Raw genomic sequence first — 141,846 nt, 5'->3', positions numbered from 1 at the left:
GGGAACGTTAAGATGTTGAGAGCTCCCCAGCCGAGAGGGGCTGCACGGACGCCAGGCCACCCGGCTAGGGGGGAGCAGGATGGACAGAGCCGTTGGGGCCGGGAACCAAGGCTGGTAGGGAAGGATGGACTCCCAGACCTGCCAGGACAGGCAGCCCAGTGACCACCCCAGCAGCAGCAGCAGCAATTGTAGCAGCAGCAAGAGCAATTGTGAAAGGGAAAGGATCCGGAGCCGGATGAAAATGGTGATCGGGCAACTGGAAGGCATCTTACAGGAGCTCAAGGAGGTGGCCAAGGAGCTCCGGGAGGTAGGAAAGCCCTGGGGTACTGTCGCATCCCTGCGCGGGTCATGGGAGCCCAAAACGTGGGTGCTCTGCCCGTGTCCCCCTGCCTCCGGGGCCAGGCGGGGGTACCGGAGCCAGCTCAGCATCCACCAGCCTCAGCAGGGACCTGGGGGGCAGAACCCGGCCGCGGGGCAATAGGACATTCAAAAAGGGGGGGTAAATGGACCTGGTTGTAAAATTGCTCTTGACCTTGACACCAGGGTCTGCTTGGGCTCAGGGCCCAGCCAAGGCACCAGCCCTGCAGGTGCTGGTAGCAGGAGAAGCACCACCGGGGTTCCACAATGGGGCTGGGGCACCCAGTGCTGTTGGCACCATGTCACAGCCAGCTCTGCTCTGCCTTGTTCCAGGCCCCTTTCAAACAGGGAAGTGGATGGAAAGGGGATGATGGGTGCCTCTGGCATTGCAGAGAGCACTGAAAACATGGCATCAGCCCTGGGTGGGATAAGAGGGGGGGGTCATGGGGCCAAAGCAGCTGCCTGTCCCATAGCCTGGCTGTCAGGATCCACTGCTCTTGCAAAACCCATTCTATGATTCCATGTAAAAAATCATATACATACATATATAAAGTGTGGTTGGACTTCCAGTGTGGAGGAATTTCATATTTAAGGTTTGGTGGGAATTTAATATTTCTGTAGCTCAAGTGATTGGGCCAAGGTGGAGGGGCAGGTGGATATGGATGGGGCAGGTAATTTAGGACCACTTGCAGGCGATGGGGATGCAGTAGATGGAAAGCGTGTGGTGCTCTTCACACAGCTCAAGGCTTGGTTTTGGAATAGGGCAGGTTGGTGTCCGAATGATCTCCATGGCCTGAGCCATGGGTTATATCCAGCACTGTGCCAAACCTTCTGTCCCCCCAGGAAGGGCAGAAATTGGTGGAGGTTTTGCCATGGGCCCACCACAGAGCAGCCCCGCACTGGTTGGGGACCTTTGGGTACCACCAAGAGAGTGCTGATGCAGGCAGACGGACCAACATCATCCTCGGTGCAGACACAGCCTTGATCAGGGAGGTGATATCTTCTAGCCTGAAGGAGCCCCTGGGATGCAGTGTCCTCTTTTGTGGCAGTTCTGCTTGATCCAGGAGATTCTGGGGAGGCTGTTCCACTGGGAAAGCCAGTGGTGGGAATGCCAAATCCCACCGCAACAGCCCCTGGGGCCCTGTGAGGGCTCGACCTGGCCGTGGCATCCATAGAGGTTTTCCTTTCTCTCATGGCTTTGCTAGTCCTTCCTGCAGCAGAAAACAAACCTGGCCATCCGTGGCACCTCCCCAGTCCCCACACCACCAATGGGGGAGCCCGAAACCCCTTCAACAAACCTCTGATGGATTAAAAACAGTCATAATAGTAGTAGTGGGGATGCAGAGCTATTTGCTGTTTAGCCCAAGCTCACTTCACGCTCCTCCAGGAACTTAAAGAGGCTTTTAAAGTGAGGATGACAATTGGCCTCTTCTATTGTGCCCATGGATTTAAGGCCAGGTGGGACCATATGAGCATCCCTCTGGCCAAGGAGGCAGCGGGGTAAGGAGGACCTGGATGAGACCTTGAAGTGCTTGGTGCTTCCCACCAAGCTCCAGCTGGCTCTGCAAGGTCCCCGTACAGCTCTTGGAGCCAGGCAGACCATGAGCATCCCTGCAGCATCCATGGTAGGATGCACCAGTGTGTCTCAGAGCAGAGAAGAGAAGGTGGCCAGGAGACACCCATCCTCAGCCCAGGGAGACCCTGCTCTTGTACCAGGGAGGGGACCCATGCCCCATGAGGGGCTTCTCCCCTCTCTCCAGAGGGCACTGGGAAGCTCTGAGGCCTGGGGATGATTATTTCATGGAGCTGGCACATCCCTAAGCACAGGTGACCTCCTAGGCTGAATCCCAGAGCTGCCCCGCACACCGTGGGACAACATGGGCAAGTCAGTGTAGAGCCAGCTGTAAAGTCCCCACCACGAGGTGGATCCTGACCTTAAACCCTTCTCAACAGCTCCTACAAATACCCACATGGCAGCAAATACTTGGATTTATACAGAGCAGCATAAAACTCAGCACAAGAGCAGGCTCTGGAGCTAAACCACACCAGTCCAACCAGGCTAAACCAGGCTCCAGTGACTGCAAGGAAACAGAGGTCTGGTTCTCCCCAAGCCAAGCAAATGTCGGGTATGAAAGGCTTTAGGAATGCAACTCTTCGTCCTCAGGTCACTCAGAGCAAGCTGGATGGGAGCACACCATGGGCAACTCTCAAAGCCACCCAGAAAAGTCTGTAGTAGAGACCAGGCTGGCAAATTGTAAGCTCCAGGATATCGGAGGGAGAGAAGTAGAACGTACGGCTCTGTGGTTGTCTGCCTCGCACATAGCAATGCCCTTCCTCAGCTGGAGGGGAGGGCCAGCACTTGGGGACAAGGACCTGGGGACTGATGGCCCCGAGCTCCAGTGGGCTCATGGATGGGGATCCCTCGTGGGGCTGCTCAGGGCCACCAAAGCCCTTCAGTGACCACAGGGCCCTGGCGCTTGTGGTATCAGTGTCTGCTCCAGCGGAGCCTTCATGAGGGCTTTGGAAGTGTCCATCCCTGCATCCATCTCCTCTGCTCCAGTGGGTTGGGGCACAGGGCTGCGTGCGCTCGGTGAGGGCAGTGGTGGGCCTGATCCTGCTGCGCCAGGATCACCCATGGGGCTGGAAAACCTTCATTAGGTGATGCCAGACCTGCTCCTTCCAGCTCCAAAGCAAGGGGAGCTGGGTACCAGGACTTTACAGGTCCGGGAGAAGCAGCCAGGTTAAAACCACCCTGACAAACATAACCCTCAACACCACCAAACCCCCTGTGTGGGCACAAGGGCTTTCACCCAGGGATGATTCCTGCTCCAACAGCACTCATCAGCCCCAGCCAGGATTGCGGGATGCTCCAGAGGGATGCTTCAGTGGGGGATCCCGCTCTGCTGGCCCACCCCTGGGGATGCAACATGGGACCATACCGTAGTTCAGGCTCCATCGCTGGCTCCCGGGAGCGGTTCCCACCTGAAGGCTGTCATTCCAGATGTCCGTTAGCTCCAGGATGCTGTTTTACCAGCTTCCCACTCTCCCTGCCTCCCTCCTTCCCTTTTGTGTATATAATTATTCCCAGCACTCCACGGCGGGGCTGGTTTATGTGCGGGGAAAATGATTATTAAAACCTTTGATTGAAATTGCACACTGGAAGTAGAAGTGAGGCAGGAGGCAGGCGGGGAAGGCGCTTCCGCCGAGCGCTCGCCACGCTGCCTGCCTTCCCACATGCCTCCTGCCAGCCCCAGCCTTTTCCCGCCGGGATCGGGGTGATGCCACAGGGAAGATGATACCCCAGGAGATCCCAGCCATCTCTGCTGCAAGGCTCCGCTCCTTCCCAACCCTGGGGGCTAGTGCTGGAGGTCAGGAACCATCCATGGGATATAGTCAGAGGTAGGAGGTAAAACCAATATCTGGGCACATCTCTCTGTGTGCAACCCCCCTAGAATCCCATGGGAACGGGGCCTATCAACGCTGCATCCCCTGCTATGGGAGCAGCAGGGTCCCACTACCGTGGGAAGCAGCAGCAAGGGGTCCCCTCCAAGCCTTTGGCAGGAGGAAAATCCTCCCTGCAAGCCCTTATGATAATAAATGCCGTAATGATGGTGTAATCAATAGGTTTGATTCGGCGTGAACTTCCCTGAGCTGGGAATGCTTGGGAAAGTTCACAGTGAGAAGGCGGCTTATTATTCTAATAATAACATGCCAGAGATCTGCGCCGTGATTTTGAACTGTTCAGCAGCTGATGATCTAGCAAATGATCCCGAGATCTGCAGCGTGCTCCTTTGTGAGCAGCAGCTCAGGGAGGAGAGGCCCCTGGAACCCAGCGAGCTCCAATTAATCTTTTATTCCTTATTAAATATTTACTCCCCTTTGCCTGCACTGGGAAGTGGTTTGGGAGATGCATGAAGGGCCCTGCTCCAGGACTGCTTGGCTGTGGGGTCATGGGGCTTTGGGGTGGCTCTTTTCCCCCATGGAGAGAGGAATTGAAGTCCAAGGTGATGCCTTTGGGGTGATCTGATGCTCTGGGAGGAGAGCTGGCGATTTGCTGCGTGGTCCCATTGCACATCCACTCAGTCCATCAGCTGGCAGCACAGCACAGTGCAGGGCCAGGCGGGTCGGATACAGCCAGCGAAAGCAGCTGTGGAGCATGGGAAAACGCTTTGGGCCCCAAAATATGCTGCTGCAGGTGTGCAGCGAGCGCTGGGGATGGATTCAGAGGCTGCGGGAGCATGGGGACACGCTCACAAACCAGGACAAGGTGCTTGGCTCTGGGTTGGGAGAGCAGTTGCATGTGCAGAGGGGACACACACACCGGTGCCCTCCTCACTGAAGCAAAGACATCCCAGCCAGCACCACCCCGTCCCCCTGCTTTGATCTCCCCACCCTGGACCCCCCCTTCACCCGGTGGTACCCGCCCCGAGCGCCGATCCGCTTCGCCCACCCTCTTCAAAGGCTGTGCTGGGATGAAGGGGCCGTCAGATCGCACCACTTTGATCCCAGCAGCTCCCAGCTCCTTCCCCAGCCTCGGGAATACGCGTTACCAATTACCAACCATGAAGCCTTTGAAGTCCCCTCTCATCCTCCCGCCTCGTCCCTCACCTTTCCAGCATCTTCTCGAGCTTCCAGGAGGTTTAGCTCCTTGGGAAGAAACAGCATGGCCAAAACGTGGAAGCTGGAGCCACCAAGCCCAGCTCTGGGCTTGATTTGGAGCCACTGACCGAAAACCCCATTCAAAACCCGATGTTCAACATCTGCCTTAGCTGGGGAGGTGAACACTCAGTTTGGGGCACCCAGGCTTTTATCTGGAAGGTTTCTGGGTGCCAGCAATGTCCATGGGTGCAGGGATGGTCTGAGAGGTGAGGGAAGCACCCAGCACTCCCAGGTGGGCTAAACGGTGGGAGCTGGTTTTTGGGGTGGGCATGAACTGGTTGTAGCGCATCCTTGCTCCATGCTCATCCCTATGGGTTACCACAAGGACATGGGCACATCCCTCTGCCTCACTCCACTTCATCCTCTGGCTGCTCAAAGCTCTTTGGGCAAGAGCTGAGCACCCTTGGTCTCCCAGCACCTGCTTTCAGGGCACTTGGGCACAGCAGGATGAGGCCCCTTGGTGACGAGAGGCGAAGGGGACTTATCTTTGCTCCCTCTTTTCCTGCTGCAAGACACTCCTGGTTTGAGCAGCCGTGCTCTGCTCTCACCAAAGAGGCAACACTGTGCAGCAAGGTGAAACCTAAAGGCAAGTGAGGATGGGGACACAAGGCACCTCCAGCACACACTGAGGACACCCCAACCATCTCCACCTGCTTGTAGGGGGACAGAGTGACCCCAGTTCACTGGGGGGAGAGAGCATCACCCCAGTATCCATCCCAGGTGTGGTCCATCCATCCCTTCCTCCCTCCACATCCCTCTCACCCTGGCTCCCTCTGACAGCAGCAGTGGCCTCAGCCAGGAAAGCTTTGACAACCTGCCTTGGGAAGGAGAAAAGCCCAAATCCTACTTTACATTTAAATCCTCAGTGGGTACCAAGTGTCACATAGGTATTTAACACCCCCCCCTCCGTCCCGCACCACCATCACCCGTCTAAAATAGACATCGCTCCTAAAAATAGCCCCGAGTGAGCCACTGCTGATGTGACACTAATCCCCATGTGCCATCCCAAGGACCAGGATGGGGACGTGCCTCCCCCGGCACCGACTGGGCCCCGGTGACAGCAGGTCCCTTTAATGAGGGTGAGGAAGGACCTGGATGACAGGAACCCAAATGGAAGCCCATGAAGATGCTCACCCTGAACCCAGCATTGCAACCACAAAGCTGCTGTGACAGCAGAGGTGATCTCATTTTAGCTGAGGGGTTTCAGCACATCATTTGCTGCCTTATTAAAACATAATAATAGCTGGGTGTTTCCCAAAGCCAGCTCTTTTCCTCCCTTTTTCCTAAGGCTTTCTTGTCACCAAGAAAGAACAGGTCACTTGTCTTCTTCCCTTGAGTTTTGCCCTTTCTCCCCCGAAGAAAAGAGGAAGAAAAAGGGGGAAAGATAATAAATGTGGAGGTGCATTGGGAGCGGGAGGAATCATCTCATCTCATTTCCAGACTTCCTCACTGACGCTGGTGCGGATGCTCCCAGCTTGCCCTCAGCACCCTTCAAAGCCAAAGCCTGAAGGACAGATGGGTCCCTCCCCAGCCCCCATTGCGTGGGCAAGGAAGCAGGAAAATTAAGTCGGAGATCATGAGTGAAGAGCTTAGGTAAAGCCTGTTGCCTTCTGCTGCCTGGGATGAGAAGCACTCAGGTCATTATCCACAGCACCACCTTCCTTTGGGCACCCAAAGTCCCTCCAGGAGGCAGGGACATGATGTAGGTCTAAGCTCCATCCTGCAAGCAGGAACTGGGATGGGCTTTGTGAGGTCTATCCAGGAGGGAAACCACCCATGCACATGGAGCTAGGAAACAGCACAGCTCAGGAGAGGGCTTTTAGACCAGGGCTGAGCTTATATGGGCTCCTGGGCCATGGGCAGGGTGAGGTGGGGGTCCCAGGTGGGGCTCATCAGGGCTGTTAAGGTGTATTAGTGTCCATCCCTGTGTGCTCAGGTCTGACGATGGGATCGCTCCCCCTATTTCCAACCCACCCTTTTTTCCCTGCAAAGATGGGGTTTGGCATCTTTCATTGCAGCAATCCCCAGTCCTTCCACCTTCAGTTCCTGGTGACCCCCTCTGGTCCCATCTCAGAACAGGTCTCCCCATTCCCAAGTCTCCCCAATCCATGTTTGCAGCAGGCAGCAAACCCACATATCCAGCCCCTTCACCCTCATCCAAACTGCCTCGGAGCCCTGTGCCCCTTGGGATTGTGGCCCCATGGAGGTGGCAGCAGTGTCGTCCAGAGACGTTCATCCAGGTTGTCACACACACAGTTTGGTGGCCATGGGAATGGTCCTGGCACAGCCAGAGCCTGAACGTGTCCCATGCAGGTGATTTAAAGGCTGCGTGCCCATGGCTGGATGTGCCCAGAAGCAGCTGGGGGGTTGGTGTGCCCCATCCTTGGTGCCATGGCCTCGGGAGCGCGGCAGAGCAGGAGCTGCATGGGCAGGGTTGTGGAGCCAGGGAAATTTGGAGCTCGGATATGAGAATTCCATGAAAATGAGGTCAGCAGAATGTAAGGAGCCGCTTTGGCTGCTGCAGCATCCCCCCGGGCTGCTGGTTCCAGATGCCCAGACATGTTCAATTACCCTTAACTCTGCCCACACGTCCTCATCCACCATGAGGGCTTTGTGAGGAGCCTGCCCTGCCAAGCTGTGGCTTGTAGCATTGGCCCAAACCTCCAGCAAAGGGCTGCAGAGACCAAGGGCAACCTGTGACAGCAGCTTTGGGGTGCCCTCCCTCGGCTACCCAATGCGAGGCTGGGATTGGGGCATCTGAGCCCAAGGACTTGGTTTCCCCTAGGAAAAGTGCTCAGAAAAACATGGAGTTATGGGAAAAGAGCTGCATAAAAATCACAGAACCATGGAATGGTTTGGGTTGAAGGGACCTTAAAGCTCATCCAGCTCCAACCCCTGCCACGGGCAGGGACCCCTTCCACTACAGCAGCTTGCTCCAAGCCCCTGTGTCCAACCTGGCCTTGAACACTGCCAGGGATGGGGCAGCCACAGCTTCTCTGGGCACTCTGTGCCAGCGCCTCAGCACCCTCACAGGGAAGAGCTTCTGCCTAAGAGCTCATCTCAGTCTCCCCTCTGGCAGGTTCAAGCCATTCCCCTTGGCCTGTCCCTACAGGCCCTTGTCCCAAGCCCCTCTCCAGGTTTCCTGCAGCCCCTTCAGGCACTGGAGCTGCTCCGAGGTCTCTGCTTAAGGAGCCTTCCCTTCTCCAGGCTGAACAGCCCCAAAAGGATGGGGAGATGTGCCATGATTCGTTATTCTTGGTGGATGAGAAGGTCAAACACCCATTGACAAACCCTGGGACTGGTGGAGATGTAGCAGAGCCTTTTGGTGGCATGAGGAGAGGGAAAGGAAACGTGTCTGGCAACATAATGCCTTTAGTGAAATCTGTGGCTGATTTCCACCAGGAAAGGACATGAGGAAGGGCAGCAGGAGGAAGAAGATGGAGAGGGAAAGGCAGTAATGAAAAATAGCCAGGAAAGATACTTGTGCATGGAGAAATCACCTGGGAAAAGCCAGCCAAAGGGGGTGGTTTGCTCCCAAATGTTCCATGTGCGGGATGGGAGGCTGGGGAGCAGCGGGAGGGACATGGGGCCACAGAGCACATCCACCGGGTGCACAAACAGCTCTGAGGAGTTCCCCTGATCCTTGCTCCTCATCTGCTGCTTCCCACATCCTGCTTGGCAGCGCTGGGATGGGCCAGGCCCTCTGCCAGCTCCTGCAGCAAGCCAGGAATACCCCCTTCCAGTGCTGCCGAGCTGGATGCACGCATCCTGCTCTGCCTCCCACATACAACCGAACCTCACCCCCCCCGCACACAGGTACACACACAGCAACACGCAAGGAACAGCCCCCACAGCAGCGAGGGTTCAGCTGGGACTGGGTTCCCTGGGCAGGATTAGTGCAGCGCTTGAGCTGGATGGGACTAAAGGCTTGACAGCGGGTGAGGAGCCTCTTGCATCCAAAAGCTTGGCAAGGTCATTGGATCATAGAATCATAGAATTATAGAATGGTTTGGGTTGGAAGGGACAAAGCGCATCCAGGCCAACCTCCTGCAATGAGCGGGGACATCTTCAACCGGATCAGGTTGCCCAGAACTACATCCAGCCTGGCCTGGGATGCCTCCAAGGATGGGGCATCCACCACCTCTCTGGGCAATCTGTGCTGCTGTTTTACCACCTTCATATCATGCTCCATGGTCCATAGAAGGAAGGAAGTCCTTCCTCCTTCCCTCCCCTCCCAGCCCTGCCCATGGCTCACACATTACCTAGGACATAACACCTACTATTTTTAATGCTTTCAGGATCTATTTTACTCAGGGGTCCATCCCCTGCAGCATGGCAGTGCCATCACAGCTCTTTATATACCCCACATTGCAAAAGACGGAGGACCAGGGACCAACCCCATCAGCATCCCAGCCAGGGCAGGCGGTGACAGCGCTTTGCCCACAGTCCTCCACCTTCCCATGTATTTGTCCCATGACTTTGGGACATTTTCCACCCCTGCCTCAGTTTCCCCCCCCACAGAGCTGCATTTCCAGGGGGAGGAGGTGGCAGCTGCTGGTGCCTTCTCATGGTCAAGTGCAAGGGGCTGAAGAACACACGTGAATGGGGATTTGGGGTGGCACTTGTGGTCCCAGGTGACAAGGCAGACCCCAGGGCCACCCTGGGGAAGACCCATCCTGCTGCACCAGGTGCCGTGGGCCTGATGGGGCTGTGCCACCAGGTAGGCTTTGGTCCGTGCTGAGGGACTCCCAGAGTGGATGTACTTGGGTTGAGACCTCCCAACTCATCACACCAGTGGTGCCGGGGGACATGGCAGAGATTTCGGGATGTGCTGTTACTACGCAGCGCAAACGGGAGGGTCCTGTTCAGGGGCTCCTGTCTGCCCGTCTGCCCGTCCGTCTGTCCGCAGGTGGTGAGCCAGATCGACCGGCTGACGTCCGACTTCGAGTTCGAGCTGGAGCCGGATGACTGGACAACGGCGACGGCCAGCAGCACCTCCAGCAGCGAGAAGGGGGGGGGCGCCTTCGAGCTGGGACCCCTCGATTTCCCCGCCTCCGACATCCTCTCCGACAGCTGGGAATTCTGCTCCTTCCTGGATACTTCCACCCCCTCCGACCCCGGCGACGGCCCCGAGCCCCCCCGGCCGCAGCCGCAGCCCCCGCCGGCTCGCCAGCCCGATTACCGGCTGATGAATGGGGGGCTCCCCATCACCAACGGCCCCCGGGGCGGGGGGACCCCGGATTCATCCAGCGAGGAAGCCTTTGGCGCAGCAGCCGTCCCGAAGATCTCGCATCACCGCCCGGCCGGCACACGGGAACGGGTCCGGTTCAGCGACAAGGTGCTTTACCACGCGCTGTGCTGCGATGACGACCGGGACGGTGACAGCACAGCATCCCCAGGGGATGACGGCCCCGAAGAGCCCGGCCGGAAGGCGCTGGTGGGGCCCCCCTCCAAGCATCCTTCCACTGGTGGTGGTCCCCCGGCGCGGCGGGTGATGAGGAACAGCAGCACGCAGACCGTAGCCGATAAAAGCACCCAGACGGTGCTGCCTTACATCCCGGCCAAGCAGAGAATCAAGAACAAAAACTGATGCTGGCTCTGCCGCATGGATTGGGGGTGGGGTGGGTGGGGGGTGTGGATGGGGGGATCCCTGGGGAGGGACACGAAAATCAAGGAAGATATATATATATATATAAATATATATTTAAATAAATCGATACTACTAATAAAACTCAACATGAAAAGGTGGCAAAGAAGACGAATGTCCCAACTACCTACCCGTCATTTTTTAAGGCTCAGGGAATTTTAAACTGCTTTTTTTTTTTCAGATCAATAAACCATCCATCATGGAGAAATAACAACAACAACATATATATATTATATGTATATATGTACCAAAAAGGGAAGCCTCTATGGAGGGGAGAGCCAATGCACCTGAGGTTGTGGCTGGGGGATGGATGGGGAGGTGCGGATGCAGGAGGTGGGGGGTGACTGGACCAGGGAGGAGAAATGCTGCTTCCTGGGATGTTTTACCCCTGTTTGGTTTAAGAAGAGCCGGTGTGAGCTGCTTTGTCATAGCCAGTGTCTGAGTGGAGCGGGGATGTCACCAGGGACATCAGCCCCACAGCCAGGATGTGGCCCAAGAGGGATAGAGAGGGGCTTGTGGACAGCAAAGCCACAGCAGTGATGAGGAATTGAGGTGAGGACACCCGCTCCACGCACAGTTTCCATCTTTATATCAGGTCCAAGGGAAATATTAGTGACATCCACATCTTGCAGCCATCTTAGATGACAGGGCAGATGTCTCCAGCTTTCCTTTAGGTACCCACTTCTGGTTTTGCCCTGATCTGGAGGGGAAAAAAGCTGGATTTGCTATGAAGGAGTCTGGACTTCCAAATCCGCCCTTGGCATTTTTTCAGCTTCCAGGTTTTGCTGAAGCCTTCAGCATCCAAAGGGATCCATGCAGCACCTGCTCCTGGAGCCAGACCCCTTGTGTCTTCTCCATATCCAGCAGGGATGCATTTGTACCACCGGCCCTCGAGCATCCCTGGCACAATGGTGGTTTTTTCCAAGCCTGGCAGCAAAACCCCACCACCTTGAGTCCTTATTTTTAATCCAGGTCAGAGATGCTCCATTTCAAGCCTTTTCTCAGGGTCACCCTAGAGCCAGGACCCCCTCTACCACTCAGCATCGCTACCATGAGCAAGGGATGCTCGTGTAAAACGCCCAGCAAAGAGGAAGTGGCAGTGACCAAAACACTCGCAATTCAACCCAAATCATAGCATAGGACAAAAGCCTTTTACCCAAATGATGTTGAATCACTTTCTTAGGACCCGAGGGATGTGGCATCACTTGAAGGATCAGTGTACATTCCCACCATGTGCAGAGCCCGGAGGGTTTGGTGCCTCTGATAGAGAGAACATCCGCCTGGATCCCCACCAGGACATCCCAAACTGGGACAAAGCCAGGAAGAAGAATAGCCCTACAGAGAGGACTACGAGGGGAAGATGATGATGCTGATGCATCAGGTTCCTCTGCATCTCTTCCCGTGCCCAGGGCTGGGACCCCAAGAGGAACATGAGCCGCTGTTTTTTCACACTGAGGGATGGGATAGCCCCATCCCACATCACAAAGCGGGGACACAGCCAGGCGCACCCAGCACCAGCATGGGGAGATGTGGGATGGGACAACTTCTCCCCGCTCCCTCCATTACTCTGCATGTCAACAGCTGGTTACTTATTTATTGTAAGAGCTTTTTTGCAGCCTGGCCCCATTGTAAAAGCATGATTAATAGATGTAGCTTTGTTCTTTAATAACTCCTCCCAAAGGATGCTGGGAGGAGCACGAGGCACAAATCCAGAGCTGCTGAGGTGCTCATCAACTGATTCGGATTTGGGGGAACCCACATCCACTGCAGCCCAGGAATGAGCCAGAGGGGAAACTGAGGCACGGTGCAGGGATGCAAAGCTCAGGGCAAAGCTGCTCACCTTGGAGCTGAGGATTTAAAGCCAATTGCTGCAGCCAGGGCTGTGTGGACAAGGGCAACAGCTTCTTCCCCCCACGTTTCTATTAGCAGTGAATTTACAGCTGTACAAGCTTTATTTCATGCTCTCTGATAAATCCAAGTGACGGCGGCCTTAAGTGCTGTATTGACCTTCCGGGCCCAGGGATGGGAAACCTCCATAAACCAGGGGTAAACAGAGATGAGGGCAATTCCCCTGCTCCCTTTGCTCAGGGTAAGGGGTAATAAAAGCCACCATTGACATATACAGAACCAGAGGCGATGTCCTTGCTGCTCCTCTGCACACCCAGAGGGGTTTTGCTATTATTATGTAGCAGGAAAAGCTGCTGGTTTGGGGCTTGTTAGGGTAAAAATCAAGAAGATGGGAGTTTTTATTAACACAAAGATGGAACAACCATTCTAACTAGAAGGCTTTGTTACACCAGTAACAAAGTTATGCATGATGTTATTAATTGCACCACCAACCTAATCATCACTAACGATGTTGAACGAATGGACTTTGGACTTGCAGGGACAAGATGCAGCTCATCGGGGTTGGTCCATGGCCACAAGGAGAGTGATGAGGGATGGAATGGAGCTCGGCTGGGAGAGCACCTCATCTTCCTCTTTATTATTGTCACTCTATATTAACAAGTATTATGCATTCGATATTAAGAAACTAACGAGCCTTTCCCGCTCAGCATCCCAGCAATATCCCTGTGCTCCAGCCCCAATCCCTTCCCAGATCCCAAAACCTGCTCAGGAACACTCAAAACAGCAACCAGGGCCGGCAAAGGAAGGGGCAAAGGGCTCATGTTTCCTGCAAGAAGCAATAAAGAAACCATCAGCAAATCAAACGAGGACACGGGCTGCTGGTGATCCAGAGCTACGGAAACCTCTGCCATGCATCCCGCTGGGTTTTGGCCGGGAAGGATGCTCAGCGGCTGCTCCGGCCGGAGCCAGGGTTTGATGGGTTTAAAGCAGGAGTTCAGCTCCACATCGGAACCCTCCAGCTCTGACCCTCCCCACGGCTCCTGTTCGCATTGACCTGGATTGCGAGCGGCTCTGCTGGGGTTGGTGCTTTGAAGAAACTCCTCTGAGCTCACCCAATCCCTCCGGCTCATGAAATCCAGCTGGGAAGTTTCCCCCCAGAAGAAGCTGTCTCGCTACATCTTGCTTCAGTGAGGGATGAAAATAGACCCTGGGTGCCTGGAGACTTCACTTCTGAGCTCGCTGACATGAAAGGCAGCCATCAAAGTGGATAACAGGATATTTTCCAGCCTGAAGAGGAGCTCCGGATCAGGGTCAGGCTTTGGCAAGGCAAACTGTGAGGGGGATGGGATGCACTTGGGACCCCAAACAGCACCCATGGGTCACTGTGCTCACCCCAGCCCTCTGGAAAACCAGAACCAAGCTGTCCCTCTACATCGGAGCATCTCTTTTGCTCAGATCTATGATGATCCATTGTCATGTGGAAACCTTTCCCACTGCAGAGATGGGCTTTTTCTCACATAGCCCTGGCTCAGACCAGGCTATAACCAGCCACCCTGTAGCTCATCAGCTGGTAGAAGCATCCCTGGATTTTAGCTGCAGCGCTTGGGGCTGGTCGCTCGCTGTGGTTGGAAGACAAATGCTTTGTTTTTGAAGGGAGAGGCTATTCCTGTGCTTCTGCTAATGTGCAGCATCGTGTCTTGTTTGTTCCTTGCTGTTCCACAGCTGAACTGCTGCAAGTGATGTACCAGTGCCTCAGATGCTGCTGCTGCTTTGTAGCTGCAAGAGGAGCGCTCCTTCATCCTCTCAGGGGGTTAAATCCATTTTGTGCCTTGGGAGTGGACCATGAAGGCTCTTCCCACCTCTTCTTCACCCCTACAGCCAGAGAGTTCTGCTCCATGGGGAGAAAAGAAGCATCCCCCAGCGGCTACGGTCTCCATGGGGCAGTGCAGCTCGGTTCTGCTCTGCAGTGCAGTGAGCTGGGGGTCACATCCCCCCCACTTCCCCTTATCTCCAGCCTCAGAGCCTGATAACTGCCTGGCAGCAGCTATCTGCTCACAAGAAAAGGCTGCATGGGAAGCAGACAAGGAGCCCTGCACCGAGCACAGCTGATCCACCCTGCCCACAGCACCCCAAAGCTGTGCCCCTGCTGCTGAGCACAACCCCAGCCCTCACTCCCTGGGGTGTTACCGCAGCATCCTGCATCCCATCACCTCCTTGTCCCCAGCCCAGAGCATCCCTGTTGGAGGAGAAAGGCGGGTTCAGGAGCACCCCTGAGCCACTCCATGACTCAGCGCTGGGTTACGGATTCACCCCAATGCAGTTTGGCACTAACCCCCACACGCTAGAGCAGCTCCCCTGCTTACACTCCTCTCCCTCCTCCACCAGCTGAGCCCTCCTGGCAGCCATGGGATGGAGATGGCCCATGTCTGGCTGAGCCTGGCCAGACATGAGCCTGAACACAGGTGCTCATGGCTATGGCATCCTCATTAATCCCTCTGTGCTCCCTGCACTTGCCAGCCTCTAATTGCACAATTTGCTGACACTTGTGCCATGGCAGCTTCCCATGCTCGCAGATGGAGCAGTGGGCTCCAGCCTTCTTTGGGGCTGATAACCCAAGGATGGAGCAGTGTTGGTAGAGCGCTGCCTCCCCCAGTATAAGAAGGACATGGAGCTGTTGGAGCAAGTCCAGAGGAGGCCATGAGGATGATCAGGAGCTGGAGCACCTCCCGTATGGAGCCAGGCTGAGAACATTGGGGCTGTTCAGCCTGGAGAAGAGAAGCTGCGTGGAGACCTCAGAGCAGCTTCCATTGTCTCAAAGGGGCTACAAGGAAGCTGGAGAGGGGCTCTTCATCAGGGACCGTAGCGATAGGACAAGGGGTGATGGGTTCAAACTGAAACAGGGGAGTTCAGGTTGGATGTAAGGCAGAAGCTCTTCCCTGTGAGGGTGCTGAGGCGCTGGCCCAGGGTGCCCAGAGAAGCTGTGGCTGCCCCATCCCTGGCAGTGTTCAAGGCCAGGTTGGACACAGGGGCTTGGAGCAAGCTGCTCCAGTGGAAGGTGTCCCTGCCCGTGGCAGGGGTTGGAGCTGGAGGAGCTTTAAGGTCCCTTCCAACCCAAACCATTCTGTCTATGACACAGCTCCTGCTGTGCCAGAAAGGGAAAGAGAAGGACGAGGAGCTGGGATGGATACCCAGCAGTGGGGCAGGAGCCATCATCCCACCCCAGCAATGGGAATGAGGGGCTACTGGTGTCAGTGGGTGAGGATGAGGCAAGTCCAAGGCCAGGTGGGAATGAGCCTGCGGTCAATGCACATGGCTGGAGAACAGCATCCCTGCAGCCCAGCTCAAGCAGGGACCCATAACTCCAGGCTGAGTTTAAATGGGCTGGTGGGGCCAGGGCCAGGGTGGAGGTCCCAGGTGGGGCTGCCCAGGCCATTTAATACCCCCAGGGTGGTGGGAGGCCAGACTCGAGGTGAGGCTCTGTGCCTGACGTGCTGAGCTGACAGCTCCGCCAGCTCCAGCCCAGCAAAACCCATGTCTCCAGTGACTCAACCCTCCCGTACCTGCCTGCAGCCCCTGCTGTCACGGGCGACCTCCGTGCATTCGTTACGTTACCTTGCGCTATGAACCGCGTTTTCCGGGTGAGGAGCGAGTGCTCTCCCACCACTGGGTGGCAGTGGGCACACACGCACCCGCCTGGGCAAGCGTGGCCCCGCACACGTGGGCCCCACGCAGGGGCTGCTCCAGCCTCGTCACCCCGTCAGAGCCCCGCGCCAGGCACCGATGCCGCGGTGGCCCCGTGTCACATCACCGGCTGCTGTCACTGCCCCATGTTTAGCCCCCCAGGCAGCGTCAGCCTGGCCACATCCTGCTTGCCCCCCAACACCCCGCAAAATACAGCCAGAAAGGGCAAATTTGAGCCCAAAAGCGCTTCTTACTTCCATAGCCTGAAGGCAGCCGCAATTTGGGCCTTGAGTTGACCCTGGGACAAGGGGTGCTTGGGGGGAGCACCCCCCTAAAAAGCCCCAGGCCCCTCAGATCCATCAGGTCCAGCTGAGCTTGCTGCAGTCCAGCCCGACCAGAGGAGCCCTGGAGGTACTTGTAAGACAAAGGATGACATGCTTGATGGAGCTTCTTAATTAGAAGTCTAAAGCAGAATGTAGCGGGGCTCCCCTGACAGAGACACGTCAGACAAAGCATTCATCACGCTCCAGATAAATAATTGAAACCTTGAGGATCTCGGGATGGGAACAAAATAGAAGAGGAAAACCCAAAGGCATTGGCTCTGTGCTGGGTGATGCCCTGGCCTCAGTAGGGAGCCACACAGTGTCCCCAGAGCCACCTGAGCCTGGTGGGACCAGACCGGTTCATTGAAAGCTGCGACCAAGATCCCAGCACATGTCAGGATGAGCTTTGGGACTCTAAAACCTCATGCCTGGAGCTGTGGGATTACATCCCCATTGCAGCTTTACGTTAAAACATGTCTTTTCATTACTATGGGCTCAAATGGTGGGTTAAAACCATTTGCCCACTGGCTCACGCAGTGCCCTGGCATATCATCCATGGTTACCTTTGGGATGCTGGATGATGCCCAGATCTCAGCCTTTGGCAGGGAAACCTTAGGAAACACTTTTGGGAGAAAACCACCAAAAAAAAGGCTTGTAAAAAGCAAGCTCCCCTTCCCCATCCCCTCTGCCAGAGCAGAGGTGAGTACTTGTGTTAGCAACACAGAGCTGAAATTACACATGATGGAGCCATTTGCACCGAAGAACAGGACTGAGCAGAGCTGGTCCTGGTCTTCCCAGCTCCCCGGCCACACAGAAGGGATGGTAGGAAGGCTTCTTGGGAGCGTGCATCCCCCATCCCAGCATCAGCCTTGGCCAAAGCCTCTGGTGCAAGTTTACAGGGGAAGAAGGTGAAAAAAGAGGTGCAAAAGGCTGCAGAGTGATGCTTCCCCCTGCATCGAAGCCACTTGGGTACCAGTCTTCAAATGGCACCCGTGCTCTGCTTTCTTCTTCACCTTTCCTACAATGAGTTTATAGAAAAGCAAAGCCAGGGCTGGCTGCAAAGCTGGGATGGAGCTGCTCCTCTCGCTCTGCCCATGAGCCAACAGTTGGTGATGTATTTAACCCAATAACCATACCTTTAGCTCCTGGTTTGCCTTGCTAAAAGGCTGCAGTGCAACAGCGAAATGGGGTGTTTCGTGCCAAACCCACGGCCCTTGGATGTGGCCACCAAAAGATGATGCTGAAACGCTCAGAGAAGCTGTGGCTGCCCCATCCCTGGCAGTGTTCAAGGCCAGGTTGGACACAGGGGCTTGGAGCAAGCTGCTCCAGTGGAAGGTGTCCCTGCCCGTGGCAGGGGGTTGGAACTGGATGAGCTTTAAGGTCCCTTCAACCCAAACCAGGCTGTCTCTGACACCTGAAGAAAAGCTCCTGCTGTGCCAGGAAAGAGAAGGATGAGGAGCTTCTTACCCAGAAGGCACCCATAAAGCCTCAGTGGTGGGCAGCATCCCTGACCTTCCTCCTCCTCCTCCTCCTCCCAGCCCCCCCACAGCACATCACCTGGGTACAGAGCCTGCTGGGAAGGAAGAACTCCACCAAACCCTGCTTTATTGCATTAATATTTGCTGGTAATGAAGCCAGCACTTCAAGTTCCAATCAAATTAGGGAAGCTCTAATGAACAAGTAGTGGTGCATTAGTTTGTTAGCAGGGAATTACGCTGAATTATCCCCACAAATACAGCACAGCTTCCATTCACCAGCGCTGTTTTCAAATGGCTTCTGCTGCTTCATCTTCATTTACAGCCCAGCACATTTCTTCTGGCAGCAGAAACCTGAGAAGTGAATTAACTCCAGTTCCTTGGGGAAATGCTTTCGTCTCTCGGATGAGAATAAACACCCATAAGAGGTACCAAAAGTTTTCCTTTTCAGCTTCTTCTGCACAGGGAAAATGGGTATTACTTACAGCAAAGCAGGGCTCAGGAAACACCAGTGCAAAGGTCACTGCCTGTGAAAGCTCCACCAGCAGCATCCCAAGGCTTAGAATAACCTCCTGCTTTGCTGATCATCACAGAAAGGGAAAAAGGAGGGAAAAAGCGTGGCAATTCCCTTGGACACAAGCAGGCACTAGTAATATACATCCTTGGGAAATGAGCCTTGATGCTCAGCTGCCAGTTTGCACATGCTTAATGCATGCGTTTGGACAGCAAAGCTTAATGGCCTCCCTAGTGTCTGTTTGCAGAGGGCTGAGAAAGGACACAACTCGTGTCATGTCCCTTGCTTGACGTGACTCAGGAAATAAATCCCTTGGCATCCAAACCCACCCCATCTGGGCTAGCACAAGAGCCAGCCCCACGTAACATCAGCAATGCAGTAGCAGAGCATGGGTGAAGCCCCACACTGGGGTCTAAGCGCAGCCAAAAGAGCAGGGTGAGATGCAGAAGACACGTGGAGAAAAAACAGGATCCTTGGGACTTCAGGGAGCTTATTCTCAGGGGCAAAATGAGGGGGAAAAGGAGCCCTTTGCACCACAGGGCACAGCCCCCTCTTTAAACAGCCAGGTCTGCCCTGGGATTTAAGGCAAGAGGGCTCTTGGCTTGGGAAAAATAAATGTAGAAGGCAATAAGTAAGGCTGGGAAAGCCTTGGGCTGTGCTGACGAACCCCCCTGTGACTGCAGGGCTCCAGGAACCAGGTTTGCTTTGTACTGAACTGCAAGGCAGGAAGCTCAGGGATAACATGGGAGGCCCCTTCCTTTCTATACTTGGGAAGAAACCCCTCAAGTATGACCCTGGCTGCAGTGACCTGGAGGTTTCCATCACTGGTGGAAGGTTTGGTTGCCTTCGCTTATTTTAAGGCTACCTTGCGGACCAGGAATCCTTTGTGGGAAGGTCCCTTCTGCTGTAGGACACACAGCGGGGCCATGAAGGGTAGATCTTTAAAGCCATCAAGTCCAACCCTGACCTCCAGGCTGCCCTCAGTGCCGCAGCCCTGCAAAAGCTTGTGCACCCTTCCCTGGTTGTCCAAGCATCCAGACCAGTCCCAGACTGGTGCCATCTCCTTGATGTCAACCCCATGGGGATCGGACCAGCTACCCACCAAGGCACACAAAACAGGACCTGCAGGCTTGCAAGAGCAAGTTGCTACAAGCCCCAGCTCGCTTGATGGAGCCTTCCATTAATTATTTTACCCTGTCTTTAATGGTTCTTGCTGTCTAATAACAGATGGGCCATGCCCAGGGCCATCTCTGTGCAGGAAGGAGATGGGCATTGATGCTCACACCACTTCCACAGGATACCACAACGCTGCAAACAAAATGCCCAGCAGCTCCCTTTCCCCCTGAAATCCCTGTAAACATCATTTTACCAGTTTTCCTACAGGATAACTTATTTTTCTTTTTATTAATTGCCTCAAAGGCCACTTGGAGCCTATCCCCACCATCTCCATGTAACAGGACACAGCAACCTGGAGCCACATGTGAAGAACCACACCGCATCCTTGTTCACATTATTAATTCCCACAAATTGATTGTTCTTCCAGCATCTTCCAGCTTTCTAATTAAGTCTGTTCTCAGGAGGGTGAGGGAAATGAATGCTAATAAAGCCCAGAAGGAGATTTACAGGAGAGGGGTGGATTGGACTCAGAGCAGGTGAGTTGGGCATCACCCCCAGCATATGCAATGCACTTCCTCTCTTCATCCATCAAGCAGCCGCACAGGGCTGTGTTAACCCAGGCAGGAAGAAAAGGATCAGCAGTGTCACCTACTGCAGCTCCAGCAAGAGGGCTCAGTGCCTCTGGGGACCTTACAGGTTCAGATTGAAACAGGGGAAGTTCAGCTTAGATCTAAGGCAGAAGCTCTTCTCTGTGAGGGTGCTGAGGCGCTGGCACAGGGTGCCCAGAGAAGCTGTGGCTGCCCCATCCCTGGCAGTGTTCAAGGCCAGGTTGGACACAGGGGCTTGGAGCAAGCTGCTGTAGTGGAAGGGGTCCCTGCCCGTGGCAGGGGTTGGAGCTGGATGATTTTAAGGTCCCTTCCAACCCAAACCATTGTATGGTTCTACGACAGTGGAGCAGCATCTGGAACTGCTCAAATCTCAAGAGCATCCAGTGATAAATGCCTGCCTGGTCCCTTAGTTCAATAATCCCAGCATCATCCTCCATGAGGCACCTTTTGCCTCTCTGTCTCCTTAATCCATTCACAGCAACCCCAGCTTTGGGAGCCATAACTCCAAAAGACCCAGCCAAATTCCCTCCCCCTTTCCTAGCCTGGATGCTGAAGCCCTTAGAGGGGACATGGTTTAGTGTGAGGTGTCCCTGCCTATGGCCGAGGGGTTGGAATCTTAAGGTCCTTTCCAACCCAAACCATTCTATGATCCAGAGAGGACCGTACATGTGGGGCTGCCTGTAGATGACAACCCAGAGGACACAGCAGTGCCTCCGTGCCCTTAGGAAGGGCAGCATCACCCCCTGCCAAGCCCCCAGAGCTGGTTTCTCAGGGTTAGGGAAGCATGGTTGCAGAGCTGGAGCTGGCTCTGGCCTTTCTCGGAGCACCCTGCAAGGGGAATCAGCATCACTGCACTGCAGCCTGATGGCTGGAGGATTGCAGGCCAAAAGAGCTGGTTCCAGCCTTTAACATTGGCAGCAGGCAAAAGGCAAGGCCCAGCCATGCTGATGGCATTGCTCTGGGTCAGCCTTGCTGCTTTGCCCATTTACTCCTAGGGCTAAGAGAAGGTTCCTCAGCTCAGGAAGGCTGTGGTAAGCATCAGGTCTTTCACTTTTCCCAATATATAGGAAGCAGGGACATGAGGCCATTCAGATCAGAAGGACGGAGGGGAAATCAAGAGGCTTGGGAAGTTCTCCATGCAGAGCACACAGCCAGGGGACATTCCTGCTTCTGACTCCAGAAACAGGAGGGATATTTGTGGTCCTCAAGCTCCCGAGAGGCAGAACTGGTGCTCATCCCACCCCGTTAGAGTTGAGACACCCAGAGCTCACACCCAGCTTGAATCCCAGAAGGCAGAAGACACCTCAAGCCTTCAGCAGCCCAAGCCAAGAGGTCAGGATAAGCCTTGCTGCATAGGAGGGCAAGCCACAGAGCAAGGAGAGCAATCCAGCATAGTTTCCAGGCTTGTTGTGTGCCTATTGACTCAATTTAAGTGTGATGAGGACTGCTGTGCCCTATAGCACAGCAGTAGAGCCCCCCAAGGCTGCTGCAAGGAGAGGTGATTATAATCTAAACTAAGGGCTTCCCCCACCCCTATATTTACTCTGAAGACCTGTTTAGAGTGGGTGGACCAAGAGCTTCCCATATTTGCCCTCTTCATTACTAAGTCCCACCTCCCTATCCAGCCATTGCTCCCACTGTCCATACAGCTGAGGCCACACCAGCTGGAAGCAGCACTCATCTTCTGCCCTTCTCCCACACCAAGTCCCTCCCAGCAGCAGAAGCCATGCTCAGCATCCACAAACCCCCACTTAAAGCTGCTCTTGTGTCCTTCAAGAGGACAGGGCCTCCTCACCCAGGCTGCAACAAGTCACACCAACAGAGCTGCTGTTCTCACATCCTCCACTGCCACCCCTGGGAAGGCAGAGCAAAAGGGACTTCCAGAGTCAGGAATCCACTCAGCACCTGGGAGCAGCACCAGTTCTTCCCTTACTACCTGTAAATAGGAGCCATACCTTGTCTGCAGCCAGTATTTAGGGTTCCTCATTGTCTGCACCACACCGTGTGCCAAGGGTAGAACGTACAGGGAACCTCAACAGCAGCACTGGGCATTTGAGAAGGCCTCCTGCAGAAGAGGCACCCTCCATCCCCAAGCACTGCTGTTTGAGAGATGCTTTCAGGTGGTGACAGCTCTCCATGTACCTGGTCCCATCACTGGTTCATTGGTGGCTTCCCAAGAGCTTGCAGTCACCCCAAGATGCTCCTTACCTGCAGGATGCACATGAGCACAACCCCGACGCCCAGCCAAGGCTGACCTGTGTCCCTCCTCCCCACTCAGGACACAAGAGGAGGACAGAAGCACTTCTCTTTATTGGGGTGGGGAATTACAGTGACACCCCAGGAGGGCAGCTACATTTTCTGCACGCAAGAAACAGTCCCAGAGCTGTTAAGCTCAGCACAGTGGCTGCTGTGAGCACAGCGGCTTGCACCAGCATAGAAAGTCCTTCAGCAGCACCTAGAAGGGACAAGAGATGCTCAGGGACTGGAGCAACAGCACAAGGGGAATGGCTTTAACCTGCCAGAGGGGAGACTGAGATGAGCTCTTAGGCAGAAGCTCTTCCCTGTGAGGGTGCTGAGGCGCTGGCACAGGGTGCCCAGAGAAGCTGTGGCTGCCCCATCCCTGGCAGTGTTCAAGGCCAGGTTGGACACAGGGGCTTGGAGCAAGCTGCTCCAGTGGAAGGTGTCCCTGCCCATGGCAGGGGTTGGAGCTGGAGGAGCTTTAAGGTCCCTTCCAACCCAAACCAGGCTGGGATTCTATAACAGACATTAAATGTCTTTTCACCATCTGTCAGTGGATGAACTCACAGCTTCAGGAAGGAGTCCCCCAGAATGTCTCTTGGTGATGCTACCAGAAAGCGTGTCCGTGAAATCATGGGAGATTCATGACTACATCAACCTGAAGCCACCCTCAACTGAGACCTGAGGACACAATCAAACTGAAAACCCATGCACTTACCATGCGTCTTCCTTGCTGGCGCAAGACCTCCTGAGGAACTCCATAATCCCTGAGCTGAATCAAGGATTAATAGCGGTCCAACGGAGACTTCAGCCTCTGCTGAGGACCCACCTAAGAGGAGAGGGACATGACTGAGATTACAAGAGAAGCAATTCCTGCTTTGCCTGCATTTCAGGGCAAGGTGGACCCTGCAAGAGCAGCTTCCTGGTAGTTTTTAAGCGTAAGGACAAGCAGCCACAGCTACTTGCCCAAGGACACTGGGGAAGGGCCCAGTTTGTCCTTAAGGCGAGATGCATTTGCTAAAGGTCTTTCAGCATCTCAGCTATCCCAGCCTCGATGATCACCCTGCCCTGGGGATGCGTATTGGCTACACAAAGCCCTACCTTGCTTGGAGGAGAGGTCTCTCCTCAAGCGCCTCCCTGGCCATCTGACTGCAGGGTTAGGTCTCCGGGAGTATCCTCCATACAACGGGCAGTTGCCAGTCTCACAGCAGCTACAGATGTCTCCAGTACCCTCCACAGGAGCCCATCTGAAACAGAATGAGCTGTAAGCCCTCTTCTCGAGGCTGGGTCCATCCCTGTGTGCTCCAGGTACTCACAGGCTGCTGGCTTTGTTGAAGGAACAGGCCTTGTTCAATGGATTTGGGGCTTGGTCAGCTGGGGAGACCTTCAGGTGGCAGGTGATGTAGATCTGGAAGGGAAAGGAAACCAACATCCAAGACTGAACTTGTCCATGCACAGCTTCTGGACACACTACAGGAGGTGGGGTGGGCACCGCATCTCACCAAGTTCCTTTCGTCTCCTGCAAACCTGAACGCATCAACCATGAACTGCAGCGTTTCCTGCCTTGGCCTTGGAGAGATGAAGGCTGAGGTGGTGTCATCCAACCTCCCATCCACCAAGCACCTGCGCAAGGGTCAGAAGTCAGGGGCAGGCCAACCAGCCTCAGCACCAGCACCACCCCGCACTGCACCCCTTACCCGCTGAGGTCAACCAAGGCGTATCGGGGTGAGGAGCTCCTGTCTGGACTCGGAGTAGCAACGCAGTCATCCACAAAGAGCCTCAGAGGTATGTGGTTCCCAGCAGCCACATCCGCCTGGAAATGCAGGCTCTCCCCCAGCTGGAAGCCATTGGAGAGTCTTTCAGAGCTCCAGTCATCTGGAAAGTAGATCCAGGGTCACTCTGGAGGCAAGAACCTTGCACACCCCTTAGCTGAGCAACAACCCCATGGGTCCCTTCTGCAGGACACGATTTTAGCCCAGATTTGGGCTCTCAGCACATGGCCAAGAACTGGCAGGAGCCGGGACCCAAGGGGAACGGGGCAGCCAGGTCTGCACCCACCGTTCATGAGGCGCAGGGAGAACATCAGCTTCTCCTCTGCTGACAAGGTGGAGCGGAAGGGAGCCCACGTGGGCCGGACAGCACTGCTGCTCACATTGCTCTTCCTAAACCAGGGAGAAGGGTGTTAAAGATGCCACCATCACCTCAGGTCCATCGGAGCACAGATGCAGCCCCCGTTTGCTCACCTGGGATAGTGGCACTCAATAGGAATCACAGCTGGATTGGTCCTTACAATGACCAGGTTGCCAGAAGGAGTAGGTTTGTAGGACAAGCTCGTTTTGTAGATGAAGGAGTCTGGGGTCATCTGCAAGGAAGATTTGGGAGAGGTGAGAAGTCAGTAAAACAAGCACATCAATCAGCACCATCAGATGCCCAGCACTGATCATGCTAGGACACACAGGCCCACCAGCTGGAAAAGCACAGGCTGTCCTCCACATTCCCAATCCAGTGCATACAGGGCTCCATGAAGCTTACTATGGGCATCCCAACAAGATGGCAGCCCCATAGCTCAGTCTCCAGGACTTTGGCACCCCAGTGAGCACGCACATCAAGTGGGTCAGGGCTGTGGGACAGCAGGTCTGCAAACCTCCTCCCCAGGGTGGGCTGGGGCACAGCAGCTCTTCCCCTCTCCTGCTGAGGAGGTCAGCAAGCCCCTTTCCCAGTGACACACACTGCAGTGTAAAGCTATGCTCATTTCTCCCGTGTGCTCATCCAGTTACGTGGGATGCACATCCCGTTACAACTCTGAGCCATAAACCCACTACAAGCCCTGTTGAGTGTGAGCCTCATCTAAGGCTTGAGGACCGTACCCAGGCTCTAAGACACAGGTCTGCAATGGTCACATCACCCCTCACTGGACAACTACTGCCTCCACACACAAGGCCCCTCCTCACGTTCACCAGGTCATTTCTAGGACAGACATGAAGCAGGCAGCACAGCAGCTCGTTGCCCTGAAGCTGCCCACAACAACCCCCATTTACCACCCCAGTGCTGGGTTCCATTCCCCACACAGCACTACCAGGGATGGAGCAGCCCCTCACCCCAGCATCCCGCCTCACCTGCAGGGTGCTGCCGCACTCGTGCAGCCCAGCCACGAAGGTCACGGTGCTCTCAGCATCGCTCTGGGCCCCCGGCCGGCACCCAGCCGAGCCCAGGCTCAGCTCCGCAGCCCGGACCAGGCGCCCCGTGCCAAAGAGGTCCCTGTGCACCGTGACCATCACCTGCGCCTCCTGGCACTGCACAGCCACAGGGTGCAGCGGGGCTGCAGCCTGCAGCTGGGACACGTCCACCCATGCCCAAGGCTGGGAGAAGGAAGGAACATGGGGCCAGCTCCAAGAGGAATCCCCCCGGATCCTCAAAGCCCCCGAGTCCCTTTGAGGGAAGCCCCAGGGCCTGTAGGACACTGCTTCAGCCAGTGCCCAGCAGAAGAGAACAACTCCCAGGCTGCCTCCAGACCCCATCCTGACCCCAGGATAAACCAGCTCATGGGAAAGGTGCTGCTCAGGAGCCTTTTATACCAGATGGAGACACCTGGGGGGTGCAGGAAGGCCCCCACCCAGCAAGGAGCAGCTCAGGACAATGGGACCCAGCTGGGATCATCCCTCCCTCTTAGGGCATGGAGGGTGATTTCCTTGGACCTGCACCTGGGAATTGCCCTGGAGCAGTTTGTTCCAGGTCCTTTTGTCTTGCCTGTTTGGGGTGACATCAGCCACTGCCACCTCCACGGCCAACTGGCCACAAGCCCTCTTCTTGTTGTGTGAGATGGAACCAGTTTTGGCCACCAGCACGGCAAGGGCTCTGTCAGGCTTCTACAAGCGTTTCTGCCCACATCATCAGCATTAGCAATTCCCCAACCCCCAGTTCCTGGAGCTTCATTGAGGTGACACATTCCGAAATGGAGAGGAGTTGAACTGCAGGATCCACCTGGGCTCTGGGAGCTGGCAATCTGTCCATGCTGGATTTCATGCCTGTCTGCCCTGGGTAATTGTGTATCAAGTAATGAAGGCATCATAACCAATGTATTTGCATAGAAAGCAGAGGTACAAAAGCCGATAGTCCCATAATAGTAGCTGATAAGTGAACGGCAGGCATAATCAAGAGATTAATTGGCCCTCGTGTGTTAATTATGCTAATTGGCACAGCTGCTCATGTGTACAGCATGGTGACTAATGGCTCCACAGCCCCATGTGAGCTGGATGAAGAGGCTGGGGTCACCCGAAGCTGCTTGCTGCAGTGGCAGAGCCTGGCGAGGAGGGTCCCTCTGACATGGGGGTGATGCCCCGTGCACAGTGGTGTGGCTGGACAAGCCAGGAGGGTGTTTTTAAGCCTGAGTGGTTGCATTCATGGTGTGTTTGTAAAGGTGCGTTACAAGGGTGCCCATAGAAGTGGGGTTTATTGGCTGAAGCATCTTCCCCCTGGCCCACTAGGATCTGTGGGGTGGGATTGGGAAGGGGTGACCTGCATCCTTCTCTTGTAGGGGAGACTGCGGCGAAGAGCTGGGTGAGAAAAGCTCCCACTGAGACCATGGGAGTGCATCCAAATTCCTGGTGGGATCTCCTTCCTTGCTGGCATACGCATTAGGCATTGGCTGTTTTCTCCCTGAAGCATGAATAATGCCACACCACCCTTCTCTGGCGTGATCTCCGTGTCCCGGCCTTGTCCCTGATAAATTTATGAATGATGAATAAATGATACAACAAGAAAAACCTCTCTGGCAGCTCAAGCCCTCTTTATTAATTCAGCAAGCAGCTTTTCTCCAGCCCCAGCTCATCCCTGTGCTAGGTTGATGTCTTTTATGCCTCAAGCTGGGTTTGTTCAGGGGGTCTCCTGCAGCCAAAGGCATCCAGGAGACTGGGAGGTGATGCTCGTGCTGCCCACAGCCCCATCACCCAGCCTGGCAGCAGGACATGGCACTGGGTGTCCAGGGCTTGATTCGCCCAACCTCCTGCAAACCATGTTTGCAGACAAAAACATGTTTTGCAAACTCTGTTGATGGGGACCCAGGTCCACACGGATGGGTGCCTGCACCCGCTTGCTTGTGTTCCAAAGGGAGAGGTGCAGCTCCTCCAGACACCCCAGGAACCACGCTCAGCCCGAGCCCTGGGTCTCACACTGTCAAGCCCCCAAGTTTCCCTGCTCTGAAGTGGGATTCTCACACCCTGCAATAGTTCCAGCCAAAGGCTGGCAGGTCCGAACACCAGGAGTGGGGTGGTGAGAAATGAAGTCAGGCATCTGGGATGAAACTGGGGTGAGAGATTCACTGGCATTAAAAGCCTGAATCTATTGGGTGAGGAGCAGCTTTTATTCTTGTTTGGGTACAAAAGAGATCAACAAGCAGCAAACCCCCCCCCATCCACCTCCTCCTGGCACCTGCGCTGCAGTGAGGACTGCATCCATCACAGCGAGCTGTATTTAACAGCATTGAAGGAATTGCCCTTCCTGGCTGCTAAGTCCTCTGCAGACTTCCTTCAGGAATGAAGGACATTGGGGACCTCGTCCTTTTTGCTGTCCTTCCCTGGGCCACCGGGAGCTCAGGGTCTTCATTGAGCCCCTGCTAGATGGGGAAGGCTGCTTGTGCCCCATCCATGCTCTTTGGAAAGCCTTCGTTGAGCAGGACGAGCCCCACGGTGGATTCCTTTGCTTCGTGCTGCAGGAAGCAATATCGCATCCTCCCTTTGGGATGGCTCTGTTATGAATTCTTCATTTTTCTACACGATTTCACCCCCTGAGATAAGTCATTTCTCTGCCAGGCCTGGAGAAGAACTGCACCGTCAGTGCCTTTCCTCTCATCCAAAGGATCTATTTACCAGGGTGCTTTTCCACTGGAGTGTTAAATACTGTGTTTATAGGGGAACTGAACCCTCCGCTGGCACTGTTTAAACAACATCTCCTTACCTGAGACACCGCATGCTTCTCTAAGGCCCATTAAGCAACACCAACCTCTCTTCAGCGGTCCCTGAGAAAACGATGCTGTCACCGAGCCTGCAGCGCACCGGCTCGGATCCCACTTCCCAGCACATTGCCGGGGCGATGTGGTGTCACCCATCATGAGTAATGACGGTAAAACAACACTGAAATGCCACCTGACCATAAAGCGACATTGAAACGTCCCCCTAGTTCCCTTGCTCCCATGCCAGGCATCCCAAGGAGAAACGAACCCCACTTGGCTAACGCAGGAGAAGGGGAATTGCTCATTAATTCTCCTGGCTGGAGACAACTCCTGCATGCCAGGTAGTGCTTTTTCAAGCAACATCACTGTTCCGCTTCCAATCTCTCTCCAACGACTTCTGAGTCACTGCAATAAATACTCCCTGCGCTTGCTTTCTGCTTCAGAGCCCTTCTAACTGCTGATGGATAAATTGCTGGAGGTACCCGGGATAAATCAAGCAGGGCAGACAAATCTGTAATTAAAACGTCTCTCAACCCCTCAGTTAACTCTGCCTTAGAGGAACCGGATGCATTGCAGCTGCTGGGAATAACCTGCTTGGAATTGGGCTCTGAAAAAGGGGTCCTGGGAGGTGAAACTGATGATTCCACACACGGCTCCCTTGGGAATACTGTGGCGCTGCTTCATTCTCCATCAAAAGGATTGGGGTAGCAGGATTGACAGCACAAGTGGGGAGCTTCTCAAGACCTTTTGTTGGCTGAAATGGAGCTTTTGAGTGCATCAGCGCTTTGCATTGGTTCATGGAAAGCAAATTGCTGGCATGGAGCTGGGTGGTTTCTCCATCCCAGTGGTCGCACTGGGAGGAAACAACAAATCCCGGATGTTTAGACCAATCTGGGGGAAGGGAATGCTGCTTCCCAGGAAAAGCCACCAGCAGAGGTAGAAAGTGATGCTTAAAATCCCTTTCCCCCAGGCTCACAGCCCTGACCTCGGGGTTTTGCTCCTTGCTTTCAACAGCAGAGTGCAGGAAGATGCAGGCCAGGGGCAGCTTTCCCTGCAAAAGTCAGATATCACATTTAGAGCATCCTTAAATCAGAACGGAGCAGAGCCAGGCTGCTCTGAGCTGAAGCTAGGTCTGGGCTGGCAATTTAGGGGCTATGAATTGGCTATTTGGGGGCAGCGTAGGAGCTGGATCCTGCTCATCCTGATGGAAGGCACATCACCCTGTGGAAATAACCCTGGGTTTTCAGAGCATCCCTTGGGGACACAGGCCCATCTGTGAACTGGGTCAGGAGGAGAGGACAACAGGGACAGGCAGCAACCCTGCCTCAGCACCGCAGGGGCATCATCCACCCCACCCCATGCCCATAAGGTGCCCAGGGGAAGGCAGCCACCAGGCTCAGCATCTCCATCCTCCCCTCTCTCTGGAATGAGGTCACTGGAAGAAGCAGGAATCAGTTTACTCTTGATGGGGAGGATGAAGCTGCATCCATCGGCGCTGGGGACAGCCTGGCCCAGCACGGTCTGCAATCAGCTGCCAAACGGGGTTGTGTGGCTGGGCTTTTACCCATGGAGGGTGTGTGATGAACGCGCAGCCTCGCCTGCTCCCGAGAGGGATGAGAGCAAACACGAGCGAGCTGAGCTCCTCGCAGCTCCCAGGGCTGGGTCTTTCACGCTCTGCATCCCTGTTAAATCCCACTTCCACGCCTGCCAGGTTTGCCGTTATCCAGGAGCAGGTGGAGCAGGATGTTGGGGCTGTTGGGAATGGGAAAACCCCCGCATTGTGGCTGACCAGCCTTGTCCCTGCCTGGCTCTCATGCACAGCACCCATAGACCAGCGTGTTGGATTGAGACCTTGACCAAGAGGCCAGATAGTTTCCTCTCCCCCCCAAAAAAAAGACCCACCATCTGGCCAGCTCCAAAAGCAGGATGGCACCTGGGGACAAGGGGACAACTGAGCTCCTCCTGGGGTGCTTCACTCAGCATGGCTTCACTAAGGGGAAATCCTCAGCATGGCTTAACTAAGGGGAAATCCTGCCTGACCAATTTGGTGGCCTTCTATGATGGGGCTACGAAACTGATGGACAGGGGCAGAGCAGTTGACGTCATCTACCTGGACAAAGTGTTCGACACTGTCCCACACGACATCCTTGTCTCTACATTGGAGAGACATCAATTTGATGGGTGGACCACTCAGTGGATAAAGAACTGGCTGGATGGCCGCATGCACAGAGTTGTGGTCAATGGCTCGATGTCCGGCTGGAGACCGGTAACGAGTGGTGTCCCTCAGGGATCGGTGTTGGGACCGATCTTGTTCAACATCTTTGTCGGTGACATGGACAGTGGGATTGAGTGCGCCCTCAGCAAGTTTGCTGATGACACCAAGCTGTGTGGTTCGGTTGATACGCCGGAGGGAAGGGATGCCATCCAGAGGGACCTCGACACGCTTGTGAGGTGGGCTGATGCCAACCTGATGAAGTTTAACCATGCCAAGTGCAAGGTCCTACACCTGGGTCGGAGCAATCCCAGGCACAGCTACAGGTTGGGCAGAGAAGAGATTCAGAGCAGCCCTGCAGAGAAGGACTTGGGGGTGTTGGTCGATGTAAAAATGAACATGAGCCGGCTGCAGTGTGCGCTCGCAGCCCAGAAAGCAACCGTATCCTGGGCTGCATCAAGAGGAGCGTGACCAGCAGGTCAAAGGAGGTGATCCTGCCCCTCTGCTCTGCTCTTGTGAGACCTCACTTGGAGCATTGTGTGCAGTTCTGGTGTCCTCAACATAAAAAGGACATGGAACTGTTGGAACAAGTCCAGAGGAGGCCACGAGGATGATCAGGGGACTGGAGCACCTCCTGTATGAAGATAGGCTGAGAAAGTTGGGGCTGTTGAGCCTGGAGAAGAGAAGGCTGCGTGGAGACCTCAGAGCAGCTTCCAGTATCTGAAGGGGGCCTACAAGGATGCTGGGGATGGACTCTTCATCAGGGACTGTAGTGACAGGACAAGGGGTAACGGGTTCAAACTGAAACAGGGGAAGTTTAGATTGGATCTAAGGAAGAAATTCTTTACTGAGAGGGTGGTGAGGCACTGGAATGGGTTGCCCAGGGAGGTTGTGAATGCTCCATCCTTGGCGGTGTTCAAGGCCAGGTTGGATGAGGCCTTGGGTGCCATGGTTTAGTGTGAGGTGTCCCTGCCCATGGCAGGGGGATTGGAACTGGATGATCTTAAGGTCCTTTCCAACCCTAACTATTCTATGATTCTATGCCAAAGCACAGCGCATCCTCCCAGGGACAGCAGTGAGTGGCTCAGCCCCAAGCAGAAGCTCAGCTTGGGCTGGCTCATCAGCCTGAGCCACCTAAGCAGTACTTCCCCTAAGCTGCCACAGCTTCAATGGTGATTTTCTTCCTCGCCACCCTCAAGATCTCCCTTCCCTGCATGGCCCAGACCCAAAGAAATGCCCCAAAACCTTCCAGCTGGAGGAGACATCCCCAATGATGCTGGCACCATCTCAGCACCTTTAAAGATATCCTGGATGCGGGGACAACTCATCCCACCACACAGCAAGGAGCTACGGATGGTTGATGATTTTACCCCCAGCCCAATGCCTCAATGCTAATAATATTAATGATGCTCCTGAGCACTGGGTTAAAAATCACACCAGCTCTGAATCCAGGCTGTAGCTCACAACTCTAAATGAACCTACCATCATCCCTTCCCTAAGCAGAGCTTGACACCAGCAGATTTCCCCTTGTCTTGCTTTTAGAAACAGTTCTTCTATAGAACACGATGCAGGCAGGCAGCAATCCAGCGCTGGAGTGGTTTTCTCCCTGCGCTGAGTGATGGATGAGGGCAGCGCAAGGGCTGTGGTGGCAGCAGGGGACCAAGGGATAGGGCTGAAAGAGGGACATAAGGGTTTGGGTTGGAAGGGACCTTGAAGTTCACCCAGCTCCAACCCCTGCCACGGGCAGGGACACCTTCCACTGGAGCAGCTTGCTCCAAGCCCCTGTGTCCAACCTGGCCTTGAACACTGCCAGGGATGGGGCAGCCACAGCTTCTCTGGGCACCCTGTGCCAGCGCCTCAGCACCCTCACAGGGAAGAGCTTCTGCCTAAGAGCTCATCTCAGTCTCCCCTCTGGCAGGTTCAAGCCATTCCCCTTGGCCTGTCCCTACAGGCCCTTGTCCAAAGCCCAAGGCCGAAGCTGCATCCCAGAGACCACAATGAGCCTGGAAATCATTGTCCAAACCAACCCCCACGATTTATTTGTCAAGGCACAAAATTCCCCTTCAGATCCTGGATTTTAAATAAAACCAAAACCCAGCACAAGAGTCCTCGAGGGACTTCACCCCCAGAGCGGGACCAGGGCCGTGCCACCTCGGTCGCCCTGGCAGCCTGGATGCCCCAGGTACCCAGCAGCAGTGGGAGGACCCCCCAGACACGTACTGGGGCAATGACCCCCAATCCCATGCTCAGCCCCATGCACCAGCTGGGTTTGTCCTCACCAGTGCTTTAGCCCCCAAAGCAGCAGCTTTGTCACCATGGGGAGGCCAGGGGGGCTTCACCTGGCCAGCAGGTCCCCCCCCCCCAACCCTGCCTTTTGTCACCTGGGATAATTCAAGGCAGGAGATAACTGCCCCAAGGGCGCTTTGCATTTAAGGCAGAAATGAAAGTCCAGTGGGAATCACAGTGGTGCAAGGGGACAAAAGAGTCATCCCCACATATCCCCAGAGTGGTACCTCCATCGGGGACAAGAGCACCAGCTCTGTCCCCCTGTGCCTGGGAGTCCTGCAGGTCCCATCCATCTTCCCGGAGCCTCCAGGGCTCCACGTGTTGCTCACTGAGACCATCACCACTCTCAAGGCCTCTGGGCTTAGAAAGGGCAGCAAAGTTTGCCCTGGAAGGCACTTGGAAGGTGGCTGGCTCAGCTGTGGCCACGCAGGAGCAGGAACAGACGGTGATGGGGGGGGAATGATCGATCCTGGTTGCTCTTAGCCCCACGTGGGGACAGACAGGGAAGAGCCTCCACCCCCCATCATCCCTGGGAAGGATGTGCTGATCTTTGGGGCTCACTGGGGATAAAGAGATTCAACCACTCCCCAGCCCCAGCGCATCCCAAAGACAAGGCTGGGGACAGAGGAGGGTGACGGGGCTCAGGATGAGGGGTGGCAGCAGGTCCGTGCCCTTCCCAGGGGACCTGGAGCTCATCCCCACTGCGGCTGGTGCAGGGCACAGGGCGCTGCTTGGGGGTGTCCCAGCTCCTGTCAGTCGATTTCTTGCTCATTATCTGGGGAGAAAAAGGAAAGACTGAATGAAAACGTGCAAAGACATTAACAAAGAGTCATTCCCAGGCCCCGGTGAATGAGCTCATCTGGCTGATAACAGCTCTCGGCTGTCCTGGCTCTGGAAAACTGGGATCCCCACTCCCAGGGCTGATGTCAGCCCCAGGTAAATAAGCCTAGGCACATGTAGGTGTGTTTTTATCCCTCCATCCATCCTCCTGGATAGACACCCCCCCCCCTCCAGCTGGCAAACCCTGGGAGATGTTATTATCCAAGCTTTATTGCTCTTGTAAAAGTGGTTGAGGTGCAAGCAGAAGTCTTTGACATGGGGCTAAGGAAACAGGGTCCACTGTGGAGGGACAGCCAAGGGGCTGGGAAGCTGAGCATGGTCTGTAGAGGCTTGAGAGGGAGATAAGGGCAGGGAGGAGGAAAAAAAGGAGGAAAAGCGGAGTCGGCTGATGCTCCACTAAAGGTGAGAAGGGGAAGGGAGAAAAGGCCTTTATTAACTTACTGGTGGGGAGGCAGTAATGGCATTAGAGGAAAAACAGGGCTGTTAATAAGAGGAAGGAGGGTTAAATGAGCAGAGAACAGCAGCAGCAGAGGCCAAGCTCTGCCTTTAATAGGAAAGGGAATGAATTAGAAGATTGAGATCTTGGAATGAGGATGAGTTGGGGAGGAGCAGGGCTGACCAAGCACGGAACGCACTGGAGCGCATCGCAGGGCTGGGGTGCACGATGGGCTGCTGGCAGCACCGAGCCAGGATGTTGGGAAAAGGTCCTCAAAGGTAAAACCAGGAGCTGGGGCTCCACTTTGCATGAATTTCCAGCAGGAATTCAGCATCAGGCTCCTGCTGAGGAATTCCACATGGGGAGGGATGCAGCTCATGCAAAGTGAGGACCAGCTCCATCCGTTCTTCTCCTCTTGGCAACACTCAGAGACAGACCCAGATTCCTCACAATGACCCAGGCTGGTGGCAGGAGGCTTCTCCTGCCCCCTGCCCCAGTGTCCAAGAAAAGGAAGGATAAGAGAAGAAACACCATGTCAAAGCCGTCAGCTGCATCACTCCATCACTGGTGAGAGACACGAGTGGTGGCCAGAGCAAGTGCAGCCCTAACTGAAATGGAAATGGGTGATGGGAAATAACTGATCTAAGAAAATCTGATTGAGAATTGGGGGAAAAAAGTGAAATAAATATGAACAAATTGAGAACACCCCCCTCAAACCCCCGTGATGGATGATGGAGACGCAATAGATGCTTTCCACTGAGATCGTCTCCAGTGCTCTTAGGAAGAAACCTTCATCACGAGCCAGCTCATGGTCCTACACTGTTGCCGTTGCCTGGCAAATGCACTCACCCTCTTTGCTCTCTGTGCTCTTCAGCGGCTGCAAAGCTGCAAAAAGCAGAACAGCGCTTGGTCAGTCAAGGAGGAAACAACCGAGGGCCCTGTTTTGGGGAACCCACCCCAATAATTGCCAATTTCCATTGCAAACCAACCCCTGGTCCCTGAATCTCACAGGCAGGAAGGAGCCGCCATCCCAAGCAGGCTCCTGCACCAGCACATAAAGGCAATCATTGGGCACATAATTCACCTGTTTGACGACAGCAGAGCAGCATGAGTGCTCTTCTCTTTAGAGATAGGGCGGCTTATCAGGGAGCTGCCAGCCTGAGGGGGTGCATTGGGGAGTGGGCGAGGATGGGGGGCTGAGCACAGATGGAGAATGTAAAGCACCTTGGGGTGGCACAAGCACATGTATATAATAAGCATCATGCACCCACCTGTCTTGGGTTCTCCCCCCTCCTCATCCTGCTCCTCCGTCCCTGCAAAAGAACAAGCCAGAGAGTGTGAAGCTCCACCCCAGCTCCCTGGACCAGCTCTGGTGGGTGCCCCTTGTATCGCTGCCATCCCCAGTGCTCAGAGCCACCCATGATCTCCCCATATCCCAAGGTCTGCTCAGGACCGGGTGCTGCTGAGCCACTGGTGATGCTCAGCGAGGAGGTGAGTGGTACCCACCTGCACCCGGCACCCCATGGTGGGGATTCCTGCAGCACAAGGCTGTGTTGGGGTGGCCCATCCCCTACAAGCAAAGCCTGAAAAGCCACAGCTCCGGGTAATGCAGCGCAGCCGCTCGCCTCCCTATTTATAGCACAGCCACCATCTGGAGCAGTGCTTGGCAAGGGGCTTAGCAGGGAGATCACGGATCCCCCAGCGCCTCTGGGACACCCCATCAGTACTGAGGGATGAGCATCCCCTTCACACCCACCAGCTGCCACCCTCTCTGAGAGCCCAGGAGCTTTGCACCCCATGGGTAAGACCTGCCACTGTGCCAGAAAGCACAGCAAAAATCACTGCTCCTGCCTCCCATGGCTGCCAGCCCCACAGGCAGGGGCCCTGCCTGGATTCTGGCTGACCAAAAGTGACAGCAAAAGGTTATTGCTATGGGCATGCAGCCATCAGCGCAACACATCACGAGCTGGGAGCTGTGTCTTGATGGTAAAGAGCTGAGGTCAGCTGGCCTGGGACCACAGCTGAGCATCACAGCACTGCAAATCCCCTGGCCAAGGCGAAAACACTCTGTTAGAGGGGGGGAAAAATATATCTATATTATTTTATATATATATATATATATCTCCTGCAGACCAATCCCAGGATAAAATCCTCTTGGTCCCCACTGCTGGGGGCACCGCACAGCCAGGCATCAGGGTGATACGGGCAGAAGACAGAGACAGGAGGAGTGAGATAGGAACCCCCGGGGAGGAAGGCTGCAGGTCCCAGCCCTGCAGCATGCAGCTGGCAGGGAAAGGCTCTGGCAAAGCAAACGCCTTGGGAGGCAGCAAGAGAAAACAAATGGGAACACCAGGAAAGCTGCTTCTGCAGCCATTTCAGAGCATGGCAGCCTTTAAGGCAATAAAACCTCCCTCTTTTGTGCAAACACTTCCCCATAATAATAAAAAAACCACAAAAAAACCCAAGCCACCAAACAGGAGGATGCAGAAAACAAGAGCGTGGAGCATCTCTCTCATGCTGTTTCAGTGTCAAAGCACTTGGCGTTTCCATGGTGGCAAGTGCTAAAAGCACCTTCTGAGAAGAGATGCTCCACGCGCACCCAGTTGTGGGTACCAGACGTGCAGAGGATGCTCAGAGTAGGGAGGTGAAAGGGGGAGAAGGAAAAGTAGGGAGCACTTTCACTGTGGGTGGAGGGTGGGGGGGAGGAAAACCAAGCGTATGTTTGAAAGAGCTGCCTGGAGCACTGCACGCAGCCAGCACAGGTACAGATCTGCTGGTGCCCACCGACCCCAGCAGCTCTGAGCATCTCTCCATCCGCTAACAGATGCCAACACCAAGGCAAACCCACGCTGGTTAAAGTTTGTCCCGGCTCCCCCCATCCATCGCCCTCTGCAAACCCCATCCCTTTTCTGGGGGGAAACCACCACATTACCTGCGTTTTCCTCCTCTTCCTCACAGCTCTGGCGGATCTTCTTCTGGCACACGTAGGCCAGGACGATGAGCAGCACCACGACACAAACGGCAAGTCCCACTGTCACCCAGAGAGCCACGGCAGGGAAGGCGAGGTGCTGGCCTTGCAGGGGAAGGAAAGGGAAATGCCACCACAGTGAGCAGTGCTGCCCAACAGGGGGGGTGCGTGCCCAGGGGATATCCCCATGGAAGGAGTTGGTGGCATAAGAGGTGGTTTTGGAAGTAAAACCATTGGTGCTTCTGATTAAGGCCTCCCGCAGCAGGTCTGGATGAGCAGAAACAGCAGTTGAGGCACTCCTTAAAATACCTCATTAACTTTTAAGTCTAATGAATTCAAGAGGCAGGCTGAGCTTTCACTTGCTAGGAAGCTCCAAAGAAGCACTAGATGATGCAGCACCTGCTCCCTTTCCCCTCTCATCTCAGCCCAGGAAGGATGGAGACACCTTCCCCAGCATCTGTGACAGCCTGGCAGGGACCACCAGGACTTGGGGCTATCTTCTGGAGCACCAAAATTCCCTTTTTTCCCTATAACAGTGCTCCTTCAAAGGAAGTCTTGTCACAAACCTTGCCCCTCCACAGATGTCACCCCAAGGCTGACCATTTGCTCATGAGGCCATACAAAAGCCACCCCCTGTCCCCAACCAGCAGCGTCCACACAGGTTTCCCTGCAAGAGTTTGGTGCATCCAGTCAAAACATCCATGCTCCACCAGGGACCCACCTTCCCAACCCAGTGCTGTACTGAGGGTAATGAAACAGTAATTAATGCTGAGGAGCACACAAGGTTCTAAAGAGCTCCAGGAGGGCAGAACTAGAATGGACCAGATGCTCAATGAACTTCTCCAGCCTGTATTTTTGAGGTAGGATTGCTGCAGCTGGGATGGAGAACTCCAAACCCCAGAGCATCCTTAGCACCGCTAAGGAGAAGACAAGCACCGTGCCCTGGGCTGGCTTAAACTGGGATGGGCAACTAGCAAAGTGAGAGACTAAGAACTAAGGATGCTGGTTCTAGCTGGGACGCTGGTGTGGGGTGACAGGGAGGACAGCACAGCCTCAAGTCACCCTTGCAAGTCCATGGGGAGAGAGGTCGAGCAGAGATATGGGGTAGCAACCCCAATAGGGATCCCAGTGCCACCACAGTCACCTTCTTCAGGCAGTGCCCATCACTTCCCTTCCCCAGTTTGGGCCCCACAGGCTCACCTGTGATGGTGACAGAAGCTTGGGTCTCCTGCTGCAGCACCGGGTTTCGCACCACACAGGAGTAGGTGCTGCTGGGCTCCACCAGCACCTGGAGCACGCTGTGCACGTCAAAGAGACCTTCTTCATTGGCCACCTGGGACGTGGTGATGTTTTCTGTGATGTTGCTGCCCTGGCCGTCCTGCCAGAGGACGTTGGCCTCGGGGTAGCCGCGGGAAGCGTGGCAAGTCACCGCTGCCAGATCTCCTGGCTTCAAGTGCTTGTTAGGCTCCAGGTTCATATGGGGCTTGGAGTAGGGAGCTGGAAGGAAGAGGACAGCCAGAATGAGCAAAGGATCTGGATGACAAGCAACCCAATGAGGTTGGGTAAGATCCAGGAGAGACTCTTCCAGCTGGTAGGACCAACCAGATGAAGCCTTCCCAGCTTTGGTTCATGGCCATGTTTCTATAAGAGCCTCTCCATCACTGCAGGGAAGAGACTGCGGCCCTCACCAGCAATATTTTGGGGAGATCATAGAATCATAGACTGGTTTGGGTTAGAAAGGACCTTAAGATCATCCAGTTCCAACCCCCTGCCACGGGCAGGGACACCTCACACTGGAGCATGTCCAACCTGGCCTTGAACACTGCCAGGGATAGGGCAGCCACAGCTTCTCTGGGCACCCTGTGCCAGCACCTCAGCACCCACACAGGGTGCCCAGGTTCTGCTTTATATCCAACCTGAACTCCCCCTGTTTCAGTTTGAACCCAGCACCCCTTGTCCTATCGCTACAGTCCCTGATGAAGAGTCCCTCTCCAGCATCAATGCAGCTGGTTGATCTCTAACAGAGACCTGACTTCATGGGGAAACCATGGCAAGGTGGAGAGAAAAAGAGACTCCAGAGAGGAACAAAGCATGATGGAGAAGCCTTCCTTTTGGGCAGACATGTAGGGACACCCCAACTCTCCATCCCTCACCTGCCACCTGCAATGTCACAGCCGCGCTGTTGTGGTCCTGGACCCGGACAAAGCAGGTGAAGCTGCCCTCATCCGAGATCTCCACACGCCGGAGCAGCAGCGAGACGTTGCCCTGGGCCAGCTGGTCATAGAACAGGGCTGTACGGTTGGCGTAGCCCCCACCCTGGTCTTCCAGCTGGTCCCGACCACCAGAGAAGCTGTGGACCAAGCGCTTGGTGTCTGTCAGCTGCCAGATGAGGCTCAGGTCGTTGAGGCTGAAGTTGGCCTCGGGAGAGAAGGAGCAGCGCAGGGTGGTGTCTCGGCCGAAAAGAGCCACCACGGGCTCATCCGGGACCTGGATCTCAATGGCACCTGCAGGAGGGTGGGAAGGGCAAAAGCACGTGGTGGTGAGGCCCGGCAGAAGCACCTCCTTAACTCTCCATCTCAGTAACATCAAAGGAAATCAAGGGATGCCCATGGAAGGGACCTATGGGTAGGTGGCATCTCAGCTGTGACCATGGGCACCCCAACCTGCACCCCACCAGGACGAGCACTCGGGTTTCTTCCCATGGGTAGAGGACATATTGGGGTGACAGTGGTGGGGACACAGCCCCGTGTCCCCAGGACGAGCCAGCAGCTCCAGGCAGCACCATGGCCAGGCTGGAAAGCGCTAGATGGCACCAGTGCTCCAGCACAATGCCAACGGCGTGCCACAGCATGATGCTAACCTCATCCCAGTGCCACAGCACAATGCCAGTCCTTTCCCACTGCCATGGCACAATGCCAGCCTCATTCCAGTGCCACCTCAGGATGCCAACAACCACACTGCCAAGCCATGGTGGGACACCAACCCTGCCATTGTATCAGGGAGCAATGTCAACCATGCCAGGGCTGGTGGACCCTCCACACTGGGGTGCCCATTGGCAGCAAGCAGCAACATCCTCCGTAGCAGACCCAGGGCACTTCATTCACCAGAAAAAAGCTCCCCTCAGACCAAGGATTTGCTTTATGTTCCAACCTCAAAACCATTGCAGAACACAACAAAGGTGTTACCTACGGCAAATACCTCTCTGGAGACAACGGCAGCAATGAGCCATTCCATTTTAAGCAGGTGGGAAGGATGAGGAGCTGTGGGAAGGAGCCAGGTTGGAGGAGACCTGACAGGGGCCACAGCCAGGCAGGAGAAGAGTGCTCAGGCAGCGTGCCTGGCTCTAGACTCGAGAGCATCATGTCTCCCTCCAGCTAATAATCAGTGCCAGTGGGTTTTAGGTCTACTACCCAGCCTGGCCAGAATCACTGCCGAGCGTTCCAAAAGGATCCAGTCCCAGCATCCCTCCCAGGTTGAGGTGATGCAGCCTGGGAGACCAGGAGATGCAGTGCACGGGGACAGACCCAGGAGAGGCAGAAACCTTCAGGATTTCCTCCTCCCATGGCTCTGCTGTTCAGCTGTGCCATGCAGGAGGTGGTGTCCCTGCTCTGAGGGTGGCCCATGCGCACCTGAAGCCATCACACCCACTGTAAGACCACAAAACCAGGAGAAACACCTCGTGGGTGCTGCCACCAGGAACCACGGGTCAAAGGCAGCTCTGTCAGGATGAACGTGGCACGAAGGACACCTCCTTCAGGGTGCTGACATGCAGACCCCACCAACCCCTAACCCCCCCAGCCCCACTCACCTGCCAGGCCGAGCACCAGTGCTCTCAGGGCAAGCAGCGGGCAGAGCATCCTTGGCTCAAGCAACCACTGGGGGAGGAAGCAGAAGCGAGCGCAGCCCTGGGTGTCCTCACGAGGTGTCCTTTCTCTCATTACAGGTACCCCGAGCTAAGGAAAAACAGAAGGAAACAATGGGATGGTGCCAGGGACAAAGAGAAGGGAGAAGACCGGCATCAGGCAGCAGATCCCATGCCAGCGGCACCCAGAGCACCCACCCCGTTGTAAAAGGCAGGAGGGGATTTGCCTCCAGCCTGGAACCAGCCAAGTCCCAGGGTTTAGGAAGCTGACGGACCTGGAGGCAGCTCTTGTGCTGGAGGCGTTGGCCGGTGCCCTGGGGAAGCCACGTGAGCCTCTTCCCCTCCTCGCTGCTTCTCCTCCCCTTTTGTTTCTCTCTTTCCAAGCCCAGCGCTGGGCTGTTACATCCCTGTCCTCCAAGAGGAAGCAACTCGCTCCCGATGTCCAAAATCACTAAAAGCTAAACATAAAGAGGTCTGCAGATTCCTGGCTCTGCCAACAGTGAGAAGGCTGCGAGGTTCATCCCTACTCATGACATGGAAGTCCCTGGCATGAGGCTGCCCTGAGAAAAGGGATATAAAAGCAGAGCATCTCGGAGCTGGATGTGAGGAGAGGCAAGGGCAAGCCGCCCGGCACCGCTGGCTACCGTGGCTCACTTCCCGAGCATCCCTCCCTGACGTGCCTGGAGCTCGCCAGGCCCCTCGTGACCGGCATTCCTCCCTCATAGCAGGAGCTGCAGCCAGCATCACCACTGCCATGTCCCATCCCATCCCATCCCAGACCCCCTCTGCCTTTAGCACCGACAAGTTTTGACACAATAGCTCTACTTGCAATAAATCAATGTCCAGGGGTGCAGAGGGAACTTCAGCCACTGGCTCCTTAATCCTTAAAACCCCTTTAAGTGTGGGAACAGCAGCCCTGAAGCTCTGCTCAGCTCAGTCCCATGGGGGAAAGTGAAGCACAGGGCAAGACGGAGGCATGGGGGGGAACTCAGGCACATGGGGGAAACTGAGGCACAGCTCTGCTCCAGCATCCCCTCTCCTTCCCTCCCGAGCACGAGGTTCTGGTGGGGAAAACAAATTCTCCAGCTTTTTTTCCCAAACCATATCCCTGAATCTCACCTTTTCCCAAGGGGATGAGCCCAGAGCCAGCCCCAGGCAGGCAGGAAGAGAGGGACATGCAGTGGGAGAGGGTGACAGGGCACTGCTCAGCTGCCCATTGAGGGAAACTTGAGTCACCTCCTCCCGCTCACCCTCGGAGCTCTTTCCTTTTCCTGGGGATGCTCAAATCAATTCCATTTTACAGGTTCCGTGACCTATGAGTCCTGCCAGACCATGCCAGAGGAGTCACAGGAAGGGGACACCGGTGTCCCCAACCCTCCTTCTTTCAATGGGTCTCCTGCCTTTCCGTGACTCGGTTTCCCCATCCCTGCGGGACGGGCTCTGCCCCAGACCTGAGCTTCTGTCACAAGTTGGCATCTAACGAACCTCACAAACATGTTCCCATGGAAAACCAGGATGGCTGAACCCCTGGAAGAATGAAACCCTCTGCTGCAGCAGGACCACACGTCACCCTGTTAAATATTAACTATCGTGCTGCCAAAACGCTGCTCTTTTATAACACCCGAATTATCAGCTGCCAAATTCTTCCCTGAGACGGTGGAAGTGTAAGGAGCACATCTGCCGGTGTAGGCAGAAGTCCGGGTCCAGCCCAGCTTTTGCGGGAGACCCCCAGTTTGCTCCTCTCCTAGCCAGGGTTTGTGCCAGCAAAGAGCCCGGCTCTGCTCTAGACTATTTTTAGTCCCAGCTTAACTTCTGTGTGACAAGGAGAAGCTCCCCGCTTGCAACGCAGGACCCGGTGGGGCTGGGGGGCGCGGTAAATAAGAGGGGGGTGCGAACCCCAGACCCAAGGCAGTGATTTGGGGTGCAGTGCGTGGCGATGGAAAGGAAGGGTTATCCCGTCGGGACGCAAAAAGGGGAACCGTCACTTCCTCCGGAGCCGGGGTCTGTCTCACGCGTGGGAGCGGGTTTTACGTTAATCGTGGCATTCTTAACCGGATGGGTCTATAGGGATGTCGCCTCCCCTGCACCCCCACGGGCCTCGGCGACGGGACCCGGTGGGGACACCGCCTGCCCCCCCAACCCCCCGAGGCTCCTCGAGCCCCCGCAAGGCTTCGCAAGGGCGGGGGGAGCTCCATTCATTCCGCCCTCCGGGAACAACGGCCGCGTTCCCAGCCCCGGCCCGCCGGAGGGGGAGCGGGAGCAGCGGCCGCTCCTCCGGCAGGGCCCTGCCCTGCGGGCCCCGCTCCCGGCTGGGACCCACCGGGACCGCCCCCCCCCCGCCACGGCTCCGGTCCCCGCCACGTCCCCAGCGCTGCCGGCCCCCCCTCCCGGCCCTCGGGCACTTACCGGGAAGGCGGCGGGGGACGGGCGGGAGAGCGCGCGCCGCCGCGGGCGGGCCGGTCGCGGGGCGGTGGCTCCGGCTCTGATTGGCTGAGACCGCTTCCTGCCGCGGTCCCGCCGGCCGAGGAGGAGGGGCCGGGGCGCGGAGGGGGAGTGGGGTGCAAGGAGCATTGGGGTGCGCAGGGATGGGTGCACCGAGACGGGCATTGGGGTGCGCAGGGAGGGGTGCACCGAGACGGGCATTGGGGTGCACAGGGATAGGTGCACTGAGATGGGCATTGGGGTGCGCAGGGATGGGTGCACCGAGACGGGCATTGGGGTGCGCAGGGATGGGTGCACCGAGACGGGCATTGGGGTGCGCAGGGATGGGTGCACCGAGACGGGCATTGGGGTGCGCAGGGAGGGGTGCACCGAGATAGGGAATGGGGCGCGCAGGGATGGGTGCACCGAGATAGGGAATGGGGTGCACAGGGATGGGTGCACTGAGACGGGCATTGGGGTGCGCAGGGATGGGTGCACCGAGATGGGCATTGGGGTGCACAGGGATAGGTGCACCGAGATGGGCATTGAGGTGCACAGGGAGGGGTGCACCGAGACGGGCATTGGGGTGCGCAGGGATGGGTGCACCGAGACGGGCATTGGGGTGCGCAGGGATGGGTGCAGCGAGATGGGCATTGGGGTGCACAGGGATGGGTGCACCGAGATGGGCATTGAGGTGCACAGGGAGGGGTGCACCGAGATGGGCATTGGGGTGCGCAGGGATGGGTGCAGCGAGATGGGCATTGGGGTGCACAGGGATGGGTGCACCGAGATGAGCATTGGGGTGCACAGGGATGGGTGCACCGAGATGGCATTGGGCATTGGGGTGCATTGAGATAGCGAATGGGGTGCACAGGGATAGGTGCATCGAGATGAGCATTGGGGTGCACCGAGATGGTCATTGGGGTGTGCAGGGATGGGTGCACTGAGATGGGCATTAGGGTGCACAGGGAGGGGTGCACAGAGATGGGCATTGGGTGTGCAGAGATGGGTGCACCGAGATGGGCATTGGGGTGCACAGGGATGGAGGACCAAAGCACACAGAGCCAAGAGATTTGGGTTCCACACAGCCAGAGCATTGGGGTGCACAAAGCTCAGGAACTGGGGTGCAAAGCCCTCCCATCAAATCCAGGAGATGCAGACATGGAGACCTAAGGGACTGGGATGCACCCAGCCAAGGGGATTGGAGTGCAGGGAACCTCAAAACAGGGGGACTAAGGCCCTCAAATGTGGGCCTAGGGTGCATAGGGGCCTCTAGGCAAGGCAGGAGAGTGAGCATCCCCTCCGGGATGAACAAAAGGCAGCTGGAGTTTCCAGCTGCAGTGATCAGACACAGGCCACTTCCCAGGGAAAAACCTGGCTAATGATTTACCTACACAGAGGCAGCTGCAATCCCACACCATGCTCAGCAGAAAGTGCTGCTAGAGGGTAGAGGGGGACCCCAAATAGTTGGGAACTGCGGTGCTAGAAGGGGACACCCCGAGGTGCTTCCGCACACAGCATCTCCCTTATACAGCCTCAGGCAGGCACTAGCACCACTCCCAACATAGAGGAGGGATGTAGCCAAAGCAGGGGAGGAAAGGAAGAGGAAGAAGAGCAGGGAGCTGGGCTCTTCCTTAGGGTGATTTTTCAGCAGCACACACACACACACACACACCCCCCAGATGTTTCCCCAAAGGAAGCAGCTTCTTGGTTTTAAGCTGATTTTCTTAGAGGGTTCCTCAACACCAGCAGCTCTTGTGTTCCCAAAGGCTCCACCAGCTTCAGTCCATGCCCCAGAGCCAGGTGCCCATGTGGGAGGTTTGGATCCTGTTGCTCCGGAGCAAAGGAAGCTCCTCACCCTTTTGATTACAGAGGGGAGCAGGAACAGCCAGACCTGGAGAGCTTAAAATTAAAAGGCAAATAAGAATAACCTGAAATGTGCTATATTTAAAATCATTTGAGTTTTTCCCCTCACACTTCCAGGCAAGACACAGTTTCTCAGTGACAAAGCACACCTTGATCCAGGCACTCTGGGTGATGGCAGCAAGAACGAGAAAGGATGAAGCCAATGTACCTCAAAAGCCTTGCAACTAAACTGGAAACCCTGGGCTCCATTTGAGATGTGCCCTGCAGATCAAGTGGCTTTCTCTTTCTGTGCTCAGCCTGGATGTGTAGACAGCCAATGGAGAAGATCCAGCCATCAGCCCCTCAATGCTGCAGCAGGGAGACAGGGGTGGGTTGCAGTGACCTTCTGCATGAGATGGTTCCCTCTCCCACAGGCAATAGAGGCCCCTGAACTTGTCCTGCAACCCAAAAATGCAGGTGGAACCCAAGGATTTTGCAAAGACACCCCCCAAAGACACAGACTTGCCCAGGGCAAGGTTTCACACCATCACAGCTCCATCACATTGTCCCTTCTCCCAACAGTTTACATGATTAAAGCAGCATCACAGCTTTGATACCTTAACTGCGAGCGCAAATCTGCTCCTGTTAGTCTTTGAAGATCCAAAGTGAGCATCGGAGCACCAGGAGCTTTCTTACTGTTAAATAAGAAGAAATTAAGCAGCTTGGAAACAAAGGCAGGTTTTTCAACATCAAAACTAGCTAAAAATTCAAATCCATGCTGTTTGCAAGCCTGCTCATGATTAACAATGAAAGGGCTTCCAGGGAGGGATTTAACCAGTAGATGTTCTCCATTGCGGATGATTATTTTGGACTAATTTTCCTTCCTCAAACCCTTCAGTACACAAGGTATGTGCATAAAAATGTGCATAATAATGACAAAAAAATACAGAGAGGCAAAGGAAAGAACTGCAATTTGCAAGTTTAATTTCACATTCAGACAGGATTTGATCAAGGGGAGGAAGAATAACCAGAAAGAATGGATGGAGGTGCTGGTGCAAATCCAGAGCTTCCCAACAAGGTGTCTATAGCATGTGGGCTCTGTGCATCCCAAGAGAAGCTTGCATGGCTGTTTCTGCTCCCCATCACAAGCATGGAAATACTACACAGCACCAGCACTTTCCAGCTGCCAAGGATGTAGGAATCAAATCTGCAATGCCCAGGAGGATCTCCTGTTTCCTTCCAGCACAGGACATGTGGCACACATCATCTTCATGATCAATTCAGTACAAGGCAGGAAGGTAAATCTCACCTTGGCTACATACACATTTCCATCCCCCAAAACTACCAGGATCATCCATTTTGGAGCACTTTGGAAGCGGACACCAGCCAGCTCCATGTAGTGGTAACTGTGTTACACCTATGGGTGAGTGGCTGGAGCTCCTTCCCTGCAGGATCCTTGGGCATATGGAAAACAGCTCCTGCTCCTCCCGCTGCAGACTCAAAAACATCACAGTGGCAACAAGCAAAGGATCTGGAGAAGCAGGAAAGGGGTTTTGAGGTTGCTTTGAACCAAGAGGCAGAGCAGTGAGCCAGTCCCAAGAGAAAACAATCCCAACACTAACCTGGGAGCCTCCCGAGCCGTTTTTCATGAGGCTGCATCCGGATAACCTCAATCCTGCTCACTCAGGAGGAACAGAGCTGGAACACTTTGGATGTGGCCATCCCGAGGCACAGGGTCAGGGCTGGGGATGGTGAATCACTCACCACCACCCGAGCACAGATGGTTTAGGCCTGTGTGTGTGGAGCAGGAGGCTGCTTTGGAGAGAGTCAGCATTTCTGTGGTACACAAGGATCATTCATAAGCAGAGAGCCCAGCAATGGACTCCAGATGCAGAACCACCCCAGGGGAAGCTAGCAAGGAATGGAATGAACCCGATTCTGCACCACGTACACACCAACCCTTCCTCCCCTCCTTCCCAAGCACAGACACAACAAGACCCCACCACCAGGAGACACTCAAAACAGGCTTGGAGCCTTCATCTGTCCTTCATTCCAGCTACAGCAAAAGGTTCCCTCTAAATTCAGAAAGGGCTCTATCTGTCCTAAATGACAATAGCTAAAAGTGCTACAGGTTCCCAGTGCTGGTGCTCCCACAACTGCAGATGAACCACTCTTGCTGACTTGTGCTGGGATCAGAACCCCAAATTCACCCTGGGGAGTGGAGCACAGCTCAGGAGAGCTCCTTGGTGGGACAGGTCAGTCCCCAGAGCAGAGCTGGGGCACATGAAGGGTTTTTTACCTACATCTGGGCCCTAGGGATGTCTGTCTGCCATTGACACCCCAAAAACACACCTCCCCCCGCTTCCCCACTTCACACAGGGCCTCTCAGGAGCAGGAAGATGAAGCTGCTCTGTGTGCAGATGGTTTCTGCAGCCCGCTTTGGAGCAGCCGCTGCAGGATGAAAAAGCTCCTCTTTGTTCCAGCTGCATTGCCTCTGAGGCACACAGGGAGGAAGAGCAAGCTGGTAGGCAGAGCTGTGCACCAGGCCCTTGGAGAGCATCTCCCCTCCCCCAGACATGGAAAATGAGCCTTTTTTCCTCCCCTTTTGTTTCCACATCCTTCCCAGGCATCCTCCAGTCCTTCCACCCAGCCTTGCTGCCATAAGCAACTACAGCATGAAGCACCTCTGCTGCAGCCACCACTGCTTCCAGCAACCCCACTATGCTGGGACTCATCAGCATCCAACAACCAGCAAGGGCAGTATGAAGGAAAACACCTTCCCCCCCACATCCTGCCAGTCTAAGAAACATAAGAACTGCTCCCCCAAAGGCATCACCCCTCTGTGCTCATCTCCAGGTATTGCCAGAGCCTTCATCTGTTCCTACAGCATCGTCTGCTGTCCCATAGCCACGTCATAGCAGCACAGTCAGGGCCTGCTCCCCCTCATCATCCTCCTCCAGCCAAGCTGTGGTGCTGGCCTGGCCAGGAGCAGGCAGGAGCAACGCACATGGGAAGCCTGAGGTGAGAAATGCCCTGAGTCCAGCACTGATGGCTTTGCAAAAGGCATCTCCCTGTCCTGCAGTGACTGGACACCGCAGCTCTGGTCCTGCCATGGGTCCTCTTTATAGTGAGGCAGAGGTGAGAAGCTGCAGAGCCCACCCTAACATGGGATGAAGACTCCATAACACTGGCAGCTCCCTCCCAAAAAGGAGGAATTTCACAGTTGGGATGTCTCAGAGGTTGCACCCATGCGACCTATCCAGACTGATGCACATTCGCCCCTCTTTACCTGATGGATACTCCCATTAAAACCCCCGCTTTAATTGCTTCCTGATGATGCAGCTCTCCAAACACTACCATGTGGCCTTCTCCTACCTGCTTGCCAGCATGTGTCCCTGTACCCATCATCACAGTGCTGTGGGCTGCATCTCCTGACCACACCAGACAGATTGCCAGCTCACAGAGGAGCAGGCAGGAGCACAGGGCTTTCTGGTTCACTTACAAAGCATGTATTGCATTCTCACCTCCCAGGAAATTAATTCAGTTCAGAGCAGGCTATCTGTAAATATTAGTAAGGTATTTTCTTATCAGGGACAAGTCACAAAGCTTTTCTTTTCCCCAGTAACACCTCTGTAAGATTGCTTTCACCAGGACTCTCACCAATTCATGATTAAAAAAAATGAAGTTTTATCTCTAAGGCCTTTCCTTAAGGTGCTTTCTTCAAAAATACCCTCAACAATCCAGACTGCAACAACAAGCAACCTCCACGTAGAGAGCACAGCAGCAACAGCACAGCCAACCTCAAGTGCACAAGCAAGGGAAATGAAGCAGAATAAATACCCGCACGGTGCCAAAGTGGAACCACAGCACAGCAGGATGGGGTCACCACGTCCCAAAGAAGGCAGTGACACCACAACCCAGCCGTGCGGAACTTCAGAAGATCTCCGACCAGTGAAGAACAAACCATGCCTGGTCCCTTAGGTACTCAACCTACTCACACACAAGATAAGGGGTACATGCTGTGTGCACACGAGCACCAGGTTTGCCTATAAGCTGCACAGACTCTTAATGGTGACTCAACACTTCTATTTACCATCATAAGGTATGCGAAGTTGGACTGACCTGATAGCAGAGTGCAACTGAGCTAATGCAAAGCTTTAGGCTGCTCCCCCCAAAATAGAACCTTAATCATCCCTGGGGCTGACTTGATGTAAGCAGCAGGGAGCCAGAGACTGCATTACATCCTAATGCACTTTGGACCTCAGCTCCTGTGTGGGAGATGCCCAGCAGAGACCATGCAGGGCCTGGCAGAGACACAGACAGCAGGTCTCACTTGGCAGCCTCCACCCCCTGGTTGCTGCTCACCATCTGCTGTGAGAGCTCCCAAGGCAGAGCCTGCTGTCAGCTGCGGGCAGACACATAGCCCAGACTCTCCTGCACAGCATCCCAACCCCTCCACAGCACAGCAGCACCCCTGAAGTAAAGGGACCATGGTGCCGTTAGTCTCTCTGCTTTAGACACTCCAAATATCCCTTTTAACCCCAGTTTCCCAGGGAATCTAAGTGTTGATCACATTGCTTACTGTCCCTCTTTTTCCCTTTAGAAAACTTATAGCTAAGTCTGAAAGGAGGTCAAAGCCTAAGGGATGTCTGGATTCCTACCAGCTTGGTTAGAGATTAAGCAGGAGTCAGAGGCACATACACAGCCCAGGGTGGCAGCCAGCTGGCATCACAGCACACATCCTGGCTCCATCCTAGCCATAGCTGTCCTGACAGGTCACTGGGGAGAAGGAGTTAGTACAGCAGTGGGAAAGGGATGAGCAGAAGGAAAATGAAGCCTTGGGAAGGAATAACCTCCACCCTGCTGCTCCCAGAGCAGCTGATTCAGGAAGCTAAGTGCTAGTGCACCACATCTCTAGACTCACCCACACATTTTTGGAGCCCACCCTTGTGCTGCACAGAACAGAGCTTTTCTTCCAAGAAAAGCCCTTCCCAAAGCAGCTCCTCCATCTCACCACCATCATCCTCCTCCTCCTCCTCCTCTTCCTCCAAGGCAGCTCCCTGCAAGGAAGGGAATATGGCAACTGCACAAGTCACTACAAAGCTTGTCTGCAGCTGATGCTTTAGGCTCCTAAACTGCAGCTGTCCCATGGCAATGTGTCAAGTGTATCACATACAAGATGCCATGTTCACACCATTATCCCCATCCCAGTCCTCCCCATCACCATCTGTTTGGAGCTGGGCCCCCTCGACAGGTGGCTGGTGGGACAGCAAAAGGAACCAGCAGCTTTTTAGGGGATCTTGCAGCACAGGATACATCGACTTTCTCCCAAATATCCTGCCTCCTGCTTAGGAACAGTCCCACCAAGAGATTCCCACTCATGAAGCCAGGCAGAGACGTTGGCATGACAAGCTGAAGATGAGCTGTTTGTTCCCCCACGTTCTGCAGCAGCTTGATGAGCCCTGGGGGAGGTTTGCAGCATAGACCCCACTGACCTGCTGCAGGATATGGCCACAGGTCCTACCTGCCCTGGCCGATCCAAGCAAAGCCCCACCAGGAATGCAGCTGGCTTCAGGACAGTTATCTGAGCTCATGCAAACACAATCCTCATGCAGCATTTGTTTAACCCTTCAGCCTGTGGTTTGTTTGCACTGTGCTTAAACCAAGCCTGGAGAAGGGCAGATGTCAACAGAAGCCTGAAATAACCACATACCTCTGCACCCTCCTCAGCTGCTTTTAATGGAGACAACTTGGGACCAAGCTTTGTCTGAGGTTCGGAAACCATTCCCAAAGCCCACCAGAACCACAAGGTACAACACTGTGTGGAGCCTGGGGAGGGGACAGAAGGTGAAGAGATGCTCCTGGTCACAGTTCTATGCCTGCTCCTAGCATCGCAGCCTTGCTGGAGCACAGCCATCCTCCACCACCCACCCAGCTGCAGGCTTTGGGAAGCAATCCAGCCAGGACTGCTGGCAAGGGACTCTGGACATGAGATTCCCAGCCTTCCTGCCACTCTTCAGGCTTCCCCAGCCTTTCCTCTTGCTCCTGGCACACTCAGAGCTGGTCCATCCATCCCCCATGCTCAGCATCCCTCTGTAATGTCCCTTTTAACTCATCCTTTGCTCCTCTTCAGCCATTGCCCTGCCTGATTTATCTATTATTTCCTAAACTAGTTCTGCTTTCTAAAAGTACATGAGAAAGAGGTTTCAGACTTTCCACTTAAATAGGCTTTTTCTTCCACCCATGCTTCCCTGAAACTGTAATTCAAACAACTTTAATTGTACATTATTGTCTTTCTGAGTCGCCCCTATGGATAATTCATCTTCCTTTAGTGTAGCCATAGGGAGCACAATCTTATCTTTCAGCTCCAGCAATGCTGACAGTTTCCTATCTTGTGATACCTTCTGCTCTTTTCCATGCTGGGGCTTTGTTATAGAGTTGATTAAAGCCAAATTGCTTTCTGCTGCAATTTTACTGCAATCTAACCCAGCAATGCCCCAAGAATCAGAGTCATCTTTCACAATGCTCATCCATTCACTGCTATAAAAGTCCTCCCTGCTCAGGGTGGAGGAGCTCTAACTCTGTACCAGCCACGATGTTTGCCATCAGTTGAGCCTCCCCTGTGAGAGAGGGGTGAGATACTGAAGCTGAGCCCCTGGCCACTCAGTGCCATCCCCCATTGCTTGTTTTCTCTCATTAATCAAAACCACTTCTGCTCAGAAATTGCTTTTCTTTCTGCATTTGCATCCAAAAGCTCTTCCCAAGCCCTTTCCACAGCTGCTTCCTTGTTTCTCAAAGGTGCCAGAGGTTTGAAGCCCAAACATTATCCCCAACACACACAACCTAAAGCCTCCATGAGAAACCCCCAATTCTCCCATTTTTGCTCATTTCCAGGCCTTAGCAGGGCATGGCACTGACCAACAAAGCCCCAGCCCTGAATCCAGCTTCTAATCCAGGGGTTTTAGCTACTCAGGTGACTCAAGGACTCCAGCTATCCCCAGCCACCTGGGAGAAGGCTTCTGGATCTGCACAGTGCATCACTCTGGAGTTTCTGAAAGGATTTCGCTGCCCCATGCACCATCCCACCTCTTCCAGCTCCCAAGGAGGGATAGAGCCAAATACATCACAAAACCAGCTCTTTTCATTGCCCCAATGCTGTCTTGAAGTTTCACTGGGTGAGCCCATGTTGCGGGATGAGGAGCCCAAGCTCCTACCTCCAGGGAAAGGAGCACAACAGGCCCCTTGCAGACCAAGAGACAGAGCTAGCCCTGCCCAGGGCAGGATGCTAGCAAGACCCTACCTGCTAAGAGGGGACATAGAAGCCCTCACTTCAGACACCAACACACAGCAGGCAAAAAGTGAAGCTGAAGGAATAGCTCTTATCTCAGACAAAGGGGTTGAGGCTCCTGGCAGCCCCCCAGGCCCCACACCAAAGGGTACCCATACAGAAAGAAAGCTGGCCTGTGAACAACAGGCCCATCACCTTCCCCCAGTGCCAGTGAGGAACAGGCACAGGATTGAACCAAGAGATAAAGGCAACCACAGCACAAGTGGGAGCGTCATACTGGACCAAGCAGCCCCAGGAAAGATAGCTGTATTGGAGAAGGTCCATCTAGAGACAAGAAGACAGAACTGCCTACACAAAATACATAGATCCCATCTCAGAAAGACCAGCCCAGGCTAAGACAGATCCACCTACAGACCAGCTCAAAACAAGAGCAACTGCCTGGCTCCAAGCTTATATGGAGCAATGGGCAGAGGGTCGGTGGGGCTCCTAGGTGAAGCTGCTCAAGGCCACTAAAACTTATTAGTACCTACATGGCTGGGCTCAATCCTTCCTCATGACTGCTGTTTATTTTAGGGAGAAGGGAGCCTCAAGTGTCATCAAATCACTTTTAGTAAACCATTACATCATCAGCTTATATTAATGTGGCCCAGGCTAGCACAGAGAGTCCCATCCTCAGAAAGCCTGATCAGAGGAAGCCAGTAGATCCTTTGAAGCTAGAATCATAGAATAGTACAGATTGGAAGGGACCTTCAAAGGTCATCTAGTCCATCCCCTCTGCAATGAGCAGGGCCATCCTCATCATAGAAAACGCCATAGGTCCAATCTGACCTGCGCTACATGGGATTCAGAAAATTATAATCTAATTGCCACAAGGCGTAAAGGCCAGCTAATACCTTTAGCTATGATTTAGCTGGTAAAGCATGACCTGCAGGGGATGCTGAAAATAACCCTCATGTATAATAGATCCGATACCCACACATGTGATGCACAGTCCCCGCTGCACTATCACGAGCAATCTGTGCTGCCACAGGCTGTCTGTCAGTCATAATGAACTTCCCCCTGTCCTCCCCACAATGATCCATCCTGATGCTCTTCATTTCATTTTAATCATCAGCATTTAGTGAAAGGCATCGGCGTTTCTGCCTCGTTGGCTGCGTGCGGCAGGACCCAGGGGGGAGGCAGCAAGAGGCTGCGGTCGATGTGAGCCATGATAGCATAGTTGTCATTGATGTCTGGGTCACTGGGCTGCCTCCAGCCCTCCCAAACCAGGCTTCAGCCCATATGTGGGTGCTCCTTTAGGAAGAGATGCATGTCATAGAGGAGCTGGGACCAAGAACCATGAGCTGAGCAGGAAAGAGCAGAGGGCCAGGGTGGCACATGCAGATAGAGAGTCATAGAATAGGTAGGGTTGGAAAGAACCTTAAGATCATCCGGTCCAACCCCCAAGATGAGGGCCCATGTGGCTCACTGAGGTGACCCCTGATGTAATAAACAGTGTGCAGTGCTTTGGGGATGACACAAACTCTTGAGCAACTGATGCCTGCAGGCTGGGTGACAAGTCCTGAGGATGCCAATGGCCCTGAGCAGCCCCACCTGGGACTCACACCCACACCTGCCTGTGGGCTTTGCAGCCTATTTAAGCTTAGCTCAGGGCCCTCTGTCCTTGTTTCTGCTGTGCTCCTGGGGTGCTGGCCTCTAGCTGAGCCCTAGCTATACCTGTACCAAACTATGGGTCCTATTGATCTGAAGCCTGATCCAGACTGATTTCCACCTTAAATCAAGGTCTGTTTTGTCATCTTGAACCTGCCTGGGGCATTGTCCTGGCTGTGTCTGACTTGGTTGCCCCCACCAGAATTGATCCTGAGCTGTGGGTTGATTTCTCAGCTTGGCCTCAAGCCTACCTTACTGCTGTGAACATGCCTGAAGACTGTGGCTCCTGGCTGCCTCCTGCCCTCCTTAATCAGGTACCTTGGGGCTGCTCCATCTCTGCTAGCCAGCATGTCCCCTTGCTTCCCCCTGCCTTAGGGAGCAGTGTCCTTGGTGCTTCCTGGTACAACACCCCTACTTGCTGTGAGCACCCCTTGGCCAAGGCCAAGTTCACAGGCTAACAGAATCCCAGCCTGGTTTGGGTTAGAAGGGACCTTAAAGCTCATCCAATCTGGCCCCTTGTGACAGGTAAGAACACCTTCCACTAGAGCAGGTTGCTCCAAGCCCTGTCCAACCTGGCTTTGAACACTGCCAGGGATGGGGGCAGCCACAGCTTCTCTGGGCACCCTGTGCCAGTGTCTCTATCCTCAGAGTAACAGATTTATTTCTCCTATCTAAATCTCTCCTCTTTCAGTTTAAAACCCTTGTCCTGAATGGCCTGTGGGTGATAGCCCCAGGCCACCCCCCACAGGACACAGATGTCCCTGCATGCAATCTCCACATCCCTGTTCTTCTGCCTCTTCCAGGAGATGAAGCCAAACCCTAGCTGCAGGCGTTGCTCAGCCAGGCTCACGCTCATCCCGAGCAAGCCCTGTGCTAATCCATGGGTGCCACCTGCCGTCTACTCCTGACGGCATCAGCCACAGCTTCACCTCTGCATCACTGCTCCAGATGTTCAGGTTTCCCCCTGAGCCCTCTCAGAGGTCTCTGGCTGGGACCCACAGCCTGCAAGAGCAAGTTGGGTGTAACATGGGTGTCCCTCTGTGTGGCTGGATGGAACAGCTCCCAGCGGGAGCAGGAGGATAACGTTATCCTTTTCCTTGGGATAATGAGGTCACGGGACAGCTCTCGTGTGTCTAACTGGAAACTAAGTTATTGGAGGCACTTCCCTAAAAAAGTGGGTGGAGAAAAACAGTATTGTACAGATGAAATAATCACAACTGAGAGAAATAACTGTGAAGTTGGGTCAGGAGGGGGGGGAAGCCCTTTGCTTTCTTCCTGTCTTTGCTCCTTTTCTGCAGAAAAGAAGGTTAAACAAACTTAGGATTTCATCTAACAAAGATGAAATCAAATATGCTGATCTTTGTCATTGGACTCTTTGTTCACACTACAAATAATTCTGACCAGCACTACCCTTTCTGTCACAATGATTGTTCTGTGTGAAAACACATTTCTTTTCGGGAAGGGAGGGGGGTTGTGTGTGATCAGTTAAAGCACTTTGACCAGTTATGACAGGAACACTTGAACATAGAGCAGGATGGGAGATTGCTGGAAATAACCAAACTGCCGTTACCCAGTGGGGTTGGGATGTGTAAAGGGAGCTTTCTACAAAATAAGAAAGCACATCTATATTCTCTTATTACTACCCTGGGAACTTTCCTCCTTTTCTTCTATTTTTCTTCTTTTTTTTTTTTCCAGAAAGCCACTTGTCTCCAATTTTAGAAGCTTTTCCTCCGACTGTCATTCCTCAGAGCATGTTTCTCTATAATTTTACGAGCTTTTCCTTTGTGCTTCATTCCTCTGAGCACTACTTTATGTTCCTGTTCAATCTTTCTCTGGCTCTTTAGGATGAAAGCTTGTAAGAAGTCCCCCATGCAGCACAGCCCTGTCTGTAAGAAGAGCCAGACAACCTTTGTGGTGACTCACTGGGATGGGTGTCACCTCTGCCTGATAGCTCCATTCTGTTCCCTGATTAGGTTAATGATGTTCCCTGCCTGCCATTGTGCCTTCAGAGAGATTAGTCTGTATATAACTAACATATATTAACCATATAACCCAAAGGCCAGGGATCCTTTTTGGGATGCTTTACCTCCAACTCCTCCGCCATGCTGCAAGGCAAGCAAGGAGCACTGAGGGCTGGGGTCTGAGTCTGGCTGGCCCTATATAACATACATGCACAGATGTATTGCATTGTGTTTGCTCATTCATCTCTCCCGCTGCACGCACAAAACAAACATGTTATCTTGATCATGCACTTGATAGTGAAGTCTGGTTTGCAAACAGACTCTGTGTGTGTGTCTGGCTACAAGCTGATTGGAGCCTGTTGGATATGGATTTGGGTGGGCTCTAGCATGCAGCCCTCAAAGTATTACCTGGTGTTTCTCAGCCCTGAGAGCAGCTGCAATAGCAGGGCTGTGCTGCTAGACGTCAGCAAGTGCTTTGTGCTCTACCCTACATTTTCAACTTGCCAATAATAGATGCAAATGAGGGTGACTGCAAGTGAGCCTTCTAGAGGCAAAGCTTGCTTCAAGTGCCAAAGCATATCAATAAATACATCCGAATAACAGGGATCTCTTAAGCCCTTCCTGACACAAGAAGACAGGCTGAAAGGTCATACAGAAAAAAGGCTGATGTTGCTTTGAAACATGAGAACTGAAACTTTAATGAATCTGCTGCTGATTATGTGGGTTTTTTGGTTTGAATCCAATATTTTTTTACCACCTTTTGCTGAAGAGTTAAAGAATTATCAGAGAAGAACCAAAACTGAGACATCCCAGGTGAAAAGATGAGTCTTGCTTGAAGGGAAAATGCAGGGATTTTGAGTTACTGTATTTGGAAACTTTGACATGTCAGACCTTCCCCTGCCACTCATAAGCTCTGGAATCACCATACCCACACAAGAAAAGCTTGAGAAGGCTCAACCTGGTGGAATACCAGCCTTTGTAAGAAACCTCTTTCTTCCCTACGAAGCCACTAGGTTGAATTTGTTGCTGGCAAATCCTTATTTTCTCCACTGTAAGTGCAACCTGTTGCAAGAGGATGTACTCAGATGTGGCAGAACAGGTTTTTATGCTATACTAGCCATGGCTGGATACTAGAGTATGGCAGGAATAGGTCTTGTAATATATATATTTTAGGGATCTGTAGGAACCCTTTTTGTTCCCCAAAGGGCCCTTGAAGGCAACAGCAAGCTTCAGATCAGGTCTGTCAGCACAGTCCTCTTCTGGCCATGGCAAAGACCTCTTTAAGTTTCTTGGGTAGTATGTTCACAACATCTCAGGTCTGTGCAAACTTCATTAACCACTCTGGGTAACCACCTCAGAGCCTTCAAGGGAAACTCCAGCAGAGCAAAGCTCCCAGTGAGCACACACACAGGGTGAAACTGGTGGTAAGCAGGGCACTGTGTCTGGGGATTGTCTCCAGCACAGAGCCAGAGGAACGTGACGGGTGAGTTATGCAATTGTGGGGAGAAGATCTAACAACACAAGAGTGTGCTGAGCTGGTTATGGAGGGGGAAAGAAGAAAAAGCCTTCTGCTAACTTTGGCCCAGGCCTCTGGCAGCATGAGTCACTGTGAGCTGCCATGGTTACGAAACAAGTATTACTGTGCAGATACAAACCATGCTCAGAGGCAAGTACATTGCTAACTAGTTCCAAACTTGGAAAACAGCTGAGTGTAGGTAAGGCCTAATGCAGAGTGGGTGTTTGCAAAAAGGAGTTGCAGCAGAATCCTCTGGTGCTGACGTTCAGCAGGTGAAACAATATGCAAAGAGCAAGAGGATGGACACCACTGTCCAAAACCTTGATTTCTGGCTCTTTTTGCCTATTCCTTCTGGTTTGCAAGGGCTACTGTCAGAACTGTTCCACAGAAAGGGAAGAAGAGGATGTTTCTGCACCATGGCAAGAAAACAAATAGTAGTGTCACAGATGATTCAGCTGGCACGAATCGTGAGTCATGGAAATGCACCATGGAAATGCTCCAACACAGGCTGCATGGCACAGTGGAATCTCTGATGCACATCAAATCTACCAACACAGCGTCCTTGGAGAGTTAGGGGCAGCCAGGGTTACAAACAGCACTAGCACATGCCCTAATGCTTCTCACATGTGACCTCAGCCTTGTGAAGCTGCAGTTGTGAATCTGTGATCATCAGAATCCTGAAATGCTCAAGCAGCAACTTCCCTGGCTTCAGGAGAGCAGCAGGCTGTTCATGGAAAAGGTGTGTCCCATCCTCCTTCCCAGTCTTTGAGTCACACCAACACTACAAGGACTCAGAGCCTGTTTGCTAGCGATCAGCTGAGCATAAGCAGGCCAAGGAAAGGATGAGAGATACCAAGTGAAGCGGCGGCTTCGAGGGATGAGGGGGAGCGAGGCTGCAATCTGTGCCCCGGTCACACAAGCTCTCACCGCTGCAGCAGAGCGGGGTGAGGAATGAGGACAGTTTTGGACGTTGCCACCACCAGGCAAGCAGGCGCTGCACCCACTCCGTTGTGGGCACACCAGTGCCTGCAGAGATCTCTGGACTGGAAACAGAAGTGCAAAAAATCTGGTTTTGAGGGATTTTCTCCCTTTTTTCCCACCCCAGCATCCTTCCCTGCTGCTCTGTCCCACGGTCTCCTGCAACTCTCGTATCTCCCCAGTTTGGGTGTGCATTACAACGATGGGCTCCCATTCAGCTGCAGGCTCCAGCCCTTTGCTTTGACCTGTGAGGCAGAAGAGTCAGAAATCTGGCTTAAACAACTACATTAGGCTTGCTGGTAGCTGCGGTCTCCAGCACAGTACAGAGCAACCAGTGTATAGAGTAGTTCTGACCTGGAATGTGTTCTACAAACAGGAAAATGCAATAAAAGCTGCCCAAAGCTCAGCACAAGCTGTTTTTCAGCACACTTGTTATGTTTGGTAATCCAGGAGCGAGCTCCTGGGCTTTCTGTCCTCAACTCCACCACTAACCTGGGGCAAAGGCTGTCGCTTCTTGCAGCCTCTTGTGCACATAAGACCAGGGCCCTTGAAGGAAAACACATTAATTATGGTTTTATGTATATATAAATGAACAGCTGTGATTGAGAAAATGGCGTTTAAGATAATTTAGGTCTTTTGTGGCTGAACACTTTGGGGTAGATTGTGCTCACCTGACACCCCCTGGCCCCTGCAGAATGGCACATAAAATCCTAAATTACCTTTGTGACTATAACCGGAACAGAAACACCGGCTGCTTCCTTTCCCCTGTATCTGCCGCTGTTACAAGCCCCTGAAGAACAGAACGGAGGAGCCGTGTGGTGCTCCCCACACCAAGCAGCAACGACGGACTCCGCCATTCCCCACCGCCATCGGCCCCGAGGTGACCACAGCCTCAGAGACGGGGCCCACCCCGCAGGACCACACCGCCGGTGCGAGGCCCAGGAGCTCGGCGCCTCAGGACGGGAGGCTAAAGGCTGGGTCGGCCGGTAACGGGGCCGGTAGCGGCGAACCTTCGGCAACATGGCGGCGGGGGTACTCCGACCCCGCGTCTCCCCCCTTCCCCACCCGGTGCCGCCCCCCCTCTCCCCGCCCCTGTCAAATCTCGCGAGAGGTGGCGGCGGCGTCGCGAGAGCTGGCGCTGCGCTGCGGTAGGAGGTCGGCGGAGAAGGACGGAGCCGGAGCCGCTTTGCGCCCGCCGCTGCCCGCCTCACCCCGCCGCCCCCTTCCTCCTCCTCCTGCCTCCCCTCCCCGGCCGCGGACGGAAGGATGCCGCGCTCCGGGCCGCTCCCCGCCGCATTCTCGCTGCTGCTGGCGACGGCCGCGCTCCTGCCGGGACCTGCCGCGGCGCAGAACGGTGAGGGCTGCGGGCGGGGGGGGGGGGGGGGGGGGTGCGCGCTGCTGTGGGGCTTGCTATGGCGGGGGACGAGAGTCAAGCGGGAGGGGGGACACACGACACGATAGCCTGGGGCTTGGCGGCTGCCCCCTGAGCCCGGCTTGGTCCGACCCCGCTTTTTGGGGGGGAATCCCCCGTGTTTAAGATCCCTCAGGGGAAGGGGGCGGGTGAAGGGAAAGGGGGGCTGAAGGAAAGGGTCGTCCCGTGTGTCCCCCGCCTTCCCTCCTCTTCTCCTGAGGCGTCTCGTGCTGCCGGTAAAATGGAACATCTCCTCCCGCCTACTGAACCTGCATCTGCCGGTTTAATTGCTGCCTTAAATCATTTATAATGCAATAAACCCGTAGTTCCTTAGCAACTAAAGAGGTCTTCTGATAGGAGCGTAAAAGAAGAAGGAGGAAAAAAAAAAGTAGCAAGCCACCCTTCTCCCTATCCTCGTAGGATAGCATGAGCTAAATGTAGCGCACCGTGCCTCCTCCCTGATGAGTTTGCAGCCAAGTGCATGACAATTAGTGGCAGAACAAAGTGGGGCCAAGAGGCTGGCCTAGCCGAGCCTCCTGCTCGGAGCGCGCTCCTGCAGCGCAGATGGAATGCCCGTCTTCCAGGGCTTGTCTGCTCCAGGCTTCTGGAGAACGGGCTTTCTGGAGCGGCTTCTTCTGCAGCATCATGGGGAGACTAATGTCAGGGGTGCTTTGGCCTGTAAATGCTGTGAAAAGCAGGAAGCTTGGCTCATGAGAGGCTCTCCGGTCTATGTGTGCTAGGAAAATATACCTAAAAGGGAGGGATACCTTACTAATGTACCAATTCCACACAGGTTTTCACTGTTTCATCCTTCCTTCTCTCTCCTTCCTTTCTGCTCTGCAGATATAACTCAGTCCTAGCGTTTTCCTTCTCCTGAGGTGAATTTCGCCTTGCATATTAGGTCAGCTTCACTGGCTGTTTGCTGCAGAAGAAACACTGGGGCTTTCAGCATGTTGGACAGTAATGAGAGCTATGCAGATGAAAGAAATACTGTCCCAAAGAGCCCAGATCAGAATTATTGCCATTATACGTGCAGGTTTTGCAGTCTGAAGCCAGAGCTGAGCCTCATGTCTGTCTCTGATAACCAAACAGAAGCAGCTGTGGCATCCACACTGTATGAGTGGAAACTGTGGCTTTCTGCAATAGGAGGGACTTTCTGTGGAGCCTAAAAGAGTGTGGGCGAATTCCAGTGGAGTTCAATGGGAATTGTGGACCGGGCTTCCATGAGCTCCCAGGATCGGGCTTGCTGGGCTGAGTTGTGGCTGAAGTCTGGTTCTCTGTCATGGAGATGCTGTGTGGTAACATCCTCATGGCAGGGTTAATCTGCCTGTGCTGGGTTTCCCTTGTATTTGGGTGGAGGGAGGAGAGCAGACTTCTGACAAGCAAGTTAAATGGGTCGTGTGCCTGAAGCTGTTCCTGTGCAGAATTAGCAGGCAAGGCGTCAAATGCTGGCAGCTGCTATAACAGTTCCAAATAGCTGGTAGGCAGTGCAAGCATGTGGTGTTTGGCAGTAGTTATGTGGCTGGAGGTCAACAGTGAAATGAATTTTTGGGATAGATGGAAAGCTTTAGCCTTTCAGTTGTCTAAATCATGACTTCCATTCCTGATGGGAAGCTCACCAAGCAGTAGCTGCTGTTGGCATGAGGTAAGACTGCAGAGCCCAGGTGTAGCCTGAAAGCTCATTTATTTTTATTTGGTTAACTAGGATCATCCAAGCAATTAAATGGGAAGGAAGACTGTGTCTGCTCTGCTGTAGGGGTTTATTCGGGTGAGTGAAAATTATCTTGGAAAGGAGCAGAGTATTCTGAAGCCAACTGAAAGGTGGAGAGCCTTCTGAATAAGGTTTATTGCTGCTGTTGAATTTTTACCCAATTTGAATGCTGTTTTAACAGAGGAATGCCAGCTTAAAGGTTGTAGGCCCTGCTGCAGAGGAACTGGTTGGTTTTATTTCAGCAAGAAATGCTTCATGAGACTGAACAATTCCTCTTTTGCTTTGGCATGAAGAGCAGGTACAGCCATTTCCTGAGTTGTGTGTACTCATTGTAAGTCATTAGAAAAAAGATGTGGTTTGAACAGGTGTGTGCAACTATGTGAGTGACAACTCCTTTATAACATGTCTAACACACAGGCGTGTGCTTTGAGGGTATAAGGAAGGATCCCAGGGTGTATATGCAAGAATCCCCTTATCCATTATTGATACGGAGCTGTCAGTGTAGTGAAAGCTGATAGCCCAAGTGCTGCTGAATGTATAGTAACACCACACAAGTTTAGGATGGTGAAAGAGCCATAATGTACTTGTTGAAGCTGCAGGGCAGGTCGGCACTCACCTGGAACAGAAAATGCCCAGTAGAATCCTGAGTGGCTATGAGAAGCTGTCTTTTTTGCTTGCTTCTGACAGGAGATGGCTGAAGAATTGCTAATGAGTTTTCCAGAGTGAATGTAGTGCGGGATACTCTGAATCAGACTCACCTATAGATTTAAGCTTACTAAAACTGGAAGTAGCTTTTTGACAATTGTATGAATTGGTTTTTAAAGCTTTTGCATAAACATCTAAGGATCACAGGAAAGTTTGCATGGCAGAAATGTAACTTTTCCTGAATATGCGAAGGAACTTGTCGGGTTCTTTGAGGCTGCATTTCTGATGCACACCAGCTTGTCACTTGTATCCAGAGCATAGTTTGGTGAAGTAACAGAAAGAAGTTAGAAGAGGGATGAGGAACAGCTGGAAAAAGCCAGTCTGCCAAGAAGATCTGTGTTAAACCTGTAGTTTGCAATTGGTATTTGTTGGAAAATCACTTTAGAGCTTCAAACAGTGTCTTCCTTATGGAATGGTACTTTGCTTGCTTTTTATGGTGAATAACATGTCTTTTCCAGTTGCTGGTTGTTAACCTTTGCAATATCTTTGTTTCTCCAGCTCCTTGTTTAAAAATAAAGACTTTAGTGTACTAAAACTTCACCTTGGAAGGTCTGGATTTAAAGGAGCAACGCTGTATTTTTTACTGTCATCTAAAATAGATGCTTGGACTGCCCCCATGAAATCTGCGGTGCTTCTTCAGCACATCAACATGTGAGTTGAATTGCTAGGAGTTTTTCCAGCGCTTCCATTTTCAGAGCTTTGGTCTGGCAAAGTGCACTTCCACCCAGTCTTTGTCATGTATTGTGTAGAGAAGGGAAATCTTAAATTTCATCACATTCGTAAAACTGAAAGCTGGCTTAATAAAATTACTTGGGTTGTTCAAAGCTGGACATCAGTGGAAATACAGATTAAGTGAGGTGGCAGTTGCTTAGCTCTGCTCTCCTCCTCCTCTGAATGACTGAGAAGGAACTAACTAGCTGGCTAAAAATGGAACCTTGTTTTTCTGTTGGCAGAAGCCAGTGTAGAAGTGACCATGAAGTCAGGAAGAGTGGTTGCTTAAGATGAGATCCTTCCTAAAAGAGCAAGTGAAAACCCTTTCCTTTTATCCTTGTAACACTATTTCTGACTGCTGATTCTCATCCATTTTGTGCGGATTGTATTTTGACAAGACTTTAATGGTGCCCAGATAAAACTAAGAACCAGTTTCATACAGCATTTATGGAGCGTGAGTGTGGGCTGAGCTTCGAGGGGAATGTTCAAAGTTCTGGTCTCTTTCCCACCGTTGCTATTCTCCCTCCTACAACTCCTGCATAGGAAACTTAAGTACAAGCTGTGTGACTAATACCTAAACACTGAAATTGCACTGAGTTCTGACAGATCTCAGCTAACAGGTATAGAGGATATAACTGCTAGAACTGAGAGGTCGAACAATAGTTTTAATTATGTCAAGAAACACTCAAAGGGAGGGACTCTGTGAACTACATTTCCATGCTGAAATACTCTGAGTGTTAACTATCCTTACAACATCCTACTGCATGAAGGCTACTTCTTGTGAAATTCATGAATGAGGTGCATTATCTCCTTCACAATGAGCTGTTTCTTTTGCTGCAAGTACTACTTCAGAGGAGGCAGTTGTAAGAACTTCTATTGTAAAGGACAATGCTAGCCTGTGATTCATCCTTGGGTTGTAAAGCCACAATATTCAAGCTCTTCTTCACTTCCAAGTGCTGGAGGTGCTGCAGCTCCCACGGTTGATTGTAAGTTAGATAAGCTGTTTCTGTTATCTATTAGCTGGAAAGTTCTTCTGTAAATCTAACCCAAACCTGCTTTCCTATCAGTTTAGGCTTTTTATTCTTATTCATGCCTTTTAGAGTGGGGAGGAGGAGGTTGTTATCTCTCATCAGCAATTCTGAGCAGGTGAATTGTCCTGGTCATTCTTGATAAGCTGCATTTTTCTGGCCCTTCTTGGTGCTTTTCTGCACGTTTTCTTCAGTCACGTTTTCTGGAGTGTGATGTTTAAAACTGGACTCTTCCAGCTGGGACCAGACCAAGATTCAGTGGAGTGGAAGGATCACTTGATGTGTCTTGCATATGGCATTCCCCTTTGCATCACGAGACCTTAAGAACAAGGTTTCTTATTGTAAAACATATTTGACTCACGTCCAGTGGGATCCTTTGTGGTGGTCAGATCTTACATTGCAGGACAGCTACTTTGTGTTTCTTTAGTACCTAAGCTGAGTAGTCCTTAGATGTTGTTGATAAGTGGCATCTCACCTGCTTCTGATGTCTTCCTCCAGCTGTTGAAAGTCTTGTTTTATCTTCTGGAGCATGCACCCCTACTTCAGCTTGCTTTGGTTTTATCTGCTTAAGAGACCCCTGGAGCCCATCATCAGTCTTATTTCGTTCTGTTTCCCATCTCCTCATGTACTGTATCTCATAAACCCCACACACATGGTACACCAAGCTACATTAGTGAGATTGTATTTTTGGTTATGAGGCCCTTGTATAGGGCAGTATTAAAAGCTGTACCAAAATTAAGAAAACTGTTTCTGTTCTTTCTCCTCTGGAGTCACTTTTGGTTTTTATTAACTTTGTAGCAGGAGGTCAGATGGTCAGGGACTGTATCAAACCGCAGGTATCAATACAGCTTGGTTCTTCCCTCGCCGTAGCCATTCCGTGTTTCTGAGCACTTCCAAGCAGATTTGTTCTTGTGGGAGACTAAAACTGAATTGACTGGTCTGCAGTTCCATGATCTTTCCATTTTAATATTTTAAACATGGGCACTGTCTGCCCTTTTCCGTTCACTCAGCTTCCACAGGGACTGCAGGAGGAGTTGAATTAAACCCAGCACTTGACACCCCCAAAACTTTCCAAAGCAACATGTAACCAACCTGGTTTTAGAGCTCTTCCCTGAGACTGTTGATTGCTCTATGATTGTGCTTTGTTTTGAACAGCGTATGTGATGGCAGGATCTCCTTCCTGCCTTTTCCATCCACCTGAGCTTTCTGCCCACACCACAGTTGTGCTGGCGTTGCTAGCAGAAACCCACCAGTGGTATAGGTGCTGCTTCTGCTGCCAGAGCTGGGGGCTGAGTGTGCACTTTTAGTGCACACAGTCTGTTATTAGATGCTCGAGAAGAGCCTTTATGTGTTGAGTTAAACCCCTTTAACCAAGCTGCTCCTCAGGATTCTGTAGTGATTGTAGTGGCTTGGCATTTCCCCCAGTTAATTCTGGAATATAAAACCTGGCTTGTATAAAGTCAGTTTATACCTTTCATAAAGGTATAAAATTAGAAGAGGGAGAATGGCTGTTAAAATATAACTCAAGAGTTATGAAAGCTGCATGTCAAATACAATATCCAGTTGTTCAAATCACAGTAATTGTCTGAAATACTATTTGCATGCCTTTAAAGATCTTATTTGATATATTAAATGTATTTTCACTTTTGATGTCTTGTTACTGCATGGCTTTTTGGTGTTGAAGGAGATGGGGTCTAAACATAATTCCAGCCTGGATTAAATGTCTGTGTCAAAACTTGAAAGTATTTTATCCCCACGTAAGATCACTACTGTAGACTTTAAAACATTCATGCCCAGTTGATAAGCTCGAAGCTTATTTGGTTCATCCCTGTGGTTGAATTTACCACTTAAACGCTGACATAAACTCGTTCAAGGAAAGAAGACAGTAACTTTTGCAGCTGTGAAGGGTTCTTCATCATGCAGTGACAGAAGCTGGAGATCTTTGTTAGAATTAAGAAGGGTTTTGAGAGCAAGGTGGTTTTTTTCCACACCATTCTTCTTCAGGATGCAGTGGAAAATGGCACCATCATACCAGCACAGTGTTTTGGCTGCTTGAAGGTGTGTGGGAAAGTGGCCTCTGATCCTGGGAAGCTTATGTTGAATAAATATGACCCATATGGCGCACCATTGAAGAGCTCTAGGTCAGGAGAACCTTTATTCTTCTCTTCTCTTAATGGCTTTGATGTTGAGATGGGGTGGGATAGCTGAGCTGTGCTTCGCAGCTTCTTTTGAAGGAGAGAGGAAGAGGTGTCCTGTCTGTCTTCTCTTTGGGGCTGTAGCTGTGACTTCAGTATGTAAGGTGGAATCTCAGGGACACAATGTTTCTATTAACTGTGCCAGCTTTTGATATCAAGGTGGAAACCTTTTGATACATTAAAGGAAAAGCAGGGATGTTCTAAAAGAACAAACATTCCCCATGAGGGAAGTGTCCAGGATAGTAGGAGACCAACTAAATGGATTTGCATCCTGAGACCTTTTTAATAGAGGTTTGAATAAAGAAAAAAAAGGTCTTGGATTGCTCTAATTCATACAGGCTTTTTTAACATTACATGTTTTAAAATGCCACATTACCAAAACTATTGAGTCAAAGTGCTACTCAGTGTAGCTAAGTAGGAAGCAGTAAGTAACTATACTACATCTTGTGAATTATTGCAAGCTTTGAGTACACACAGGGATCATGGAGGCTCACCCTATAGCTTGTGTGTGTGTCTGGAAACTAACTAAATGCCTTTTCTAGCAGGCTTATTGAAGATATGAGAATATAAGAGGAAGGGGAGTACACTTGGAGTCCTGTGTGTAGTTCTGGTGTCCTCAACATAAGAAGGATGTGGAGCTGTTTGAGTAAGTCCAGAGGAGGCCATGCTGAGGCCACAGGTTGAGAAAGTTGGGGCTGTTCAGCCTGGAGAAGAGAAGCTGCATGGAGACTTCAGAGCAGCTCCCATTGTCTGAAGGGGGCTACAAGGATGCTGGAGAGGGACTCTTCATCAGGGACTGGAGCGATAGGACAAGGGGTGATGGGTTCAAACTGAAACGGGGGAGATTGAGATGAGCTCTTAGGCAGAAGCTCTTCCCTGTGAGGGTGCTGAGGCGCTGGCCCAGGGTGCCCAGAGAAGCTGTGGCTGCCCCATCCCTGGCAGTGTGCAAGGGGCTTGGAGCGACCTGCTCTAGTGGAAGTGGAAGCCCCTGTGGCAGGGGGCTTGGAGCTGGATGAGCTTTAAGGTCCCTTCCAACCCAAACCATTCTGTGATTCTGTAATGGTCTAGAAAAGGGAAGGTGTGATACAATCAGTGCAAAACTCCAGTTACAGTGGGTGAAAAAAGGATTTAATTCTGGGAAGTTGGTAAAACTTGCACTGTATTTTAAATTAGAGAGAATTGAACTGCAGAGCTTAGAAAAGAGCTCAAGAAGGCTTTTGGCAATGCTGCAGTCTCCCAGCAGACACCATGGCAGACTGAAATAATTCAGTGAAGGCGTACAGCAGGAGTTTGAAAAACCAGATGCTTGAGTGCATTTTTAAACCCCCAGTAGATACCATCTTGACTGAGCACTCTGGGAATGTAGGGGTTTTTTGCCTAGTTTGTTAGAAAAGCTTTGTGGTGCTTAACCAGGGTAGTCTACCTCTGTAGGTGCAAATGGAGAAGTGTTTGAATTCCTGTCATACTCGTTGAAAACTGATAATCAATTAAGTGAAGCTAAACTGGTTTAAATGCAGTTATAAATCGGAGCTCAGCTGCACTGTTGCTGTTAGTCATGTTAAGTTCATGCAAGTGGTGTAATGGTAGGAAGCTCTTGTCTTTCCATGGTGCTAAACATAGTGTGTGATGGCTGACATAAAGGTTTAAAATATTACATGATGCTTTCTAACTTGAGGAAAATCTGAAATTAATATTACATTCTGGAGCTTGAAAGAGCAGAGAAGACTGCTCCAGAGATGGGTGTGTGTAAGGTAGGGGTGCTTGGCTTGGGAAAGAAAGGTGCCTTGGTACAAGATCTGAGCCTGTGAAAGCCACCATGAGAAGGAGATATGGGTGGGTTTGTTTTCTGTTCAGGGTGATTTTCGTTAATTCTCCATACAATAAAGGATAATGAATAGAACTGAGATGAGCTCTTAGGCAGAAGCTCTTCCCTGTGAGGGTGCTGAGGCGCTGGCACAGGGTGCCCAGAGAAGCTGTGGCTGCCCCATCCCTGGCAGTGTTCAAGGCCAGGTTGGACACAGGGGCTTGGAGCAAGCTGCTCCAGTGGAAGGTGTCCCTGCCTGTGGCAGGGGTTGGAGCTGGATGAGCCTTAAGGTCCCTTCCAACACAAACCAGTCTGGGATTCTATGAACTGTAGTTGTAAAGGGAAAAAAAACCCTATGTGGGGATTGCTTTGCTCTGTGATACAGAGCTCTCTGTGGCACTGGGAAAGCTGGGCACAAGACTGACAAGATCAGTGAGGCAAGGATTATTTTTCCCCTGAATTACTGCTGGGGTGAGAGTAGCTAAAAATCCCCAGTGTTACACAAGATGGGCCACTTCTAATTCCCTGTTTTGAGCAGGTTGGAATCATTGTTACCAGGAGGTGATGCAGACCGATGGAGCAAAGAATTACATACAGTTTGCAGTTACGTTGTTGATCTTGGTTTCTGTGTATCTTCTTGCAAGGGTAGCAGATTTCTGTTTGGTATTATTTGGTTGCTAACGTCTGCTTGAGGTATTTTAACCTGAATATGCAGATAGTTTAACTAAAGCAGGGAATTTAATAGCTTTTTGTCCTCTGCTTTGAGCCGCAAAGCAGCTGACTCCCACTCTCACGTTTTATAATGTTACCTATTTGTATGATTTTTAAAGATGTGTGATGACGTTAGTTCATATTTGGGGGACTAGTTTGAAATAGGAAAAACTTTCATCATGGGATGTAACCTGAAATGGTTTTTAGTTCTGCCCTGGTTCTTCCTCTGTGCAGCCCTGTGTAATCTTTATTTAGAAAGGGGAGGGTAGGGCAGAAAAAGATGGAGAAGTATTCCAGTGAGGTTTGAGGAGAGAGTTAAGAGGCTGAGATCAAACAAAGCCAGGAATAAATGACATGGAGGAAAGAAATGTGTGTATATAAAGCAAGACTGCTGGGTTTAGTATAGTAAGAAATATGGTAACAGGATGTACAAATTGCAGCTTTAAGCCAGAGTCACCAAATAAGCCAGGTTTTATTCTGAGCGTGAGACGTTATCCTGTTTCTCAAGTTTGTAGCTGAAGACTTGCAGTGTGGGTTCTATCAGGCAGCTCAGTTTAGACTTGTGATGGATTACCTTAATGACTCTAGGAAATAAATAGGAAGCTCATTCTTTGGAGAGATCCTTTTATTCAGGGTTTGCATATGGCAAGACAAGTTCTGCAGCTGCCTTCTTCCTCTTGTTCTGCCTGCCAGGCTCCATAAAGAGCCAGTTCAGCAGCTGGCTGCTGTTGAGGTTTAGCACTTCACTAGAAGAGAGCTGCCCTGGGGCAGTGCTTTCAGAGTCCTGAAGCTGCTGAACATCTTTGGTCTGTGACTCAGCACCCGGTCTTTGGAAGGCTCCTATGGATGGATTCTTCCCTGTGGCTGTAAATTGGGAAGCTAGGGCTCCCATCCCACACTAGGTTTTCTTCCGGGGGGAGGGGGGTATGGGGCAGAGCTGTTGCTGTCTGCGGCACTGTATATGACCCATCCATTAGAAACAAGGGGCTTTATTTAAGCTTATGGTAAAATCTGAGTATGTCTTGGATATACTGGAGGGCTTGGTATAGATGCTTCTAAATTGTAGGTGAAAGGATCATCTTTGGCAATTACTTGAATAAATAAGACACTTGAGTGATATTTGGAGAGCTTTCTGTAATTGCTCTAAATCTGCACTAAGATTACATTCAGGGTGCCATTCCTTTTGTGCTTCATTCCACTTTAGGAAGTGGTATATCTGGTGCCTATTTGGTCCTCATAATCTAGAAACTAACATTGCCAGTTATTTCTGTTTCTTGTTTCATTCAGGGACTTGGCCTTTTGCTATTGGAAGCTTTCATGCAGCCCTTTCGTGCAGGCCTGATGGTGACCATTGGTCTCTGGTCTGACACCAGTGTTTTCAAAAATGCCCTTGAAGCTGCATTCCTCAAAAATCTAGGAGACCAGTGGTGGATGCTGTTCCTCAGGAATGGATGCTGGGACTAGTGTTTACAACATCTTTTGTCAGCAACATGGACAGTGGGATCGAGCACCCTCAGCCAGTGTGCTGATGACACTGAGCTGTGTGGTATGGTTGAAACACTGAAGGGAAGGGATGGGACCCAAAAGGACTTGGACAGACTGGAGAGGTGGGACTGTGTGAACCTCATGGAGTTCAACAAGGCCAAGTGGAAGGTTGTGTCGACTGGTGAGGGCAGTCCTGAATGAGTCCAGGGGAGGCCATGGGGATGCTGCAAGGGCTGGAGCAGCTCTGCTCTGGAGCCAGGCTGAGAGAGCTGGGCTGGGTCAGCCTGGACAAGAGAAGGCTCCTGAAGGGGAGACTTCAGAGCAGCTCCAGTGCCTAAAGGGGCTCCAGGAAACCTGGAGAGGGGCTTGGGACAAGGGCCTGTAGGGCCAGGCCAAGGGGAATGGCTTTAACCTGCCAGAGGGGAGACTGAGATGAGCTCTTAGGCAGAAGCTCTTCCCTGTGAGGGTGCTGAGGCGCTGGCACAGGGTGCCCAGAGAAGCTGTGGCTGCCCCATCCCTGGCAGTGTTCGAGGCCAGGTTGGACACAGGGGCTTGGAGCAAGCTGCTCCAGTGGAAGGTGTCCCTGCCCGTGGCAGGGGTTAGAACTGGATGAGCTTTAAGGTCCCTTCTAACCTAAAACATTCTGTGGTTCTGTGATTCTGTGAAATAACAAAACCATTCTGGTACTGTGAGAGCTCTTCTGCTTGTTGTCAAAAGATGAGGGTAATAGGTTATATATATATATATATTTACATTTCCTTCTATTGTGTTACTCGTTTAGATTGGTTATAGTACAACTCTTTCCTTTCTTCCCCTGTAACTGGTAGAGGGGATAGCACATGTTAATGCAGCGTTCCCTTCCTGTCTGTTTGCTTCTAGAAACAAACTACTTGATGTACATGGGACAGTTTGCACCTCTCCCTGTTTCTGAGGGTAGTGAACCTAATATGAGACTCAGATATACAGTATCAATGGTTTACTTTCAGACTTAATTTGATAGATTATAACTGACAGGTTTTCCAACACTTTGCTGCAAGTTCTGTAGTTCTCAGTAGCAACTTCTGGTCTCACTTAAGGGTAGAAGATACTTTTAAGCAAGGCTGCATGTTTTGGGTCTCAGACTCCTGAAGCTCCTATATTTAGCAATACCAGGATCGATTTAGTGACCTCAATCTTGAGCCATATGGAGTAAGGGAAAAAAGAAGTCAGTTTTGGTTTCTAGGAAGGGAATTAGTTGGGAGAATGGAACAAAAATGACAGGACAGAGAAATAGCTTTTAAGGAGCTATAAGTAACAGGTGAGGCAAGAACTGTAACAGGGCATGGATGAATACAGTCCTGTTTGGAGTATTCTCTGTACCTCTACCTTCATCTCCTCAGATCTTCCTTTAAGTAGAGATACGTGGCTTTTCAGTACACAGTAAGCATCTGGGAGTCATAGTTGTTTGTCAGTGGCCTACATTCATGTCTTTCAGCAAAGCATTATCACATTCTTTTTTGTTGTCCCTTTATTTATGCCTTTTCTAGGCAGCAAAATAACTGCAGAGGTAATAATACCAAATGTTAACCTGGCATTGGCTGCCTAGTCAGTACCAGTATGAGCATGCCATGTCCTGCCTTGCTGCTCCCCCGTTTGGGGCCTCAGTGTGAAGAAGTGAAATGGCTTTATAATTCCCAAAGGGTTTTCCGTATATTACACTGTTGCCCTCATTTTGCAGACTGAAACAGGGCTCTTGCCTCTCAGAGATGGAAAATGACTAAATAAAGCTTTCTGGTTTCTTTGCTTTAAGATGGCAATGAAAATGTCCCCTTTAGAATGCTCAGCAGCAAACTCTTGAAGGCCGTTGAAAGATCACTGTATGTTTGTCCTGTTAGAATCATAGAATAGTTAGGCCTGGAAAGGACCTTAAGCTCATCCAGTTCCAACCCCCCTGCCATGGGCAGGGACACCTCCCACTAAACCATCTTAGATTCTTGCTACAACCACCACTGTTAAAGGTTTGATAGACATCGTAAAATAGCTACACAATTGAATGTGGTCTTTGGTTCAAGAGCACGTGAAAGACTTCTTGGTGTTGGCATCATGTTGTTAAGTATTGGCAGCTCTTTAACACTGCTGTGATACAAAATAGAAGCAGGACCTTTTCTACTTGACTTTAGGGAGATGATTCAAATGAGATTTTAACCAGTTTGTTCAGGTCACCATTTATATTCTTCTCCAACACCAACAAATCTTTAAGATGTAGTTAAACACTCTTAAGTGTCTCTCAGCTGTGCCTCTGGATTCCTTGGTATGTTGAGTAGGCTGGACTGGAGTTCTAATGGTTCAGGCATGCCAGATCTTCCACTGACTATTGTACTGCAGGAGGGTGATTTCTGCATGTGGATTAGGATGCACAGAGTGGGTTAGGCTTGCATTCATCCTGAACTTGAATTTCGTCTCACAAATAGTGATATTTGGTGTCTTCAGAAGTTTATTTCTATACTAATAATCTAAGTGGTGTCAGTAGGGCATGTGAGATCCACCTTCTGCTCCAAGGAAGGGTATGGTTTATGGTGATGCAGTTGCATGTACTGGCACAAAGCAGTGGGAAGGGCAGGGCTACTTCTATTGGCATGCCCTTATATACATGTGGTAAGTGTTGGAAGGCAGCTTGATCATAGAACCATAGAATGGTTTGTGTTGGAAAGCACCTTCAGATAATCCAGTTCCAACCCCCCTGCCATGGGCAGGGACACCTCATCCTAGACCAGCCTGGCCTTGAACACAGCCAGGGATGGAGCATTTGACACTTCTTTGGGCATTCTGTTCCAGGGCTTCACCATGCTCATAGGTATGAACTTCCTTATATCCAACCTGAACTTCCCTGGTTTAAGACTGAATCCGTTACCCCATGTCCTGTCACTCCGGTCAGTGATGTGGAGGTCTGAGTTAGGAAAGGCTTCTTGTGGTCAAAGGCACGTTTTCAGAGTAATAGGTGTATCAAGACAGGGAGAAGCCAAACTCCACTGTAGAAATGGGTTAGGCAAAAATAAGACTCAAAAATGCAATGTGGAAGAAGCAGCTCTGCATTTGCAAAGCAGCACACGAGTTGTGGCATCTCTGCTACTCTTTAATCTATTTCTTTCCTGCTTTCCTCTTCCCTGTAACTGGAATACCCTTGACAGTGTTCTGGAGAGTAGCCTGTCTTTGGGCTGTCTGCACTGCATAACTTGGCTGCCCAGGGAGAGCAGGACCTGGGCTGTGAGAGACACTTAACTCTGATGTTAGTAATGCTCTCCAGCTATGGAAAGCATAAACTTCAGAAGTAAATCAAGGATCTCTTCTCTAAGCCTGTCTCCCACAGTGAGGCCAGTTTTCACATGTTGTCAGGCAGACCGTGCTCAGTTCAAACCTGAACTCTGATTTACATTTAAACATGTTTTGTACCTAAAATGCGTTTTACCTTCTGCTAATAGCATTTCTTGTGCATGTAAAGAAATTATATTTTCCTGGATGCCTGGTTCTCAGCCCTGCCTGGGATTGTGTGACCTCTTTACATAATCCAACCATTCTGCAAAGGGCATGTCTTTTCAAAGGTCGCTGTATTAAAATGCCCTGCTGCTTCCTCACAGACGAGATGGAGCAGCTCCAACTGTTGCAGAATGTATAAAAAGGGCAAAAAAGAGGTTTGCCGTTCAGTGTGCGTTTCCTTCATGCTAAAGAGAAGTGTCATCAGTCTCCTTTCAAACACACCTTTGTTGGAGCAGGAAGGTCAAAGCAAAATTGAGTACTTGAAACCTTTAGAGCTATAATGACGTAGTCTGAGCATTTCAAATAACTAATCTGAACACAAGGTGTTTTTATTATCCTCACCAATGGTTTATAACGTCTTTAAGGTGCAAATCTAGTGGCATTTAAAATGTTAGCTCTGTGGCATGCAGGTTTCAGTTGTGGTGTTACATAGGAACACCAGGCAAATTGAAATTGCTGTCTACTCTGCTGAATTCCTTCCTGCTCATTTCCAGGGAGTGGGTTCCTAGTTGTTAACCATTCTTTTTTGGCATTATACAGGAGTCTTTCTGATTTAGAGAGGTTCTTACATATTCCTTAGCTGCAACAATAGTATTTCTGTAGTGACTGAAAGAATTGAACTTATAAATGCTGGCGTATTTGATTTTCTTTCTTCTGCCTGCGTGGATGATTGTGAAGTCTTTCTGTCCCCAGGATGTGCCAGGGAAACGCATAAATGGAAAAAACAGAAGGATAATGCCTGCCTTTTCTGAGGATGATGCAAGCTTAATCTTTGGAAAAACCTTTGAGAAACGAATCTCCAGATTCTCCATGAAATGAAATCTCTTGTGTTAAATGCTGCTTGATGCATTCAGACCAGCTTTGTGACAGTGTGTGCCCTTTAGAACAACCAGGCATGGAAAAGCAGTGTTTGCTACACAGTTAGATGGTTTAGAAAGGCTTGGTGTAGCATCCTGAGCTATGCCAGCATCAGGCAAGCAATACCCCAGCTCCTTCAGGTGATGAGTGTGAGTGCGTGATGCCAACAGCCAGTTTAGTCTTTGTTCTGTGTCTGTGGATCAGGGGATTTTTTTGCCTTTAGATTAGAATACTTCATAGTTCTACTAGAAGGATGAGCAAGGATCCTTCATAAACCTGGTTACCACGTAGATATCTGCTTTGAATGCCTGATCACTTGACTAGAGAATAAAAACTACTCAAGTCACTTGACTCTTGCATCAATCCTCCAACGCAGAGCCCTTCATTTTGTAGTCAGCCCTGGGTAACATTTTCTAGCCATGCTTTGTAGCCCTCAGGAACATGATGCTGACGACAAGCCTCTTTAGGGGTTTAAGCCATTTTAATGTGAAGTCTGGCTTGTGTTCCACTTGTGTTCGAGGCCTTGCCCCGAGCTGTGATGTGCATCCTCTGTGAGGAACAACTTGCCAGTTTTCCTGGAATCAATGGCTTCAATGGCTTTGTCATTCCCGTTTGTTTAACTGGTGTTATGTAAGTTGGAATACAGGAACAGCCCAGTGAAGCTCCCCAGACTAGCCCTTTATTAAAGCACGCGACTGAAATGCCACAAAGCTAAATATAACTCTGTTTAGGATGTTGTCTTCTAGGCTGCTTGGGGTGTACGTGAGCTGCTTCCAAGAAGGCTAGGAGTAGCTCTTGACTGATGTCCTTTAACCTTTGAAATATGCAGGAATGTGCTTTATAAGGTACTGAACAAATGCATGGGCTTGCTGTTGTTCCAGGCGTCATTAGGTGTTTCTCAGGCAAGCCAACATGTGCTTCACATTGATCCGAGCTGGCTTCATAGAATCATAGAATTAGCGAAGTTGGAAAAGCCCTTTAAGCTCATCAAGTCCAACCATTGCCCAGCACTGCCAAGGCCACCCCTAACCCATGGCACTGAGGCCTCGTCTCCACGGGGTGTGAACCCTTGCAGGGACGGTGACTGCAGCCCTGCCCTGGGCAGCCTGTTCCAATGCCTGAGCACCCTTTGGGGAAGGAATTGTTCCTCAGCTCCATCTAAACCTGCCCTGGTGCAGCTTGAGGCCGTTTCCTCTTGTCCCATCCCTTGTTCCTTGGGAGCAGAGCCCAGCCCCTCCTGGCTCCATCCTCCTGTCAGGCAGTTGGAGGGAGCGATCAGGTCACCCCGAGCCTTCTCCAGACTGAACCCCCCAGGTCCCTCAGCTGTTCCCTGTCACACTGTGCTCCAGGCCCTGCACCAGCTCCGTTGCCCTTCTCTGGACCTGCTTCATAATGTCTGTGTCCATCTCTTGTTTATTTGGAGAGCATCAGTCCAAGTGTTAGAAGTAAAGGAGAGATTTTTCTATATTTCCTATAGAAGTGAATGCTTTAATGTCATATCTGCAGTGATATTTAAAAATATCTCTCCAACCAGGATGTCCAAGCAGAGAGAATCACTTCAATACATAAGCTCACAGCACAGGGAAGCTTGAAGCTTTCTGGTTTCTACTTCTTCAACACCTTTGAGAGGATGGGCTTGAAACAAAAAGCAGACTTTAATAAGGAAAATGTTATGCATTGAAGGTAGAGCTTGTACTGATAGAAAATGAGCTGGAATAGGGACGGCAAGAATGCATTTTAGGGGCAAACTGGTGGAAACCCAGCATCTTCTTACCCCAAGTTTGCTCCCCATATGTCATCCAAGTAGTTTATACATGTAAACTGCTGCTTTAGTTATCAGCTCTTCTAAATCCTTTGTGGAAAAACATAGGAATTGGCAAGTTAGAGATCCCTAACAAAGAGAGCAATTAAATGTTGTCATGAAGCTTTGCTTACTCATTTAAAGTGAAATGTATTTCAGTTTTGTTCCATTCTTTTCTCAGTAACTAAACAAAATACCAAGCTTCCCAATTGTTTGTAACAAAGCCCTAATTCAGTGTTCCAGTTACTTCAGACTACGCTCTTATACTGCCAGAGAAGTAGAACTTTGTTCTGTCCAGCTGAAGAACTAGGGGAAAAAAGATCTGTAAACTCCTACACTTCAAAATGTCCCTCTAGGCAGCAGGCTGACATCAGTATGGAGCCAAAATGAGGTACTTGTTTCTTGTCCTGATCGTTCTCTTGCTGGGCATTCCAGGCTTGAATCTATTTTCACGTCTTCTACCTTATGGAATCAAATGTGCAGGTATGGGGTTGTTGCAAAAACCTGAAGAATTGTAACCACTGCCCCAGAACTCATGAAACTGTGTGAATGAGGAGGATGTTGGAGAAGGTTTGAACCAACAGCTATGTATAATGAGGATGTATTTGGGGTGAAAGCAATTTCCTGCAAGTGGAGGTGTGTAGCTGTAATTGCTATGACACACCAGTTTCTCTTCTACCCAGTAGCGTTCCTATGAGCTGTGCTTTGATGTGGGGTGTTTTCAGTGAATTATGGTTACCGAGAGCAGCTTATGCACAATAAAAGTGACCATAAAACAATAGTTGCACTTAACTTCACACCACAATGACTTTTAAGTGTGGTTTTTTGTATTCTGATAAAGCTCTTGAATAGAAGCATCCGTGGTGTGAACCTTGAACTTCAGGGCCTCAACCTGATGGATGGGTTTTGTGTTTGGGGGAGGTAGTTGGACCAGAGGCCCCTCAGAAATTCTTTCTTGTCTGAATTCTCTGGTTTATAACCTAGAAGCTGACTGCTATGTCCTTTCTCCATCCATACGTGCAGAGAGTTGTCTCTTGCCTATGTGGGATATACATCTAGGATGGTCACACAACAGCAGAGGCTGTGAACCCGTTTACTCAAGGACTCTCTGAATTTTACTTCAGCAAACAAATAGAGTTAGTTTGTGCATGAATATTTTTGGATGCCAAATGAATAAGGTTTCCTAATGCACAGAGGCAGGAGGAAAGTTGGTCTGAACTCAGAAAATGTTAATCGTTATGTCCATGGACCGTAATCCTCAGGTTTCCCCCTCTGAAATGATTCCAATGCTCCATCGTGGGCTCATGCATTTTAGATGATGCTCTCTGGGTAAGGTTTTCCTCTGTAGCAAGTCAGAACCTACCTTCAGCTATTTAAAGCTGCAAGATGCTGTTGCAGGAATTAATTCCATGTGTTGCTGCAGTTCTCAGCATGCTTATAGATGGTATAGGCTCGTCTGGCTATCTGATACACATGTCAAAGGGCTGGGCTTTAAACCTGCTTCTGCAGTTGGCTGAAGAATAGGGGAAAATAGACAAAAAGAGGGCAATTTCTTTTTAGTTTATGGAACTTGGGTGCTGTATTTTGGAGGCTTTAGCCCCAAATTGGCTGATGGGCACAGGATGGTTACTCCTCAGTCAAAGAAGACAGGGAATGTGCTCTGAAACTTAAACCCATCTCTTATCAGTGAAGTGACTGTGACCAAACCCATTTCTAATCAGTGGTATGATTAAAACCTGTGCTCTCCCAGTAATGGGAGACCATCAAACCTGCTCGATGGTGGATGAAAAGAGGCAAGGTGCTTTGGTGCTCTCCATTGAGTTGAGATATCTTCAGCTCCTCCCTCTGGAGTACTGGCTCTCACCTCTTTGTTTTATTTCAGATACCTCACTGAAGGTGAGCCCTGGAAAGAAATTAGCCATGAATTAGGTTGCCTTTTTTCCACCCTAAATGAGGAAAATGTAATCCTTTGAGTAAGTGATGGTGGCTTTTTCCACCCTCAAACCATTTATCGCTTCATTAACACCCTTCAGTGAAGAAGAAGGTGTTAATAAGACAGGTACCAGTTGAAGTAAATAGCAGCCACCTGGAGCTTGGCTTTTCAAAGCCTGGATTGCAGTAGGAGAATGCTGAGGGGGGAGAAGAGCAGCTTCTTAACTGCAGTTTTCTTTGGTACTCTGATGCAAGTTCTAAATGAGACTCTTGCCATGAAATCAAGGTGAAAACAAAGCTATAGTTAGGACAGAGCAAATCCAGTTGAGGAGGACTGCCCAAGATCATCTGGACTTCCATGTTTTAAGGAAGTCTTTACAGCTAGCGCTCAAGTTTCATCCCCTTTCCTGAAACTGCAATTTGTCTGGTCCAGCCTTGGAGTTTGGATCCTTAATTCCACCTCAGAAGATCCAGAGGTTTATTGAGTGACATGTGCTCGATAAGTGGTGGTAAAGCTTTGTTTCCTTTGCCTGAGCAGAGCCTAAGGGTACTTAAAACATCATTCCAGCTTTTCTTATTCTTTTTAAAGAACTAAAAAGTCAGACTGCATAATTCAGTACACCAATTAGGAAAAAGGTGTGCAAACAGCTTAATGAAAGCTTCTACCCTAGTGCCTATTTTTGGTGACAGGATGTCAACACCAAGGGTCTAGCATTTGCTAGAGTAACATATCGGGAGTATTTTGGGTCTATAGGGCGTATAAATTAATACAGGATGTATAAAATTCCACTTTGGCAAAGATATTTGGCTTTTTGCTATTCCCTTTAGGAAAGGCATTCCTGAATAGGGCAACATTGGCCTCTTGCTGTTTACACAATGAGTTTCATTGTAATTATGGACAATGTGTAAAGTACAGTCCCCAAATAGTCCATGTTTTATCTGTGTATTGTGAAAATGGGGTTCATTTTTGCACCAGCTTTTCAAGCTCTCTTTTTGAGCTCTGAACCTTGTTTTATGTCTTCCTGTAAGTGGAATCCACCACAAGATAAAGATAGGATTGAAGCATTACCTTGCTTGATGGAGACATGCACTGCTTCACCCCCGACTATAAACTTGTTTTGTTACATCTATATTCCTTGTGGTTGAAAATATCCTTGGAAATACATTGTGTTTCCTTCTTTTGGGTCACCTCTGTGTGTTCTCGTACGTGTGTCCTGCTTTGAACCTCTCTGAACAGCCCCTTCTGCTCTTGGGCTTCAGAGCTTCTTGTTCCACAACCTTTGCAGACTCTGTTTTTGAGACAGTCTCCCGTTGCCATTTGATGGTCTTGTGCTTGTTCTCAGCTTCAATATTCGTGCTTGATACACATAAGCCCAAGAGAAATCAGTTTGTTGTGCATTACTGGGGCTTTTTGCAGTACCTGCATTTCATTTTCACCTGGTTGTCTCTCTTTGCTGGACTGGGTTAACATTTCCTTTCCTCAGCTAGCAACTTACCTGCATTTTCTTAAGGCAAAACATAGCCTTGGGGGTTTTTTTAACCCCTTTCTTTAGAACAGACCTAAACTTGGGGAGATTGATATTCTCCCTGCTTTACTTCTCCAGTGCTATTGCAATCAATTCTATTGTAACCTAGTACATCTTGTGTTAAATGTCAGTAACAAAGGGATATTTAGATCAATGGCTCAATCACTTCTGCAGCTCAGGGATGATTCTGTCAGGCACTGCTTTCTGTATGTTCTTAGGCTGGTAGCTACTGCTAGCATATTGGTGTTACAATAGTTGTTGATCTCTCTGTCAAGATCCGAATTTGTGTGCTCATCCTAGGAGGTGAGGAAGTTGGGAAGCTCTTTGGTCACTGCACTACTGGTTTTAAGGTATTCAAGGGGGCTCCAGCCAAAGCAGGACTCAAGCTGCTCTACAGGCTTCTGGAGTTTGTCAGAATTACAGTTAGATATTTCCACACGCTTGTAATGTGCATAAATTTAATCCTCCAGTTCCATCATCACGTCAGCAAGAGGGTGAGTCTTGTTCCTTCTGCCACCTACACCTCTTCCAGAGGAACTTGGTTACTGCCTCTTCTCTGGCTTGTGTCAGTGAGGGCAATAGCTGCAGTTGGAAGGGCATTGCTGGTATGTAAAGCTGAGAATGTAGCTTGGCTTGGCCTTGCCTGCGTTTGGCCAGCAGGTAGCTCATAAATATTGACAGAAGCAAACTGACTCTCTAAAAGGTGTCTTCCATTAGTAAAGCCTCCTCAATGAAATTAAGTTGCTCAGGAGTGATAAAGCTGTGCTTTTGTGCTCCTTTAAACTGTCCATCTTCAGGCTGCCCGTCCACTCTCCTCTTCTGAACTCAGCATTTGGCCAACATGGAGCTTTTCCAGCTTTCTGGCTCTCCAGTTCTGCTGTACATGTTTCTCCTACTGCATATGGGATTTTTTGGCTGCCCTTTTGACTGGCTGTGAGCTTCTCCCCCATTCCCAGTTCAAGTGCACCTGGCTTTCAAAAGGCACTTTTTCTCAGATTTAGTGGTTCTTCACCAAAATATGCATTTTACCATGGAGGGATTGCAAATGTGAGGAGCCCTGCTGGGAACTGGATTTCATTAGCCTTTGGCAGAACTGTATGTCTGCTGTTAGAGCATTAGTCAATTGCTTTCCTCACCTTTATCCTCACAGTGGTGGTTGAGATCAACTTCTGCAGTGATTTAATGCTGTTCTTTCTGTCCTGCATGCAGATAACCTTCAATGAATAATGACAAAGTTATAATTAGTTGGAAAGATAATGGTGTACTTGAGTAGCTGCACCTTGGACCACAGCGTGTGATACTTCTTGCATTGTGGGGTATCATGAAGACCTGTCAAGCCCCTGGGAGAGATATTTAACAACAGGTTTTCCCTTGTTCTTTATGCATGATAGCAATTGGCTTTAAAGATACCTCAACCTGAACAACCCTCCCCTTCAAACACCTTTGAATGAGAACTTGCTATGTAACAGAATAACTCATTCATGACTATAATGCAGTAAATACAGCTGCTGATAGAATAACAGTTGCAATACAGTTTTCTTGTAGGCACTTGAAGGTGCTTATTCCTATTGTATTTGACATTAAGGATTCACTGCAGATTTGGGCTGTTCTGCTTCTTCCTTCTATATGATCTTAAGGTATGATCTATGAATTATTGCCGCTTTCCTCCCCTTCCCAAGAGCCCTGACCTTTTTGAGCTTTCCAATGTTGGCTGCAGTTTTGCTCTGCTCTTGTGTAAAAAGGGCTGACACTCGTACACTGACAATGATTCTTCCTACACTTTACACTTTGGGAATCAGGCAGCTGTAAATCACCAATCAGGGCAGGTTTTCAGTTTGAAATGGCTATAGTATAATCACTTTAACAAAACCTTGACCTCTTGGCTTGATCTGTTTGTGGTTTGCTATGTATTTGTTCCCTTGGTGCTCCTGTCTTTAGACCAGAACAGGATAATAACAAGGCAGCAGTACTGTGCCTGGAGAAGACCAAGTAAGGAAAATATTGGGCTCTGAAAGCCTCTTATGTAAGCAATGAAATCTGGAGAGTGTCATTTTCTGTTTGGTTTTGAGCAATAATGGAAATCACTGACAATTGCCAAAAAAGCAGGAGCACTTCCCAGGCTCCTGCGGTGTTCCAGGGAGCATTCCCTGTAATATGTAGCCTTTTTTCCCTGTTATTCCTCCCTTCCTCAGAAACATATCTGCTTGGAACTGGCAGGTTTCAGCTCTTTTGCAGCTCCTAGCTAGAGATCTTACTGGGTAATGGCACTCTGGCAGATGTACAGTAGCTGCAAGCATCGCCTCCGCTTACTGATGCTGTTTGATGTCTTGCCTTTGCTGTTCTGAATGACTGAAATACAGAACATTAACCCCAGCCCTTTGTAATGCAGAGTGTTTATTAACTTGTATGTGAAGGCTTTTCTACTGCCTTCATTCCCATCTCTCCATCCAGGATTTTACTGTGGCCTGGGATACCTTTTTTGAAGAGCACTTTTACCTCTTGCTGGGGTGGGGAGTGCCACCAAGTGAGCACCATGGTCTAGTGTGAGGTGTCCCTGCCCATGGCAGGGGGTTGGAACTGGATGAGCTTAAGGTCCTTTCCAACCCCAAACAACTCTGTGATTGTATGAAATCACATTTGTGTGTTTTCTTTGCCATCTTTATGTGTGCTGATGACAGGGTTGCTCAGATGAAGATGGAGTGTTGCATTGAAATATATCATCATCTGAGATGTTTTTCAAGAGGATTTATTTGAAGCTGATGGAAATGTAGGTTTAAAACTTCAACCTGGGGAATATTTACTAAAGGGACCTATTGCTGCTGTGGTCCAGTTTAATCTTTTTAGATTATTTTTAGGCTTTGTGCAGAAGTTACAGTACTTTTAACAGCTTAGTGAATACAGAACAAGATTCAACCCTGAAAGCTTTTGACAGCTTATTTTAGTCAAATTACTGAGACTGCTTGTAATAAGAGGATTTACAGGACTTCCATCACTCTCTCATGCCACATATGTCTATTGTGTAGCCTCAGCAGGAGTGCAGCTCATATTATGTTAAAATATGCAGTTACAGCCTTTTATCCCTGCTGCAAAGACCAGGCAAGGAGGTATTCTTGAGGAAGCGGTTGCTTAGTAGCCAGGACAGCTGGAGAAATAGGATTGAATTAAGGTTTGGGATCACTTGGGCTTTGACTTCAGGGATGCATTTCATGATGCATCTTTGTGATGATGAACCTGTAGAAGGTGGATCCCTTCTTGAGCATCTTCCCTGAACTGCTATCATCTCTTTGGCTCATCTCAGTATTATGGTGGAAGGTAGGAGAAAGAGGCTTTGGTATAGGAAGGAAAAGCACTAGGATTTGGAAAGAAGCTAGTCTGTGTCCTATGCCGCTGCTTCAGCCTGTTGTGTCTAGTAAACCATGTGGAGGTAGATGTCAGCCTCTCTGTTTGATTTGTGCCTCTGTGGGAATACAGTCTTCCTCATTCAGCATCCCTTGAAATGGGGACAGTCCAGCAGAGCAAGATCATAACCCAGGCTCCTGTGTTACCTCAAACAGCAGTGTGAAAACAGTGTGATCCTTGTTAACCTCAAGAAGTCACAACAGTGGTCTTAGAGCAGTTTACTACCACGAGTAATTAGAGGCACTTGTAGTGCAATAGCTTGTCCTCTCTCTCCCTGCAGCACTGGATTATTTGCTGTAATATTTGATCACAGAGCTCACCTCCTCTAGTGCTGGAGTGTGAGGCTGGAGCATCCTTGTCAAATGAGGTTGTAATTGAAACCGTTTCTGAGGCTAATACTTGCTATTTTTGAGTGTTCTTGTAGCTGTTCCTTGCAGCTATGGCACAGTTAGTCTTCAAACAGGACTGTGCTGGCAAGGAACAAGCTGTGTGTGTACTCTAGGGACTCTTGGCCTTGTTTTGTTGCCCAGATTACTCTTTAGAGATCCATCTATGGTGCGGACTTCCCATGTAGTTGTCAATGTGCAAATGTTTCATGAGTGTGGCCACGCAATGGGGAGGGGAGTGCTATTTAATGTGCGCACCAGAAATCTTACCAAGGCTTTAACCTTTCTCTGCTCTAATATCCATTGAACTGTCTGTCAATCCTCTCCCTGGAAATGAGCCATGAATTTGAGGAGAGGGATGACACAATCTGAGGTTTATCAGCTGTGTGGCACTCTAACCCTGCTTGCTGAAGGGAGCACAGCAGTATATGACAGGTTTGGTGCATAATCTGTCTGGCCAGCTGTATTCTAATCCTGTAGTTTCAGGGGGGGCCTGCTGGGGGAAGAGGCTGGGGGAAGAGTCTAGCTTTAAGGCAACACTGTTTTCAATAGATACCTTGGAAAATAGGATTAAAGGGCAATTTAAGATGTCTGTGCTCTTAACGCAGCTCCAAAGCTGGTAAGTATTGAAGGATTCCATGCCATAATAAAGATATTTTGGCCTGATCACAAATGTCAGCTCAGCATCTTGTTTCAGAAGGGAAAAATCATGTGCTCTGTCAAAGTACCTTTGATGCTGTTGGTTTCCCAGCTATCAAACGGCTATTTTGGCCTGTGTGTGTATATAACACTTTAGCTTAGCAGGTTGTAAGGCTTCTGGAGCTGTGGTGGTCCAGCTACTTCAGGAAGTAGGTCACTTGGATATTGGGGAATTCCCTCCCTTGGAAGTCCAAAATAGGTGGAAAGAAAGGTCAAAGGTTCAGAGTCATGAGCTGTGCAGGGCAGAAGGTGACAGATTTACCCTTCCCCCCCACCCTGTAGATGAGTCATGGGAAGCAAGAAATCCCTTCAGGGAAAAGCCATCTGGCCATGAACACTCAACACTTGCCAGTTACAAAGTCCACACAACTGAAAGAGGCTTGAAAACCCATCAGCCTGCTCTAGGGCTTGGAGGTACCTCCGAGCTGGTGTGTGTTGCAAGCACAGCTGCCACAGATGGATCCCCCAGAGTGGCTGGAGAAGCACATCCTGCCATGAAGCCATGCTCCAAATGGGAGTGTGCTGCTCCCAATAGGAGTGAGCTGTTCCAGACTACCTCCATCCACTAGTGCCCAGTGTTGTGCTTTTCCTATGCAAGTTGTGTTACTGTAGATGTTAATGTCTTCTCTAACTCTTTGTTTTCTGCACCTCATTGCTTTGTTCTTTATAAGCTCTTTTGTTTTCTGCCGCTCTGTCACTGCGTTTCTGCTGCCCCTCCCTCTAGCTGGGTTTGTCAAGTCGCCCATGTCAGAAACTAAACTCACGGGGGACGCCTTTGAACTGTACTGTGATGTGGTTGGGAACCCCACTCCAGAGATCCAGTGGTGGTATGCTGAAGTCAACCGGGCTGAGTCTTTCAAACAGCTGTGGGATGGCGCTCGGAAGCGCCGTGTCACCATTAACACTGCCTACGGGGCGAATGGGGTGAGTGTGCTGAGGATAACCCGCCTTACCTTGGAAGACTCTGGGACTTACGAGTGCAGGGCCAGCAACGATCCCAGGAGGAATGACTTGAGGCAAAATCCCTCCATAACGTGGATTCGAGCCCAGGCTACTATAAGCGTCCTTCAGAGTGAGTCCGGCACCCTACGGTAGTGGCACTGTAGTATCTAGAGGCAGTCTAGTGACCCTCACCCTCCTGTCACCCCCATCCAACCCTCTCCTCCCTCGTGCTGTTGTTGTGAACCCAAGACTGCTCCTCCACCTGTAGTGCTGCTGTTGTCTGCCCTCTGTGTCTCTTCTCCTTAGGATCAAAGGACTTGGGAAAAATCTGTGGATTAGTTTCAGAGCTTCTGTGTGAAAACAAGCCCAGTGTTGAATCTGTGTTTCTTCCCTCCCCCCTTTAGTGTTATAGTAGGTTTCTAGTCACTCTAACGCTGGCTTCTCCATGAGTGCCTTCATATTTGATTTGTGTTCTTCCCAGGTCTAGCCATTTCATTTTTCTTCTGTTCTCTTGGAATTTCTCTGAATGCCTTCTCACATGGCTTTGGTTGCATATATGCTGCTGTACAACTCCTTCCCTTTCAGTTACATGTGGCCTTTAATGGTGAGATTTTTCCATGAAGTCGTGGTGTTTCTTCTCCTTTCTGAATTGCAGCATGTTCCTGGTGGCTTCTCTGGTGCAGCAGCACTGAACTGATGCAGCAGCACTGAACTGATGCAGCAGCACTGAACCTGATGCAGCTAGTTTTTACCCAGCCTATGAAAGGAAGGGGGGGGGGATATCTTCCCCCCAATGTTGAACTAATAACATTTAGCTAATGATTTTCATCTGAGAAGGCAACTTTGGGCAGCAGAAAAAGCTTTCAAAAGCAGAGAATATAGTTGACCCAGAATGGCTTTTTTTGTTCTTTATTGTTAGAAGACTCTTCTGCATTCAGCTCTCTTTTAAAGCAGTTCCAGACAAGCTTGGACATTTATATTGTAAAGGTAGTAGGAAGAACCCTGTTTCATTTTGTGTAAGGTGTAAAACTCTTGCCTTCACTAACAAGAGGAAGCAGATGTCTAATGAGGTAGAGTGAATTACATGGGCAACATGAGCATGGGGGTACAGGAGAACTTGCTTTCTCTGTGATTTCTCAATGTCCTAAGGTGGCAAAGAGTGCAGTGTAGGCTTTATCTTGTTCTTGTACTCTGTGCCTAAATAAACCTTTTCTATGAGTACCGCTTTGAGATTTGTCTGGGCACAAAGATGTCAAACTCTGTAATTATGTCTCAGGTTTTGGAATACCTTTAAATATCAACCCAAACCTCTTTCTAAAATGTGGTGCTGCAGTCAGTGCTGCCTGGATCAGAGACCTTCCCTCTGGGAAATAGAAACAACATGGATGTATGTGGAAAAATTGAGAGGAAACCCAATGATGTGGACTGACTTGTGGATTTAAGTGGCATTGGGTCATTCAGCTCAAACCCACTCAGCTTTCAGTCCTGCTGCTTGATTCCTCCTTTGCCCTTTGAGGTCCCAAAGGACTTGGATGTGTACACTACTTGCATGACCTACAACAGCAAGAGCTATGTAATTGTAGGAAATGATACGACCTTTAGACAAAGCTGAAAGATTTGTCTTCTAGGAAGTATTGTCTCCTGGACATCCCCTCTGCCCCTGTAAGACCTTTAGTTCTTCTAGAGCGTGACAAGTCTGGTGTCCTGTGCTCCCCTCTTTGTGACCAGTCAGTGTTAGTAACCTACTGAGGGAGAAAATCCTTTTCATATGAAAAGTCACCGTTTGGGATTGAATTACTGTGGAAATGGTCTCCATATGGAAAGTGGGTTTTTCCTCTCAGGCCATTGATACTAACCTGCTCCAGGGATTGAAGTTTAACCTTTCATTTACTCCCCGGTTAATATCATCTTGTTGCATCTGATGCTAATTCTGAAGTGTGTGTCATGACTTCATTGCCAAGTGCCTTATGCCCAGGGTAATTCTGCTGCTTTGTGTTTTACTCTTGTATTTGAACCAATTACTTTAATGCTTTAACTCTGTAACACTGTGTATGAGAGATCTGACCAGCTTCTGCTTGGGAAACAGACCACTTGGACATCAAATTCCTGCAACACCATGCTGGAAATGGCAATAATGGGAGGGAAAACAAGTTTCCAAGCTGTCCCTGGAAGGTGGAAGCCATCTTATCTGAAGCTGTCCAAAATGTCTCAGCTGTGCTATTGTGTGAACACGATTTGTCATCGAAATGGGAATTTCTAATTAAACATGTTGGAGTTTCCAACTAACGATGGCCAGTTTGCTGCTGACTTCCCATGACACTGAAAGGGAATGTCAGATGTATCAAAAGAGCACTATCCTTTCAATCACAGCTTGTCTCAAATACCAGCATTTGAATGCAGAGAGGTCAAGTGCAACTTGATTTTTAAAAGCCCCAAAACCAAGTATCTCGCTTCTATCTCATTCCTCATTTGAATGAAGAATTTCACTTACTGATGGTAGTTTTGGTTTGGGTTTTTTAACTTGAAAACCTGATCTCACATGAAATGGGCAGTTTGAGTGGTCTGTGAAAGAGACTCTTCAGCATTGTGGTTTTTCAAGTGGATGTTCTTTGGATGTCGCTGTCCCAGTAGTATTCCATTTGCAGTTTGTCTCCTAGAATTAAATGAGACTACAACGGCCCAATTGCTTGTTTATTTAAATCAATCAGAATGTCATAAATTCAGGTAAAAGATGTAAATGAGATTGCAGTTGCCTTGTGTTTTCTTAACCTACAAGTTAAAAAGCTGCAAGTCAGACACACAAAGCCCCAGCCAATTCCAGCACAGAGAGCTTGAGAGCTCTAAGTGTTGTCTGGGCATTGCAGCCTAGCAGAGATGTAGGTAAGAGCTGGAGATCCAGGCAGGGTTTTTTTCCATGTTCTTTTCTGTTTTGTATGGTTTTTGTAGGGTTTTTTTGTATGTGCATAAGGCCTGTAGGGACAGGCCAAGGGGAATGGCTTTAACCTGCCAGAGGGGGGAGGCTGAGATGAGCTCTTAGGCAGAAGCTCTTCCCTGGGAGGGTGCTGAGGTGCTGGCCCAGGGTGCCCAGAGAAGCTGTGGCTGCCCCATCCCTGGCAGTGTTCCAGGCCAGGTTGGACACAGGGGCTTGGAGCAAGCTGCTCCAGTGGAAGGGGTCCCTGCCCGTGGCAGGGGTTGGAGCTGGGTGAACTTTAAGGTCCCTTCCAACCCAAACCAGGCTGGGATTCTGCTTCATCAGTGTTAAGTCCACTGTCAATAGAACATGAAAGCAGATTACCACTGTCAAAACCCTTCTGGATTAAGTCTTTAACTTTCCAGTTTATACAGGGACTAGGTCCAGGTTTTCTTAGTGCCTTTTTCCTGGTGCTGGCATTTGTGCAATGCTCTCTGATGGGAGCATGTGTGCTTCCTGTTTCCAGAATCATTCCAGGCTGATCGCTGCTTCAGGTTGTGTCTCAGCCTAGCACAGCCATCATCAGTATCTGTTCCAACAGCACTTGCTGAATGTGGTGCTGTCCTGCCAGGGACTTCCTCCTAAAAGGAAACCACAGCAGTTATTTTGCAGGCTACAGGCTTGGAGACCCTGCCTTGAGCATCCAAGAAAGAACATGTATTTTGTACCCCATAGGACCCAAGTATGGGGAAAATGAAGCAGAAACACAGTTGAAAATACATGATAATAGCGAGGTGTCAAACCCCCTCCATTGCTCCAGTACTTGACAGTTTTTCTGCGCTGAAATGATAGTCCTAGTTTTAAAGAGATGTGAAAAGAAGCTGTGTAGCTGAAGAAAGGGGGAAAAGATGCACAGAACTGGAATGCCTTTGTCAGGTTATTAGTAGGTGAATATTTTTATTCCCTCCTCCCTGGGCAATAGTCTAGTACTGGACTATTGGCTAGATGAACGTTTTATGTTGAAAAATGCCATAGTGGTATTTTCCACTTCCCCTCATTCTGTTTCGTAACTGGTGTTCCAAGCACTTTGCAGATGAATATCCAAAAGGCTGCATGGCTGTGACTAAATTTATATCCCAAATATGTTACCAGGAGGCATAACTAAAGGTACAGCATTAAAAAGCCCTTTGCTGACTTGCAGAAGTGACAAAGAGGTTCATCCTTGACCGACTTCCTCACCCAACCAGCACCGTGGGAGCATGGTGGGTGAAATGAGCAGCAGGCAACAGCTACCTCTTTGGAATTCATTTCACCCTTGGAAGTAATGAGATGCATCAAAGGAGAGGACACACAGCAGCACTGCCATGGTAGACGCTGCTATAGCAGTGGCCTTTAGCTCAAGCTGAACTATAGCTGCTACTAAATCTAGATATTTTTGGAAGGCTGATAGCAATACTACATTTCCTTTGAGCTCTGTCATCCTGTGATAGCTTTCTGGGATTTACAGAAAACTTGACATGAGACCTTCAATAAAAAGGTCTTTTTTTTTTCCAAGTTTGGGAAGAAACTTGTCTCTGACTATCCTAAAATCTCATCAACCTTATTTGTTAGAGGGTGATAGCTATTCTCACAATCTTAAGAGAATGCAGTTATCAAATGAATGTAAGGACAGTGCCCTCATGCCAATATTATCACTTTTGAAAGGCTTTCCCCTAAAAAAGGTGAGTTTGATGTCCCCAGGTAAGGCTGTAATATGACACAGCCTGGCTTCAGTGCCCGTTGCAGGTGTCACAGTGAGTATTGCCTGTGGTCTGCTTGTGCAATGAGGCTTGCATTTACTTTACGTTCTTCATAAATGTTTAAGGTTACTTTAGACATGAAATGGTTCTAGACTCTGATTTAGACATGGTGCATATTCTTACTTCTTATTTTTAAGGGCTGCTTTCAGCCATTCTTCATCAGACTCGTGCCTTATTCGCACTCAGATTTCAGACATCAGCAAAGTTGGGCCATTTGAAATACCTTGTGTTCACAGGATTTTTTCCTTACATAGACATGAGCCTTTTTGCAGGAGGAAGTGCAGAAATATTATTCAGAAGACTCTTTAACTTCTCTATAGAAAATGGGTTTGTTTTTAAACCACAAAGTAGAGGAACCAAGTTTCCACCAGAAAGAAGTTGCTTCCAAAGGCCTGGCTGGTCTCTTACATTTGGTCACAGGACATGTGTTTTTCCATGTCACGGTCAGTAGTGTTGAAATAAACCATTGATTAATGGTGTTACACAGGAATCTGTAGTGATGTTGAATATTAAACAACCTAAACTAAATAATTCTCTCTTTCCTATATAGGATTGCTGATCCATAAGGTGTTGCCTTCACCAAGTTCTATTGTGACTTTCTTGCTGTCTCCCAAATTAGTGCACTTACCTTCCTTGTGTAGTCTTTTTCCCTTCCCAACTCCCCCTTTTGGATTTTAGACTAGTGTGGCACAGTTCCCAGGGAGGATTTGTGGCTATTTAACATGTCCTTTGTTTCAGAGCCCAGGATCAATGCCAGCGAGGATGTAGTCATTCATCTGTACGGTCCGGCTGTCACATTGCAATGTAACCTCACCACAAGTCCCAGCCCCCTTTCTGCCAGTTATTGGGTGAAGAATGGAGAAGAGATCCCTGGCACTAGAAAACCTTCAAACACCACAGAATACAAGTAAGTCCTTTCAGAATCATCTTCATGGGAGAATGATAAACCTGGTAGACCTATGGCTTTGGAACACACATTGGGATTCTAGGCTTCCTGGTTCAGCTTCGTAGTGGTCAGATGAATGGAGCTGATCTGCACTACAGGTTCCACAGATTATGAATAGTGTTGAAAGAAAGATTCTGGGAAGTTTGTTGACTTCAGTGTATGTCTAACATGAAGATGGATCTGCAGCTGTGCATCTTCATCACAGAGGGGATTCCAGCACACAAATCACTGCTGAATTCAGCTGGTTTAGTCATTTTCTGGCCTTGGAAGATAAACTGTGTTCTCTGAGTTGTTAGTGATGAGTTGTCAGGTCACTACATGAAATGATACCAAATCTTGATTAAACCATTGCAGCTGTATCGCTCATGCTTCTTATTTGTCAGTACTTCACGTTTTCAACTTTAATCTGTTCCACATGCACATGTTCTGGCTTTGTCTCTACCTTCCATCTAAGGGTGTGAAGGAGAACAGAACATGCACAACCTTCTCTTCTGTTTCACTGTAGAATCGTAGTATCACAGCCTGGTTTGTGTTGAAGGGACCTTAAAACTCATCCAGTTCCCACCCCGTGACATGGGCAGGGACACCTTCCACTAGAGCAGCTTGCTCCAAGCCCCTGTGTCCAACCTGGCCTTGAACACTGCCAGGGATGGGGCAGAAATCCTTGGAGGGGTTCTGTATTCCTGCAGAGGGGCTGTCTTGCCATGGAGTTGATGAGAGCATGTGAAGCTTGCTCTCATCTTGAAGTGGTGCCATCACAGATCTGTTTTGTGTGTGCGATTTTCTTGCTTTCTTATTTTGTCCTTCCATTTCCTTCACTCCAGGCCAGCAGGGACAGCAAATCCAGCTTTGTGTTCAGTGCCAAGCAAAGATGAAGAGCACTTAAGGAATGTTTTAACCACTGGTGGTAACTCATTCTTTGGAGGCATTAAACCCCTTCTGACCCTCCTACTCAGCTCTTAACACCAGGACAAGGTGCTTATGTCTGGTCAGGGCCCACTATGTTATATATAGTGTTTGTTGTTTAATGTTCCTTGGCTGCACAGTGAAGCAAGGAAACATGCCTACGCACTCAGTGGGCTTTTTTCCATCTCTAGCAGAGTACTGTGGGCTCTTTACCACACTGGTGTTGCTTCTTGGTACAGGATGAAGAGATATTCCAGGTTTTCCTTGCCTTAGCAAAGCATCCGTTCATCCACAGGATTGTTCAAGTGAGGTTTGATTCTGATAAAGCTGTGCTCAAGTTTTCACCTTTTGCTCCCACTTCAGCTCACTCTGCATTATCTGTTCAGTTTTGCAGTTAAAAAAAGCCTCAGTTCCATAATTCCATCTTGTTACTTCCTGCATCCAGTGTTTAACACTGGGGCTGAGTTTTGAAGGCTCTGCTTTCTTATCTAGCAATTAACTTGATGAGTAGCTTTGTCCAAAAGCATCAGTTTGAGTGGTACAAGAGGCGTTTTGCATCACGGGTACTGACAATTGCATGTTATTATTCAGGGAACTAAGTATCAGTCTGACTTCTTTGCAGTCTGTTCCAAGCCAGGGTGGATTTTTCCTTCCAAATTCCTTTGTAAAGGAAGAATTAGACTTGTTTTCAGTTTTCACTTCCTGGAGAAGAAAGCAGCGAGATGGGCAGACTATGAAGTCCCTTTGTTCCCAGTGAGTGAAGGGGTTGCTGGACCACACTGCAATCACAGGGACAGCTTGAGGAATGAGTAGATCTGCACTTGCAAAGTAAAGCTTGAATTCCTGATCATTTTTAAGCTGCTTTTGCTGCATTTTGTGGGTTCAGGCTTTCTGTGGCATTTTGTTGGTGCAGATGATCGCAGTTTGATCTGTTTGTTAACTTCTAGTTTGAGTTAGTTACTCTTTAAATCTAGCAGTACCAAATCCTGCCTGTGAGGATCCATGCAAGCAATGGCAGCATAGATGTGGTTAAAAGAGGAAATTCAACACCAGCATTGGTTAATTTTTTGTATTCTCTGGATTTTCCTTTAAAAAGTTTCAGGTTCTTGGCTTTTCAGTCATTAATGTGCATTGGTTGGCTGTAGAATGTTGTTAGTACTTGAAGGTCAGTGTTGTTTGCCATCCAGAAAGCTTCAGAATTTATAGGTTCAACTACTTACCTTAAACCCCTTGCTTCAGACAGCATTAGAGATGGAATACAGTGTTCTTAATTCTTCATTCCACCTTGATGGAGCTGTTCTTGCTGGAAAGCAGCTAAAATCAGGATGCTCGGAGTTAAATCTAGGGGTTTAGTTCACCATTTTAATGACAAAGGGGCAAGAATTATTTGCAGTGTATTATTCTACAAGCAGAAGGTGCCTGGAAGTGGTTCTGGCAATCCTGTGCTTTCATTGTAGACCTGTCTCGTGTCTACACTCATAGCTTGGAGGAGAAAAGTAGTGAGTTCTTTGCAAAGTTCTCATCAGTTAATTCGGACTTACTGAGCTAAACCAATCCAATCTGTGGGGTTTATTTGTAGTTCTTGTTTCGCATCTGCTGAAAAGCCTCCACCTGCAAAAAGCTGGGCTCTTGCTAAACCCACAGGCCTGAAGGCAGCTGTTGCTAAGCAGACTCGTTTCAGGTGCTTGTCTGTCTTTAAAACTTGGCAACTGGATCAGTTTACATTTGCTTTGATGATTCATGGTAATAATACTGGAGTACTGGCTCTTGTAGTTTCACACTGCAAGAAAAGCAGTCTGTGTAGAACTGAAAGAATACAGCATCTTTCCCCCTGGCTTTTAAGTATTGACAATAATGGATAAGAAATAGCAGTGGTCAGAGTACGATAACGTAAGTGTTAAGGTCCTAAATGCACTTACAGAAAGCCAGGTATTTTCTGCCTACCCACACTATTGCAGATCCTTAAAATAGATGAGCTGAACCATAATAGCAGCCTTCCAGTATCTGAAGGGGGCTACAAGGATGCTGGAGAGGGACTCTTCATCACGAACTGTAGTGATAGGACGAGGGTTGATGGGTTCAAACTGAAACAGGGGAAGTTCAGTTGGATATAAGGAAGTTCTTTACTGTGAGGGTGGTGAGGCACTGGCACAGGGTGCCCAAAGAAGGCGTAAATGCTTCATCCCTGGCAGTGTTCAAGGCCAGGTTGGATGGACTCTTGGGCAACATGGCCTAGGATGGGGTGTCCCTGCCCATGGCAGGAGATTGGAGCTGGATGGTCTTAAGGTCCTTTCCAGCCCAAAGCATTCTATGATTCTATGTATTAACTTCATAACCAGCTTCAGGCTTTCACCAGCAGTTCTGGAAAGTAAGTGCTCTAACCAGTGAAGACTTGAGTCCAAAGACTGTGTTTAACTAAGCAGCTTGTTCCATGTGTCTGAGCAGTTTCCATGTATAAGGAAGTAGTTGAATTATTTCCTTACAGTGCTCTCTTCAGGGTTGCTCCTCATCTGCATGCGATTTACTTCATGTGTTTTAAAATTGATAATAATAAAAAAGCAAAGTCAAGAAGCCTTTCAGTAGAGGGAGGGGTGAGGAGAACCCTGTGGAGATGTAAATGCTGCATCACTTCATTGTATGCTTCCCTAGTCTAAGATGCCTTTGTAGGTCAATATCTGAAGAACATATGCACGGGGCTTTAGGTATCCACAAACTTTCTGAAAGGCAACAAAAGCTGGTGAACTTGAAGGCAGCACCATCTCTAGTGTAACTTCATCTTCATTTTTTGGGTGCTCGGCATTTGTTGTAGCTCAGCTTTAACCCTGGCTGGTTTGCATCTGGTTTGCCCTCAGCTGGTTGTTACTGCATCAGTCTTGCCTAATTCTCAGTGGCAGCAGATTCCTGTGTGCTGTCTTCCTTCAGGAGCTGACCAGCTTTTGTGGTTTTTCCACATCCAGTTTGAATCAGAGAAAACTGTAAATGGAGCAGCCTCATACCTGCTCTGGAGAAAGGAAAACAGCTTTGAAGAAGGGTGTCAGCCTTGGTTGTATTTGTAGTCTGTTGCTTCTAATTGGCCATGCTATACTACTGATGTACACTACTATGGGTCTCCATACTCAGTGGAGGTAGTACCTTCAAATCATATTTCTCACTCAGTGGGAGGCAATACCTGCCTAGTAGGCTACTGACTTGAAGATGACTTGCATCAGACTAACTGCAGTGTGTAGTTAACTGATGTTGGGCTCCTTTGCTTTTGAGCTAAATGCAGCTTTTCCAGCTGAATTGCTACTGACTTTCCAGACTAGAGCTCACCCTTTTTCTTGGCCAGCACCAGCCTTTATTTCAAGTAGGTACATCTGTACAACACACCTTGAACTAACGGGCGATAGCTGTGAAATTCAGTGCAAAGATTAACGTGTGTGGGGAAGAAATAAGCTCCTGGCCTGCTTGGGTTTGGTTGCTAACACAGTATTTAACACGGCTCCTGTGTTCTCTCCCTGTCTGCAGGATTTTGAAGCCCAGAGCAGAAGAGTCAGGGGAATACTTGTGCGTGTTTGTGTTTTCAAACTCTCCCGTAGCCAACGCCACTATAGAAGTGAGAGGTACTCTTTTGTTTGCTTCTTTTTTGTGTGCTTTTTGTTTCCTCTCCCTGCAAGTGAAATGTTTTTACTGCCTCTGCCGTTTGCTGTGTGTCTATAACTCGAGGCCTCGCCTAATGATACAGAGCCTGTGTCCAATCCTTGCTTATGATTTTAAGCGAAAGTCATAGGGGAAAGATCTCATGGATATGGGATTATGGCCATTGCATTTGTCGCCCACACAGGGGATACTAAAACACCTCCTAGCACATGCCTCTATGCTCCTTTGGTAAATCCGGCTATCACAGGGGAGCAAGCCTGGCCAGCAGGATAAAGATTGCTGTAGAATATGTGTTTGCTCCTGCAAAGGCTGTTGCTTCCTCCCTGTCTCACAGTAACTCATGCCATTTGAATGTATTCAATGTACTTTGAATTTGCCTTGAAAAGAGAACCATCATCTCCTGTGTGGCAGCTTGGAACTGGTTTTGTCTGCAGGAGCTATTTTAGTTCCTGGGAAGGCCTGGGTTCTGGTTAGGACAGATGCCCTGTACCAGATGGGGGGTTTCTACTTTCATGCACCCTTTTTTTTCACTGTCTTGTGCGTGTTAGTAGCTTCCTGACATCTTTAGGAACCTAAAATCACGGATAGAAACTGCAGAATGTGAAAGGTTTGCACTGATCTTTGCTGTAGTTGTTGAACAAAAGAGCAGGGTGTCTGTTAGATGTAGGACATAGGGCTAATAGGATAATGTGAATATATAGGTTATATGGAGGTGATGGAGTTTTACAGAGTGTTAAACTCCTGCCACAATGCAGCTGAATAACTGTGAAAATCACTGCAGGAGCCTTGGTTTGCCCCTTATGTGCTGCAGTAGGTTGGAATTAGGGCATTAGGGCAGCTTTGCTAACCAAAGGTAGGCGAGTTTACCCAAAACCATGTTTAAAGTCTCACAACCAGCCTATATGTGCCTGGGACTATACTGATGCTTGCTTTATGGAGGTGTGCTTACTGTAAACTCATCTGGAAGTAAGCCAGCATTCTTTACCATCCTTCTTAAAGCCCTAGTTCAATGTGAGCTTCCCCTGCTGCTGTTTGAAAATAGCAAGGGGGAAGGAGGCTGCTTCACACTGTGTCTCAGCACCCCTGCACAGTGACGCAGCCTAGCCTGATGTGTATTGTGATCCTTGCTGTTTAAGTCAGGACCACAGATCTGTAGCAAAAGCTGACCTCTTTCCTGGGCATTTTTTCTGGTGCATGGTCAGGCTCCCGAATCCAAAGGGAGGAAGTGGGAGTAATTCGTCAGGCTGTGGGAAATGACAAATGGGCAGTATTATTCTGAATGTCATCTTTCCTCTCCAGAGAACAGTGGTTTTGAACCATGCAGACATAAATATTGCCAGATGAATGAGCATTCTGACTGATGCTGTACCAAGAAAAGCTTGCTGATTTGCTGTGTTGCTTTTGAAAGCTCTTCTTCCAATGATCTCGCATAAAACAACCTGTCAAAATGTAGTGTGGAAGCAAATCCAATGCAGAAGCTGCTTTTGCAAGGACAGAGGAGATCTAAAGTCCATGCTCATGCTCATTCTCATACAGCGCAAGTTCATGTTGGCCCAGGTGTGTGACGTGGACACATGAGAAATGGATTAGTAGTGATGAACAATCTGACTGCCCCACTGAAAGCCCTTATTGCCTTGCTTGCAGCAAGCTCAATTCAAACTTTCATTGCGCTTCTGGTGAGCTTGTCTGCAGGGTGCTCAAGGTACATAAGTGCAGCCTGGGTTTTCTTTTCTCTTTGGGGATATTTGCTTGCATTCTGGTTCTACACCCTCCTGGCTAAATCTTCTCATGTTATCTTAATGAAGATCTTGAGTCCTTTCTGCTTTCTCAAGGCTGCTTTGGGCAGCAAACCTCCTCTAGAGACTGAACTTTGGTACTGGACCGGATAAGACCTTTTTACAGCTTTGTATGAGTTCTCAGAAGAGCTTTCAGAAACGTTTGGCTTGGGGCTTCTCTGCTGTCAGAGGCAGGGACACAGAACTTGGCAGAGAGCTTTACAGGCACACAGGATTTCATGTTGGAAAAAGCAAAGCCCATAGATCTGACTGGAGTACTGGCACAAGGGGCAGGGAGAGAAGAGTAACTAATCCTACTAACAGCTTCTCACAGGTTCCTTATATATAAATACAGATAAGTAACCGTCAGGTAAAAGGTGATGACTCCAGCACTGCTCGGGGGAAGTTTTGCACCTGCATCTTGTGCAGCAGTCACAATTCCAGGACTTGGTGACCCTGTTCTCCAGCTCCTCCTCACAGCATCCCAGCTGGGGGCCTCAAACTCCTCCTTGGCACAGAGAAGTACCAGAGCTTGTCTAGGGTGGGAAGTAGCTTGTCCAGTCTTCTGCAAAGCCAATTGGAACAAGTGTATACTTCTGAACTGAAGAGCCACTTTCCTACCCAACTCCTGTTATGTGGAAACATATGTAGTAACAAGTTGGGACTGAATTCAGAGCACAAGTTGGAGAACTTTGCAGTCTCCTTGCAGTCCTAGTGCTGTACATAACCTCATTAGATCAGAGAGTATTCCTTTGAGCTAGTGCTCCTGTACAGAGCTGTACAGCTTGACTTCAATGGCATCACACCCATTTTCTTGGCTGTAAATGTCTCTGAATAATGTCCATGCTACTGCAAAGAATACACAGGCCCTTTGTTTCGTTTTCCTTTGCAAAGGAAGGCAGTTTGGGGTAAATATTGTACATTCTGTCAAAGCAGTTCTAGTTCTCAAAGCAAACAGCTTTATTTTGATGCTACTTCATGTTACCTACTTGTTCACCGAGGCGTATGTGATCTATTAGTGATGCATGAATCTTGTTTGGCCATGCAGATGCTGTAATTTCATGCTTACCTGCATGTGTGGCCTGTCACAGTATACTTGTGGTTAAGCAATTATACACAAATGTAATTGCTTAATAGCTAATTAAGATGATAGTGCAATTTTGAACTGCTGATGTACATAGAAAAGATGGTTCTGACTTGTGGACCAAAATAGGGCCTTCCTGACAACTTGTGAACAACTTGAACAAATGCCTCGCAGCAGATGTAGTCCGGGATACACCAGCACCAGTTGCCTTTTATGTAATGCTGCCCCTTTTCTTCCTGAATCCCTACATGTGCTCTGCAGGAAGCTAAAATTGCAGGGAGCTGAGCGTGGCTGCGGGAATTGCTGGATTGCAGATTTCCAGCTGATTTTCTTGGTAACAAACTCCCTAAGGCAGCCGCAGTAGAACAGCAGTGGAAAATAGTGGGGTTTAATGTCAGTCTCCTGGAATTCCCAGAGAAGGCTTCCTTCCTACAGCTGGCTTTTGGCTGAAGTGCCTGGTGAAGACCTAGAGTCGCCTCTCTGAGCTGTTAGGGGAGTTGTGTGAGTGCAGCTCTAAGCCTGAAACAACAGCCTGAGCAAATGGTGATATTAGGAAGCTTCTGCCTTAAAACAGGGATTCTTGTCCCCACCTCTGCTCCTGCAGCGGAGCCAGCTGGCTGGGAGCACTGCAGGTAACCAGGCTGTGGTGTGTGATGGGGCTAGTTTCAGCAGAAGCAGCGATGTTGTTCCTGCCAGGCACTGCTGCCTGCTCCCCATCTGGAGGCAGGCTTTTGGAATTGCCGTTGCCACACAGTGGAAATACCTGCAGTGCTGTTGCTGTGTGATGCCAGAGCTCTGAAAATGTGAAGATTAAAAGAAAGGAAAATAACCAGTGAACTACAACCGTGAGGAATTCTGCCTCTGCAGTCTTTCTGCTCTTAAAAACATCTTGGGGAAGGAGGAGGAAGTGGGTTTGTCTTCTGATACTCCAAAACATCATCTGGTGCACAGCAGCAGCAGTGAGAACTGGATGGGGAAGAACATGCCCTTTAAGTAGCATGAACATCAAGAAAGATGCTGATGTATGTACTATGACTGTGGGAGGGCAGCTGTCCTCTCCACCCTGCCTTCCCATCAAAGACTCCCTTCTTCCCATGCACCTGGAGAGGCAGAGCTTTTTAGTGCATCCTCCTACAATGCCTTTCTGCCATTATCTCACTAAGGAGATCTTCTGACTTCCCTTGTCATCCCTCACTCATTTTCATAGAATCCCAGCCTGGTTTGGGTTGGAAGGGACCTTAAAGCTCATCCAGTTCCAACCCCAGCCACGGGCAGGGACCCCTTCCACTAGAGCAGCTTGCTCCAAGCCCCTGTGTCCAACCTGGCCTTGAACACTGCCAGGGATGGGGCAGCCACAGCTTCTCTGGGCACCCTGGGCCAGCGCCTCAGCACCCTCACAGGGAAGAGCTTCTGCCTAAGAGCTCATCTCAGTCTCCCCTCTGGCAGGTTCAAGCCATTCCCCTTGGCCTGTCCCTACAGGCCCTTGTCCCAAGCCCCTCTCCAGGTTTCCTGCAGCCCCTTTAGGCACTGGAGCTGCTCTAAGGTCTCCCCTTCAGGAGCCTTCTCTTCTCCAGGCTGCCCCAGCCCAGCTCTCTCAGCCTGGCTCCAGAGCAGAGCTGCTCCAGCCCTTGCAGCATCTCCATGGCCTCGTTTGGACTCACTCCACCTTTACCTGTATCCTCCCCAGTTGGTGTTGGTTTCCCAGTGACAGCAAGGGCTCAGCCCTGTCCCAGTCACTGCTTTGGAGAGATATAAACCAGCTTTTTAACCCCCTCAAACTCAGCTGAGCTGGGCTCTTGTTCCACACGTGATACCTGCACTTGGAATGTTACTTACCCGCTTTCATTCTGGCTCCAGCCCAAGCAGTGTGCTGGGAAACGAGTGTTCTATTTCAGTGGGTATTTCTTGGAAGATCCTGGTTTCCTGGCTCTTGGCTGTCTTCACAGACCTCTGCTGCAGCTTCACAGCACTGGTCCAGCAGCTCATTAATAAATCAGATGTTCTCTTAGCACAGCTGCATCTTAGAGTGGTCCAAAGCGTCGCACAGAAAATGCACATCACATTCTCCCTGCAGAACCTTTGGTGGCTCAGCTCTCTGCCCAGGCTATGAAGTTAGTCAAGGATAAGAATTATAGCACAGGAAAAAAAACCTTCCAGAGCCCTTTTACTGGGGCACCTGTAAAACATCGTATTTTTAGGTGCTTCTGCCTTTGCTTTAATTTTGTCTGCTAATGGGAAAACTTGCAGAGGTTCTGTTAACTGGGCCATGGTTTGGAGGTGTTGCACGTATTAGTAATGCTGGTACCATATCCTGAAACTAGCTGCAAATAAGGGTTGAGTATCTCCTAGATAGGAAGAAATGACATTGCAGTAAGAGAAACCAACCCCTGGCACAAACCCGCTTTCTGCTGTGATTCAGTTTAGAGTTATCAAAAGCATTGATGCTTACCAGAAGTTCACTCGTGTCAGAATGGCTAAATCTGTATTTGTTTGGGGTTTTTTAAGAACAATTAATTGAAAGTGACCCTCTTTTTCCTCTTCCATGTGCCCTTGCAAACAAATTTCCAATGTTTAGTTCTCTGTTTCACAACGTAAGAATAAAAACCTTGCTGTCTTTTATGGGGGCCATTAGCTTGGTTTCATTGCTGTTGGAGCTGACACAGCATGTTGTGCCCACGTCTCCGCAACCAGCTGGATATGAACAGAGATGTGGATTCTGCTGCTTAAAAGCTGAAGGGAAATCTAAATCCTTCCTGAACAAAACCTGCTTCATTCCATGCTTTATCCGTTACTGGCACCGGAGCAGGAAGGTGTCAGAAGGAGCTTGACTTGATAAGCTTCCCAGGCAAACATCACTGCTGCTAAATCTGACTGGGGTCATCAGCGATATGTGAATTGTAGTTTGTACAGCAGAACGTGGCCAGCTGGGTAGAATAAGCACTGCATTAATGTCTCAGCCAGAACTAGAAGCTGGCTAGCATCGTGCCCTGGCTACATGAATACTCCATGTGGTGCTCCCCTCGGACCACGTACAGAAATAGGCCCTGTCCCAGCAGAGCTGGAAATGGCTGCAGCAGAGCTGCGCCCAGGAGGAGAGAGCAGGATGTATTCTTGTCACTTCTGCTCTCATTGGGGTGACCTGGTGAAGACGTCCTCTTCTTAAAGGCGCATCATTATCTGCTGGCTGCAGGGGAGCGTGGGGTGACGCTGCAGTACAAGTTCACAAGTCCTAGAAAGCTTTCCCTCTTTATCTGTCAGCAGCCTTAGCGAAGAAGTGGGCCAGGCGCAGCGTGCTTACTGTGCCCTATTCCCCTGCCAGGTTCTGCTGTGACTCTGTGCTGTCTGCTGGGAGGTGGCAGTGACAAACGAAGTGCTGACAGATGGAGACTGTGTGGGGCTTCAGCTTTAAGCGGATGAATCCTATTTCTTCTTTTCCTAATGGGGGTAATTTGTGATGGCTTCTGACAGCCCGCCAGTGCCTCTTTGGGGACTGTCACCGTGCCACCTTCTGTCTGTCTCTTGTGCTCTGCTGCTTCCGGCCTTGCATTTTCGTTAGGCTGGGTGAGGTCTCTGAGTATCAGCCCCAAGTAAGCAACCACCATGGGGAGGTCCCCGGGCTTACCTGGCTCCGTGCCTAAGGGAGCTTTCCAAGCCTGGAAAGGAAGAGATGAAGCCTCTCAGTCAGTGAGGAGAAGAAATCCACTTCTTGTTGAACCACCATCTCATGGAATAAATGCAGCCTCTTGGAGGCTGCAGGCAGTGGCTTGAAAGGACATTGCAGGTGCATATTGGAGCTCAGTATCTGGGACGTGTAATGCAGTGCACTCAACCCCAAAGCTGATTTATTTTCAGCCTGAAAACTTAATTTCCTCCTGGTATTATTGCCCCTTGTAGGTGCAGGTAGTATGGGATCACTTAGCAAGTACAGAGTGTGCTCTCCAGCTTGCTTCAGTTTCTGTACCTGGCAGCTTCTTTTTGCACAAGAGCAGAGAATTATTATGATCTGGTGTCTTCAGGCCATGTTTTATGAGTCTCAGAGTATTTTTGTCTGATGTGTGCATGAATACATCTTTAGGTACCAGTAAAGATGGACAAAACATTGTGTCTTGTTCTTACATATCATGATTATGGCCAGCATCATCTTGGAATTAGTCAGCATTTGTCTAGCTTCATCCACTGCTCTGCCTAGATGATCATGTATATTGTATGTTGTTAGCAAAGCTGCTATTTGCTTGGGTAGCCTTGGATCAAGTTCTTCCTTATGGGCTGATACAACCATAGTATTTGTTTAGGTAATGGGCTCTTTTTCACCTCACCGCTGAAAAGGTGTTTACTTAAATTCAACTTAAAGAGTTGAGAATGCTGTAAGCAGCAAGTGTGTCTTGGGCTTCTTTACATTGTCAATGGTCACAGCTTCTGCAAAGCTCCCAACGTGCTGGAAATCCTGTTTTGAGAGAAGCCTGGCTCCATCAGCCTCTCCTGATGGTGCCTTTCAGGTGAATACACACACACTAAGGAATGCTGTAGCTGAAGTATTCTTACAACTAGGATTCTTCCGTTGTTCAGAAGCTTCTCTTAATTCTGCCTCTGAGTTATCGGTCAGCTGTGTTTCAGTCCAGAAGGACTCTTGCAGGAGGATGGCGTGGGATGCTTTCTGCATTGGAAAGCCCTTGAAAGATGAAAACTCCTTTAGCATTTGAACTTGCCAAACAGCTTTCCTGAGGAGTTGCGATGCAGCTTTGGGGAGGAGCAGGTTCAGGTGATGCTGACTCGTTGCACAAGATGGGTTGCTCAGTTTTCATTACTGCACCTGTGAAATGCAACTGCTTGAATTCTTTTAGCTTGCAGCTGCAGATAAGCTGCCACAAACCTGTGCTCCCTCTTTGTGTGTAGGGGTTGCTGGGTATGAAGGCAGCTCTGCTCGAGCAGACTCGTGTAATACATCCCAGTGCCTGGGGGTCTTTTCCTGGAGCACTGGGATCGGGCTTTGACTGGATTAACAGATCAGTGTCCTGCGATCACACAGCAGGCCACGTGTGACACCATTAGCAAGCTAGAAAGCGACCGGGCTTTAAAGGTGGTCACTACAGCACTGGAGCCATCTGCTTCAGTGAAGGTTCAGCTCGGGCAGCCTATTGATCCAGCATAATCTCTCGTGAGGCTGCCCCCGGCTGCTGTGGCAGGCGTGGTGGAACAGCAGTGATGTTATCACTAAATGACTTCAGAAGATCCTCTGCTGATATTCAGGGCTGTTTTGCTCGCAAGCCCAGCTTCACCTGCAGCTCTCCTTAGAATATATGGATTTGTGTATAGGCTAAATGAAAGGATGCTGTGCTGGAGGGATTTTGACTTCTGCTGCATCACAGGTACCCAAGAGTAGTGTTGCTGTAAGGCGTAACAGGCATAAAAAGTCACGGTGTGTCTGTGGAGCAAAGCCAAAATCCTGCTGCAAGGGGGAGAATCACCTGATTCAGCTTTCAGAAGTTCATGTTCAGATAGTATCAGTGCAAAGTCCTGACGTGATGGGCAAGTTGTAACCAGAATCTCTTTCAGCTCTTTCAAAGCTGAAGGTACTGCAGGGACCTCCTGCGTGCTGGGGAGGGAGATGGAAATGTTTCTCAGCTTCCTGCACAGGGGAACAGCTGGGCTGTCTTACTTTTTGTAGGCTTTTGGTAGAGAACTCGAGTCTGATGTTGAGATTTTTCCCTGTCCATCAATTTGCCTGGCAAACCAAGCCTGAAGGACACAGCTCTTCAGTTGAGGGGCTGCTTGGAGTCGCATGGGACTTGCAGTTTTTCTTCTGCAGCATAGGCTCAGTGTGGGAAAGGAACAGCACACAGGGAACTTGTCACTTACTTTCTGTTCAGCTTCTCCAAGCTCAAAATAACTCTGTCTTTAATGAGCAGCTTGTAAACATGGAGCTTTTCCTTCCCTTTTGCAGCTATTCCCGACATCACTGGCCACAAGCGGAGCGAAAACAAGAACGAGGGGCAGGAGGCACTGATGTACTGCAAGTCCGTGGGCTTCCCGCACCCCGAGTGGGTCTGGCGCAAGAAGGTCAATGGTGTATTTGAGGTAAGAGAACTGAGGTGTCAGACAAAGCCTGCCAGAATCCCTGGTAAAGAGGGAGATGAGCACCTTGGGCTGGGGGTGTGTTATTTCAGGTGCCTTCTCCAAACACAGTTCCTCAAAAGTCTGCTGCAGTGGTGATTGAAGGTGGAATCTTCCAGCAGCACACATGCAAAAGGGGTATTTATACTGCTGGGGTGTGAATAGAGTTGCTCGTTGCATTGCTGCTGGGTAAAGTCATGCACTGTGCAGAAGGAGACAATATTCAGGTTATCTGCTACAAATGGCAGGATGTGAGTTAGGAAATGGGACTTAAATGCATTTGGATATAAATTCCTCAAACTATTTTACTGGAAAAGGTTGGATTTGATTTAATTTAATTAAGATTTAATCTGAGGATGTGGCAGTGATACCTGTTAGTGTTAAAGTCATTGTATTTTTCCATGTAGCAGCTGATCTAGTGAGCAAGAGAGTTGGACGAGCAGTTGGAATAGCAGAAGAGAAGCTGGAAGTTGCTAAATCCTTCAGCCCACCTATTTTTATGTCACTGTATGATCTGCCAGAGAGGTAGCAATTTGATTGATAGATGAAGAAAGAGATGAAGTAAGTAAGAGTAGGGGTTGATCATTCAACGTTAAGAGCGAGCTTACATTTGGATGGGGCAGTGCTAGATGGGTGATGTAGTGAGTGCTGCAACTCCTCTGTGGTGGGGTGCAGATTCTCCTTCCTGCTCTGTCTAGTGAAGTTATTTGATGAATGGATCCAAGGTGAAGCTTTGGGAAGATCACACGTCCATACTTGGTCCAAGCTTTGTCCCTTTTTAATTCTTTGCACGTAAGCAACTCTGGAATTCCCTTTTCAAATGTAGAAGGAATATGGGACCTTGAATTCCAGCTTCTCTAAACATTCCTGAGGTCCCTGACCACAGATCTGTGAGAATGCCTGTTTCTTTTAAAAGCAGCAAACGCAAAATACTATTAAGGCCACCATACCTGAACTAGTTAGCAAACCCTGCCTAATGTGATGTAGAATAATCTGAACTGGTACTGGTGGTTTTCCTCTTTGCCCTGGGTGCATCTCTTTGTTGTTGCTTTGCAGCACGGCTCACTTTAGTGAGAGACCCAGGTCAAACACTAGTGGTGGGCTTTCCTCTTGCATTACAGACCAGCCTCTTTGCAAGAACCCCTCAAACCTCTTCTAGTTTCCATGACAGAAATGAAAAGGCACCAGAACTTGCTAAAGCTCTTGCTCTTTTCCACCTTTCCCCTTCCATCAGGACATCAACAACTCCTCGGGCAGATTCTTCATTTTAAACAAAGACAACTACACTGAGCTCAGCATCACAAACCTACAGATAAACGAGGATCCCGGCGAGTACCAGTGCAACGCAACCAACCAGGTCGGCTCTGTCTCGGTCACAACCATCCTGCGTGTCCGCAGCCACTTGGCTCCCCTCTGGCCCTTTCTGGGCATCCTGGCAGAGATTGTTATCCTCGTTGTCATCATAGTTATCTATGAGAAAAGGAAGCGGCCGGATGAAGTCCCAGACGGTAAGTGTGCTCAAAGCCGCTTGTGAGGAGGAGACAAAAACCCCAACCAGAGGCACAGTGAACTTGTGGAAGCAGGACGGAGTGGGGCTTTGTGGCAGGAAGGATCAGCAGCTCAGTTTGGTCAGCTCTGAGCTCTTTGCTTTCTCACCTCTTCCCTCTTCAGACATTAGATTAAGCCCAGCAAGTGCAGAGGGTGCAAGTGAAGTCTGTGAAGTCCTAACACTGAATATCCTGCACATCACAGACTTGGGGGGGGGGGGGTGGATATTTCCATGTCTTTAAAGCTTTTGTTGCATGAGGGGTCTCCCGCTTCTGTCTCTTCCCTGCTGTAGCAGCCCTGAGAAGCCCTAAACACCAGTCCTAAGGAGTGTAGGGCAGTACAGGGAGAGAGCCAGGAACACGCTAATCCTTGATGGCCCTCCCTCTTCCATGTGGCATCTGCACTGGACAGGTTTTGTAAGGAAACACATTTAAAGGGATGTGTCAGAAATAAACCATGTTTTTAATGTTAGAAGAGTGGGGGCTCTTATTTTGGTGTGTAACTGAATTTGTACTTCAGTAATGCTCTGGAAATGATATCCAATTGTAACAGCCACTGAATTACATTTCTAAAGGTCAGGTTTTTATCATCAGCTTTAACAGTAGCACTGATGAGTTAAACTGTGTTTAGTACAGAATACAAGTAGTAACTTCCATTTTCGAGCTGTTTCTGCATAACTTCCCCTTTAAAAGAAGGGAGAGGGGCAGTTTGAGGCTAAAATGAGTATTTGGAAGAACCACATTGAGAAACAGGTGTTAATGTGACACCAAGCTGCTCCTTTTTGTGAAGAAAACCTATTTTTATCAAGACACCCTACCCAGTGATCCTTGTGGGAAGCTCTGGTATACCATCACACTGTCGGAACAAGTAACGGAGCAGGCGCTTCAGAGTACACAGAGGGCATCGTGCTGGATCCACATGGGAATCACTGAGTCATTAGTGGCTTCCTGGCTTGGAGGAGTCCTCCAGCACAGTAGACGACTTCCAAAAGCAGCTGTGTTGTAGCTTGTGCAGCAATGCCTAGTTGTTGTGGAGCTGCACAAGGTGTGTGTGATAACACAGCATGACATTTGCCTTGGGGGAGGTGCTGAACCCAGCATCTGCCTCTGAAGTTTGGACAAAACCAACTTCAAGGTCCCTGAGCTACATTTCAGAGAATGAAAAACCCCCAAAATCTCCTCAAACAGGTGATAAACGTTAACATTTCGAGAACGGCTGAGGCTTGGATGGCTTCTGTAGCAGGTCAAAACACTGTCTTTAAGTAGTGCATACCTAGAGGAAACTGGCTTTTGATCGTAACCACTTGAGTAGCGTTTACTAACTGCTTACAGAGCATGCATTGACTCTGGTCTAGGTGTGTATCCAACAAAAGCTGCATAGTGCATGTTCCTCCGCATAACTAACAGCTTCACAGGCGCTGAGGGGTTTACTGCAGCACTTTGTCCTCAGAGTGGCTCTCAACCAGCCCAGAAAACTTCTAGAAAGACAGTTTGAATCTTCTCTTGCACATCTCCCATGTTGCTGTGCTACGTTGGCCTGACTCGGATGGCCAGAGAGGATCTCGCCTCTATGTTGGTGGCTGTTCATAGCTCCCTGCATGCCCGAATTTCATCTGATGCGGTGTTACCAGGACCAAAATGAAGATACCAGGTTCGAATGTGAGCATTGCAGGCAGCCTCAAATGGCCTTAAGCCAACAGAAACTGGTTTTGACTTGAGCAGATCGCAGTGCAGCCACCATGGTGGCACAGTTAAGCACATGTTGGAGGTGAAGAGGTCCCTACCTGTTTATTTCAAAGGCTGAAGTTTTCCTGGCTGGTTTGGCTGCTCTTCGGGTGCCTGAGGGGTCCGGGTTCACCATCTCTGACGGAGGAGTCCAAGATGATGAGCCAAGTAACTGAGGTTCCTGTATTTGCTTGCTCGGTCTGCTGGTAGTCTACAGGCAGCTAAGCTTGAGTCTTGGAGAGTGATGCACCTCTGTGATGGGCATGTGTTTTCTCTGCTCACTTTCTTGGAGGACAAAATCCAATCCTGAATATCACAGTCAATACCTGTGTATTAAGTTTGCCTGGATGAAGAGACACGATTGGCATAACATCTTCTCAGCTGGAGGCTGACTTGAGTCCTACCTTCCCTTGGATACTCTAGCATTTTCCTTAAAGGCATTTGAAGCTTTCTGTGATATCTTGGTGGGCAACACCCTACAAGCAGGGGCATTTGACAAATGCATCTGTGAGAAACCCTGGATTATCTGCTGATCTCCACCCCTGGATGTTTTACGTGGGTTACTCTTCATTTTCTTATTCTCAATACCTCGTTATGAAATGCCAAAGTTAACATTTGAATGCAGTGGTGTGCGTATCATGTGGAATTGAAACTCCCTGCTTCCAAAATCACCCAGCCACCTCCGCATGCTGCAGCAAGCAGTAGCAGGAAACATCAGTGAGCCTATAGCTGAGGCACCAACTCGGGCAGATATTAGGCTACATATTGTATTACTTGATATAGAAATTATTAGGCAACAGCCATGGTCTCTTCAGCTGTGAGCTGGTTTTCTGAATTCTCTCTTTTAGCATTGGCTTTGATGTGTTTAAGCTTTAAGGATGAGGGTTGTGGTTGTGCCACAATCTCAATACAAAGCTGCTGCAGCAGCGATGATCAAGCTGTTAGTGCCTCCTTGCTGCACAGGGAAAACCTGGCAGCCTCAGCAGCAGTGCCTCACTTGAAGGCCCCTCTTCCTGAGATGTGAATTGCATCCTTGGAGCATTCCAAATGTTTTCCTTAGACATTGAGATTCCTTCCCATTCACCAGCACTCCACTCCCTCTCCTCCTGTGGTGGAATAACTCCAGACCTCCTTTAGCCCTCAGGTTTCTCCGCTATTCTTCCTTTGCTCCGGAATAGCAGGTAGAAAGAGTCATAAACCCCCTGGCTGTGTTTGCAGATGGATCCTTCGGACTGCTGCCTGGCTGATCGTTGTCCCTCGGCTTGGCACATCCTCCTGCTGCAGGCTCTGCACTCCTGCACATTCAGTGTCTGCTACCAGTAACCAGCCTCAGTGCTGGGGTGGAAGCTTTGTACCTGTAGTCTTGTGCCTCTGCAGTGCTCTGGGGTGCTGTAGGTGCTACCTTAGGGAAAGGTGCCTCCTGTGTTCGGTTTCCCCTTGAGGATCCTCTGGCTGATGGCTGTCCTGTTGAGGCTCTCTGGAGGGGAGGGTTTCTGCACAGACTTAGTGCGAAGGTGACTGATTCAGGACACTTTAAGGACTTCTTAAAAAGCTTTGGCAAGAAAACCAGTGATGCTGAACGTACCTTCCCTGTGTGCAGAAAGCTCAGAGCTTTCCTATAGCTGAGAGCATGAAATCGGCAATGTAGAAGCGTACCTGCAGCCCGTGCAGAGCCTGGCTGCTGACGGTGTGGGATGAAATGCTGTTGAGGTGCATTTCTCTTGTTGGGAGATGCTGGTGCCCACGCTGAGCGCTCAGCTCATGCAGAACCCAGGTGATGTCGTTTCTAGGTCAGGCTTAGCTAAGCCTACACAAGTTACAGGCAGTCCTTTGGGGTGTGCTGTGTTCAGCTCCTTGGACAAAGCCAGGCCAAGCCAAAAGCTGGAGCAGGATTGCTCCAGACTTTGCTAATAACAACAGGTAGAGTCCTTTGGAGTCCTTTCTACCTTTCTCAGCTGTGCCACAGCAGAAATTGCTCATCTTATCTCTCAAGCTAGGCTTGAGGGCTCTACCTTTTTGGTGAGCCTAAACAAAGTGCCAAAAAGGGCTTTGGATAACTGATGCTGAACAGAAGCACTCAGTTACTGTGGGGGATGCAACAGTTTGGAGAGAATCATTACCTCTCTCCTGGAAGGTGCCTGGGATGCTTTCCAGAGCGCTTGGGAACTCCACCTGGCCAGTCAAAACCAAGGCAATTGAATGGATTCCCTTTCCCCCTCTCTCACCTCCCTGTTCTACAGGCTAAACTTACCTGTCCTAGTGTGCCCGCTACCTCAGCTCTTGGTGGAGGGGGGGAGTGATGGGTAACCTGGTTCTGTTGGAGCAGCTCTTTTCAGCTTTCTGTGTCCCCACAGAGGGAGGCTGCTCAGCTGGCAGGGGCTGGGGGGATAAATGGCTGCTTTGTGTTCCAAGACCCTTTCCCAGGGGATCTGCTGCCCTTTCAGAAGGTGTTACCTCCACCTACCTTCCAGCAGTGCCATGCTGGAAGAGCGAGGCTGTTCCTTTAACTTTGGCATTTCCTGACTGCAGGGTGGGGGCTTTTTTGTTGCATGGACCTTGCTTTCTATGTGGAGTGGACTTGCTTTTTGTGCCATGGAACAGGGCTGCTCAGTAGCTCCTTTGCTAATGTTTCCTCCTTCACATAATTTAGATTTGTGACTTGGCACCCATGAAATCCATGTTTCTGACTAGAAATTGTGGCACTGGGGATGCCTGGTGCAGGTTCTTGCTGTTGTACCTGTGGATGAGGGGCATTCTCATCCTCCTGGGAGGGGAGGTGGCTGCAGCGAGCCCCCTTGCATCCAAATTATGTGCTGGAAGGAGGAAGGGAGGGCGGATGGCGCTTGAATTTGTGCATCCTCTGCTTTACACCTGGTAAAGCAATAGACAGATCCCATCCCTGTTTTCCAGAGAGCAGCCAGGTTTGTGTAAAACCAGGGTGGGTGGATAACGTGCGGCTTCCCATGGCTTTGGGTGATGACAGCTGCATGACCGTGGCATGTGGAGGCCAGAGGCACTGGCACGTCGCTGCATGCCCGACGGGAAGCGGTTTCAGCAGGGGACTGCTGATGCATTTTGCTCAATGCAAGTTGCTTGGACTTCCCTTGACAACAAAAGGAAGCAAATAGCTTTTGATTCCTCTGTGGTATAGCTTAAGCTGCTTATTTCTGATAGACGTAGCGATCAGCCATCGTGACCCAGATGTAGTACATGAAGTATTCCTAAAGAAAGTGGGTTTCTTTCTGTTGTTGGATCAAACAGCCCAATATTAGCAAAGATGCTGTTGTAAAGGGTGTGCTCTGGGGTAAGTAGAAAGTAAAAACTCCTTCCTGCATTCCCTGCAGGAATGTGAACAGTTTTTACTTGAAAATCCATATTCTCTCTGACCTTTAGTTCAAAGCCATGAGGTGACTGGGGTTATAACGTGTCCTTTTTCATTCTTCCCTTCTCATTTCTCAGCTTAATACAAAGACTTGCCATTAATGTGTTTCTGCTCTGGCTCTGCAGAAGCTCCATCCATATCCCCACATTCTTTCTAATGTTGATTTTTTTCCCTCTTGACTTTCCCTGCTCCTGCTATTACTGTAAGTAATTTCAAGAACAAAATGTTTTCACTGAAACAGTTTTGCCTTGTAACAAGTGAAATTTGGGGGTTATTTTTTTCTTGACCTGCACCTTTCTCCCCCATGCCTAAAGTTCTTCAAGGGGAGAAAATCATCAGATAGGCACATTGCTGCCAAGGGCCAGCATCATTGTATCACAGTGCTAATCAAACAGCCTGGCTCCTCTGGGCCTTTGTGCACTACATTTCTTAGAGGAGCAGGGTTCCAGTGTAAGTATCTTGGCCAGAGAGCCTCCAATACGCTTCTGCCTTCATTCCTTTTTGAAGCTCGAGTGTCTCTGTTCGCTGCCTTTTCCGCCTCCCTCCAAAACACTGCTGTTAACAAAGGCAAAGGGAAGAACATTGCTCCGAAGCCAGCATGTATTGTGGTGGTAGATGCTGCCTTTGAGTGCAGCCAGCCTTAAATGGGTTAATGTTGGCTTTTCCTTTTGACTATTTGACCCCAAATTGTCATTTTAATAACGCTCCAGTTGGCTGTTGAGCTGTAAGGGCAGGTCTGAGGGGTGCCACGTGCCAGTGTGAGAGCCGCTGCTGGAGATGCTGCTCTCAGCTCCTCTCTGGAAGTTTCTTTGCAAATTTTAAATCACAAATCACAGAGTCCCTTTGGATGCAAAAATGTGGATTTTAGTGCTGGAAGTACCCGATAATGTTTCATTTTGGACTTGCACCACTCAGAGGCTACATGAGATGAATTTGGTATTAAAACTAAACCCTGGAGCTTTCCAAAGGGGGTAAAAGAAACTGAGCAACAGGTAAAATGCCTCCTAAATTAAGGCTGAAGGTAAGGGCATGGCAGCATGAAACACCCCCCTTCTCTGCCCAAGCACGAATTACATTCCCGGACAGTTCATACAAGTGGAGGAGCTAAAGCAAACCTTGTTTGTCATCACCTTGTGATTTTTAACGCGCAGATGTTTTTTGCCCGGAAGGGTTGATCGCACGTGTTACACGATGCGTTCAGTCCACAGCAAATTCTAACCTTACCCCTCCAAAACGGGTTGTTTCAGGCAGCGCTGTGCCCACAAGGAAGGCTCAGCTGGTCGGGGTGTTTAACTCTTGTATCAGCAGTGGGGTTTTTGGAGTCTGCTGCACATCCCCTCCCAATCCCAAAGGCAGTGCCAGCAAAAGGAGGGGTTACATATGGTCACCTGGCAGCACTGTGGGAGCCCCAGGGGCTGGAATGCGGCAGCGTACTGGGAGGACGTGCTCTATGGCCATAGGGTGTCCATCCTGTGAGCAGCTCGCCTGGCGCAGAGGGGTTGAGTGACGTTGATGCTTGTCGGTTACTATGACTTCTTTTTTTTTTGTTTTTGTTTTTGTTTCCCCCCCTTCAATTGCATCATACCCTTAAAAACCTGGTGGTAAGTGAGAGCTCTGCATGCTTTGGAGTTTGTTTAATCTCCGCTTCAGTCTATACAACGCACAAGCCATAACGTTAACACGTGGTTGTTTTTTTTTTTTCCTCAAAACTTCTTCATTCACGTTCACAACTAATTTGGGTTTCAGTTTGCTGTTCTCTTAAACCTTTCTTTAGTCTGATTTTTGTATTGAGCTTTCTGTTGGTCTGTTGCCCCCTGGTTTCGCTACGGTTTCGGTCTCTGTCTGTACTGTACTGGGGATGCTCTGCCAGCAGTTCAGTGCCTGATTGGGAGAGGAACGTACAGAGAAACTTCCCTCAGGCTTCTTTTATCTCCATTTAGGTTATAGATGGGAGAGGGATGAGCGGTGGTGATCCACCCTGTACTCTTAAGTATTCCAATAAGCATTTTTGTTGGCTCTTTGTTAGGAAAACACCCGATGGCAGCCTTTATAAATGTGATGGAGTTGTTTTTTAAGCACGCAAAACGACTTAGCTGCAACAGGAATGGAAGTATTTTAACAGAGAAGGAGAACTGGTTATTTGCTAGTGAGAGGGAGCTTGTATCTTCCCGGTGCAGTTTGGTATTCCTGAAGTGTGGCCAAACAAACTCTCAAAGATGTCTGATGCTTGTCAGAGAGCCGAGGTCCCAGGTGCTAGTGGAGAGCGGCATTGGCAGCATCCAAACCAGGGGAGGGAGGGTGCTGTTGGTCTGAGGCGCTTCTCACCCGGAGTGCAACCAACTTGAAGATCTTTTGTGAAGCAAAAGATGTTCGTAGAAGGAAGTTCTAGATTTACTCTACTGTGCTTTGTGTTTTAGTACCTGATGTCTCTGTATATCTCCACTGTATATACAACAGCACATTGATGTCTGGTTGTCCTTACTAGTCCTAGTTCTCTCTGTATCTTGTCCGGTAGTGTACTGTTGCTGGTAACGGACTTCTGTGGACACTGGTGTGTCGCTAGTGTGTTATTTTGGCTGTAAAGCTCTTGGTTTGTGGTTAGTTCTTTCTTTTCGTTGAAGTATTTTTTTCTGTTCCAGTCACTGTCTGTGCTAGCGGTGGCTTTGCCTATCCGTTGCCTTGAAGGTACAGGTGGAGTAATGTCCCCTTTGACCGACATTACTCCCAGCGTGTGCTCATGCGGATGCCCACACTGTTGAAACTGTAATTTCCATACCTGCTTCATGTGCACTAAGCACCCTTGTGGAATCCTGCTGAGAGTTTCTTAAAGGCTTCAGTGACACATCCCTCCAGCCCAAGGTGGGAACGGCAACTGTTGAGTGCCAGAATTGGTCCCCCCAAAATACCTTTACGGGAGCGTTAACCTTTTGGATTGATTTTTGTACTGCTGTTTAAATGCACTTCTGCCTTCCATACTGCAGCTTGGGAGCAAAACAAGGGGGTTTCTAATTCAAACCCCAAAGTTCAATTGGTCACTAATGTTAAACATTACTCATTGGCAGAGTTCTTCCAATTCTTTAAAGAGAACAGTTGTGCCGCGAGACACGAGCAGAACAAGGCCGTGTCTTGCATAGCTGGTGTGTCTGGAGGTGTTACAACACCCCTGACCCTGCCTCTTCCCAGCGTGTCGAGCCCTGTCGGACGCACGCATGATGCCTGCTGCTGCCCACGGACTGCGTTTGGATACTTGAACCAAGCATTGCACCTCCAACCTCCTCCTAACCAAGTCCGATCTAATCAGACCTTGAGGAAAGCGGAATATGTAGAGGTTGGATCAGCCAGGGGAAGACGAGCATGTGGTGTATATGCCCTGTGGGGTATATACCAGTAATTACTCCTCAGCAGTTGAAGAATGGCTTATAAAAAATACTATCTATATTAAAGCAATATCAATGCAAGCAAACAACCAGCAGGATTTTACAACTGAATCGTTGGTTTGTCTTCTCATCTATTTTTTTATGAGATTGAACCACTGGAACTTGGGGACAAGATGAGTCTTGACCATATTGCAACAATCTGTCCGCTACAGTTGCAGTTCTTCATGACCAGCATCCCAAGTGTTAACTAAAACCATTGAGGCAACATACCTGCCATTAAACCCTGAATCCAGACAAACAGCTCCATGAATCTTTGCACTCCCAAGTGGAATGGCCTTTAATGCTGTAGATAGATTGGTTTGCTGTTCGCGGCTTGGCCAGTGCACGGTGCAAAGACTGACTCTCTTTTTGTTTTTTCCCTTTCCTTTCCTTGTCTTTCCCTGGATCACATCGGAATTCTTGTTGCAGATGATGAACCAGCTGGGCCAATGTAAGTGTGTTTTCAGAAAAAAAGTACTACTTGGCTTAATCTGAGAGTTTAGGAGAGTTCACATGATATGGGGTTGACATTATGTGTGGTATTATTACTGGTCATAGAATCCCGGAGTGGTTTGGGTTGGAAGGGACCTTAAAGCTCATCCAGTCCCAACCCCTGCCACAGGCAGGGACACCTTCCACTGGAGCAGCTTGCTCCAAGCCCCTGTGTCCAACCTGGCCTTGAACACTGCCAGGGATGGGGCAGCCACAGCTTCTCTGGGCACCCTGTGCCAGCGCCTCAGCACCCTCACAGGGAAGAGCTTCTGCCTAAGAGCTCATCTCAGTCTCCCCTCTGGCAGGTTAAAGCCATTCCCCTTGGCCTGTCCCTACAGGCCCTTGTCCAAAGCCCCTCTCCAGGTTTCCTGCAGCCCCTTTAGGCACTGGAGCTGCTCTAAGGTCTCCCCTTAAGAAGCCTTCTCCAGGCTGACCCAGCCCAGCTCTCTCAGCCTGCCATGGACCCCTTAGGTTGTTGTTAGCATTGCAGTAAAGGAAAGGGAGAACTACTGGCAGTGCCCTTGCCAGGTGAATTGCACTGGGTGAGAAGGTGGCAAGATACAAAGCCTAAAAGTTGTGTTGTCTTTAGCCACTTAGGAGGAAAGGTGAAATGTTTGACTGAAGTACAAAGACTTTTTTTCTTATGCTTCTGCTTGATTTTGGTGCATTTTTTTTTCTGTTGTTATTTCTCCAGGAAAACCAATTCTACAAACAATCATAAAGATAAAAACTTACGCCAGAGAAACACAAATTAAAAATGCTTATCATGTAAGTATGACCCGCGGGCACCTCTGCAATGGGCAGGCTAAACCCTCCTCTTTCTGTAGTGCTTGGGGTGTGTAACAGAACCTCCTCCCTGCATTAAAACACTGCGGGCTGCTCGGGGAATGGTGCTGGCCCTTTGCGCCCCGCTGTCCAAAGATACCCCAAACCACACAGGTAGTTTAAGACCCCACAAGCTGTCAGGCTCTACATCATCCCTACTATTGCTCATGAGACAAACCCCAACCCCTGCCTCACTCAGTGTTAAAATCCAGAAGCGATCCAGTTGGGAAGCCTCTATTTTCCCTTCCTTGAGCGCTCTGTTTGCACGCTGTTTGAACCGTTCCCACCGCTGCCGGGCATTGACTAGCACCTTTTCTCATTTCTTTTTTAGAGCTTTAAGTTTCTGAGAGACTGATGGCAATATGACCTGCTAAATTTAAGGGTTGGAACTCTTGGTTCTAGAACTCCAGTTCTGTCTGATTTTATTTTCATTTATTTTTCTCCTTTTCAAGTGAGCAACGATATGACTGTCTAAAGCATGCCTTATTTAGCCTCTCTGCAAGGATCACCTAGCCAGATACATTTTAATAACGCTTCAGTGTAGAAGGTGTAAACTCTTTTGGGCTTTGATGTGCTGTGAATGTTGCTTTTCTTCTTTTTTCTTTTTCCCCTCTTTTTCTTTCTTTCCCCTCCTGGATCTATTTAACCGGTAGAGGTAGTTGGGCGAGTCCCGCATGCGCTATTTTTTACTTCCTGTAGCTGTTCAACCGGGCTCTGAACCGCACCGCTGCCATCTAGTGAGACTTTTTGTAAAGTACAGCAAAACGGAAAAGATATATACAGTATATATTTATATTTTGGGGGAGGAGGGGGTAAAACCAAAATCCAGTAATCGTGTTTCATTTTGAAGCTGCTGATATTTCATTCCTTACTGTATGTCTGAAAGATGAGAGAATTCGAGTGTGCTGGTACTCGGGAGAAGTAATATATCTTAAGGGCTTAACCTCTAGAGAGAGACTCGGGTGTCCTATGATCAGACTTCCAAAGGCAGAAGGGTCGGACGTGGTGGTGGAATGCAGTGGAAAACAAAAACCTTCAGTTTATAAATATATATATATGATTGCTTTTTAAGTGATGATTTTTTTTTTGTTAACTCATGTAAATTCTCAACTCCTTTTGCACTGATGTGTTCAACATATTCTTGTACATTCAATTCAGGCAAACTTTTATAATTTTCTTTTTTTTTTTGGGTTTTGTTTAAATGATGAAATGTTACAGCATGGTGATATTCTATGCAACTAGTTATACTCTTTAGTTTGACACTGTAAGTTCTCATGATTTAAAGATTGTAGAAAATAGACCTAACAGGGTTCTCATGATGTGCGTAACTGTAGATGCATGAACTTGTGTTCTGTGTATTTGTTGAAGTGCAATGATGTATAAAAAGTGGATTCACCTGTTTTTAAAAATAAAACACTGACCAAAAAAAAACAAACACCCCCAAAAACCGTGTGTGAGACTTACTGAAACGTTTAATCCCACGTAACCTGTGCATCCCTGTGCCGGGAATCCCGGAGCCTGCATCCCAGCGGCCGCAAGCTGGTACTTCTCAACCTTCTGTGAGCTTCTGCAGTTCCTTCTCCACGGCTTGCACAAAAGCTGGGAAATGCTGATCCAGGAGGCAGAAGCGGATGAAGGGCCCCAGCTCCTGGGTGCCCCACACCGGCTGCCAGGGTGCAGGGGGCAGCTCAAGCTTCCTGTTCAGCACAGACTGGGGAAGTAAAAACCAAAGGGTTGTGCTAATCCAGGACAGAAAAGGTGTAGTAACGTTTACATAGTTAAAGGTAAGTGAAAGGTAGGTAGTTAAGTTAAATGTAGGTAAAGGTAAGTGCAGCTACATCAAGGTTTTCTTTTGGTATTTAATAAAGATGCATCTGCCATGTTATTTATGCTGTTTGGATCCTTTCACTCAGGTCAGATTTCTCCATGTAATTTTATCTCTATAGGGTTTTTTTTCTCTGTGTTATTTTCTTCCCCAGTTCCCTGGGCTTCCTCTCAAAGATCCACTCCGTGTAAGAGAATAGGATCTGGTACAAAGCATGTGTGCTGCCACTTGGAATTGTGTGAGGGTAACCAAGTGTGCAGTGCAAAGCTCTTTGTTTAGAGAAAATCCCAGACTGGTTTGGGTTGGGAGGGACCTTAAACCTGATCTAGTTACCAACCCCCTGCCACAGGCAGGGACACCTTCAGCGAGAGGAGGTTGCGCCCAGCCCTGTCCAACCTGGTGGCTTTTAGAAGTAAATTAGGGGGTTTTTAAGAATTAAAACATCCTTTCCATGCGGATTTAACCACCTCCTCCTGTTTTTCCCTTCGTGGTGGGCAAAGTACGTCCCCACTCAGCCTCTGGCTTTCTCTACCCATCTGCACTGAAGCCATTAAGTTACAGATGCTTTTTGGACACTTGGGAGAGCAGAAGCAAAGACAGTCGTGGATGTGTTGCTTTCCCCATGAGGTAAGTGTGATGTGCAGAGGGAGTTAGTGATGAAGGTGAATAGTTCTGGTATCAGGGGAAATGCCCAATGCTGGTTAATCTGTGCTTGGCTTTAAATAACTTCACATGCTGAGTTTGGCCTCTTTTTTTTTGATGTGCTGAGCCAAGCTTCAGCTGCTTGAACCCAAAACGGCACAAGACAACTGGCAGATGGACCAGGCCCACTGGTGGCTGGAGCACAAGGGGGAGGAAAACAAAACTCCGTAGCAAAAATATGATCTTACTGTTGGTTCCCGTCCCAGGATTGTTCTTATGGTGGTGAAAAAGATCTTTCAAGATTGTTGAGATATATTTTTAAATAAAAGAGAATGTTTAAAGCCAGTGCTTCTGCCAGCTTCCTGAAGTGGTGGGAATGGAGCTCTTGAAATCCAGCACATCCCAGAGCACCAGCTGAAAGCCTGTTTATTGTGAAGAAGTTCAGCCCTAGGCAAAGCTTGTGTGGGCCAGGGCTTGAAGCACAGTTGTGTTAAGCTGACTTAAGTAGTAGAGGGACAAGTAGAGGAGGATGTAGTAAAGCTGCTACACCGGAGTCATCTTGTGCTGGGGAATAAAGTGAGAGATGGATGAATGTGTGTAGTAAATACAGGCCTTGGGCAGGCGGCTTTGTTTGAAGTTGGTATCGTCTCTTGTCTTACACAGGGACCAGAGAAAAGCAGTTTTTATAAGCTTGAGTTGTTTGTAATGGTGGTGGTGGTTTACAAGCTCTAGTATTGGCTTGTAAAGCAGAGACTGGTCATGAAAAAGACAGCTGCTAAAGGCCAACTGCCTTGTTTGATCCCTCTGGCTTGGTGCTGTACTCTTGCTGCATTGTACAAGGACAGTACCAAAGCTGTTGGGAATCAAGCAGCAGGGCATGTAATACAGCTCTCACTGCTGAGAGGAGAGCACAGCAAGCTGCCTTCTCAAAATAGAGCTGTTTATAAAAGGGTTTTCTTGGGTTTAAAAGATGACAGATTTGTAATAAGAGCACAGGAATTGTCCCTTATACTACTGATGGGAAGAAATGTTGAGCTGATCGTGCTCTGAATGTGCAAGAAGGGTAAAAAAGACCCATTGAAGCAACTGCACAAAACCAGGTGAAAAAGAGTTGAGTTTTCTCAGTCATCTGATTCTGTTCTGTCCCAAATTCATAGAAAAGAAACGAGTTAATTCCACTTATTCTTGAATACAGTTTAACCCTGGATTTGTCCCTGAGGACAATAGTATTGGGGGATCTGGGAGAAAAAAAGGCTCTGGGGAGCCTTAGAGCAGCTCCAGTGCCTAAAGGGGCTACAAGAAACCTGGAGAGGGGCTTTGGACAAGGGCCTGTAGGGACAGGCCAAGGGGAATGGCTTTAACCTGCCAGAGGGGAGATTGAGGTGAGCTCTTAGGCAGAAGCTCTTCCCTGTGAGGGTGCTGAGGCGCTGGCCCAGGGTGCCCAGGGAAGCTGTGGCTGCCGCATCCCTGGCAGTGTTCAAGGCCAGGTTGGACACAGGGGCTTGCAGCAAGCTGCTCTAGTGGAAGGTGTCCCTGCCTGTGGCAGGGGAGTGGGACTGGATGAGCTTTAAGGCTTCTTCCAACCCAAACCAGGCTGGGATTCTATGACTGATGTTTTCAGATTTAAGCTATGACTGCTGACGTAATTTCTGTAGTCAAAAGAGTGACAAAGCCACTTACTTGGACGTGACATCTTGGGTGTTTGCTCTCAGTGTGTGGTTTGTTCTTATGCAATGGCATAATGACGCCATGAAATACCTGGGTTTGCAGCTTATTTCCTAGCTCCAGATCACTACAGGAGATCAAGTGGGTTTTGTTGGTATAGATGATGGCATCCTGATGTTCAGTGAACGCTGATGTTGACAGAATGTGAGATACCTCGAGCTCTTTCCATGCCCAAGAGATGCAGGTACAGGATGTAAATGTTAGATGTATTATTTGTGCTTTACCTGGGCGAGCTGTGGTATGGATCTTCTTTCTCCAAGGCCTGCACAGGAAGCTGATAGAGGCTCATCTGGCTAGAAAATGTCAAATGCAAATAAGGGCTTGTTACCAAGCAGAGTGTGGGTATGTGCAAGAAGGGAAGTAGTTCCATTTTTAGAGATAACAGGGAGAGAATGTGCTCAGCTGCCTTCTGCAGTAAAAGGCATCTTGTTCTGGAACCTGAATGCACATCTGCTCGAGTCTTTAAAAATGAAAGACGTGAGGTAATGGGCCTGCCCTTAACTTGTCATGTCTAAGCTAAGATCAATTTGAAACTGCTTTCTGGAAGTCAGTTTCAAGCAGCTGTGTAGGAACACTCACCAGGAGCGTGCTTTTTTCCTTCCCATGGGCCACATCACTGAAAAGATGCTTGAAGCTGTCAGTTCTATTTTCTGAGTGAACTTTTCAGTCTAACCTCTGGAGCAAGAGTGTTACTCATCCCAACAGTATGACTGCTGGGCTTTTGCTACAAAATGCTTTCTTTATCTTCTGTTCTTTGCTTTAGCTGATCAAGAAATGAGCAAAGCCCAAAGTATAGGTAATCTGCTTGAAGAACAAACAGTATATCATCACTATCAGCTGTTGAAGGCCTCCCTTGTGCCTTCCTGGAAATGGTGGGAGCCAAATTGAAACTTTCTCTACTAAATATGATTTTACTGCCTGGTAGAGTAGGATCTTCCTAGATTATACCATGAAAATGATGTAGCTGAAAGCTTTGACATTCCTTTTTCCAGGCTCAGTCTCAATCGTGATATTTTTATCCTGTATCCAAGAGCTTTCCTGGCTAAGTTAGTGCGGGGATGTTTTTAGAGCTGGTAAATGTGATCCTCTGGATACCCAAGAGAGCATATATTTGAGAGTTAGTCACCCTCAGAAACACTCTCTGTCTTTTGCCTTTCCCATTTACCTGAAGTTTTTGTCTCGGAAAATGGAAACAGTCAGTTTCTACCCCAAAATTGCTTTAAAATGTGTCAGGTTAAGCTCAAATTGCTCCAATTGCATATTTACAATAATGAACACTGTAAAACAGGAGTAGGCAAACACAAAAAGAACAACGCAGTCCATGGTTACTTAATGGCTCTGATCCTGTGCCCTGTATAATGTATCTGACAGTGCCAGCTTCCCAGTGGAATCTACACTGATGAAATTGTAGATGTGGGGTTTTGTAACTATTCAGCTTTCCTCTGCTGCTCCCTATTTATTCACCTCAGGAGAAACCATCTTGGTCTTTCACCAAACCTGAGTGGGAATTGGTAATTTCCCTGTATTGGTATTCCCAAATAACTCCACTTGGCTGTAGCATTTGCTGCTGTTTCTTTTCATGGTTACTAACTTCCTCTGTTTGCCTGAGCCCTGCATAACTTACTCTCTTTGTTTCCCTAATGAAATGTAAGTTCAAACTCCCCACCCATAAATCTCATCCCATCTGCGTGCTGGTATTCTTCCTGTGATCATATGACCTGTGTATATTGATTTTGGTTCCTGGTGACCTTTTGGAGGCCAAAATGAGATAATTAATAATGCTCTGAGATAACTTACAAGAAGCTTGAAGAGCTCGAACCACTCTTGAGCATTGTTAACTTCTTTGAGGTAGGCTAAGAAATAGGAAGATGGTGGCTGGCTTCAGCAGCTCACCTCGTGAATAACTCTCTCTCTAGGTTTCCCTGCAGGATATTTGGGTTTCCCAACTCATATTTCATAGAGATAATCTCATAGTTGCAAAAAGACTTTGCTCAGAAGTCAGATTTGCCACAGATCTAACACTAAGAGTTGATTATTTTTCTGTCTGTATGTTCTTGGTTAGTTACTACCTGTAGCAGTGATGCATTTAGTTCAGCGTTCCTCACCTGGCTGCCACCGTAGGCCAGCTGACTGAAGCTGGGATAGAGCTGCTGGCTTTGCTCCTCGGTTCCTTGCACTTGCACGTACTCTGTGAGTTTCTGAACACAACTCTGGCAGTTTTCCAGCATCTCTTCCTTTGAGTCACCACCAAACTGAACACGAAACATGCGGCCTTCGTTCTGAAACCAAAGAGAAAAGAAAGGAATTGTGAATCCCCTCAAAATGACTTAATTCAATTCCTATTTGGTAAAGTTAGGAAGAAGGTGATACATGTTTTGATCTCTGCACCAACTTTAAAGCACAGAAACAAGTTTTCCCTGCTCTATCTTCATTATTCCCAGCAGCTAAACCAGACTATGATTCCCAGTTTGAAAATCAATTAAAACCAACCCAAACTGGTGAGTAAGACCATTTACCAACTAAGTGAAGGTGTAGCCAAGTGAGGAAACCTTGCCATGACAGGAGTTTTTACATGTATAGCAGGGAAATGAAGTTCTTCCTGCTGCTGCAAGTAGTGTCCTGTAAGGATATGTCAGCTCAGAGGAGGTATTTGTGACAACAAATGAAATGACATTAAAGTGAATGGAATCTAAACTAAAAGTTCTGGGAATAGTGTGTTCCAGTTTGGATTTACGTTACTGTCTGTGCCAAAGCCTTACCAGCCTACCTGGGCTGCCTGTGTGCAGCCAAACAGATAAATTCAGTTTAGCACTACTTGCATGCTGCTGTTCCTCGAAGAGACGCTAACCCAGCAGACTGGGAGCACAAAACACTCTAATGCATTATTTCAAATAGTGAAATAATGCTGGAAAATAAAAGTACGAGGTAGCTCTGGCACCCACCCCCTGCCATTATAGCTTGTGATGCTGTACCATAAATTTTAGGTACATGGGGTTCAGGAAATGGCACTGAAAATGGAGGACTGAAGAGTCTGTCGTGCATGATAAGCCTGTCCTACGCACATTCAACTGATTGAAGAGATACATATTGAAAGCTTTGGTTAAGGAGTGAGTTAATGGGACTTTTGGTTTGATTTTGAGGTTTCAAATGTAAACCACAGGTAAAGTACTAGAAAAGAAGCACGTTTTCCTTGGACTGAGCCAGCTTATTCAAGTGTTCATCCTTCTGAGGTGTAAACATGAAAACCTTTTTATAATGCCTACACATGCTGCTAGATGACATGAGTACAAGCATATCTTTCATGTTACAGGTTTCATCTCACAGGTAAGCCAGCTCTTGATGACAGCCTTTATGTTTCCATACATGTTATTTTAAGATGCTTGTATTGCATAAAGTGATTTTGAGGCACTGTAAGCATAAAAGCTTGTCTCAGTGCCTTTCAAAGGGAAAAAAAGGTCAAACTAACTGGAACTGGAGCACTCATTTTACCAGTGCATGGTTACATTACCTCTAACTGAGATGTCAGCTGGGTCAGCTTGGCTACTGACATAGCCAACACCTGTGTGGGGGTGTGCCAAGTGGTGAATTCTCATTGAAATGACAGGGAACTTGCATCTTCGTTTGAATTCCTTCTGGAGACTTTCAGAGAACACTTGTTTTGGTTACCCCTGCAAGCCCCAAATCACTTTTCAGTCTGAGGTGTTTGTGTTGCCCTCTGCTTTTCCACAAAGACTAATGAACACTTAAGATTGCAGTTTATAAACATCAGTAGACTTTGGAAATTTAACATTTTTCCTTTATGGAAAGAGAGGGAATGCTCAAATTCAGCTACGATGATGCCAGGTTTTAGCATAAACAAAGTACTAGGCAGTAACACCTGAACCATACAAGGGCTGAAGTATTAAAGAACCTGGAGGTCACTTAGATGAGGTAAGAGGTCACTAGAGATGGAGCTATACAAAGGGCAGTGGCAGCCACACAAGGCAAGTGTAAGACACAAGGTGCATCTGTGTTTGGCTTTGGAATTACACACTCGTGTGCTCTGCTGAATAAAACTTCCACTAGTACAGCTGATCTGCGGCACATCTTCTCTATAGATCTTGTTCCTTCAAGAGTATCAACACTAAGCTTCTCCAAAGAGAGTTTAAACTCCTGCTAGCTAAGAGTCCACAGTGCCCTATTAAAACCACATTTCTTAAGTAATGAGTAAGCTTCACTACCAGTGTAATGTAATGACTTGTAAAAGCAAGGGGTACAAGGTAAATCAGGAATGAGAGAGTCATATTTAGTTGCCCATGCTCCTTATTTGCTCTGTGCACTCAGATACAGGAACAGGTTTTTTGGAAACCTTGTGCTCCTCTGCTTAAATCTGCTTTGATTCCTTCCTTACTTAGGTTTAGCAGGGATAGGATGTAACCCCTTAGACAATGTGGCTGCTTCCTGAAACACATTGTTGAAATCATCACAGAAGTTATATGCACAGACGTCACTTAAGAAATCACTTCAGCTACAATTTAGCATACAAAGCAGAGGAACTATGATAGGACCAGTGCAGTGCCACTAAATGCAGTCTGTCAGGTGAATTTATGGTCAGTAAACATTAAAGATGCACAACAATAAAACTCTTGATATCCCTCCTTTTTTGCACTGTCCCTCAGAGCTTTGTTTCAGCCTCACACTGATTGTGCTGTTCATTTCTCTTTATTTCTTGTGAGATGCAGCAGAATCCCTTAAGACTGTGTTGGGGAACTGGTTCTTGGCACTGGAGAGGCACCTGATGATCCACTGACTGAGCAGAATTAATGACTGCAACTGCTCAATAGTCAACTTCAGTGATACTCCACCTTTTATAAGCATCTGACAAAAATCAGAGGGCAAAGTTGGTTTGGGCTCAGGCAAGCACAACCCATGGATTTAAAATGGTTTCAGGTATTTATGAACTTCCTACAGGCACCATCAGATGAGGCTGATTCTGAAATGAGTCCCTCCTTACATTTAAACAATGCATGTTATGCCTCACACTGGCTTTTTTCTTGGCATTCCCCCATCTGCAAACTATATTGTTTGGTTTGTAACATCCTCTAAAGAAATCTTTGTGCATCTTTAAAACAGAAATCAGGTAAAAGATCAAAATACAACTCAAAGGAATTGTTACAGTTTTCAGCTATTCGCGGTATTGCTGTTCTCTGCCATTACAATAACACAGCCTGTACCTGAGCTCCTGTCAGGGGAATGCCAGAACATCTCTGATAATCGAGCTATTTTTATGCCATGATAGCTCTGGGAATGGGGCAAAGAATTAAAACCAGTCTTAGCAACTACTGAACACGGGGCTCAACATCTTGTTCCACAATTCCTGTTTCTGGTTTAGAGATGAATTATCTTGTCAAGAAGAGAGAATTAAGCTGGAGGCAGCTGTCTCTGCTGAAACAACAAAGCCTCTTAAAAACTATCATGGAAGAAAGGAGAACTCTTCTCACTTGAAATTGCTTCAGTGCTTAGTATAGATGAAATGAAACTTCTCAGGGTTCATCTAAGAACCAAGAAAACTGGGATTTAATAAGCAGGCTGGTAACAAGCAAGTGCCATTTAACTACTTAAAGGCTTTTCTTGAGATCTGAGGGGAAGACCAGAAACCCAGGTTCCTTCATGGCCCTGAAGCACCAGCCTGCCAGTACTGTGCCAGCATCAGAGGCCACAGAATGGTTGAATAACTGTTTAGATACTTCGTCAAAGTGAAGTGTGACTCAGAACTCCATTAGCTAAAAGGGACCCTTCATCAGGGACTGTAGCAATAAGACAAGGGGTGATGGGTTCAAACTGAAACAGGGGAGTTCAGGTTAGATATAAGGCAAAAGTTCTTCCCTGTGAGGGTGCTGAGGCGCTGGCACAGGGTGCCCAGAGAAGCTGTGGCTGCCCCATCCCTGGTAGCGTTCAAGGCCAGGTTGAACAGGGCTTGGAGCAACCTGCTCCAGTGGAAGGTGTCCCTGCCCATGGCAGGGGTTGGAACTGGATTAGCTTTAAGGTCCTTTCCAACCCAAACCAGGCTGTGATTCTATTAGAAATACTAAATCCAACTGTGCTTACCTTGGCCTGTGCATGAAGGAGCAGGCAGTCTGCTTTCCTGACTATCTTTAGCCACTTGCGGGAATCAATCAGTGAGAAACCTTCCTGCAACAAAGCAGAACACATACTGCTCACAGAGCAAACATGCACCACTCAGAAGTCCACACTTGTTATGTGAGGGAATATAACCCCTAATGAAGATGAGTCCCCTGCATCTGTGCAACTTCTGTATCTGTCAAACAGTTATCAGTATGTCATTTTTACACAAACAAGGGATCGAATCTGTAGCTCCAGTTCTGATGTTGTCAATTATGTTCTAATTTCCATATATACTTTAAATTTGTGCATGTGATTGAAGTCTCCATGAAATGCACAATGAAACAGCCACAACAGAGCTTGAAATCCTTCCTCATCCCGTGAAGTTGCCCGAGAGGGCAGCAGAGGGCAGGCAAACCTGAAGAATGGGCCCGCAGTCGGTTTAGCTGCAGCCCAGAGAGGCATTTCCTCCAGATGGCATTCAGGTAAACAAGCAGCAGCTTTGATCACTTGATGAAGATGTCCTTATACTCCCGTTGCAGTAACTGTCAGTCTCTCCCAACAAGATGGACTGCTCAGCACTCTGAAAATACCTTGGGAAGCTGAAAACATCAGATAAAAATGCCAAGGCAATGGACTGTGTCTCCCAAGGTACCTTCCACAGATTGCCACGTGGTCATTAGTTAGCACAGTCGGGGGGGGGGGCAAAACCCAAATTGAAGGGCAGGGAGGAAATCACCTATTTGTTTTATCTGAACTTCTAATGCCTTCAATGACCATGGCTTATTGCATAGGCTGCTTTTCAAGCAGGGTCAGAAACCACAAGCCATGTCCACCCTGGACCGCCTGCAGTGTATTTTTGCAAGTTACTATATATCTACCACAGGTCCAGGCAGGGAAACCATCTGCCTTTCTATTTTAGTACAAGAAGTCACCTCAGGCACTGCTGGCACTGGCTTTATAGTCTCATGGAGCAATCGTGTGTAGATTTATAATTGAAATTCTACAGAGGATGTCTAGAAAGCATTGAAGACTAATGTTTTGCTAGAGAAGCAAAGCGGATCACAGACATGAGGCTGCTCAGACATCAGCTACAGCAGACTCCGGAGTGGTAAGGCAGCAAGTTCTGAGGTTCATAGGTCAATGAATTCAGAGCAACAAGAAAGAACACAAAAAACCTGTCCCTTGTTGCATTGTGTGAAGCTGAGAGGATCTCTGCCAACATCCAGGAGCTAAGTGTAGGGTAGATCTGGCAAGTGCATGGCAATACAATGAGATTACAGTCCATTTCTGCCTTTCTAGAGGTAATGAATTGGCTCTAAATCTGCTCTGGATGTATGCACTGGCAAAGGAAATAGTATCCCTCCAGATTGCTAGTATCCCTTTATCGCTCCGGATAGTAGTATCCCTCCTCTGTATTTCAGGCTGACAGAAATACAGAGAACACAGCTGCTGTGGCACTGTTCTTGGGCAGGCAGCATCCAGAGCTGCTTTACATTCTGAGCTGGGCTTTGCTCAGCAGCATTGCCATGAGCAAAGACAGATGGCAGTGTAAGACTGATCAGGAATACAGGCCAAAAGGCAGCCTAGAAGTGGGCAGAACAGAAGACGTCAAATGTTTTCAATATGAAGAGAGAAATGGCAGGGCTTTTCTAAGTGTGATCCATCATTAATGTTCACTGATGTAGATACTCATTCTCCAGGATCATACTTGTAAGAACCCTGTATTAAAGGAAAACAGTTTCCTACATCTCTGATAAGAACGTAAGTTTCTCAGAGGAAGGACCCTAGGAGGAATTAAGCTGAAGCAGGAAACAAAACAAGACCTTTCCCAAATCTTTCAGAAGCAGGCAAGATGCAGTCCCACCATATGTGAGGCAGGGAAGGCAGTGCTGCTGCTCTAGCCTGCCAACCAGCTAGTCCAGCATTAACTAGGAGCTACTTTTGTTCTGATTATACATTTCAGCATTCCAAGAGCTGCTGGGTGCTGAGGCCTGCTGGTGGTTCTGCTGGAAGGTGCTGTGTGTTATTTATGAATATTGTTATTATTGTATCACCTAGAAACCCTGTGGTGCTGAATGACACAGGAACCCAGGAGCAGAGTCTCCATTTCCTGCTAGACTGCAAGGCCTTTAGGCAAAGCCTACCTTAAGTAAGAATTAATACATATACATATATATAAGAAATGTTAGTTGTGTAGCAGCTCAGCTCTGCTGCCTTCCATCAATCAGTCTGGATTCACTTATGAGACTGTTTCCAAATGAAACTGAACTATGTGTAAGCAATAGCTCAGGAAGAACTTTCTTTTTGCCACAAATGTTATAGGCTCTGCCCTTAAATTACAACCAGTATTGAAAAAGACAAACCCTAGGTGCCACACAGATTCACCACCTTGGCTGCTACTTAATGGGCTCATGCAATGCAAACAGAATTTTGTTGTCAAGAGTTCCCAGTTCACAATGAATGTAATACATACAGTGTATAATCTCCTGGATTAAGGAGTCATCTGGGTATCCCACACACTGGGAATATGCATGTGCAAGAAATGATGAATTCAGCATGAGATCAAAGGAATTTTATTGTACATATTAATAAATATCCCAGTGCATAGCTGACAGAGTGGTCCCGTCTGCTAACTGAAGCAAGACTGCAGGAGAGAAAAGCTGAAGGCCTCAGGGAAGAGCCCGCTTGCACCTTTCTGCTTCAGGCTTGGCAGCACCATGGCACACAATTCCCCAGAAAACAAAGTGATCCTCTACTTCCAAAGGCTGTGCTTTGTTTCCAGAGAGGCACCTGTGACACCTCCTTAATCCATTCATTTCCCAAGGTAAGCTCCCAAAGCACAACTCTGGGAGCAAAACTAGCTTAGTACCCCTCACAGTGCTTCTGCAGGGCAAAAGAAGGGATTTGGGGAAGGCACTTTGCTGGGGAAAGGTGGGATCCTCTGCTCTCTCAGCACTCACCTGCAACACTGCATGAAACAAGCAGGGATGGCTGAAATGACCTGCTGCTTTCCCCAGATGGAGACGGGTCCCCAGTGGGACCTGTCCAGGTGTCACTGTCCCATTCAGAGCTCTGCATCATGGGTCTGCTCACCACACTGAGGTACAGTGAGAAATGCTTTCAGAAACACTATTCACTGTCTAAGTGTGATTTGTTAAGTTACAAATATCAATGTTTTGGATCTAATAGTCTAGGTACTATTATTATTTAACATTTATACTGAATAACACCTTACTTGTTCTTAGAAGTGACTAATTTGGCAGCAAAAGAACAGGCATATTATTTCCAGGTATCTACATAGTGTGTTTAATACATCTGATAAACATCTGCAGCGGAACAGAAACACTGTAGTTGAGAAGACTGTCAAGAGACAATAAAAATAAGGATGTGAGAGCAGACAGTGTGATAAAGCTTGTAAATTATCTTCAAGTATTACACGGAACACTAAAGAGAGGGCAAAACTGAGATGCTTTGAGAAAACTTAAGCAAAATTGGAAAGCATGGTTACAAGTAAGTGTTTTGATGGTGACCTCTTTGATAGGGATTTAGTTAATACTAAGTTGTTATAATAAGAGCAACTGTGCATGCTTGATACTGGACACATAGGTTATAATTCAAATTCTTGTATGTATCTGAAAAATATTAATTTTTAACTCATTGCCTTCCCAACAGAGAATGAGAGTTGCCACTTTGCACTTTCAAAATGAAAAACTGCTTACTCTATAAAAAAAATTGACAATTCTTCCTCTCATTAAGGATTGTAGAATAAAAATGTAATTCCAGCTTAAAGTTAGAAGTTAACTCCTGATATGAAATATATGTTTCCTTAGATCAATATCATACTTAAACTCTAAGGTAAATACAAGTCATGAATGGCTGTCACTACTCTTTAGAAACTATTCTAATAGTTGGGTTCAGAAGAACTGGGGCAAGAGAAAATTAAAGATCAGGACCCTTTAAAATTCTACTGCTGCCAATCACCAGTGCACAGCATCCCAGACTGGTTTGGGTTGGAAGGGACCTTAAAACTCATCCAGTTCCCACCCCGTGACATGGGCAGGGACACCTTCCACTAGAGCAGCTTGCTCCAAGCCCCTGTGTCCAACCTGGCCTTGAACACTGCCAGGGATGGGGCAGCCACAGCTTCTCTGGGCACCCTGTGCCAGCACCTCAGCACCCTCACAGGGAAGCACTTCTTTATATCTGGTCTAAATCTACAACAGGAATGCATTGTTATATCAAATACAAATGGGGAAGCAAAGGCAGAGAGATACAGCTTGTCCAAAACAATCATGTCCACAGCACATATTGAAATAAAGACACTAAGATTGAAATTCTTGAACTACAATTGTGGTACTGAACAAATCAAACTAAGATTCCTTCTCCTTTCACAGAGCAACCACAGGACCTTTAATAAAAAGCCCCAACCTTTCTCTTGCTTTGCAGTGTACAACCACTGAGCAGCATTAGCAATCCGCTCGCTTCCCTGGTCTTCTGTCTTATGTCTTCTTTTATTCCACAGGGACCTTCCTCTACCCAAGGCGCTGTTGTGAGTATCAGCCCAGGAATTTGGTGCATGAGGTTTCAGGTACTGCAAAGAGAGCATTGAAACATCACAATGTCTGCTGCATGCCTGCCTAATTAATGAGTTAGAATCTACTGTATCCAGAACACTGTTAGCTTATTAGAAGTCATGAGGGGACCAGGAGGGTATGAAGGACATTTAGTCTACACTTTAAAAGATCAGGTCACAAATCAATTACTCTGGATTAATTTGATCCTATTAAATAAGTCCTCTTCACAATTGTAATTTGTTTAATTTGTAGGGTATGGAGAATTCCAGCACCAGGATTAATGGCATCAAATAAACCACCAAAACAGAATTCTCATGATGTACTGATTCAAAGGAGGGAAAGGAAATAAGAGTTGCGGTAAACAGAACATGATGTATCTTGAGAGTATTGCCACAAATCTGCAGAGATGCTGTGGAGATATTCCTGTAAAATTCCATTATCAACAGTATGCAAGAATAAGGTTTTTCTACCAGAAAATAGGCAGTGTGTCAGGCAACACTGCAAAAATAGGCCCTAAAAATATGTTATAGAGTCTAATTCTAAATGAAGAACTTTGTTTAGAAAATACCCCAGCAAACAAATCACAACACCCTCTGATTTGCGTTACACGTCACGGATTTTTGTTCCATTTGCTCTCCATTTCATGTAGTTGAGCACACAAGCAGATTGTATTTTTAAAGGAAAACAGTTGTTTCCTCATTAGGACAGTTTCAAGTATGTCTCTGGCAGCATTATGAAAGAACATCTGAAGTGATCTTGAATGTGTTCCCATTCCCCAGAAGTTTGCCCATTAAACTAAATAATGTGTTTTCTTTGAGCAGCTGATGGAAACACTGACCATGTCCACAGTTATCTGTTCTAGGAGCATGGAAGTACTTCAATGACCAGTTCTGGAGCAGTCGCCAAACCTATGACACCTCACCATGTACCAGTGTACACAGCACAGGGTATTTTTACCAACCTATGTCATTTAGAACTGCTGAGTGCATACATTGTAGCATTCTTTTGGGCAAGAAAACAGTTATTTCAGCTCCCATTAGTATAAAGACTGCTAGAAGGGAATTCAGTAAGTGTTCTATTATTTTATTGCTCATGAAAATAATTCTGTAGTTTTCTGTATGTGCTAAAAAGAAAAATCAGGTCTTGGGATACATAATTATTTCTATTTTATAATATATTTATAGGATCATAGAAGAGTCATATTCTTGACTCCAAAGAGCCATCATTCCTTAAGGGAAAGGTTTCTTAACATTCTTGCTGTAAGAAAATAAAAAGGACTAAGAATATATAAATACATCTATAACAGAGAAAATATTTTGATATCAAGTCAGGAGCACTGGAATATTTTTCCTAAAATGGATGATGTTAATCCAACCATCAAAGTTTTCCATTTCCACACAACTTTTTCACCTCAGTTTCATGCAGATGGAGTTGTAATGAATGTTGTACATAAATGAAAGGCAGACATCTAAGAGGATGATTTACTAAGTAAATAACTTTCACAAAAGCTATCTCCTCTTGTTATCACACTGACAGGAGAGTATGTTACAGAACCTAGTTTATGTATTTTAGTGTTTCATAAATCATCACTTGACATGAAAAAGGTTTGATGAAAGAACCACTCAACAATGCAATAAAAGATTCCTTTATCAAAACAAAAAGGTAGTTGTTGGACCCATGCTCACTAGGAGAGCAAGCCTTGGGAGCTACGCTAGCATGTTGACTGTGAAGCTGCTCAGCACCAGTTCAGGCAAGCATCAGTTCAGTTAACATCACTGCTCACTGGAGAAGAATGAACAAAGAAAAGTTCTAAGTGAAATACCAAACTGCTGAAATCTGAAAGTTCACAGTTTCAGTAGGCAGCTGATTGGACTTTTTCTGGACTTCTTAAAAAGCATCCACCCATGATACTACCAGCGTAACGCAGAGCTTCCTGGCAGCTGCAAAGGTTCATTTTGGCCTGCGTAAGATGCACATACCACTGAGGAAAAAATGCACTCTGGCTTTTATCTGCCTAAAGAAAACAGAAGGTACCAACCAAGATAGTTTGCATTTACTGATGCACTGATTTTACTACATTCCTTGCCAATTTTAAACCACAAGAGATAAAAATCTATGTCATACTACAGTATTACCCAGTGTAAAAGCATCCAACTGATAAGTTTTCTTTGTTGGATGCTGGATAAAAACTTTCTTTGAAGAACTCTTACTTAGGATGGTTCATGTAGGAATTGGGGTAGGGTGAGGGTTCCAGCTCTACCATTGCTGGTGCAGTAAAAAAACGTAATAGAATAGGAACATTCACCACAGAATGAATTCTTGAATTTAGTCAGCAGTTTAGTTCATTCTGGGTTACTGTTAGAGGGCAAAAGTATCCCTTTATTATTGATCCATGGAAATTTGACAAAAATACAATATAGTTGTTCAAGTTGAGAAGGAAGTGATGTCCCTGTGACACAAGTCTTGTGCCTTACTGTGTTCCTATGCAGAGGTACAAGGTACAAAGTTAATTGTTATCCAGTTCCTTCAAAACTAGGAGCCTGTAGTACATCAAAAGGTCTGAAAAGTGGGAATTAGGAGTCAGATCAAAAGACTAGACATCAACAACTTAAAGGATGCAATTACTACATAGCAAGAAACAGTTCTGAAGGAATTTTGATGGGAGGCAGCACGTACATGGTGGAGAACACCTTGGCAATAAATAGGAGTAGCCTAGGCCAGCAAGTAGAAATTTGGATACACAGTAAACCCACAAGCTGAATCATTCCAACAATTGCAGCATTCTGTCAAACTTGATACATTCCCTCTGGAGCAGAAACTTGTGCATTATCCTCTGTGACAAAATGTCCGTTAGAACAGACCCCCAGTGAGAGTATTTGGTCTGTGACAGATTCCAAAGAACTATATGTACTTAGTCGTGCAAAGCCTGTTTAAATATTGTGACAGGTTTCTGACAACTGACAGATGGAGGCTAGAAGGAGATAAAAATCAGTGGATTAACCATTTCTACACTCTGAGTATGCTTACAGCAATAACCAGACAGCTCAATATTGCAACTTTTTTGTTATACAGCATCTCAATAAGGAGTTGGTAACATTTCACCAGTGGCCTGCACAGTTCTAGCTGCTTTGAGTCAACTGGAAGCTGTTCTCAGTTGCTGGCCAACAACATCATGGCTGGTGCTGGCACAGTCCCTGGGCATCACTGTCATGAAATGCGTGGTTTAGGGTTGCTCAAAGAATAACCATCAAAGGTATTAGCCAAGAGCAGTTTGAATATGATTTATAATGGCATGACTTAATTCAATGGCAACATTCATGCTATTTGTTATTACATGGATGAAGTATGCAAAGGAAAAATCAAGGTCAAATAAAACTAAAAAAAATCGATACAGGGACCAAGGAAGCAAAGGGTAAGGGAGAACCCTCCATTGAATCACGAAGCTCAGAGTAGACCCCCTTGCTCTCTAAACTCCTGACTGAGCCTAGGTGCTGCTGGATTGACCTAGTCTTAGACTTGGTCAATGGCTTACATCTGACGGGTTACAGATGTACCAGTTCACCATGGAGGGAACTTTTACATGTTTTTCATTTAGCAGCAATTTGAAGGTTTAAGGATATTATAAAGTGAGTCACTAGACTATATTATAGTGACTGCAACAATGTATACACACATACAAACACATACATAAATACATATGAAAGTACCTGTAAATAATTTAGTGGCAGGGACTTCAGTCCAGGGAAGGAGTGCTCCAAGGCTGTCAGGGATAACCAGTTGTCCCCTTCTCACTTCCCACCTTAGTCAGGGAACAGGAGTCCCTGATACAATCAGTGCCTCTTTCCTTAGCTGCGCAAGAGTTCCCAGCATGGTCAAGGAATACTTCCCCACCAAACTCATTGCACAAAGGCCAAGCTCTGATGGAAATTCCTGAGATTGTAGAGCAGCCCAGAGGATGGGCAGATGCACCACCACAATCATCTTTCTGTTTGATGATACTGGCTGCTTTACCAAAGAGATTCAACAGACTATTCTTCAAAGATACCTGTAGATTGGGATTATCCCAGGAAGAAGAATTTTATCACTGTCTATCAGACTTAAGTAGTGTTGGGAAAAGGGACACATTTCTAGGAAGGTATATGCTGAAGGAACAAGCTAAGCAGATGTGCTGGACCAAATCCCTTGGAAACAGGAAACCTGACATAGCTCTGAAGATGCCTGCCCAGGTTCAGAACTAGCAGAGTGAGTATTTGCTAGGTTTTTCAGTGAGTCAGGGATGCTTAAGAGGAACAGTGGGAGGACTGGAACTGCTTCAATCTCTGAGAAATACACAGGCATGGGGCATATTACACCAGTGCATTTCACACCAGTTTAGTTTTGTACTCACAGAACACACGTACAGCATGCTCCCAATTGCATGGACTTGAAGAAGTGCAACAAAGGAGTTGTCAGTCAGGTTTAAAAATGCTTATGACACCGGTTTTGTGTAACTTTGATCATACACTTAGTAAAATGTTGTTGGTGTCGGCCTTAAGGTTAGTATAGAAGCATTGTTAAACTAAATGTTTAAAAAAAAACCACCCCAACAAAGAAAAGAAACAACTTTCTTTTTTGTTTTCTTTTAAACTCAGTATTCTATTTCAGTCACATTTACCAAGTACATCTGTTCCACCTCTGTTCTGTCCTATTCTTAGCCTGTGATGGTTACTGCAATATATTAGTGTCTCTTAGAAGCTGAAACAGACCCGATAGATCTCAGAAATTCCTCATCTGGCATTTCAAGCAAGACAGCTGCCAGAAAGATTCACTAGCCACTAAACCTAAGAGCTCCAAGAAGTGCTTTTCCCAGCCAAGTCTTTATAAAGGTTTTCTTGTACTTCCTGAACTCATCCCTTATGACAGTATGCTTTTATCTGCCCACTGTCACTTGCCAGATTCAGCCTTTGCCAGGCACAGTCTTTGAAGGGCTACAGCTTTCACTGGTGCCTTTTTTGCTCTTTAGTTATTAAAACTTACTTTCAGTTAGCTTGTATGTGGTTATTTCAAGGACAAGGAATGTAAGTCTCCTAGTTACTAAACAGTTACAGCTGTGTGATGGGGATAATGCACCTGTCCTGGACCAGCTCCAGGACAGGTGTATTCTGCACCCATTGGTTCCAAGCAGTATTTGGTAAGAAATGGCACCAAGTCTCATTTCAGTTGCATTTCTTTGAAATATTTGGATTTCCAATGACTCCCTTAAGAGAACTGCTAAAATACTTTCCAGCTTCTATGTTTACCCTCATCCAAGAACATTCCAAGAACTTGCCCTCACTAAATATATGAGCCAAATACCATGCCTTGTATGAGGGGCACACAGACTGACAGCCCTCTGTTGGCTCATTTGTTATCTATTCAGCGTTCTTAACACACAGGCCAAAACCAATTAAGTGTATCCTTGGTTCTCCCTCTACACTTACAAGATATTTCTGTAAGTCTGAGACCTTTTAAAAGGCACAGTAAAAATTAATTTATAAGCTAATACATATTTAAAGCTACAATATACTTTCTTATACATTCTGTATTTAAAAACAAGTCTTTGTTGTCTTAATAGTGCCTTCCTCCAGTTTGGACCAGCTTTCTAATGTATTTATTAGCCAATTCCTACTTGTTATCATCACTCAGTATTGGTGATACACACTTGATTCCACTTTCCAGCACAGGCTTTCTCTGTCATGAAGATCAAACCAACTCCTTCTAGATGGAACGTTTCTTTTAAGCTCTTCGGTGTCATTGTGAAACCTTTACAGTTTAGTCATGCTTAAGTAAGTACAGAAAAACCAGCTGACACAACTCTGGAGTTGTTATTTTGTCTTCATGGGTGCCAGTTTTATGTTAGATCATATTGCCCAACCCAGAAAAAAACATACCCTTCGATAAACCAAATCATCAAACCCAAAATCCTAAACCAAACCCATTGGCAAGAAATTATCTGGATTGTATAGCAAATCTTACTGGAAATTTTAGTTATCTTTTTAATGTCTTTCATAAGTGCATTTTCTCTGTTTTCTGAGGCAGTCATGAAAAATCCCACATCTTTCAACATCAGCAGCACTTAGCATTACATCTTAATGTAGATCTTTTAGAGCCCCAGAAGAAACCCTGTTCCTCAGTGTGAAACAATGCATTTGGTATGATTCTGATAAACAGGGAGAGAAAGCAGCCAAGCAGCCCAGAATTACCATGAGCAAAATAAATCTGGCACTTTCTTTTCAGTGGGAGAGAACATGAGGCTGAGAAGGGAAATTAAGTTAATGTTGATGCTACCATGAAAGGAGAAATGTTTTTTATACGTGAGAAACTTACCAGTACTGTTCGCCCTTGGGAAATAAAGAAATGGCCAGATACAACCACGGTAAGGATAAGATGGCCTGATTCTTCATTTGATTCAAAAACCTTTAAAAAGAGAGACAAATCAGAACTCCAGCCTGGTTAGCACAGGATTTCTTTTTTCCATTTCTAGTGCAAAATGAGAGGTTTCAAAGGTTATAATTTACCTCTCACCACTGCACCTTGTGCCACAGATTAGAGGCACATTTACTAACTCCATATACAGATTTAACTATTTTAAGCAACCACCTGGGTTCTTCCAACTTGATCTCTAGTTTTTAATACCACAGATCCCTACCTAAGGAAGGAATAAAAACCAGTGAAACACTATCATATCATTGACATGTTCACATGAATAATTCATGCAGTAAAATATCTCCGATGCCTGCATTAGCTCCGGACTTGCAAAAGTACACCTCACTTATTGCCGCTTGTCACACAGCGGCCGGCTAGGCCCCACCGAGTCAGTCACTGCCACACCGAGCAGCCAGCCTTTCCCCGCGCCGCCCGTCACCTTCCAAGAGGCGGCGTTTTGCCCTTCCTCGTCGTGATCCACCGGGGGCAGGAAGCGGCCATAGCGCTTCAAGGGCCACGTTGTGGCGCTGCCGAGGAGGGAGGTGTCACCCGGCGCAGAGCCCTGCCCCGGCTCGGAGCCGCGGCCGCCGCCCGCCACAGCCGCCGCCATCGCCGCCCTGAGGAGAGGTGGCGCTCCACAGCGGGTAGCAAAGCGGGTTTGAGCGGGAAGGAGGAGCCAATGGGAGGGAAGAGAGAGCGCGTCGGGGGGACTTGTTTACCAATCAGCGGGCGGCAGAGAAACAAGAGCCAATGAGGTAGCGCGCTGGGGCTCACGCAGGTGTTTCTCTCAGCGATAGGTGAGTGCGAGCTGAGGTAATGCTGGTCTGCTCGCCTTAGCGGTGCTCGGTGCTGTGCCAGATGATGTCGTCTTGTCCTGCTCCTTTCCTTTCGAAGGTATTACTTTTCCAAGGGGAGTGTGGATACTTCTTCCGCCTCCTCCCAGCAGCCTCCGGGTGTACCGGTATGGTGGGGCCGAGGAAGAGAGCAAGCGTGGAGGCCGTGGCACATCCGGCCGCCATTTTGTGTGTTGTGAGAGCTGGCTGTGGAAGCGGGTCCCGATGGCAGCGTGCATCCTTCCTCAGCTGAAATGTGTTAAAGTCCCTGGGGAAAAGCTGTCCCAAACTCAGAACTACCTTTTCACTTCTTCAAGGTTGGACTTGATGATCTTAAAAGATTTTTTACAACCTAGCTGGTTCTATGTTTCTTGGTGCAAGGCGTTGTTCTTACTTCATAGTGATACGCGGAGAGACTCCACAACTCGTTGAAGTCATAAAGTAGGTATGCTTTTATTCAGTGCTGAGGTGCATGGGGATAGCTCTTCCAAAGTATGCACACCTCAGTGTCGTTTCCCACTACATTTACCTTCTAAAGTTACATGCCTATACATATTCATGACCTATCCCTGCTTTGTATTATAATGAGCTAAAAGGTCCTTTGCGCATGCGCAGTGTCCCCCCTGTGGTCATGGGCGAGGGTCTCAGGATGAAGTAAATGAGTCTTCCTCTTGTGAGTAGGGGTCTTCAAGATGAAGTAAACGAGTCTTCCTCTTCTTAAACTTTTCACCTTTGGCACAGTTGGACACCCCAGTGGTTACACAATTAGCTGAAACCAACCATATCTGTAATTCTTCTGTTAACTAGCAAAGATTTAGAACAGGGTGACCTTCCTGCAAAATTTATTGCAGGATAGGCAGGCAAGGAGTATCCCAAGCTAGCAGATGCTTGGGAGGCTCCGTCTTTGAACTAACTGGTAAGTAGAAGAATGGTGTGAAATGTTGTACTTTAGAAGGCTAGTGTGAAACAATTAACTCATGTTTAGTGAGGCCCCTAAATTCCACAGACTTATAACATAGTTTTCTTTCTACAACTTAAGTTAAGCTAAAAGGTACTTTATATTTTCCAGGCACTAGTGTTTCTTATATCAAGCCCCCTGTATCAATAGAACTTCCAGTACTGCTTTTTTGGTACCTGGACTGGGATCTGTCAAAAAGGAGCTTTCTTTTCAATATGTATTGTATGTTGTTAGCCCAGGTTTGTACAGCTAGATTAAAAAAATCAGTTGTGCTTCTCTTCTCTTACTAGTTTGCTTCCTCTCTGCTACTAGGTTATTCCTAGAATTAGTTGTACTGCACTTTCTATAGGAAAAAAGGATAGTGAAATGACATGGCAAGACTGCACTTACGTATTCTATTTATAGTACATATCCTGACCCATCAACAGTAAAAAAACCTGTTCATTAGCAAGTCAAGGTCATTGAGGGGGTATGGAAGAGCCAGTTCCTGCTCAGGGAAAGGTGCACGGCAGCCGACTGACCTGGACAGATTTAGGGATGCAAGGCACCACTAGCTGACTTTAAACCATCTGCATGCTTGAGGGTATATGCCACTAGCTTCGATCCTGGTTCTGAGCATCGCCTACTGCCAGCAGCTCATACCTGAGCACGATGAAGTTTGGCCAAGTATTCATGCTTCATAAATAAAGCAGAACAAAGGAATTTGTGCTATTTTTTAACTTTCTGTTACCTTTATGGTTTGTATTTACAATGTTGGCTTGGCTGATAGAAAAAAGATTAAAATGGAATGGAATAACTACTGTCTCATCTGAGAGAAAACCTTCATGTACAAGGTTAACCTGTTACTTAAACTGCGATGGTTTCACCTGTTAGAAAATATTAGATCGATGTTTATGTTATGTGGCCATTATGTTTTTCATCTGATGTTACACCCCCAGAGCCAGGTTACCATCTGAGGAACTATTTCTATGATAAACAGTTTTACATTGTTGATCTGAACACTTTGCAGATAGGGAAACATAGGCAGAAAGGCATTAAGCGATTTGACAAGGTCATCCAGGAGAATCAGTAGAAAACAGGGAATACAGCGTGGGCCTCCCAGCTGCCAGTTGCCTTCTCTAATCACTGCTTCCCCTGGAGGATTTCTCAGACTGTGCTTGTCAGACATTCAAAATTGGCCTGTAGATGTGGGACTTTGTTGGAAACTACTGAAGAAGCTAAATATTATTGTTAGAGCAAGATAGTATGAGTACATAGATACTGAATATGTATAATACATTATATATGAGTACATAGGCTGAGTCTGTTTCCCACTAATTCAGCTAAAGTTATGTGGAAATTTGTTTGTTTGCAGCACCTTCAGGTGTTCAGCTTCCAAGAGTGATTTCTCACAGATGTGCTAAAGGCTTCAGCAGGAGGAAAGCAAAAGCTCGATCTTTTACCAAAGCAGAAATTTCTAACTGTGGTTTTGAAAGAAACAGAAGTAAACTAAGAGCATCAGATACTCCCATAAAATCATTTAGTAATAATGTATTATTTCATTGGCATGTGAAGAGGAGTTAACAGGGGGACACAAAGCCAGGCAGTGTGTAAAAGGCTGTACAAATTCTTTTCTTCACAGCTTTGTTGGGGCATCTCGTTAGTGTGTACTCAGTTTATTTAGACCTGAAGCTCAGCCAGTGCAACTGCACCTCGACGGGGCAGTATCTCATGCTGCTGTTATCTAGATATACCAATCACAGACATGTTTACTTTGGATGCCGAACCTTAAACATGATTCTAGCACCCTGTAATTTTCTGATCATAGTTTTTTTGCTTAACTAGGGTCTGCTGGTTTGCTTTTAGGTTTTGGACAGTTATGTTTTTATGTGTGTATAAAGTAAGGTTTGAAGTGGGAGAAACGAGCATTGCGTTAAGATGGATAGACAAGGTCTTGCAGATCGTGATTTCTGTGAGGAATTGCAAGATTAGCCTGGGTTCAGAGAGTAGACGGGTAGGAAGATGGTTAAAATTGTTTTTGTAAAAGGCCACAGGGGTTGCCAATTTTGTAAAATTACAGGTTAGAATGTAGGAGGAGGAGACTGGTAGGTGAGCCTGCCATGTGAAATTGCATTTCATCAGAGACGAGATAGCAAGCCCCATGTACGTGCTGAGGGTTCATCATTGTGGTGTACTTCAGATTTGCTAGAGACTTCACAGGCTGCAGTGCTAAAAAGTACTTCTCTTGCTGCAAAAGTACCCAACCCTGTTAATAACTTAGAGAAACTGCTAGAAGCAGAGGTCTGTGCAGGGAAAGAAATCCATTCTTTTCCTGTGCAATACGGATTTGATGCTGTGGTAATAATTGTTATATGTATAATAGTTGATTATGGACTAGACATTTTGCTGAGCCACTGAAATTAATGATTTTTAATAATAGAAGGGGAGATAACAGCAATAATAAAATCACATTACTAGAACTTTATTGTCAAGCGCGAGTGTAGATTTGCAGCAATTGCAAAGGATGGACTGGAGTAACTAGTACAAATGGGACAAATAATGTTTAAAAAAAATAGAGGCTACCAGGTGCATGAACTGGATAAAATGAGCAACAAAAGGTACATTTCGGAAATACTGGAGGTTTCCCTCTGATACTGGCAGCTTACCATCTGTTTCTACCCGGCTCTGTTAGAGAAATAGGATTACTCAG

The 141,846-nt window shown here is 48.6% G+C and overlaps 5 protein-coding genes across 8 annotated transcripts; 2 read left to right on the top strand and 3 right to left on the bottom strand.

Annotated features, from left to right (window-relative positions):
* Positions 1 to 124: 124 nt before the first annotated feature.
* On the top strand, positions 125 to 10,606 carry INSYN1 (inhibitory synaptic factor 1; the record flags this gene model as incomplete). The annotated part of the gene is made up of 2 exons (XM_080626634.1): positions 125 to 307; positions 9,926 to 10,606. 2 exons carry the CDS (start codon positions 125 to 127, stop codon positions 10,604 to 10,606), a joined length of 864 nt encoding a protein of 287 aa, XP_080482760.1.
* A 12,067-nt stretch (positions 10,607 to 22,673) lies between these two features.
* Positions 22,674 to 25,984, bottom strand: LOC308225472 (zona pellucida sperm-binding protein 3-like; the record flags this gene model as incomplete). The annotated part of the gene is made up of 10 exons (XM_080626424.1): positions 22,674 to 22,683; positions 23,034 to 23,073; positions 23,185 to 23,295; positions 23,568 to 23,713; positions 23,783 to 23,874; positions 23,969 to 24,089; positions 24,164 to 24,341; positions 24,525 to 24,628; positions 24,710 to 24,828; positions 25,583 to 25,984. The coding sequence occupies 10 exons, from the start codon at positions 25,982 to 25,984 to the stop codon at positions 22,674 to 22,676; spliced, it is 1,323 nt and encodes a 440-aa protein (XP_080482550.1).
* Positions 25,985 to 33,663: 7,679 nt separating this feature from the next.
* On the bottom strand, positions 33,664 to 41,012 carry CD276 (CD276 molecule; the record flags this gene model as incomplete). The annotated part of the gene is made up of 7 exons (XM_080626423.1): positions 33,664 to 33,686; positions 35,037 to 35,072; positions 35,459 to 35,500; positions 37,120 to 37,260; positions 38,356 to 38,652; positions 39,309 to 39,659; positions 40,964 to 41,012. The coding sequence occupies 7 exons, from the start codon at positions 41,010 to 41,012 to the stop codon at positions 33,664 to 33,666; spliced, it is 939 nt and encodes a 312-aa protein (XP_080482549.1).
* Positions 41,013 to 59,830: 18,818 nt separating this feature from the next.
* Positions 59,831 to 117,498, top strand: NPTN (neuroplastin). 4 transcript variants are annotated; one of them, XM_080626467.1, is made up of 9 exons: positions 59,831 to 60,030; positions 85,276 to 85,623; positions 90,942 to 91,110; positions 95,563 to 95,657; positions 104,495 to 104,628; positions 105,899 to 106,172; positions 115,164 to 115,185; positions 115,921 to 115,994; positions 116,383 to 117,498. In XM_080626467.1, the coding sequence occupies exons 1-8, from the start codon at positions 59,943 to 59,945 to the stop codon at positions 115,979 to 115,981; spliced, it is 1,191 nt and encodes a 396-aa protein (XP_080482593.1). In that variant the 5' UTR covers positions 59,831 to 59,942; the 3' UTR covers positions 115,982 to 115,994; positions 116,383 to 117,498. The 4 variants fall into 4 exon arrangements, with proteins under 4 accessions (XP_080482593.1, XP_080482592.1, XP_080482594.1 ...); XM_080626466.1 differs by having other exon boundaries at positions 115,921 to 117,498; XM_080626468.1 differs by lacking the exon at positions 85,276 to 85,623 and having other exon boundaries at positions 115,921 to 117,498.
* A 102-nt stretch (positions 117,499 to 117,600) lies between these two features.
* On the bottom strand, positions 117,601 to 137,976 carry REC114 (REC114 meiotic recombination protein; the record flags this gene model as incomplete). The annotated part of the gene is made up of 5 exons (XM_080626421.1): positions 117,601 to 117,762; positions 122,349 to 122,522; positions 126,331 to 126,414; positions 137,268 to 137,357; positions 137,806 to 137,976. 5 exons carry the CDS (start codon positions 137,974 to 137,976, stop codon positions 117,601 to 117,603), a joined length of 681 nt encoding a protein of 226 aa, XP_080482547.1.
* Between the last annotated feature and the right edge of the window lie 3,870 nt (positions 137,977 to 141,846).

Source organism: Psittacula echo (assembly GCF_963264785.1).
Source record: "Psittacula echo genome assembly, chromosome: 10".
Lineage (NCBI taxonomy): Eukaryota > Metazoa > Chordata > Aves > Psittaciformes > Psittacidae > Psittacula > Psittacula echo.
Note: the sequence above shows the minus strand (reverse complement) of the source record. Positions and strands in the feature narration are given on the sequence as shown.

Coding starts and splice junctions, on each gene's coding strand:
- NPTN (XM_080626467.1), top strand. CDS start 59,943: ATGCCGCGCTCCGGGCCGCTCCCCGCCGCATTCTCGCTGCTGCTGGCG. Junction 95,658..104,494: donor CGCCACTATAGAAGTGAGAG/GTACTCTTTTGT, acceptor TCCCTTTTGCAG/CTATTCCCGACATCACTGGC. Junction 106,173..115,163: donor GCCGGATGAAGTCCCAGACG/GTAAGTGTGCTC, acceptor TTCTTGTTGCAG/ATGATGAACCAGCTGGGCCA.